This window comes from Setaria viridis, chromosome 3 (genome assembly GCF_005286985.2).
Source record: "Setaria viridis chromosome 3, Setaria_viridis_v4.0, whole genome shotgun sequence".
In the NCBI taxonomy this organism is placed as follows: domain Eukaryota; kingdom Viridiplantae; phylum Streptophyta; class Magnoliopsida; order Poales; family Poaceae; genus Setaria; species Setaria viridis.
This window is the reverse complement of record NC_048265.2, coordinates 26,007,330-26,151,013: the sequence shown is the minus strand read 5'-3', so window position 1 is coordinate 26,151,013 and position 143,684 is coordinate 26,007,330. Positions and strand designations below refer to the sequence as shown.

Sequence of the window (143,684 nt, the reverse complement as noted above, 5' to 3'; positions counted from 1 at the left end):
CGACGAAGTCTTCCGCTAGTGGTTTTACCTTTGTTGTTTTTCCTTGAACCTTGCAAAAACTCTGATGTTGAATTTTATGACCGAACTAAATGGGTAAATTGTCTCACTCCGTGGACTCATTGTATTCTCTGGAACCACTCACCTTCGTGTGAGTTGCTAAACTCGATCCTGTTCAAAGTGGTTAAATCGGATGAAATCCGACGGCACTTCGTGTTAACTTGGTTTAGGCATAGGTGTCGCATGTTAGGCGACTTGACCCGGTCTAATCAAGCTAATCCGAGGTGGATCCGCCACACCAAAGCTCAAAGAACTCGACGATGTGCAAGAAACACCGCAAGAGAAGAGCGCCGCTATCACCTTGCAGCGGACCTACCAATTCAGAACCTGGATAACGCCTTTGAAATAGTTCAAACGCGTCACCATCATTCTCCCCTGGCTTACGTCACATCTATTGATCTCATCACCCGCGCGATACCTCAGAACAAGTACACTAGATAGTTGGATGAACTGGTGGAACTTGCGTACGAACAACTTGATTAGCAGAATCTGATATAGTTAGTCAAACGCTCCCCATCCCAGTGAAGTCAACATGGTAGCAGCCATAGAGGCCCTTCATCTAGACCAAGTCAACTCGAGGGCACTAGACCAAGCCAAGCTGGAGCTGAAGGTAGTTGGGAGGGACCCTCAGGAGGCTGTGGCCACCATGGGGCTAACCCAGAGCCTGAACGCCCAGTAGAAGACCTCCGCAACAAGATCAACGCCTACCACGACACCCGTACCATCAACGATGGATGGTGTCACAAGCGCGAGCAAGAAGTTGAACACCCGGAGATGATACTGAAGGGTTCCCTGCCTTCTCAAGACGTGTCAGGAGGACAACTCTACCTAAAAAGTTCAAACCCCCGGGTATCACCAAGTATGATGGCAAGTAGGACCCAGTCCAATGGCTCCGGTGCTACTCGCAGTCAGTACATGTAATTGGGGGAATGACAACAACAAAGTCTTCTACTTCCCCATTTGCATGGAGGCGGCGCCACTCACATGGCTCAAATCGTTGGATAAGAACTCCATCGCGGCAATGTCACAGCCGTCCAAGAAAGGTGGCGGCAAGAATCAAGATAGGCCCTCGTTTAATGAGACCCTGAAAAAGTAGTGCCCATGGCACCCATACCACAAGCACTCTGTGATAGATTATTTGAGTATACAAAGAGTCATGAAGGACCTACCAGAGCCATTTGGCACTGTCGGGGATAGATCCCTAGTACCTGCAAGAAAGGAAGAAGTCGGACTCCTACTAGGATTTCCTGTAATCTGACTAGGACTAGTCCCGTGTACTCCTACTAGGACTCCTTGTAATCCGACTAGTACTCTTGTCCCCTGGAGTATATAAAGGAGGGCAGGAGTACCTACATCAGCAGCTCACCTAAGCTCAACACCCAAGCACAGGGCGCAATATACAACACCCCAAAACAGGGCGTAGGGTATTACACTACTTTGGCGGCCCGAACCTGTATAAATCCATGTCTTGTGCCCTCACTTTTACCTTCGGGTTCCAGGTCCGGCGATCCCCCAACCGACTAATTGACTACCTTGGGTACCCCCTTGGTAGGCTGCCGGTATAAAACACCGACATCTGGCACCTACCATGGGACCGATCGTTGAGATCATCTAGCGAGCTTGAGACCTACTCATCAAAATCAATCCATTCGGGCAGCAAGGTCATTCTATTTTCGACCAATCCACAGCTCGAAGAGTATGTGCGTGATGGACGCGGCGGGGCGTACTATCCACGCGCTTGTCATCCGCCTCCTCTGCAGAGGGGTACACCGTCCACGCTGCCACGTCCGGCCACGAGGAGGCCAAGGAGGAATTGGCAGCGGCGGCGGTGGGCGCGCTGCTCTAGCACCTGTTGCGCGGCGGCGACGCATACGGGCACTGCCTCAAGGTGTTCCGCGCCGACCCCTTTGACTACCATGCCATCGCCGACATGGTTCGCAACTGCACCTGCGTTTTCGGCATGTTCAAACACGCCCAATGACTAGGCACGTCATGATTTGATTGCCTACTGTTGACAAGTCCGAAGCAAACAAGAATTCCGAGTCTTGTATGGAAGTGGGAAGGGCAATTAATAGTCACGCGGATCAAGGAGGAAGGATTCACAGCAACAAAATAAACATCAAGGTGGCTACCATCGGGGTACTTCGTAAACGAAATTACCTGCTATCACCGATGGAGGTCAATATACTGGATGTTGTCAAAAACACATGCAAGGCGTACACAGCCTGCGTGTTCCTTGATCGGGCTATACAGTGCCCCCAATAATAAAGCGCCAGCAGCATGTATCACCGCACCGACAAGATCTTCACCTCGCGAGCACAGAAGATGTACGCGGACACTACGATATCAACATCCAGCCATGTCGACTCACCGACGACTACTCCGATCATGTCATGATGCTCATTGACGACTACTTCAGTCTTAGGAAGGCGCTTGGCAACTCGCCGACAACTTTTCCGACTACGTCGTGGCACCCGTCGACGACTTTTCCGACTACATCACGACGCTCACCGACAACTGCTCCAACTACATCACGATGCTCACCGATGACTACTGCAACTACTCGCCTCAACTAGAAAACTAGTCGAGGGCGGGCCTCACACCATCGACAACTAGTCGGAATTGACTCCCACTAGTCACCTTCATCAACAACCGTCGTAGTTTCATCGACGACCGCCACGGCTTCATTGACAATTGACCACGAATCAAGCTAAGTCACTTTTCTGACTATTTCCTAACTTGCTTTCCTCTCGTGGACAACACGCACTCTATCACCGGAGAGCAGCAAACTCTCTCGCGCTACCGCGCTCTCTTTTTATCGCAACAACGACTATTCTTTTTTATCTTCTCTTAAGGTCACTACTCTTCTCGAGCAGAACACGCCTTAACTCGTGAAAGTCTCGGGTGCACCTGTGATGCCAAATGCTAGGACACATACACGTGCAATAGCAATGCCCATACGCGTACACGAGACACAGCTCTCACACACACAACGGCTACGGCTAAACGGGGACTGAGAGCCTAAAACGTAACAGGCTAACTACTCTGGAAGAGTATGACTGGAACAAGAGCATGACACACAATGTTTACATTGACCGCTGAATAAATTTCAGCAGTTGCAATATTCTGCAAAAATGCTACATAATGTACGCATCTTTTCTTTCAGATCAAACTCCGGTGACGATGCTCCAGGATGCCAAGCGTACGGACTAGTTCCCGAACTTGGGAGTTAAGTGCCAATAACTACTCAACGTGGCTCCTACGGCTCACCTAGCACATAAGCTCGGGGGCTGGACGCTGCAAGACTACTCGGATAATGACTGGAGTGAAGATTTAAGATCCTGGAGTTGATCATTCAATCAATTCAAGGCTTAGGGGCTGATAAGCTACACCCAATAATTTTTCAAGCCGGAAGAAGAAGATTCAAGATTTTTTGACCCTCATCCTGATTCTACGATTCAACCCAAGGCTCGGGGGCTACTCCATATGGCGTGCGACTTTCACCACCCTCCATACACGAAGACTACAATATCAAGTTGATCAAGGCTTTGAGCACACCATAGCCTCATGGCAGCTTTGAGAAGCTTTGAAGATTCCGCCAAATAAAGTACTCGAGGAGCACCAAGACTACTCGACGAAAATCTTAAGACTACTCATAGACTGCTGCATTCGACTATGAAGCACTCGGGGGCTTGTAGAGGATAGATCCCTAGTACCCGCAAGAAAGGAAGAAGTCGGACTCCTACTAGGATTCCCCTGTAATCCGACTAGGACTAGTCCCGTGTACTCCTACTAGGACTCCTCCTTGTAATCCGACTAGTACTCTTGCCCCCTGGAGGATATAAAGGAGGGCAGGGGTACCTAGATCGGCAGCTCACCTAAATTCAACACCCAAGCACAAGCCGCAATATACAACACTCCAAAACAGGACGTAGGGTATTACGCTACTTTGGCGGCCTGAACATGTATAAATCTGTGTATTGTGCCCTCGCTTTTACCTTCGGATTCCAGGTCCGGCGATCCCCCAACCAACTAATTGACTACCTCGGGTACCCCCTTGGTAGGCTGCCAGTATAAAACACCGACAGGCACCAAAGATAAGGGCAAGGCCAAGGAAGATGAAGATGATGGTGATAATGGCAAGTTCCAAAACCTATCCAACACTGTCAACGTCATCTTCGGTGGAACCTCGGGTACTGCTACTAAGTGGTCCTAGAAGCTCACTCTTTGAGACATAATGTCCGTTGAACCTTGGATGACAACATTCCTCAAATGGTCCGAGGTGCCAATTACCTTCTCCAGGAAGGACCAATGGACTAGTTTCTCAGACCTAGGACGGTATCCCCTTGTCCTGCACCCGGTTGCCATTGGCTCTAGACTAACTAAAGTACTCATCGATGGCAGTAGCGGTCTCAATGTCCTGTTCACCAAGACACTGAAGAAGATGGGCCTCGACATCACTGAAATGCTCACCCCAACAAACTCTCCATTCAATGGGATCGTCCCGGGCAACGCGGCTGTACCCCTCGGACATGTGGTTTTGCTAGTTACCTTTGGGACTAAAGAACACTATCGGATAAAATACATCTGGTTCGAGGTAGCGGACTTTGAAGCATCATACCATGCTATCCTCAGAAGACCAGCATTGCCCAAATTCAGGGCCATCCCACACTATGTGTACTTAGTACTCAAGATGCCAGGACCCTAGGGAATACTCTCCTTGCACAGAGACTTGAAGAGGTCGTATGACTGCGACACAGAAGTCGTGGAGCTAGCAGCAACTACCCAAGTACCAAACTTGATGATGCAAGTCTTCGCCACATCCAAGAAGCTGTCCCCGTCAGAGCTTGAGATTCTAGAAAAGAAGTCGGGGGCAACCAAGGTCAAACCCGGAAGTGAAGTAGACATCAAAGTCATTGACCTTGAGACTGGCGATAGCTCCAAAACAGCCCTGATTGGCACACGGCTGGATCCTAAATAGGAAATCGTGCTCGTCAGCTTCCTCCAAGCCAACCGAGACATCTTTGCGTAGAAACCAACGGACATGCTAGGGGTGCCCAGGAAGTTGATCGAGCACTCACTCAACGTGAATCCAAAAGCTACACCCAAAAGGTAACGCCTACGACGATTCGCCCAAGATAGAAGGAAGCAATCAAGAAAGAGCTGGCCAAACTACTCACGGCGGGCTTCATAAAAGAAGTCTATCATCTAGAGTGGCTCGCTAATTCCATCCTAGTGTGAAAGAAAAACAACAATGTGTGGAGGATTTGTGTTGACTACACAGAACTCGACAAGCACTGTCCAAAGGATCCCCTCGGGCTCCCTAGGATCGATCAAGTCATTGACTCCCAGCTGGATGCGCCCTTCTCTGTTTCCTTGATTGCTACTTGGGGATATCACCAGATAGCTCTCAAGGATGAAGACCAGATCAAGACCGCGTTCATCACCCAATATGGAGCTTTTGCTACACAATAATATCTTTCAGGTTGAAGAACGTAGGCGTTACTTATCAACGGGCAATCCATGAGTGCTTCAAGAAGCAGCTACACTGGAACATGCAGGCGTACGTGGACGACATGGTCGTAAAGACCAGAAATCCTAATGACCTAATTGCGGATATAGAAGAAACTTTCGCAAGTTTGCGAGAGTTCTGGTGGAAGCTTAACCCATCAAAGTGCGTCTTTGACGTGCCCTCCGGAAAACTACTCAGGTCCATCATTACTCACTAAGGCATCGAAGCTAACCTCGAGAAGATCTCCGCCATCACCGACATGCATGCTCCATTAGGCATCAAGGATGTCTAGAAGCTGACTGAATGCATGGCGGCCCTCAACAGATTCATATCAAGGCTTGGAGATTGGGGCCTACCCTTCTTCAAACTACTCAAGCGACAAGACAAGTTTCAGTGGACTGAGAAGGCAGATCAAGCCCTACAACAATTAAAGGACTTCCTATCAAAGCCACTGGTCCTCACGGCGCCAAATGCCAACGAAAACTTGCTGCTCTATGTCGCCGCAAGTACTCACGTTGTCAGCACGGTGATTGTGTATTCAAAGTACAAAGGCCCATCTTTCATAAGTGAGGTGCTGTCAAATTCCAAGACCAGATATCCACCAGTCCAGAAGCTGTTGTACGCGATACCGCTCACCTCGTACAAGTGACTACATTACTTCTAGGAGCACAAGATCTCTGTTGTCACCGACTTCCCGTAGGAGAAATTTTCCACAATCCGGATGCAACGGAAAGAATATCTAAATGGGTGGTAGAACGCGGAGCATTATCCCTGGAATTCAAGTCGAGGCTGCAATCAAGTCCCAGGCCCTAGTCAAATTCATGGCAAAATGGCGGGAGAATCAACTACCAACGACAGCAAAGCGTCTAGAGCATTGGGTCATGTATTTCGACGGATCACTCAAGCTCGAGGCCACCGGTGCAAGAGTATTGTTGATATCTCCCAAAGGCGAACAACTCAAATAGACTACAAATTTTCTAGGAAGTATCCAACAATGAAGCTGAATATGAAGCGCTTCTTCACGGTCTCCGCCTGGCTGTCTCGGTAGGAATCAAGCGATTGTTGGTCTACGACGACTCATTGGTGGTGAACAATCAAGTCAACGATGAGTGGGATCACCACAAGGAGAACATGGATGCATATTGCTTGGAAGGACACAAACTAGAGAACAAATTTTACGATCTGGAGTTCCACCATGTATTTCGCGACAACAACATAGCCGCGGAAGTCCTATCCAAGCTCAGATCTACTCGTGCTCAAGTTCCAGCAGGGGTTTTTGTCCATGAGCTACACAAGCCATCCATAACGAAGCCAGCACCATCAACAACCATTAATCGAGGTCCTACCGCACCAGATCGGAAGGTCATGATGATCGACGTAGACAGGAGAGTCCCCTTCATCGACTACATCAAAGAGCACAAGTTAACCTCAGACAAGACAGAGACAGAACAAGTCTCACGACATAATAAGAACTATGTTCTAGTCGGAGACAAGCTTTATAGAAAAGGCGCATCGTCAGGAGTACTCATGAAGTGCGTCTCACGGCAAGGTGGCAAGGACATACTGGAGGAAATCCACAAAGGCATTTGCGATAACCATGCGTCCTCACAAACAACCGTGGGTAAAGCTTTCAAATCAGGGTTCTATTGGCCTACATCTCTCGCTGACACCGAGGAACTAGTCCGCCGATACCAAGGGTGCCCATTCTTCGCCAAGCAGCAGCATGTTCCTGCCTACAAGCTGATCACCATACCACCCTCTTGGTCGTTCACATACTGGGGGCTAGACATGATTAGCCCACTCCCCATGGTGACTGGAGGATTCAACCGAGTCTTGGTGGCCATTAACAAGTTTACCAAGTGGATCGAGGTGAAGCCAGTCACCTACCCAAAAGCAGACAGAGTACTCAACTTCCTCGACGAGCTTGTTCATCACTACGGCTTCCCCAAATGCATAATCACAAACCTGGGTGGAAACTTCAACAACCATGGGTTTTGGGAATACTGCAAGAACAGTGGGATCGACGTTCGGTATGTCTCCATCGCTCATCCGTGGGCCAACGGTCAGGTTGAGCATGCCAACGGGATGGTGCTTGACGCTGTCAAGAAAAAGCTACATGACATCTCCAACACCAAGGGAGGCAAGTGGCTCAAGGAGCTATCCAATGTACCCTGGGGGCTACGTACCCAGCCCTGCAAGCCTACAGGGCAATCGCCCTACTTTCTGGTCTACAGATCCGAAGCTGTCCTACTTGCTGACGTCATATGGAAATCTCCAATAGTCGAGCAGTAAGAGGAAGGCACAACAAAAGAAACAAGGCATCTAGGCATTGACAGCCTCGAAGAAGCTCGCTGCACAGCACTCGTCTAGTTCGCAAGATATCTCAAAGGCCTTCGCCACTACCATGATCTAAACATCAAAGAACGATCGTTCAACATAGGCGACATGGTCCTTCACCATATCCAGGACACTAAAGAGTTGCACAAGCTCAACTCACCATGGGAGGGGCCCTTTATCATCTCCAAAGTCAATCGACCTGGGTCATATCAACTACAACACCCCTCTGGTGAAGACGTCGATAACTCGTGGAACATCGAGCAACTCTGTCAATTTTATCCCTAATTTAGATTTGCATATTCATGTAAATCGGCCATCGGTCCTAGTTGTAGAATTGCAACTCAACAAAGCAGTCATATTTTCGTCGTAATTCAACTACTTATTTCTGCCTTATCGCGGCTTGCAGAAGCAAATTCGTAGTAATCCTAATGAGCTATGCAGCTCCCTAGGCAAAATCGCGCAAATCGCATCTTGTAATAACAAATCTGGACAACTCCAATGAGCTATTCAGCTCCCTGGGCAAAAGTTGACCAAATACGGCTTGTAATAACAAGTCTGCAAAATTTATTGAGTTATTCAACTCATTGGACAAAATTCTCCAATCACGGCTTGCAAAGCAAGTCTGCAGTAAACTTCATGAGTTAGTTAACTCATTGGATAAACATGTCCCTTGGCGGCTTGCAAAAAAGAAGCAATCCGTACCTCAGGAGTTAATTAACTACCTGAGTGACTATTCACCACACAAATCTGTCTAGTCATGGCTTGTAATAAAAAGTCTGCAGTTCTAGGCTTTCTAGAGTGTAACATCAATACAACTCAGGGAAGTTGTAAAGATAGGCCCTAGTCATCGAAACCCTAAAGAGATTACTCACCCAGTAGTCTACTATCCAAATACCTCGAGTACTTACGCTCCACAGAAGGACACACGTCCTAAGTACTCTATAATTTGCATCTGATGAGGCTCACAAAAGAAGCCTTCTGCATAGACACTCACATTAATCGTAAGAGCAAGCATCAGGATTAATTGTGAGAGGCACTAAAAATAACAAGTCACAAAGCAAAAAATAATTGTGCAAAGAATAATGTATATATTACATATCGAGCATCCATAATTATTTTCTTTACAATATTAATGTTTGCTTGATACAGACCTACTCAAGGTTCGATTTCGATTACTTAGCCACTTTTTCAGCAATTGAGGCCATCTCCTAGATATATTATTGAAGGGCTTCATCAGTGCAGTCGTCCGCCACACCCTCAGCAACGGGTGCAAAATCGGCTTTTGGGTAGAACGACTTCACGAAGTTCAACACTTGCTGGGAGATTGACTTGGCCATCTTCTGAATATAGCTGGAAAGCTTTTTCAACACATCCTTAAGTATATCTGCCAGCGGACGAGACTCCACGCCTTCAACTCAGGGCTCAATCATGTCCGCAATTGGCCGAGCAGCTTCGACAATTTTGCTCAAAGTGGATGTTGCCATCGTCATCTCATCCTCACGCTCCTGGATGGTCTTCATGGCATTGACCAAGTCGATTTCGCTATCCTCGCACATCTTTTTCTCCTTCTCAGGGTGAAGTACAAGCTTGTCATGTTGGTCGGTCACACAATAATAAGAATTTTTCCAATCCATGACCTGCACCTGGAGATCCTTCTTGGTCTTTTTCAAAGCTATACATCGATGTACAAAAAGGGTCAAAGACTATAGAGCAGAATCAACGAACACAAGTTGGAAGAGCAGAGGATTACCTTTGACTTTCTGACTCAAGGACCTCTTCCGCCGAATAAGGCGATCCTTTTGTTCAGTAATCTCCTAGATGCGATTGCGGTACTTGGGGGCCGTCCATCAAATTTCACAAGCAATCGTGAGGAGTACTCTTTCTCTTTGGCAAGCTCCACCTCCAGCGCCTTCGCACGAAGCACTATATCACCATACCCTTCAAGCATCTGTGACTTGCAGCAGGAGCGCTCAATGATGACTACAGCATAAAATCAATACTCTTGTCAATTCATGAGCACAAATTTATTAATTATCTCCAACAAGACAAGGGCAGGAGGATATACATGCATATAGTTGCTTAGGCGATGATGCGACTCCATCATTAGCGACACCAGCTCTAGGTTCAGCAATGGGTTGTCAATCAATTGGATATCTTCCAGATGGATTTCTTTTTCAGCTCCAGATTCTGCATGGAATTTTCCTTGTGGCACCAAGGCATGACTACTTGATGGCCCAGCCACGGCAGCTTCCGCCGCCATGGCTTATAGAGCTGATGTCGTTTCAATTTCTACAACTTACTCGGGGGCTACAAGAGAGGCCACGATGCCAGGAGTAGTTAGTGGGCTCTTGGGCAATGGCTTGGGGACTGGCACTTCTCCATTTGCCATTGACTCAACTACCTTGTGCATCAACGCAGCCACATTGGCTACTGCACCCAGAGTATTCGTTGTCCCTTCAGGTTGCTCTTCAGGCATGAGGATTGGTGGCGCCAGGGCAAGATCTTTTGCTAAGGGGCCAAGACCATCAGTACTTGATTTTTCACCAAGCCCCGACAATTCCATGTCTTAGGATTTCCTACAAAGCCAAGAACTCACAAAGTTAAGTAGCAAAGACAACGCGATACAATAAGTAAATCGTGAGAGAACCAGAATTACCTGGATGATCTTTTCAACTTCAACTTGGGCTCTCCCGTTAAGCGCAAGGGCTTGATGCTCAGGGAGGGTACCTTAGGCACGGTCTGCTCCTCCACAATGCAAACTTGACCAGCCTGTGGTACTCTCTCTGGTCTTTGAGTTGTTTTTGCGCTGGCAGGGTCCACCATTTGACCAGTTGAATGGTCATCAGCAGCACCATGAGATGACGAACCATCGTCAATCTCAATGATTTCAATGTTCACCGGTGACCTATCTTGAGCAGCCAAAGCAGTTGCCTTCTCTGCGTCCTTCGCCGGCTCAATCGCCTGCAAACCACCGGTATCATCTAAATTAGACATGGTGGTGACATTGGAGACACCTTTTGGGAGTATATGATACTCAGAACCTTGTCCTTCCTCATAGGTAATTACCTTGAGGGGCAAATTATCCGCAGTGATGGATTTCTTCATAGCCCATTTCGCAACAATGGTTCATTTCTTCTTCGATGGCGGAGGGATCGCGGCTTCAAGCTCATCTATAGCCAAGCGCTTCTTCAACCTGGAGGACGATCTAACTTTTGCAAATGGTCGGGCCTTGACTTCATATTTTTCCACGGTATCAGAACTAGTACCGCTAGAGGACTCAACTACTTCCTCCTCCTGGCTCTCATAAATTCCCGTGTAAACACGCGAGGGGCATCTTCACAAGCATCTTCAGATCCGGGAGGAGGAGGAGCATAGAAGTACAAAACAACATCTTCCTGTAAAGAAAGACAAGTTAGCAAACCCAACAACTTCAAATAAGTACTCGAGGGCTACGGCCACAGGTACTTACATACTTTGGCGGGTTGGCGGCACTGAATTCTCGAATAATAGTGTGGATCTTGCCCATATTTTTGAACATCTGTTTGAGCTTCACCATGACTTCATCAGCGCTAATCTCTTCCAAAGAGAATCTGGAGGGATTGTCTATATCGGTGTATTGATAGCCATAGTGGCACCTCTGCTGCAAGGGCTGGATGCGTCACTTCATAAAGCTGAATGCCACTCCGATTCGAGTAAGGCCCTCTTGTTTCAACTACGCTATTCTACCCATCAGCTCGGGTAGTTGGAGGCAATCTCCATGTTTTGGTTCATCAAGCCAGCAGTTGTTCCATGAGGGGTGATGCCCTGTCAGCTTGGGTAGTTTCGGATCATGGTTGCCAATGTAGCACCACTTTTCCTTCCACCCAGCATTGGAGTCTATCAACTCGTAATCTAGATACTAGCCGCTTGTTGTCTCTCGCATTTGGATCCAGAGTATGATCTTTTGAGGGTTGTGGCTTCACATGAAAAACTTCCGGAATAATTGAAAGTGCGGCTTGATCCCCTAGAAAGGCTTCGCAAAAATGAGCAAATACTGCAGTATGGAGGATCCCATTAGGGTTCAGATGCACCAACTCCAATTTATAATAATGTAGTAAACCCCTGAAGAAATCTGAAGAGGGCAATGCAAGGCCTCGCTCGATGAAGTGGGAAAAAATTACCGTCTCATGGGGATAGGACTCCAAATGGCAGGCGTTGCCATAGGCAGATCGCCAGTTGATAAAGTCCTGATCTTGGAGTAAATTGGCGGTTATGAGCACCTTGATATCCTCCTCCTTCAGAGTTGATCGCTTCTAGGCACAGATGGAATTTGGTAGCGCGGTCTAATTGGTTTTCCTGTACTTGGGCACCAGCAGCTGCGGCTCTTTCTTCTTGTCAGATGTTTTCTTCTTCTCACCTTCGCCTGATTTGGACACAGTAGCTTTCCTACCCATCCTTGATGTCACAAGCTTCTTCTGTCACATACGCTCGGTGGCAGTTTGGTGGGGGAGATGGCGGCGCTAGTGTTCGGAGATTGAATAGTGGCGGCGGCGCTAGGGCTAAAGTGTGAAAGTTGGAAAAGCAAATGGCAAGGGTAAAATGGATGGGATAACTTTCTCCGTTATTTATCACAGTGGCGTGATAACAATGGCACAAATGAAAGGATTTTGATTTAAAGGATCCCCATAATTTTGGACACCTGATTGGCGGTTACCTTTATTTCAGGAGAAGATAAGATCTCCTTTCAGAGAGGGTCACATTGACCAAAATTTGACCCTTATACCCACCAAACTAGTTGGAAAAAGGCTCGGGGGCTGTGCGCCACGTGTCCATCGACAAAAAAGTTTTTTTCTCCGAGTTTTAAGGGGAAAGTGATGCAAATTATAGATTGACCCTCAGCCTGATTCTTCGATTCAACCTAAGGCGGGCTACTCCATATGGAGTGCGACTTTTGTCGCACTTCCATATAAAATTCAAGATTGAAGGATATGAGACTGAGTTAAATGAGGCTTGAGCACATTCTAGCCGCATGGCAGTTTTTGGGTATCTTTGAAGATTCAACCATATGAAGTACTCGAAGAGCACCAAAACTAGTCTTGCAAAATACTCAGAACTGCTACATTTGACTAAAAAGTACTTGGGGGCTTGTCGTACATACATCTATGAGCCCACCAGAAGGTTTGGACAGTTCTAAATGTGGGGCTGCACACCGAGACGCATCTGACATGGAGACCATAGCACAGGACGGTGTAGTCTACATGGAAAGACAGGAACTAGTCAAGGATTAGAAAAATACTCATTATAATAAGAGTAAAACTCCTCTAGTCGTATCTGACTAGTATTCTTGTAACCAACCGACCTGTAACCCTGCCCCCGGTAATATAAGGTGAGGCAAGGACCCCCCCCCCTCCAAAGAAATTCAATTCAACCAATACAGAGGACATAGGGTATTACGCAATCTAGTAGCCCGAACCTATCTAAATTGTGTGTCTGCGTTTACCTTCGAATTTATGATCTCGACGAGCCCCACTAACCAAAACGCTACCTCGGGCACCCTCCTTGGTAGGTTGCTGAGTTTAAACACCGACATCAAGAGATTGTTGATGTGTCACCTTCATCTTCGACTAGGATTGAAGAATCCGGTTTGGATGATTTGCCCATTGCTTTACGGAAAGAATCACGATCTAAGGCTGGTGCGCCTCCGTCAAGGTATGGATTTGAGCATGACATTAGTAACTATGTCTCTTGTGCATCATAGTCTCCTGCATATAGAGCATTTGTTGCATCATTGCAATCTATAGTGATCCCTAAGGACAGGAAAGAAGCAAAGCAAGATCCTAAGTAGCATGATGCTATGTTGGAGGAGCTAAGAGCCCTTGAAAAGAACAAAACATGGGATCTTGTGAAACTACCTATTGGGAAGAAAGCTGTTAGTTGCAAGTGGGTCTTCACGGTGAAGCAAAATCTAGAAGGAAATTTAGAAAGGTATAAAGCAAGATTGGTTGCAAGAGGGTACAACCAGACATATGGGATTGATTACGACGAGACATTTGCACCGGTAGCAAAGATGACTACTGTAAGGACATTGATTTCCTATGCTGCAAAATTTGGCTAGCCCTTGTATCAATTGGATGTAAAGAATGCTTTCTTGCATGGCGATCTTCAAGAGGAGGTGTACATGGAGATTCCTCCTAGTTTTACTAAACCTGAATATGGCAGAACCACCCAAATTAACATGGCTAAAGCACACTTAAGTCGCCCAACACGCGATCATGTACTTTAAACAAGTCAACATGGTCGTCCGTCAGATTTCATCCAATAAACCACATAACTCAAGATCAAGAAAGCAAGACTCACACGAAGGCAAGTGGTTACAGAGATTACAACAGTCCATCCAGATTAAACAAATGCTTCAAATTATTACAACATCAAGTTCGAAATTCAAACATAGTTTGCAGAGTTTTCAAGTAGCAGAAATAAATAAGAGGAAGCTAAATGTCATTGCAGGATATCATGAAGAAGCCGATCATGACATCAATGATCCATGTCCTTGCCGTCTGAGGAGGGATCCCACTCGACCGTCCAACCCGGAGGAAGTTGTGTAGGCCAGGTACCACTTGCAGCAAGCTCAAGGGTATTAACATCACCTGAAAAGATGTGCCACAAGTAAGGCTGAGCAACTATGCTCAACAAGACTTAACCGACAGGTGGTAACTACATCCACCAACACCTAGACATGCAGGCTTTTTGGCTCTGGGGTTTGTTTTTGCCAAAAGCGACTGGAGTAGGTCCTTACTTTCAATATTTTAGCATCAGGTTCTAGTTGATTAACCATTCTAGGTAAGCAACCTGATCTAATCAAGCAAAGTTATCAATACAAATTAAGTACAGACATCAATAGTATCATCATACTGTTCCACTTGTTACTCAGTGCAGCATAGTGATCAAATAGTCCCAAACTGTGAGAGGTAGACGAATCGATTCGAATTTCTTAACCATGCATGGCGACCTAATCCCATGACATCCGCGCCCCACGAATGGTCGCTTCATTTGTCAGCTGTCCCCATCAATTCCTAGACCCATGTCGGGTCCACTTCCCTTGGTACAAGGCTCCATAGACCCGGTCTCTGCCGTACTATGACCGCACTTGTCACCACATGCAGCTGCAAGGGAACTCTGTTCCAGAGATAGTGGGGCGATCCGCTCATGTCCCAATTCAATCAGGTACTAGGCTTCCCCATCCCATACTAGGTATGAGATTAGTACTTTCAAACACTTGATCACGAACACCATCACATCTCGACCTTAGTCCAATTTCATGTAGACCGATAGGGCAGTCCACCGACCACCAAAAATAGTTCACAGAGCCCTGCCCCGCCCGTCGTCCTTATAGTTGCAGCGAAACAAAAGGGCATTTAATTCCTATAACTCGCGAGTGACAGGCAATCACTCGACTTTTACCGAGTCCTATTAAGCATTGCAACTACTTGACTTAATATACTAGTGTTCAAATCAAGGGTACTAAGTTCATGCATCTATGGTTTCAATCAACTCCTGGAATGTAAATGCGCAATCAAGCAATCAATTGTATTGTGAGTATTTAAAGACAGGAAATCATGCTCCAGGGCTTGCCTTCATACTAGGAGTTAGCGAACTGGTCCTCAGCTTACTCTGGTACGGCCTCGACTCCAGCGTGGTGCCGATCCGCTACGGCTTCTTCTTCCAGCACCGGGTGCAGCTCATACGTGCCATCAGCAAGGTTCACTTCTACACGAAATGCAAATGCATCAAGTTCAAACTTCCATGCTTTCTCATACAGGATGCAAAACATGAATTATTGCTGAAGTGTAAATTACATCACGACCATATTTACCAAAACAAGGTTCTAAACTTTCCTTATCTTCATGAGGTAAGGTGTGTTGTGGTATAAGATCCGGGGTTGATTTGATGGTGATTGTGTACATATATATAACTTAAGTTTATTAAACTTTAGATCGGAAAGTTATCCTATTTCTGAATGTTTTTCTGTACCTCTTCCGAAAATTACCATTATTATTACTTAATGTTTCTTTTTTCCATTTAGTTAGGTCCATCTTCCAAATTGTATTTCAATCTTCAAATAGTGAGGTATGACATTGCTAAATTAGCAGTAGGTCAGACATAACATCATTAGGTTATTGTAAAAATTTGGGGTACATTGGATTAGTGTAAAAATAATTAAAATTATTTAATCATCCCAAGGTGACAGGTTCTTAATCATTTTTAACTCAATTGTTTAGAGAGTCTGTTGCTAAATTTTTAACAAAGTGTTACAAAGATGCAACAAAGCCTTTGGTGAATTTTTCAGGATTTTTAATGAATGACATCTATATTCCATTTATTCCTCTTTCTTATCTTTCTCTAAAAAGGAAGCTGGGTTCCATGAACCTTCAGACAGGGTTTCATATTTTTCTTGTGAACTAAACTTCACCACTGATTCACTCCATGTGGTTTCACATTTTTCTCACCTCTGGATGGATTATTATGCAAAAAGATAAAAGCATCCTTAGATTTCAATTATAAAACTAAAATAGAGACTTAAACATCTGAGCTAGGCTCCAAATTATTTTTATAAGCCTCCATTCTCTGAAACAAACACTTGAGAGTTGGATTCATCATATAAGCATTTTTCTGTGAGTTACTATGATTTAAATAGCTTAAACAAGGATTAAAACATATAACATTAATTCTAGCGACATGTGCCAAAAGTATTTTTATTAGAAACTATACTTCATACTGAGTATGGCAAAATTGATTTGACATTTTTCTAATTTTTCTACATTTTATGGTGCATTTTCAAAGTTCAACATATTTTATGCCCAAAACAAAACAAAAAATGAGGTGAACTTGTGATCTAGCCCTTACGTCTACGGGTTAAACGTGCAAGGGTCCCTAGTTCTTGCGCTAAGGCCCCTGGAAAAAGAAAAAAGGCACAAGGGTGTCCCTGACAGCGCACACGACGGCGGTCCAGCCAAATTTCGGCGATGCGCCGGCCAATCCCGAGCAAGAAGTTGAGGGGGAGGCGTGGGAGCTTACCGGGAGTTGATTGGCGGCGATTGGGGGCACGGAGGAGGCTCAGTGGGGGTGGAACGGCGAAGGGACGAGAAGCTCGGGCGGCGGCGAAGTCCGGCGGCGTGCCGGCGGCGTTGACGCTTTGGGAGCCTAACAAGCAACTCGGGAAGTTTTGCGTAGGCACGGCGGAGCTAGCGGTGGCGGTAGCGTGGAGCAGGGAGCTGCGGAGGTGGGAGCTTCGGTGAGAGGTGGCTCGGTGGTGTGTGGTCGAGACAGAGCAAGGGCGAGGCGATCTTGCGGGCGGGGAGAAGAGCGTGGGCAGGACTGGCTATAGGCGAGGTGAAGCTCCAGGGCCAGCGGATGGGACCAGAGGGGGGGCTGCACCTGCTACTGCGACCATTAATGGCAGCGGTGCCATTGGTGCAGAGGAGGGGGTGGCGCGGCAGGCGAGGGTGCTGCAGGCGAGGCGTGCAGGCGTGGGGGCGAAGCGAGCGTGCGCGGCAATAACGGCTTTGCTGAGATGCATCGCTGGCGAGGCGGAGAGGAGCTGTCGTGGCCGGGGCAGCGGTTGGTGGAGGCGACGGCATCGCGGAGGCGCGAGCGCCCAGAGCCGCGGCAGGGTGCGTCCTCAGGCGAGGCGAGGCGAGGCAGAGGGCAGGGCGACCACGCGCTCGACTGGGTGGCCGGCGCGTCGACCCAACTTGTCGCGGTCGAGGATGGGGTGACGGAGCAGCGCTGGTGAGCTTGCGCCATGGGGTAGGGGGCGGGCGGCGAGCGGAGCGCGGCGCACACGCGCTCCGGGCGCGAGGGATTCGCAGGATCAGGCAATGGGGCAGTCTTCAAGAGCGATTTAATTCAGATTTTTGAACTGCGTGATATTAACTCCCTTTACAAAAGTTGTAGTCCTAAGGTTCAAGTTCAAATCTTGTAATTGATTCGAGTTCCAATTCATAGCAGATTTAAAGATACAACACTTCAAAGTTTGCCAAAATCTGGAACTTTCAGACTTGAATTTCAGCTAGTTTAACAGTGTTGACCCATTTAGCTGCGTTTGACTTCATTTTTGAAAACCTTTTGTGCCATTTTGGCCTAACTCATTTAATCAAAGTTGTTAAGGGCTCGTAGCTCTAAAACTTTTGTATAGAGTTCAGCTTGAGTTTACATTGGAAAATTTAAGATAAAGAGCTCCAAAGTTGGGACTTTATCTGTTTTGCTTAATTTGGCATAGATTTTAATTCCGAGGTTTTGAAGGTCCTCTGCTCAGATTCAAACAAAACGACCAATTTAAAAGTTGTTAGGGAAGATGAGTTCTACAACTCTTAGTTTGACAGATTTTTAAGTTCTTAAGCAGAAAATTTGAGTTATGGCATAAATAGTTGTTTAACTTGTGAGGGGCAAATGTGTCTTTTTTTTACTTGTATTCATAGCTGCTAATTGTTCTCTTATGCTATAATGGCCTTACTTAAGGTTAAACATGGTTTAATTAGGCTAGGTTGTTACATTAAAGCAATCGGAAATGTTTGTAGATTGAAGAAATCTCTATATGGTTTCAAGCAGTCTCCACGAGCATGGTTTGATAGATTTAGACGTGCATTGTGTGGCATGGGATACAAACAATGTAACGGGGATCACACTATATTATATCGACACTCCAGGTGATGGATTGTAATCTTGGCTATATATGTGGACGATATCATCATCACAGGTGACGATGAAGAAGAGATTAATCACCTGAAGAAAAAACTAAGTAGGGAATTTGAGGTGAAGGATCTTGGTCAACTCATGTACTTTCTTGGTATTGAGATTGCTCGATCTCGTAAAGGTATAGTTCTCTCATAGAGGAAGTACATATTAGACAGTGAAACTGGTATGCTTGGGTGCTAGCCCTCGTCAACACCTATTGATCAAAACCACAAGTTATGCATTGAATCAGGTCATCCAGTGAACAAGGAGACCTATCAAAGGTTGGTTGGGAGGCTCATCTACTTATTCCATACAAGGCCTAACATCTCCTATACTATAAGTGTTGTGAGCAGATATATGCATAATCCAAGAAGTAGGCATTTGGATGCTGTATATCAAAGTCTAAGATATCTAAAGAGTAGTCCTGGAAAGGGACTAATGTTTAGAAGCCATGGTCATCTAAATGTGGACAGATACTATGATGATAATTGGGCTAGCTGTCTTGATGATAGAAGATCCACATCGGGCTATGTCTTTGTTGGAAGGAATTTGGTGTCGTGTCGGAACAAGAAGCAGTCTGTTGTATCTCGTTCAACTGTTGAAGCGGAGTATAGAGCTATGTCTCTTGCAGTTAGCGAAATGCTATGGATAAGAAATCTCTTATCAGAATTGAATGTGCTAAGAAAAGGTCCCTCAAGGCTCTTGTGTGATAACGTTTCAGCCATCAACATAGCAAACAATCCAGTACATCATGATAGAACAAAGCATGTGGAGATAGATCGCTTCTTTATTAAGGAAAAGTTGGATGATGGGACAATTGAGTTAAGTCATGTAAATTCAGGTTGTCAAATAGCAGATAGTTTAACTAAGGGTTTAGGAGTAAAAGATTGTAATGTTCCATGTGACAAGATGGGAATGATAGATATCTATCACCCATCTTGAGGAGTAGTGTTGGGCTGTGTATGTGTGGAGGTCCAATGGGCCATGTATTTGTGTATATACATATGTGAACTAGCAAGGAATAGAATGCGAGAGTTCTAGATTTTTAACCATGCTTCATGAGTGATAACCAAGAGGTCAAGGCGTCAAGGAAGACGGCTGTAGAGCTCCGTGGGAAGGCCGGAGGGCAACAGAGAAGGGAGGTTCTTCGTGTGACGAAGTCGGACAGTTAATTAACGAGTTGATGGCTCGCCGGAGCTCTATCTGTGTTTGAGTACTATATAGTGATCAGTTGCTCGTTTTGACATCGCAGCGGTCTGGGATTTTAATGTACGCCTATTTGGAAACATGAAAAAATTTTAAAACAAAAACTATTCCATTGTTGCTTGATGAGAATGTTATTGTGTACGATAAATCTATAGAATACTCGAGCGTTACAGGCGATCCCAGCGCTCGATTTGTTGGCCGTCTGATCTCCGGCGCCAGCTGATCTGGCTGTTGTGTCGTCTGATTTGCGTCGTCTGTTTTCTGTGAACCGGTGTGCTGTGATTTGGCTGGCTGTTGTGTCTATGTTTGTGGGGCCCACCTTCATTTGTAACTGTTTGGATTTTTGGGAAACGCGCTCTTTCTGGGTCTTGTTTAGTTGTCCAACTTTGGGGTGACAAAATTACTGTAGCGTTTCGTTTGTATTTGTGAATTATTGTCCAAATATTGACTAATTAGGCTCAAAAGATTCGTCTCGCAAAGTACAACAAAACTGAGCAATTAGTTTTTAATTTCGTCTACATTTAGTACTCCATGCATGTACCGTAAATTTGATGTGATGGGAAATTTTCTTTTTGCATATTTTCAAAGTTGGAATTTGGAGGTGGCTTATCCAGGCCGACTGCTTCTCCCCGAACCGTCCCCTGCTTTTCCCGAACAGTTCCCACGTCTTTTCGTCGGAGTCCTCGAGCTCTCCTCCAGGTGAATGTTTCTAGGGTTTGGAGATTCCTCTCGATTTCGAGTTTCCCCCGACTTTTTCCTGCGATTCGATTCCAGTAGCTGTGGTTAGGGTTTGTGAAGTGTTGGCGCATCGATTGGTGGATGTTTTGGTCACTGATTTCGATCCCCTCATCTCAAAATATTTCATTTGCTCATCTCATTTGCTTCATTTAAGGTTTGATATGTTAGATTCGGTTCATTCCCTCATGTATAACTTCTGTTATTTGACTAGATTTTATAGGTGGTAGGTGTTATTGTTGAATCGTTATTTTACTGACTAATTTTTAGTTTCAATCGATGATTGCAATTCCCTGCAGTTCGAATCGATTTGTGTGTTCGTCTGTGATGCTTCATCCAGGATTCGTTGTGTTACACACGATTTTCGCTGTTCTGATTTGTGCTAATTAGATTAGTAATGATTCGTAGGTTGTTTTGCTATTGTTGAGTGAGGGGTTGTTCTAGTGAACGAAAATTCCAGGCTATAGTGCTTAGAGTTTCACTAATTTTATGTACTAGAGTCGATTTCTTATTTGCTATTATGTTTTGGCAATTAATAGGTCCTCCCCTAGTTTATATCTGGACTTTTAGGCACTCGTAATCCTGTTAGTAGTGTTGGGTTGGGTAATTTGATGGTGACCCCATTCAACTGACTAGTTATTCTGCTTCACATGGCATATGTCATTATTTATATTCCCTTCTAAGTCCGTATGTATCAACTACCCATTATCAGATCCCTTTCTATGTAGTTTGTTCAAATATTGGTGCTGTTAATTTAGATGATTCTCAAATTGTATTGAATTATTAGTTATATTTCACTCCAGTGCAGGACAAGTTCCAATCTAAATTCAAATATTTATTTTCTTTTTATCCTGCACATATTGTGTTTGCCTAGATGATTCCCAGTTGTATTGAATAACTAGATTATTTCACCCTAGTGCAGTATAAGTTCCAATATGATTTTAAATATGCATTATCTTTTTATCGTTCACATATTATGTTTGCCTATTTATAGTGCTGGTATAGTGGAACCTCTCACATGAATCTGTTTGATCCGGTGTCCTTACAAACAATCTGAACAATTGATTAATTCGTACTTGATTCACTGATATGTCTATACCTGGTTATGTGAGGGAGCTTTGGTGGTATATCCTTTTTTGTATATTCTAACTTCATGACAGTACTTGATGAGATTACTATTAGTACAATACCTAATTGGGCGTAAGTTATATGTGTCTAGTATGTAAATTAGTCCTCATAGTACAACTCATAATATTTATTTTGGCGTAATACTTTATTTTCTTATTGCTTAGAATATAATTATATACTTTTTTTTGCAGTTGAGGTGTAGTTTTATTTTGAATGCATGTCGTTGTTTCCATGGTACTGACAAGGGTATGTAAAATACCCTTTTCTTGCAAGTATTGACTAGACAGCCTCTTACAAGTATAGCCAGCATGTTATTTTCCTTGTTTTAGCGAACAATCTATATGGCACTTGAGCGTTTTGAGGCTTCTCAGCGTTCGATTTGTTTTTGCCGTTCAATCTGCCATCTGTTCCGTCTTCTGCCCTCCGATATACTTGGTGTTGGTTTGTTTTTTTTCCCTGACATATGGGCCCGGCTTGTTATGGAGACTATTTTGGATTTTTGCGAACCATGCCTCTTTTTTAGCTGGAGGTATTGATTTGAACCATCTTTTTGCTGACAATTCGAACCCCGAGTGAGGAATTTCGCCCCCCCTGTTCTTACTGTTCATTTTAGTGTCTAGGTTCCAGTTCGATAGGCGGCGCTTCTCTTATGATTCAAGCTTTTGCGGATGTATAGTTGGGCATTTGAATGTATTTGTTGTTTCATTGTGGGGTGTGATAATTTAGGTTAATGATTATAATCTAGTGGAATCTTCGCCTCTTAATTGACTTAGTTGTTCAACACATTCACTTCATGTAGGTATTGATTTTTAGACGCAGACCTCTTCCTGATTCAGCTGTCTCTAAATTAGATTTCCGCTTCTAGATTTTTAGACTCTTCTCTGGTACTATTGCTTCTGTAGTACTATTGCTTCCTACATAGTTAGCTGAAGACTTTTTATGTTATTTAAAAAAGAATGCGTATGTGCTTCTTTTGCTCAGCTAAGGACCTGATCCATTTAATATTATGTCTAATATAAATCTGTACAAAATTCTATTGTGTTACCACTGAATCTTTTACTTTCTTTTGACCACGTTGTTTTGTATATATGAAAAAGCTTCTTAAAGCTCAGATTATTCATTAAAGCAGCTTTTAGTTATAACCAATGGATCAAAATTCAAGGGTATGAAAATCGAGTGTTGGGACGTCCCAAAACACTCGATTCCTCATAACAGAAAGAATCGAGTGTTTTGGGGGAATCTGGCATTCGAGCGCCAGGTCCTCCCAAAACACTCGAGTAGGAGGTAGACAGACCTGTATTGTGTATCTTGTTGTTTGTAAATCCGGACAGAATATTTGTGTCACGTTTTTATACACTTACTTTATATTTGTTTAATAATTATCCCTTTTAGTGTAGAATATTTGTTATTGGGAGAGCCTATTTTACAGGAACTATATTCTATGCAGTGATAACTGCTACTGCAGAGGTGTACAGAATTCTCTGAATTAAGTTGCGTATGAACGAACTACTGGATCTATTTGAAGTTATGACCCACTGCATTGTACTTATGTTCTTATGGCTCTCTGTTCTTATATATGTTGTTCAACAAACTCTGGATATATGACGGACACAAGGACAGTCCAAATGCAATCCATAAACAAAATCTAATCGTTGACGACCAATTCTCACTACTGGTCACCTATAATGCCAACAGCGGGAATTTTGAACTGCACTCTCGAACAAGTGAAATTTGAGATTGTATACAGACAACCATTCCACTGAACTTCAGTTACACGTTAAATTTTGTCTTTTGAGTTTAGATAATCGAAAATGGTATTTTAGATTTGCCTCATGAATTTATAAAAGCATAGCTTTGCTATGTTCTATCGAGTACTATGTCAGTGCTAGTCACAGTTTTTAGAGACGGTATACATTTTCAAAGCGTCAACTATATATATGTGGCTTGAAAATACATGGAATCACTACCACTATCTAATTGGTAGTGACTTTTTGCAACGCAATTATTAGTACTTAGCATATTACCCTAATCGTCCAATGTTATGACTCCCCATTTTCACTATATGTGCCCCTACCCCACCGTAAGAACTAAGGAAATATTAGCTACAAAAAATTCAACGTGAAATGACTATCCATACCTCTTAAATAATATGATATGACCACTTTATTTCAAAGCATTTAATTATGCACAAGAAGTCAAGGAGTGAAAAACACTACAGTAATTACACATTTCATATTGTCAATAAGCAAATGCCAAAAGTATTCACCAGGGCCATCGGAAGCCCGTGGAGCCACGAGAACGGCTGCCGCTGGCTTTGTCCTGTAGCAGATGTTGTTTGGAGACTGCCGGTGCTGAGCGAGCGATGTGACTCCAGATCCATGCGTGGTGCAGAAGATTCGGCGTGCAGGTTATTCTAATAATGATAAATGTTCGTAATCTATATGTAATGTTAGTATAGGTAGGTAGTTTAGATGAATATTTAGAAACAGAATGGATCTAATGGCAATTGTTGTCCATGATAATTAGAGATTTAGAGTCTAGTGAGTTGGTGTATGCATCTTTATGTGTTTTTCATAATATCTAGAGGTCATCTTTTCTTTTCTTTTTCTAACACAACCGGATGCAAATCTCTCGAAAATCCATCCGGGATAAATCAACCGGGGCAAAAGGGGTCTTTTGTCCCGGGTCACTCAACCGAGACTAAAGACCCCCTTTTATCAGTCACAAGTCACGCGATTTTTCACGCGAAATATGCGCGTGCGCGCTGCGTGGGATTCGAACCCACAACTTCCAGCCTCGCACGTAGCTTCTTTGCCGTCCCACCTACACATCACATCTACCTATATAGGGATGCAATCCTTCTGTATTAACTTATGGGGACCCTTTTATCCAGGTTGGAAACACCAACCGGGATAAAAGACCCCATTTTATCCCGGTTGGTATTAAAAACCGGGATAAAAGGGTTCGAGGGATTTAGTCCTCTTTCAGCCACCCCGTTGGGGACCCTTTTATCCCGGTTTGAAACACCAACCGGGATAAAAGACCCCCTTTATCCCGGTTGGTATTACAAACCGGGAGAAAAGGCTCTCGATCCCGGTTGGTGTTTCAAACCGGGATAAAAGGCCTCTCAAAGTCTTTTTTTTCCACTAGCCTTTGCAACCGGGATAAAACATCCCGGTTGGTGAGCCCCTCCACCAGTGATTGAGGTTTAGTCCCGGTTGGTGAACCTTTTGTCCCGAGCCAAATTTAAACCGGGACAAAATAGGGCGCATGGAAGGTGAGTTCTCTACTAGTGTGTGAGTACTAATGCGAAGGCTTTAAAATAAGTCTATAATTAGTAATAACAAGAACCTAGCTAACTTACCAAATCCACTGTACTAGCCTATTTTATTCTCATCCATTTTTTCTATAACGATTCTGCACGAAATAGCATGCCACCACACTAATAATTAGGAGCTAGTCAACGTGAACGTTACAAATTATGGATGACCATGGACCAGCGGCACGTGTGACACAAGGCATGTTTTACCCGTAACTGCAAGAGTACCATGGAGGCATGTACCAACCAGATTCATATGCTTTGATTATACTTTATATTACTCCATCGGACACATCCTAAGCCTTGTAGAAACCACCAGAAGAAGAGAGAAAGCAGTACCGCGAAAATGTCGAAAACTTCATCGGCTTCCATCCTCCTACCGTTGCCGATTGTCTTCCTTCTCCTGACAGTTGTCTGTAAGCCGAGCACCGCAACTCCGTGCACGCCTCCGCCTTGCCAAGGAAGTGAGTATTCATTCTATCTCATTGTCTTCAGACGATTTGGTTCCCCAAACTCCGTTTGTACAAGAGATCTGTGTTCTAATGGCTGGTTTATTAGATGGAAGAGTAAAGAGTTGCCGATCTGGTTATCCTAACCATTGAACGCTGTTGCAGAGCAAAGCTGGCCGGAGCTCGTCGGGAAGGACCAGGACACGGCGTACTTGGTCATAAAGCGCGAGAACCCGCAGGTGACGGACGTCGTGTTCTTGGTCTCGGATGTGCTTGGGCATGTTCTCGACAAGAAGGGTGTGCTTGAGGCAGCCGGCGACGGCGACTTGTGCTGTAACCGTGTGGTTGTGGTGGTTGGCGCTCTGCCCTCCGGCGGTGATGGGGTCACCAAGGTGCCAAAAGTCGGATAGATGCAGTGCGTGTTGTACTTGCACAAGTAAATGGTAACAAGTTTTATAATAAAGATGTTGAAGGCTTCCATCCCACTTTGTGATTTTTCCCTTGGCTATATGTATGTATGGGAATACCGTGAGGTGAACAAATAAATAAATCAGCTAGGTCGCATCTAAAGCCTGAACCGTACAAGTCCGTGAAAGCCTCAATATTGTCTTCCATCCTAAACCATGTATCAAAAGTCAAATGGTTCGTCTTCTTCTGAATCTCAAATCACCATGAGTATGATGTGTGTGTACTTATTTGACGGTGCTGAGCTTAGGCGTTGTGGTGTTCTATTTTGGATCCAATTGATGTGCTATTTGTGCCGTCCGAATTCATAAGCCAAGTTCGGTTTCAGTAGTTGGCCCCCAATTTGGGCTGTGATTTGGTCTACTTATCAACTTATCTTGAATGTTAACTCTGCCCGCTATCAATTGGCGTGAGTTATGGATTTGTTGACACCGAATTTTGAAAATATGCTCTGAAAGGAAGAAATCGGCCGATGATGTAAAAAATGACGAAATCTTCTAAATAAGGCTATTTGCGAGCTGGCCATAGAAATCAGGAACGTGTGCATGAAAAAGCAAGGAAGCTAGAAGATCAAAAGAAGAAAATCAACGCACACATATACACGACAAGAGTTCCAATTTGTTTGGCATCCAAGGGAAGCGCACGTACGAGAGGTTGTCTTATAGAATAAAATATTCTAGAGATAGAGTTGGTTAGGCATAAACTTGATTAGAGATAGAGTTGGATTAGTTAGAGATAGAGTTTTAATTAGAAAAGATTGTGTACGTGACTTGCCTTGTACGTGGTTAGAGTCTTGCTATGTAACGTCAAAGGCCATCCGTCCTATAAATATAAAGGGTCGTGGCCATTGTAAATCATGACACGATCAATACAACATATTTACCTTTACGCATCTACCTTTCGGCTTCACGCTATTGCCCTAGAAGTAGGAGTAATGTGGCTTCTCGACGCGTTCCTTCTAGCAAGCTGGGCTACATCGACCTCGATCTCCAGTAAGCTGCAAGTTCCCGTCATCAGGTGTACTAGACTTTAACTACCGAGCGTATCGCTGTGGTTTCGTCTAGTTTCATCTACCAGTTATCGAGTATCCTAGATCTTTGACTTACGGCGCATCGCTTTTATCTCGATCTACGGTATTCACCAGTTATCCTGCCTTGATTAACCTTACATCGGCTGATATTTATCTGTTCTATCGTCTTACCGTCTAGTTTGCTTTAATTAGCTCTAGATCGTATCGTCTCACTTAATAGCCTGTTGCATCTTAATCTTAATTATTCCTCTAGTGCTGTTGGAATTGAGTTCCATTGTGATTGGATTCATCAGCTGGAGGGGTTTAAATTGATGTCCTGCTAAGTGTTTCTAGGCTGCAACTACCGGGCGCATCGCTGTGGTTTCACCTAGAGATATTGGTAGCGATGTTAGTTTGAATCTCATTGGTTTGTGGCTCTGGCTATGGTGGAGCGAGAGCTCGACGACGCTCTATTTCCTATCGGCTTTCTTGCCGATGATTTTTGCTATTTTATGGTGAATCGGCTTGGATAGTCGATGAGACACCCACGCTCATCAAGATACTAGAATCGGCTTCATAGCCGATACATTTATTCACCATGCTCTATTTTGTTGCATCATTATTACCACTAGTGCCAGGATTACGTTGGCCTGATTGGCCAGTTGCCTTGGATTTCAAAGGATTATTTTCACCTTGTCAGTTGCTAGTTGAATGATCAAACTGATTGGCACGCCCGCGCACACCACGCGCGTCGATCTACAGGACCTGCACCAGAGTCTCCCAGACCTTTCGTGTGTTAGTACGTGAAGGTCACCGCTCGATTTTTGCGTCAACACACTTTTGGTACCCGAAGGATTGCTGCCGGCTTTATACAAGTATGTATTGTAAAATTTGTATTTTCTGCTCTGTATCGATGCCTGATTTCTTTGATTTGACCTCAATTCCTACACCGGACCAACTATGGCAATTTCGAAATAAAAATGGCCCTTGAATGAAATTTCTTCTATGTTCACCAGAGAGGGGGGATCTAAATTCAAGTTTACAGCACTATAAATTATGGATAAGTTTGCAAGAACATAACCAAGTGAATCTACAACACCTCACGTACCTCAGCCACATACATGCCCCCATCACTCAGCAGGCAACACAAAACTCCTCTTAGTACAAAAACACAAAAGAAAAAACAAAAACAAAAATACATAGTGCTTGATCGATGGCCTCTCTCTCTGGAAGAACTCGCATTCTCCGAAGCTCTAGGCCTCGAGCGGCTTGCAGACGATGGTGGCGTGCTTGGCGATCTGGTTGCTGAACTGCCCCGGCTTCTCGGTGGTGTCGACCTTGGCCTGCCCCGGCGGCGGCAGCAGCTGGAAGTTCTGCACCAGCCTTCCGAGCGTGATGCCGATGATGGGCAGCGCAAGGATAATCCCCGGGCAGCTCCGGCGGCCGACGCCGAAGGGCACGAACCGGAAGTCGTTGCCATGGGCCTCAACGGCCTTCTCCTCCTCCAGGAACCGTTCCGGGCGGAACTCCTCGGGCTTCACCCACCGCTTGGGGTCGTTGGCGAGGAACCACGCGTTGACGAGGATCTTGGATTCGGCTGGGATGTCGTAGCCATGGAGCTTGCCGTCGTTGAGGTTCATGTGCGGGACCAGCAGCGGGATGGCCATGCGCAGCCGGAGGGTCTCCTTCACCACGGCCTGCAGGTAGGGCAGGCGCTCCAGGTCCGGCTCCGTCACCGCCACGCCGGCGCCCAGCACGGAGGTCAGCTCCTCCCGGAGCTTGGACTGGATCTCCGGGTGGTTCACCAGCTCGGCGATGCCCCACTCGATCGACCACAAGGTAGTCTCGATGGCTGCAAATGTGCAAAGCAACACCAACATAATTTAGTAATCAGTATACTACTTGCTCCTAGTCCTAGCGCATTTCAAATTGTGAACAAACAAACTTTCTGCTCATTCCCTAGGCTGACGATGTCACGAGATCATATTATCATGATAAAAAAGTGCACCTCGTGATTTTGTCAAATCCCAACAAATGACAAGGACATAGTAATAGTTTTATCGCACCGACTGTTGGTGGCAGTTTGACTTGTAAACAAGAGCTAGGAAACACAAATTGAGGCGTGATCATGTGGCGGCGGTTCCAACGACCATTTCATTATACCCCTAGCACGTACTGGATGTCAAATGAAGCCTGACACCGCATTCTGCCGGCTAATTCGCTGGTTAATTAAGAATGATGAAAGTGGGGTGACTGTGACTTGATTAAGACGTTCCTTATCGTCCATACCAGTATTTTTTAAACGGAACAGTGGACTACAGCATCATGACGGCCAATAGGCAACCTACTTTAGTGTTTTCTTCTTGGACCCTACATGTATCTGATGCAAATGGGCACGTTGCCATGTGATATGTTCTGGAAAAAAAAAACTGTTTCATTCCAACAAAGGCAGAGCATACTCTGCTTCCTCTTCAGAATCTGTTTCAGAAACCTCTCCGTTGTTTCTTTCCAACAAGGGCAGAGCGTACTCTGAAAACTCTGTTGTGGATTGTGGTAGCTAGGATGAATGGAGCAGAGATTCTGAATTTCTACTACGAGGACGGGATAGCAAATAAGAAGAGTAGTTGAAAATTACCTGCGACGTTGATGTTCTCGACGATGTAGAGGACGTTGTCGTGGTTGATCTCGCCCTTCCTCTCGGCCTCAAGGATGTGGTCCATGGCGCACCGGATCTCGCCAGTCTGGGCCATCACATTCCTGCGCACGCATCCATGTTAGTAAGGTTTCTCTCAACCGAATGAAGTGGATCAGAAGCTTCCTTCCGACCGAGCAGGAATTCCATAACACTACATAACATTTGGCAAAAAAAAAAAAAGTACAAGCTGCACGTTCGATCGTGGGTGGGCATGATGGACTCATCGACCCAACCCAATCTGGTGATTAACAAATAAACTATAGTTCATTATTGGCATGAGGCAAAGTGCAAGCCAAATGATCTATGTAACCACTTGTTGATGGAGATACAAGCCAAAAGACTTTTTCTTCCTGTTCCACCAACACCCTATGAGCGTGAAGCCGCCTCATTTTCCATCACTTTATTCATGTTGCTTTCGGTGTGTGTGTGGCTAACCAGAACCTTGCCCGGATCCTAAGCTTTGGTGCTTGGTCGCAAAGCAAAAGCAAAGCAATCCAAATCTAGCGAAGCCCCGTCTCCGTAAGCAATCGTATCAGTCAAGAGGTGAGTGACTGGTGCGGTTCACCTACCTACTCCTCATCATGCAGTTTTCTATCCTCCAAACCTACCGCGCCCCCTTCTGTTATCTCCATCTCCTGGAAGTACAATTTTTTCTTCACTCGATGGTGACGGGTTGGTGATCCTGAAGAGATGAGCTGGATCCAGATCCTATGCTACAGGCCGAAGACCAGCGCAAGCAACAATGACATGATATGATCTGGTCACCTACTTTGGCCGCTTCCGTTGGAAATTTGGATTTGGCTGCCGACGCCGCACAAGTCAAATCTTGCCGAACGGCCTGTGGTAGGATAGAGAAAATCGAGTTGGCTGTTTATTCGTCCTTGTTGATCGACAGGTGACATTGATTTCGGAGCCGATGGTGGCTCCTGAATCGCATTCGCCATTTTTCCGCTTTTTGCTAAAGCAATACAGGAACAGTAGGTGCCTGACATGCAGCATGTGCGGTCACGGATCCTACCAAACTCCCTCTCTTCCATGCGTCCAGCTCACCTCACCCGCCGAGGCACCGACGAAGCAAATGGCCAAATGCAGCGCATTCAGGAATGAATGATTACGCATAGAGAATCGAATGGCAGACTAATCAATTAATTCGAGGATTAATTACTTAAACTAGTAGCAGAGAAGCAGCAGCAATGGCGGGGACTTACTTGCGCTCCTGGACGAAGTTGTCCTCGAAGACCTTCATGCGGCGGGTCTTGAGGTCGTGGCAGCGGTTGAGGTACCCGCGGAGGAAGGGGCGGAGGACAGGGATGAAGTCGCCGTAGTTGTACTCGAAGCTCTGCGAGAGGCGGCTGCGCTCGGCGTTGAGGGCCTTGAGCTTGTTGAAGAGCTCGTCGTCCTCGCTGTCGAAGCGGCGATCGAACATGATGCGGAACATGTCGTTGTACATCATGAGCTGCAGGCGGCGGCGGATCACCACACCCTCGGTGGCGGCCTTGGGGTTCTTCTTGACGTCCTCCACGACCAGGCGGGCCTCCTCCTCCCAGCCGGCGCGGTTCTGCGCGACGACCTTGTTGGTGAAGAAGGGGACGGTCATGATGCGGCGCATCTTGCGCCAGTGGTCGCCGTAGACGGTGAAGACCATGTCCTGGCCCTTGCCGGTGAAGATGTCGAAGACGACGTTGCGGGTGCGGGAGCCGAACTCGACGCCCTGGGTGTGGAGGACCTCCTTGGCGAGCTCCGGGGTGGACACGACCACCAGGTTGCGGACGCCCATGCGGAGGAGGAAGATGTCGCCGAAGCGCTTCGCGAGGGTCATCAGGTTGCGGTGGTTGAGGTCGTCGCCGACCTGGAGCCAGTTGCCCACCACGGGGGCGCCGGGCGGGCCGGGGGGCAGGCGGAGGCGCTTGCCCGTCAGCTTCGCCACGGTGATGGCCAGCACCGCCGCCGCGAACAGGCCCAGAAGGGCCTTCTCGAGGAGGGCGAGGTCCATGGCTGGCTGGCTCTCGTCTCCCCGGCGGGGGGTAGGTGGGGTGTGTGGCTTGTGTTTGTTTTGTTTGGTCGCCTCGCTTGCCTTGCCCGTGGAGAGGAGGTGATGGGAACGGCGTGAGGGGGATGACGGGGATTTATAGCGTTTCTGCAGGGAGGGAGCGAAGACGGGTCCGATTTGAGGACACGAGCTTGTTTGTGTTTGGTACTGCGGGGGTTGGTACGTTTTGGTGCTGTGGGAGGAGACGGGCCCACCAAAGCTGCGAAAGTGTGGGGCCATGTTTTTTTATTTCGGCACAGCAGGGGACGTTATTGCAGGCAGCAGAGGGATGTTGGTTGAGAGTTTTCAGTAGGTGAAGTGAAGGAGGTCACTCCCGGCTGCCGCAATCCTGAAGGCCACGTGAAACTGAAGGAGGAGTATGTATTGCAATATAGAAGTTAAAATTGCATGCTGAACAGAAGAGATCCAAATTGAAAAGAAACATCCATTCATGATCCAAAGTTGAATGAGGGGCGGGGAGAGCAGGATGAGACTTTTGACAATGTTGTTAATCTGTCAACCGTAGCAGGTTAATAGATGTGGCCAACTTAAAAGTTCCTTTTTGATTAAGACACTGATCCGACATATACAAAACACAAGTGTATGAATGATTATTGAAAATCTTTCAGATCAATCTGTTGCTGATTTCAGAATAGGTTCGTAAGCGGAACTCTAGAATTCCACGGGGGTGTACGCTAGTCAAAAGTGGAATACGTAGTTAAACATATCATTTACGGATCGGCCCTGCGATGGTGGCGGCATCCACTGCACATGCACCAAACGGTGGTCAAAGGTTCCAAAGTGGCAGTAGTTGGATTACGGCCACGCGAGAAGTTGACACGGATTTATATCCCGTTGGCATGAGTAACATGAGGTCAAACTTGTACCGCTCCGGGACATGGCGACCTGTGTGGTGTGTGAACCCGCGACGGCGTGGCTTGTAGGTGCAAGATCCGCAATCCGTAGCCGATGCAACAGTCTGCCATCTGACGGATCGAGCTGGGGCAGCGACCGCGACACGTAGGGAGGGACATGGACCATGGTACGCCAGCGGGCGTCCACGTACAGGACGCGGGCGCCTCCACGTTCGCGCACCGCGCTGGTTGGCCCGAGCGACCTGCGCCGTACGACGACTCCAGCAGCAGCAGCCGAGTAGGAAGGAGCCCCGCACCGCAGCGGAAAAAAGTCGCGTCGCGCTCCACCTACACCCGTCGCCGTCGCGCGTGCTGGGCCTGCGCTGCGCGGCCGTTACGGGCTTGCGGCTGCCTGCCTACCCCACCCGCGCCCCTGCCCCTCCTTTTGTTTTTCCGTTCCCAGCGGCGTCCGTTCCATTCCATGCATCCGGCACCGGTCTCGTCTCTGACTCCCGGTGCCTCCACGTCGCTGCTGGCTCTCCGCGGTCAAGGCTGCCCGGCCTACCCTCCCTGGAGGGCTCAACCAATCTCACGTGTCACGTCCTCACCAACTACCCCGTTGGGATGGTTGATCGTCCAAAATAATGCAATACGGAGCAGCCAATACTCCTAGTACGTTCCCGTGAAACGAGCACGGATTTCGGGTCCTCTACTCCTCACTCCTGTTCTCTCTTTTTTTGGGTCTTCTGGAGACAAATATGATTCTGTTTCTCTCATTATGTTGCATAAACACACTCAAATCATTACACTTGATGAGTGTATATCGGTATACCGTATCGTCCACTTAATTGTTTGTTTCGTATTCGATGTTGTCACGACATTTGTCTCGCAACTGTTTAGGAGTAGATTCAATTTTCGGATGCATATCTGAAGGTACTACAATAACCAGGTTCGTGTTCAATCAGTTTTGACCACCACACCAACCCTACCCCTAAAGCTTCCCGCACCTACCCCACTAGCTGGCGCGTCAATGTCATCCTCCAACAGACTCCATGTAGCAGGGTGCTGCATCAACTCTAAATTGAAGTTTATTTTTCGTTCTAAACAAATATTGGAGTTTATGAACCGTTTGATAGAAAAAAAAAATTTTGACGAAATTTGATAGAAGAGTATTGGAAAGGAATGTAGGGGATTGAAGGCATGTTTGGTTTGTAGCCCTGGTATGTGAAGCTAATTTTTGGCTATGGTCAAATTAGGGCCCAACCAAATTTTGGCCATGATGATGAAATTTGGGTTACAACCATGCTAAAATCTAATATGGATATAAAACTGAGAGCATGACATGTAGGGTCCGCATGTCATCAAACTTTTTTCCCCAAATACATCTAATATGGATCTTATTTTATTGGAAAAAATATGAGAAATATTGTAACATCCCAATTTTCCTATGCATTTAAAAAAAATTGGACCCCAAAATTTTTTCTAAAATTTATCTAGTAATTCAAACCTTAGAACCATACATTTGAAATTTTGCTTCAAAATATAAACTTTCATGAACACATATGCATATGTTTGAGCTAATTACCTAGTCTACTTCAAGAATTTCCACCCTAACATTTCCTTCAAGCCTATATACCAAAACCTGTTCAAATTTGAAGTCACATTTCAACTCAAGCTTCAACTCAAACAAATGAAAACCTTCCAAACTCTGCTCAGGTCGATAACCTCACTTCCATCCCATACCTCATTCCCGACCCAGCCCGCCTCCGCTCTCTTTCCCGCTCGCACGCACAGGCCCATCAGCCAAACCGGCCTGTTGGCCCAGCTCGCTTGCCTCGCCTCTCCCACATGGCCCAGCCCAGCTGATGATGACATCACCCTAACATCATCATCCCCTACCACCCACCCATCCCCCTTTCCCCCTTCTCTAGCCACGCCCACCGCCACCGCTCGACGCCACGTCGCCCATCCAGGCCACGCCTCCGCCAATCCCAAGTGCACCGCCACCGCCTGCACCACCGCCACCTCCAGCCGTCAGTACATCTCCTCCTGCCTGAGAACTTGGCCATCACCACGCGCCCGCACGTGCACCGGAGCACGCCCGCTGGCCACCTCATCCCGTTCTCCCTCACCCTCGTCGGATTCCCCCCCACCTCACGCTACATGTGCCTGAACCAAGCGCATTCAATCAGCCCTATCTCCCCTGCCACCGCACCCTCTCCGTCCTCATCCGCTTCACCGCTAGGGCCACGCGCCGCCACGCCATTGGAGGCTACCCCAGCCGGGATAAGCTCGACCGAACCTCCTCGCGCCTCACCACAGCCCCGCCAGGCTATAAATAGCCCCAGGTGCTCCCCCTCTCCTCCTCGCCGCTCCCCTCTGCACCTCTCACACCCTTGTGGGAATAGGACCGCGCCGTGCCGCGCCACCCCACCTACCGTCGTGCTCTATCCCCTAGAGCCGAGCCGGGTCGAAACTGGGATTGACGCGCGGTGTTAGCCTCTCCCTCTCCTAGCGATGCAGCGTGCCCCAAGCGGCTGCTCCTCGCTGGCCTTGTCCTGCCACCGCTCACCCCGCTGCCCGCTCACCGCCGGCCGGTCCCGATTGCTGCACCACCCACTAGAAGCCCTCAGGTACAGCAGAAATGCTGCCCAAGTCCCCAACTAAGCTCTACACCCTCTCCGGCCATCTCCCTCCGCGCGACCGCCGTGCTGCCTGGCTCCAGCGAGCCGCCGGCGTCGCTCCGACCTATTCCCGACCACCTCAAGCCCTCCATTGTGCGCGCCAAGCAGCTCCGAGCCTTCCTATGCTCTTAGCACCACCCCTAACCCTCTCTAGGCCTCATTCCTCTCATAGCCGCACCGCCACACAACTCCGGCGAGTCGCCTGCTCTCCGATGACCACACCCATCCCCATAGGTTTGCCGTGCCCTCCTCCACCTTCGGGGCAAGTTCTTTCCCTAACCTGGGACCCACAATGCCCGGCATAGCCCGCTTTGTAAGCTCCCATGCTTGCCGCGGCGGTTCGATGACCTGAACCCAGTGGCGCCGCTACCCCCCTCTCTATCCCTGCACTCGACCCACATAGACCATAGACCCAAGCACCACTCTGGTCCACACCCCGAACCCATGGCTCACGAAACAGTACCGCCACACGGACCCCTTGCCACGTCACCACCCTAGCCTGCCTGTCAACCTCTCCCCTCTCTCCCCCCATTTTGCTATGGCCAGCCAAGCTAGTACACACTAAACTTTGCAAACCATTGCTAGAAATTCCTAAAAATTCACCAAAAATATTAGAATTCATTTCAAACTTAGTCATGCTTTGTTTTCCCAAATCTCAAACCTATAGCTCCCAAAATGAATTCCCATTCTTCTCTAAAATAGAAAAGTCTATATTATATGTGACCCAAAAATAGAAAACCACTCACAATAATTCCAGAAAAATCCTAGAAAATTCTAGGAAATTCTCTAAGCCTTCCAATACCAAATTCTACTATTTTAACCCATGTTGATACATTGCTATGATTGTTTGCTTGATTGCTTATGTATAATTATGATAATGTAGAAAACGACGAGACTGGAAAGGCTTTTGACAACCCGGACTATGAAGAAGAAGCTCTAGACGATCAGGATTTCAAGGAAGGCAAGTCCCACAAATCATCATCACCTTTTGATCCCATGTTTTACCAATAAAGTAAACAAAGATCATAACTTGTTTACTTTATCAGCTTTGGATATTTCCTCCATTTTCTTTTCTCAGCTACTCCTAATAATTTTGAGCCCTCTTCATATCATGAACCTAATATACACTAGGTCATATCATGCTTCACAAAATCCTAAGGAAGAATGTGAGTACTTTTAAAAAATGGCATAAAAATAACTAAAGTGAGTCTAGCAACAAATTAAGGTTGGACCCACAAGTAAGAAGGCAGCCTCGACAGAGGATCCTATCCTAAAAGCTTATTCTGGTCATACAAGAACTTGTTCATGGGAAATTCTTTCTAGTGGACAGTACAACACACGTACCAAAAAGGTACAGCCTTCGGGAGTGCCTAAACATGTGAGGCCTTGATTCACACCCCACCAACTGAACCTAATTGAGGGATATGGGTACCCCATGGGGTCCCTACTGATTAGGATACTGGTCGGATATGACAAGTGAGCCCGCCCGACCAGAGCGTGCAGGCCAAGGACATAGAAGATACTTGGAGTACACGTCAAGGAAACAAGACAGTCCAAATCTGCTCAGATATTGCAGGATCCTTATTGTTGTCCGACTCAGATTACTTTCCATGTAACTACCGAGTAGATTAGATTCAAACTGACTTGTAACCCTAGGTCGTCAGCCTATATAAGGCGGCCAAGGGAGCCTCCCGAGGGCATCGAACCTTTGAGCAATACAATCCACCAGCATACAGGACGTAGAGTATTACTCTCCATAGGCCCGAACCTATCTAAAACCCCCTGTGTCTCTTGTGTTCTCGCAACCACCTTCAAGTTCTTGGTTTCACAATCACCCTCACCTACAAATCAACCACTTGGGTAACCCCCTGGTGCACTGCCGGGCTTATAAATCCAACAGTTGGTGCGCTAGGTAGGGATGGTTGTGAGATCTCCTTAGCGACCTCGATGACATCCCGTCCCAGCGTTGTTTTCCCTGAGAGCATGAAGGACTACATCGCCAACCCGATCCAGATTCTCTTTGGGACCATGCCGGCGGATTCCGATCCGACTGCTTCTTTCATCGACTCGCATCTTCCGTTGACTCGGCATCTAGCGCCAGCTCAGCTTCCATCAGATCTGCTCCAACGAAACAAGTTCTCCATCCAAGGATCGTTACGCTGCTTGCGCAGCAGGTCGGCAATTTCTCTCTCTCTCCGAGAGGGTTCCAGATCTACTTGTTGTCGCCTGCCCACCCATGCCCTCCGACCTGATCGCGGGGCTAGATCGCATCAGCATCACTATTGCTGAGTGCATAGATCTGTCTGAGGTGGTGCTACGTTCAACAAGGTCAGCGCAGGGTCCATCCCGAGTCCCCTTTGGTTTACGAAACTCGACTGCCATGTACTCCGCCAAACTCAACCAGGCTTTTCAGATCCAATCTGGAGACCCACCCAAACCCGCTCAGTTTCTGGATTGTGGTGAATTCCAAGTGCCTTGCATCGTCTTGACATTAAATCCCTTTGGAAGCGACAACGAGAGCAACTCCTCCATGCCAGATCGTGAAGCCTTTCATCATCTCCGCCGACTAGCCACCCCGGGATGGCGAAACTTCTTCTCATGAAGGAAGTCGCAATGCTAGAAACTAGGATCACGCGGCACGATGCTAACAAGAGCAAGCAACTGCCCAGCAACAACCTGCTGCCAACGCGGAGGCAGCAGGCGACCAACGCCAACCGCCACGCAACGATCGCGACAACGCCGACCAGAGCGGAGCCCGGGACAGATGCAGGCACCCTGCACATGCTCGCAATCTACTAGCCGACCTCGAGGAGGCTAGCCACAATGTCTTCACTACACCCCAGGCCAACCTGGGGGCTGTGTACACCGACCTGGAAAATCTCCCAAACTCAGACCAAGTCTAGCGATTCTGGGCACGACTCCAAGTCGCCAACACCCAAATCAAGGAACAGGTCAACAGACAACCCGCACACTCGGTTCACAGCCACCTAGCACTCTTGGAGCCAATCTGGGCATAGCAGATCTGACCACTGCCGAGGTGACCGCGTGGGAGGTCGGATGGAGCCAATCCATGAAGAAGAGGTGGAGCAGAATGCCGACCCACCCGCCAACAACAACGTCAATAACGACCATCAGCACGACAACAACGACAACCGCCACCACAGCAGGAGAGGCGATGATGAGGACCGCGGCCAACCAGGTTGGCAACGTGATCTCTGTGATGAGCTGTGCGACCTCCACAACCGCCATGACCTCCGTCCCGACCTCAACAACTGCCACAACGAGCGTGACGAGAACAAGCTCCACCGCCACGCTGAGTACAACCACAACTACGACGCTCCTGAACTCAACCGCGACGCCACACGCGAGGACCGCCGTCGCCAAGAAAATGAGATGCGTTTCCATGTCGACTACGATCACATGTATGGCGCTCTTGAAGATGCTTACAACCTGCCCAGGCGCGACAACAACAGACACCCCAGGGCTCCACTCGTCGAGTACTACCTCGACGATGACGATGACAGCGATCGATGGCTTTGCCACCTTCACTCCACGCCTCAGGGGTGTCGATTGGCCAGCCATCGATGAAAAGTATGATGGTCGCTCCGACCCCACCATCTAGCTCAAGACATACAGTAACACGATGAAAGCCGCCAATGGCACCTATGACCAGATGGCCGCCTACTTCCTGGTGGTGATGGGTCCCGCTTCGCTCCTGTGGCTAGAGGATCTCCCTCCGAATAACATTGACACCATCCCAAGGGGCCACGGTGGGCAACAGATAGGCTGGAGTAGGACCTTCAACACATAGTCCTAGGTCTGGTTAGCACGGGTCACGAGTTGAGGTCCGTAGGACCTGTTGACATTGTATGTCAAGTTATGATGCATCTTTTCCTGGGATAGAGTCCACGAGTGGACATAGTGTGATCCCTGTTTAGACCCCAGCTGTATCTGTGGATGGAGTTAGGGAATGTTGTCACTGCTAGGGAATCCACCTTCAGTACCGGTCCCAAATCCCCCCTTTAGTACTGGTTGTGCAACTGGTACTGCTATATCGGTACTAAAGTGGGGTCCTTTAGTACCGGTATAAACGGTACTAAAGGGGTATTAAAAAATTAAAAAAAGAAATCCACCGACTGGAGCCCCGGCCGCACCCTGCTATTGTTCGCCTGAGTGCTGGAGCCCCAGCCGCATAGCACCTAAGCCCCGCACCGAAGAGAGAGAGAGAGAGAGAGAGAGAGACTCCCTTCCTCCTCGTTGGCCGAGCCTACTCCCGACCCTCATTCCTGTTGCCTTGCCTTCCCCGCGACCCCCTGCCGGCAACCTCGCCCGACCGGCTGCCCTCACGACGCACTCCACTGGCCCCCTCGCACTGTCGGCCGCCCTCACCCATAGAGAGAGCTACCCTTCCTCCTCGTCAGCTGAGCTTGGTCCCGACCCTCGTCCCCTCCGTCTTGCTTTCCCACAACCCCCTACCAGCCCCCTCGCCCGACCGGCCGCCCTCACGACGCACTCCACTGGCCCCCTCGCATTGCTGGCCACCCTCGCCCAGAGAGAGAGAGAGAGAGAGAGATGAGGCCACACACCTCATCTTGCCATGCTGCCACCCCTTAGATCCCACTGCCCCCTCCGCGCCTCCACGCTCTCCCACCGCGCTGGCCTGCAGATCCCACTGCTCCACGCGCCATCGCCCGCTACTGCTCCCTGCACCGTCGCCCACCACTCCGCTTCTGCACTCCCCCACTGCCGTGTTGTCGCCTCACCTCGCCCCACCGCCGCTCCTCACCAGCGTCGTAGTGAGGGGCATGTGGAGGGGAGAGGGGAGGGGCAGCCGTGAGGGGAGGGAAGGGGCGCGCTTGGAAGAATGGGAGGAAGAGAAATGAGGCCACCATGAGGGGAGAAGGGAGAGAGGAGGGCCGTTCAGGAGAGAGAGGAAGGCGTGTGGATAAGGTGGCGAGGAGCGGACGCGTGCGGTGGACTTCAATCCAGTAAAGTCCAAATTAGTACCGGGTGGAGGCTTCACCCGATAGTAAAGGCCCTCAAGCATATTAGTACCGGGTAGAGGCTTCAACCGGTACTAATATGCAACCTTTAGTGCAGGGTGAAGCCTCCATCCAGTACTAAAGGGGTTCACAGAAGCCTCATCGGGAACTTGCCGTTAGGCTCGGTACTAATGCTCACATTAGTACCAGGCCAAAATGCAACCGTACTGAGCCTCAGGACGAATGCTTAGTTTTCCAGTAGTGTGTCTAGTAATAGATACGGGTGGGTACGGGTCTCGTAGGTCAGTACTACCTCCGTATAAGGTATGGGCTGATTGAACGTGCGAGTAAAGTGTACACCTCTGCGCAGAGTTATAAAACTATTCGAATAGCCGAGGCTCACGGTCAAGAGCTTACATAGTTAAAGCTCCCATGGATTAGTTGTAACCTGCTTTATAAAAAGAGCGAGATCTAGGCTTGTCTTGAGATGTATCTAGAGGTAAGGCAAAGGCCGGCTCAAGTCATTCCTGATGAATCTTGATGCTCCTAAAACTTAGGGACTGGTAGGGAGGAGGATTCCCCTCTAGGACCAACAACTTATAAATATCTGCATTTCATTCTTTCGAGATGTTACAACCATACACACTATGCATGAAACTACCTTTCAGGCAAACTAGTAGCTACTCCTTGAAATCCTGCATAAAATAATACAATAAATGTGGGATTTGCTGAGTACTCATTGTATTGTGCTCACCCTTGCTTCCCCTTCCTTTCTTTCTTCAGAGGAAGAAGTAGCTAGAGAAGAAGATGAGGATCTTGAGGATCTACCATAGGAGCCAAGCCGCCTATAGGCTTGGGACTGCTATGTAGAACTCCGTTGTATAATTAAGGTTGTGTATCATTAGTAGTTTGCTTTCTCTTTTTCAACCTTATGTAAATAATCAGTAAAAGTTGTATGTACTTCTTGTACGAAGTGCCAATATCATCTACTGATCCAGAGAATGATACGAATGACATTCGGAATCCTTAGGATTTTAGGGCAACCCCCACAAATATTATGGTCCAAACGATTTGTAAATTGGATATATAGTTTAAATGATATTACGGTTTTAGTTTGGTTAACCAAGGAATCACGGACTTCGTGCAACCTCTAAGCTGCTGCCACCTCGTCTACTCTCCTGTGCGGCCAGCCAAGCCAAACTCTGACCAGCAATTTTCTCGCCCTGGCTTCTTTGGATTGCATTGTACTACATGTTGCTAAATTTTAACTGGCCGGCTAACTTTCTCTCATCCAAACGCTGGCCAAAATTGTTGGGCACGGCCAATATTTGGCTTGGCAGACCGGGGTAGAGAATCGAACATATCCTGAATCTAAAATGAACTAATTTTCTCTCCAATTCCTTCTAATCCACTTCAATCCACTAGTATCGAGACAAGACCTAATCTATGTGTACCAGGGTCCAGAGCACTTGCACGCGTGGTTTTTTAGTCCACGTCAAGGGGTGGATTCAACAATGTAGTGTTACCTAGGATCTAGCTCGATTATCCCTTTTTCTGTCACGCGGTAATTGCTATCCTTCTCTATGTCAGGCGAGAGGAGGTGGGAACACCAATGCCGTAATAACAAGATTCCTCAAGCTCATTCCAACTCTTGTTATGTTTTCCCACTAAATTTAGTATATATTTATTAAAATCTTTATGGCGGAATCTAACATAGATTCTTTTTTTGATGCTATTGTACCGGTGGTTTCCAATGGTACATAAAATTAGATTCTTTTTTGACGTCATTGTTTCAGTGGTATGTAAAATTTACCCATCGACTACTAAATGTTCAGGATAACTTCATCAATGTAAAAATCGAACGGTTCAGTCTTCTCTATGAATAATGATTATCGTGCTAGTAGTTACGTATGTCATTTCTCTTTTTTTAACCGTGTCACGGTGTCAGCAAGGGAAGCTCATACCTATTTTTTTATATTTTTTATTCCAAATTCGTTTCACTTCCACGAGGAGTCGAACCCAGACCTGATAGGTGCTACTCAGGTACTTTAACCATTAGGCTAGAGATCTTTTTGCAACGCATGTCATTTCTTATGAGATAGAAAATGACACTCTACGACCCTGATGGACATCATGAATGAAAAGTTGATGCAGCAAACCAAATTCTACTATCCCATCGAGGGATTGCCATACCAATCTGGGTGCGCGAGCAGTCTAAGGTTGATGTGAACGGCTTCCCACATACGTAATGTTTACTCAAGTTGCACCACTGTTGGCGTCGCATGGATCTAATCTTAACAAGGCCTAAACATTTTGAAATTTTCCAAAGGAAATTTTAAAAGAAAAAATTAAACTTTTTCTTCAAAAAGTGAAAGCAAATTGAAACTCCGACTCGCAGCATCGAATAATTCATTAAAAAATAAAAAATACATGTCCTGTTGAATTTCTTTTTTTGAAAGGCTTGTCATGTAGGATTTGAAAACTCCTGTTTCACATCAAGTGGACCATTTCCCACCTCCCACGCCAGCGGCGCCGGTAACATGGCGGTGATGGAAGACCTGTTCTCCGGTGGGTGATGCGGTTGAGAGAGAGTACGGACCCATTGACTTGGCGCGAGGGAGAGCAACGAGCGATCTCCAGTTTTGTTTACGACCTATAAATCATCATATCTCGCGAACAGCGACAGATTATACATCTTGTGCCGAGCCATTCAGCCATGTGTCGTGGCTGACATCAAACATTTTGGTTGGGCCGCAGGACAGAGCAGCACCCCTAGAAGTCAGCTCCTTGATCCAGCTAATTGTGTGCTTGACCGGGTTACTTATTCCAAGTTGTTCGTATTGTTGACTGTGTAATACTCTATCCATCAGGTTTATCTTAATGTCTCTACCTTATTACTGAATCAAATAGGCAAATAGCAGAAACAGGTTGAGCATCAACTAATGCTAACAAGAACACGTTCAAGCACATCTCGATCACTTCTGGAACAAAAATAGGAGTCATTAGTCAACTCCTTATTAGCCAGAGCAGGGTTGATAGTGAACAGCCGTACCGATGCATGTGTAGTGCCGTATGGAAGATGGATCGTGGGTGCGCGAGCTGCGAACAATCCTTGAGGTTTGAGAAGCACGGGGATATGCGTGACGTCTCATGCGCGTCACCAGGGCCCAATACCAGCAGCTTGTGCTGAGCTTTTCAAGGAGGCATGAGATTGTGCCTATTTCATTGATAGAGAAGAGGAGTACAACAGGCTAAACGGGTAGAAAGAAAAAATCATGAACAGGGAAAAGAAGCCACTAGATGTTTCGCCCCTGCCATCGCCCATGCGGCAGCCTCTACTTTAATTTTGGCCATCAGTGTGAAGGATGGGGATTCCTGTCCAGATCTCCTATATGACAAGGAGTGTCGAGCTACGCATTCTCTCCATGGGGTGTTTGGCGTTGTTGTCATGCTGTTCCACCATTGTAAGGTGGAGTTGTATTGGCGCCACTGTGTCGGGTGTATGTTGCCACCAAGCTCTAGATTTTCCTTGTGTACCTGCATTGGACAAACAGATGTAGAGCAGATTCCCCCATTTGCTTGCATAGAGGGTATACCGGGTTGTGTGGCCATCCCCTTTTTGCTAGTCGGTCTGAGGTCCAAACTTTGTTTTGGAGAACGAGCCACGCGAAGAATTTGCATTTTGGTGGTGCCCAACTCTTCCATAGAATAGCAAGCTGCGGGTTCTTTGTGGTGCCGATGAATTGGGCTATGTAGGCCGACGCCGCGTATTCACCGGTGGGGGTAAGGACCCAGCGTATTTGGTCATCCCGAGGTGGATTGAGTTCAACTAAGTGTAGCATGTTCCATAGTGTTGCAAATTGGCCAAGGTGGGCAACAGTGATGCCTCTGGAGATGTTAAGGTCTCTGATCCAGTTGTTGTTTGTGAAGGCGTTGTCGAGCTTTCTTCTTTTGTTTCTGAAAATGATAAACATGAGAGGGGCGATGTCCCTCGGCCACCGGCCCTGCATCCACCCTGATCGCTAGAAGCTCATTTTCCAACCGTTTCCGACTGTGATGGAGGTGCAGGCCGCAAACAGTAGTCGGTCAGTATTGTCGCAGGGGGTTTCAGTGCCCACCCAAACCTTTTCTGGTAACACCACTCATGCCAAAGCCATCTTAGTCGTAGTGCTCTCACAAATTTCTCCATGTTGAGGACCACTAACCCTCCATTTTCTTTTGGCAGGCAGTTGCAGATCCAGTTGACTTTGCATTTTTCACCATCATGTTTTTGTTGCCAGCCCACAGGAAACGTTTAGGGATTTTGTCAAGATCTTCCAAGACTTCTTTTGTAGCTTTAAGCACCGTGAGCAAGTATATTGGCTGAGATGATAATACCGACTTGGTGAGGTTGACTCTACTTGCTTGCGTGAGGTTCCTTCCATTCCACATGGAGAGTTTGCCTGCCGCTTTGTCCATCAATGGTTGAAAGTCTATCTTGCGTAGCCGTCTGACCGCAAGAGGAAGACCAAGGAACCGCATCGAGAAGCTGGTTCTTGCTACTAGAATGGCTGCGAGGACGCTGTCAAGGTCGATGGAAGTGCGGCTAATAGGCGCAACACTTGTTTTTTGTAGGTTCGTGCAGAGGCCTGATGCTTTCCTAAAGAGCTGTAGTAGCCTCAACAAATTTGTCACATTGCTTCGAGTTAGCTTGATGAATATGGCCACGTCGTTCGCGTACATTGACACACGAAATTGTGCTACCCGTCCTCCAAGTTTACTTAGGAGGCCAAGTTCGGTCGCACGGCTAAGCAGTTGATGTAGAGGTTCGACGGCGAGGATGAATAGCATCGGTGAGAGTGGGTCGCCTTGGCGTAGGGCGCGTCTGTGCTGTATCGAGTCGAGTGGTATACTGTTGAGGAGCACCCTAGAGGAGGACGTCTTGAGCATCGTGGTTATCCAATTCTGCCATCTTAGTGGGAAGCCTCTATGCTGCATCAGGGACAACAGATAATCCCATCTTACGGAGCGGAAAGCCTTGGAAATGTCAAGCTTCATGAGAAGGATCAGGGATTTTGTTATGTGAAATTTCCTCGAAATGTTTCTAACATATAGAAAGTTGTCATGGATGCTATGTCCTTTTATGAAGGCGCTTTGACATGGCGAGATGAGCTGTTGGAGAAAGGGTGCCAGTCGTAACGCTAGTATTTTTCTTATGATCTTCACGAAGGCGTGGATAAGGCTGATAGGCCTGTAATCCCCGATAGATTCTGCCCCATCTTTCTTGGGAATTAGTATGATGTTCGCAAAGTTTAGCAGATTTAGTCGTTGTAGCGTAAGTTTTAGAAGGAGTTGATGGCCGCAATCATGTCGCCTTTGATGGTGTCCCAATATTTGATGAAGAAGTGTCCAGTGAATCCGTTGGGGCTGGTGCTTTGTCTCTTGGGAGTTGCGATATGGCCTGGACTATTTTTTTTCCTCAGTGAAGGGGTCGTCTAGACCCAAGAGGTCAGCGCTGGGCTGATATAGGGTGTCCCAGTTGATATCCCTTGTTCTTTCTTGTGGCGCGTTCATAGTAGCTGTAAAGTGTTCAGCGACGACATTGGTCTTGTCTTGATGTGAGACCGCCCATCCTTGCGCTTTCCGAAGGCGTTGGAAGTTTTTCCTTCACCATCCATTCGCCTTTATGTGAAAGAATCTGGTGTTGGCATCGCCTTCCTTGAGGTTTGTTATACGTGAGCACTGGCGCTTACGTGCACGTGTTGACACCGGTTTTTGACTAGGGTCAACTGTTGAGGATAAGGTTCCAAGAGCTAATGAAAGAAGAGGAAGGTAGGACAAGTTAGGCGCATCCACCAAGGTCAATGACGGAAGGATTAGAGCCCCGGAGCTGATAGAATCCAAAAGAGCACGATGCGGACACGGTGTCTCCACCAAATAAGGGAAAGCATAGAGAAAGTTATCTTAGGTAGTTTTTAGGCAATAATTATAATAGCTCGTGTTGTAATCAACTAGGATTTTAGCTTGCTCCAGGGTATAAATATAAACCCGTGAGCCTTGTAATAGACATCTCTTGATCAATCAATACAATCTTTCAGCGCCACGCTGTCAAACCCTTAGGAGTAGGAGTAATGTAGCTTTTCGACAAGTTTCTTCTTGCGCGCAGGGCTGCATCGGTTTTGATCTCCAGCAAACTTGTAAGTACCGTCACTCGGTCATTACGATCTCTATTGGAATTTTCTAAGTTAAGTCTTATTTTTTGATATTCGTTCATGTGGCTAGTTATTGAGTTATCTTAGATTGCAAGTAGAACTTTCTAGTCTTTGTCCAATATTCTGCTTGTCTTCGATGTTCCTCACAGTTATTGAACGGCTTAGATCTGGTTAGGTTGTATTCATCAGCTCCCTTGCCTTGTTTAAACATTCACATTTATCATATCGTATCGGCTAGTAGACTCTGCATGCTTTTACTGCTTTATATATGCTAGGTCCGATAGATCTTTACCCCTGCCCCTCGTATTGCTAACTGTTGCCCCCCGTATTGCTAACCGTCAGGCCTCTAACGTCAACGTGCTACTGTTGAGAGCCGATTCTTTGAATGAGTCTTATCTGTTTCTCTCAGGAGTGTGATGACATCATTGAGCCGATAGGGGTGCGTGTGAGGCCTTGTTGTCGTGAGCCTGTCTGTTAAGATTAACGGGTTGAAGTTAGTGCCCTCTCACCGTATTACCTTGTCTAAATTCAATTACACGTCATGACATTGATTAGATTTTGTTACCATAATCAGGTTTGCAAGTGGTAGCAAGAGGTCCTTGGTGATTGTGTTTTAGTTTTGACAGATTAAGGTTAATGCCCTCTCATTCATATCTCCTTGTCTAAATTTAATACACTTATCAAGACATTAATTAAGATCTGTTAATGTATCTGGCTTGCGTATAGTCATCATCGGCTAGTCCTTGTTGCTATGTTCTAATCTGTTAAGTTAGTAGATTAATGCCAATGCCATCTCATTCGTGTTACCTTGTCTAAGTTCAATACACTTATCAAGACATTGGCTAGATCTGTTAGCTTATTTGATAAGCGTGTGGTTAACAAGGACTCCCTTTTATGGCTATTGCGTTACGATGCTTTATCTTAGCCCATCGGCTGACATAGCCGATGACACATGCCATTAATATTTTATTTATTTACACCACATGAATCTATATTTTGTGGTGTTTATTCAAAGAACTCCTACCTATGAGTCCGAAGGCTTCGCCGCCTATTGGCTTATGAATTTTACATTTTCCTTGTCAATTGCAGGTCAAATTGACTAAGCACATCTTGCACCACTCACGAGCTGATTTGGAGCCTGCACTGGAGTTAATCAGATCTCCCAGCCGTGTTGGTTAATGCAGAAGCCTGAGGTCCAAATTTTGCGTCAACAGCGCGCTTGATGACTGCCCATCCTAACAGATGCTTTTTAAGCTTTGAGCGAAGGAGGAATTCAGCCTCTGAAAGTTCTCTATGGTCTTGCACCATATCAAGTCGTAGAATAACATCCTGAGCCATGTGGAACTTTAAGCGTGCATCTGAGATGATCGTCCTACTCCATGATCTTAGCGCCTTGGCCGTTGTGTGCAACTTGTCTCCTAGCCTGTGGAACAGCTCAATGTGTTACGTTTGCTTACTCCACGCAGAGGCTACCACTTCCTAGAAACAGGGTAGACCCGTCTAGAAGTTTTTTAATTTGAAAGGCGACGGTCGACGCGGCTCAGATTGTTGTGCAAGCAGTAGCGGGCAGTGATCCGAGTGGCTTGAAGAGAGATCGTGTAGGATGTGATCACCGAAGCTGAGGCCCCAGTTTTTGATGCAGAAGAACCTATCTAGCTGGCACCCGACATAGGGTTGGCCTCCGGCGCTCATGGCTCCACGTGAATTTTCTATTATGTAGGTGGATCTCCTTCAGCTTACAGTAGCTTAGCACTGATTGGAAACGTCACATAAGCTGTAGATTTAAGTTCTTGTTGTTCTTATCCCGCGCTCGGTAGATGAGGTTAAAGTCGTCGGCAATGATCCATCTAGTGGTGTTGTCTGGATTCAAGGAGCGCAGATTTTGTAGGAATGTTGTTTTCTCGTGCACCATGAAGGCCCATATACCGAGGTGAGGAGGAACTGGGAGGTGCAGGTTTGTACAGTCACAGAAGCGGAGATGGAGTAGCGGCCTAAATTAACATCTTGCTGGTCGACGACGTCGTCGTTCCATAAGATAAGAATTCCTCCTCTCGTTCCTGACGCCGGCTTGTAGGCATAGCTGTTGAGGTGGGATCCACCCAAAAAGAGAGCCAGCGGGGCGTCTATCGCTTGTAATTTAGTTTCTTGGAGGCATGCAATGTGGCAGGTAGTTGTCTTAAGAGTCTCGTGCACCGTGAGGCATCGTGCCGCTGTGTTGAGGCCTCTCACTTCCAACACAGAATGTCAAAATTGGCGATTGTCATGGAAGTAACGTTTGGCCGCACTTGGACTTCTGTATCCGCTTTTGCTGGTGGGAGAGGGCACAGGAGTGAAGATGCATCGTCGGTAATATCGTTGGTGGTGTTTTTGTCTTGCCCGAAGGTCGAAACCAGTAGGGCAGTGTTGGTTTCGCTTATAGATTGCTCAAAGGTCAGTGCCAGCAAGGCTTAGATCAAGGATGGACTTTCCAAGAGTACATGCACCTCCCTCCCTAATCCCTATAATATGGTTTCACACCCTCACCAATGCATTATTATTTTTTTTTTATGAAACACCAATGCATTATTATTCTCACACAACACGCCAAGGAGGCCAGCTTAGTTCGGTAGGTGATTGGCTACTAACTGTAGTGGCGCTGGTGCGCCCCAACAAAGCCCTGACAGGATGTTTCATTTGGTAGCGGCCCGCGAAACAGCGATGCTGCTACACTCTATGGTCAACGGCGAGACATCGGGTAGCCCAGACCGATGCGGCCTCAACATGCGCAGCAGCCGTGTACTATATAATACCGGTGCAGTACTAGAATTCGAACTAGCATTATTTTAAAAAAAATTCCAACTAGCTCAACTAAAAGAAAAGGAATTCCAACTAGCTGTTAAGACACTACTGATAAGTTCATTAGAATACTGTTACTTCCTTATTAACAAAAAAAAAGAACAAGAAAAGAAAAGAAGGGCATGGTTGTTGAGCCGCCCACTAGCCCAGCCAAGTCAAAAGCCAAGCACCCGGAGCAAACAAAATTAGAAAATTCCGTCGCGTGTCCACGGTGTTTGGTGGCGCCGTTCGTTCGGTCAAGGAGGAAGGTGGAACGTGGAGGTGCCTCTCTCTCGTGTTTGGTTACTACTACACTTTGCTGACTCCTGAGACCTGAACCATACCAAATTGTTTCTGGCTAAACACAGTTCCCTGCCAGGCCCCGGCAGCAGCGTCGCCAAGCGTGCGGTTAGCGATTGAGGTGGGCTGCCTCGTTGTTTCACGTTCTTGCGGCCACAACAGAGTTTGCAGATGGGTGTGGTTGGCATTGTGTTACATGGCTTTTCTACCCTTACCATTATGGTGAACCGCGTCAGGAGCTATGCAAGAAGAGCTGGTACTATAGCATCTTCAACAGCTTTTCGATAAATATTTTTCAATAACTAGTTAAGGATATCCTAATATCGCTCTCACGGTTATTGGGATAGTTGCTTTTGCAATTTTCTAATAATCTCATCCCAATCTAATTATTGTACTGGGAGAATCACAACTCATCCTTTATTTAGAAGAGCTGTGGTGAATTATTGGGTTGTTCGAATCATTATTGGAAAAAAGAAAAGTTAAAGGGAGACTGTTGGAGCACGATTTTCTTATCAATTCTCCTAATATGATAGTTGGATTGAGAAAAAGGAGACTACTCGAGATGTTGCGCAATCAGATTCACCTTGATTGTGCATAGGGGATTTCAACGAGGTGCTGGCAGGGAAGGAACACATTGGTGCCAATGGTAGGAAAGCCTGGCAGATGGCCGGATTTCAGGATGTGTTGGTGGAGTGTGGGCTGATTGATCTTTGCTTAATAACCTACTCCATCCATCCCAAAATATTTGTACCTCTACAATTTAAAATTTGTCCTAAAATATTTACCAAAATATTTACATATGTGAACCAAGTACTAGGCTACTTGGACCGGCTCACAGGAAAAAAGATCGACTTGTGTAACCTCCATCCGGACTCTAACGCTTCTCGAACCCTCATCCATCGTCAACCTGTGTTAAAAAAAAATGGGTGATGCTTCTAGAAATCCTTCCGCCTCCGCATGGAGCTGCAGCACAGGACGGTGCGGTTAGCGAATTTCTTGTAGGAGCAGCAGCGTCATTTTAACAACAGCCTTGGTTTTCACGTTGAACTCTAGAAATGCACTTAATATAGGACGGAAGGAGTACCATATACATGGAACAATAGACCGAAAGGTGGTCGTAATGTTAAAGTTCGCATTGACTGGACTCTCGGTGACAATAGGTTCATGAATTTGCTGGGAGACACAAAGGTATACGTGTACGTCCCATTGTTGGAGTTAGGTCATTGTAACTTGATTGTGGAGATCCGTGAAAGGACGGTGATGAACAGGCGCAGAACACGGGCATTGGGTGAGACCCTTTCGTTATGAAAACATGTGGCAACATCACAACGAGTCGAACAAAATCGTCGTTGCCACTCCACATCAAATCGGAGGGTCAAAAACTTGCTGCTGGTGGTGAGACACTAAGGCCACAAGGGTGCCAATGTACCAAGTTTACATTGGTGGTTCACTCCTGGAACTGATCACAAGGTAGCAACACCACTCACTCACTCTAGGCCTATATTAGCACACAGATCACTTTTCTAAGCTTATGCTAAGCCTTGGATTATCACTTTTCCACTTTTGATGGTATAAATGTGTTCTTGATAAGTTTTGTTCTTCAACGGATTTGTGCAGACACCAGCACTTCAAACCGGTAAGTAGAGGGGTATAAATAGCCGAATACATCAAAGGAGCCGTTGATCCAACAACTAGCTGAAATTATGAGAACCAGATGATTCGATGGTCATATGGGCTAGACATCAGATCATCCGGTACCCCCTGCTGACGCATATAACTATTGGATCCCCCTCAGCCCAATTACTCCGGTGCATTGTCTAACGCCCTGTCGAAACATCTGACGCCCCTCTTTTTCTTCAAACTGAGCCAACTCATCTTACAAAATTCATCTGATGCTTAGTCCGACATCCCTCAATCATAGCATCAGATCATCCGGTGCTACTATGATTTCCTTGCAAACTCTCTAGAAGTCTCTGACGTAAATATGCTTAGTCTCACCGTAAATATGCTTAGTCTCATGGTCATATGCACTATGCGTCGGATTATCTTGTGCTACTAGATTTCCTCTATCTTCACGGTGCATTGCTCCGACGCTTGCATAAACCACCCCATCAAATCATCCAGTGCACATGAGGTTTTTTCCTGTTGTACCAATTGCTCGGATGCACCGTCGGATTCTCCGGTGCTACGTGTTTTTCTGATTTGAATACTTGAATACTGTGATACTTTGGATACTGTCACTAGAATATCATAGACTAATAGTTTGGCTTGCATAATTGGAACCTATAAAACCTACAAGGCAAATACTAGACAAACCTTTAGTCCCAACAAGTATGTTGTCACTCATCAATCATCCAAATTACAAACTATACCATATTGGGATCATGTTTCTTACCATGAAGGGCCAGATGAGGAGTCTCGTTTTTGTTGAGGTTACCCCGATCTAATATGTCAAAGTTTTAGTGTCTGTATGTGTGATAGATAAAAAGCTTTGGATTTTACTTAATTCACATTTAAGCAATGAAATTTTGGTGGCCATCTATAATCAGACTTAATATGATGCTAATGTAAAGATATGTCAAGATGTCGATTCTGTTTGGCTGCTCCCTATGTGTAATTCATGGCTCCTTTCCTTACAGCCGTTGCTCTTTGAAATCATTACCTGATAATGATGTTTCTGCGGGACTTAGATTACTGTCTTTGCAGTTCATGCAAGATCATTGTAAAGTTACTGCTCTCCGGTCTTTCAACAAAAAGTTACTTCTCTCCAAATACCACGAAATCAGGGTTTGCAAATTGCAAGACTTGCACTTGCACAGGAGCTGCTGCGCGTCATTATTCGGCCGGCCGCCAGCTTGCAGCATGGCCCAGCAGCGAGTAGAGAGGGAAACGGGGCCGGAAGGAGAGGAAAGAAAAGGATGCCCCAAGCAAAATCCAACTGGGCTGAGTCACACGGAGAAGAAAAACAAGAACAAGGGAAAGAAACACGGCCCGTGCCCGACCAGAGAGAGTGAGTGTCCCAGGTAGCGTGAGTTTCAAAAAAAAAAAGTCCAGGTAGCGCATGTGAGAGGCGGCGGCTGTATTTCAGGATTTCTTTGGTAGTATAATATTCTTCAGGCCCAAAATCACTTGTCACAAAAGGCCTGCCAAATTAATTGCCAAACACCGAGCAACAGGATTGCCCTACCCCACTCGATTTGGTCCGGCTCTACCTCCTCCTTCGCCTTTTCTTTTTTCTTTTTTTCCTTCTCCTTTTCTTTTTTTCTCCACGTTCTCCATCTGCCTTATACTTTTGCTCTGCAGACCGTTCGGTGAGCTTCTGCTGCTGCGCTGGGCTTCTTCCGACCGTTCGGAGCGCTTCACCGACGCTGTTCGAGCGGCTGCTCCACCGATGCGTTCCTCCCAAATCCCTCTCGCCTCCCGTCCTCATCCACAGACGCCACATACGCCCGTCGCTCTCTCTCGCTCCGGATCCGCCGCTGCCACTCCCTCCGCTCACCCGCTCCCCCGCTTGCGCCCGCTCTCCGCCGCCAGCCGGCCGTCGCGTCGCCCGCTCCGTCGCGCTCGGCCGCGCGACGCCGCCGTCGCTCCCGCATCTCGCCCCCTCCGTCGGTCGCACTCGCTCCGGATCTGCCGCCGCCGCTCCCTCCGGATCCGCCGCCGAGACTCCCTCCGCTCACCCGCTCCCTCGGCCGCGCCCGTTCTCCGCCGCCGGAGGACCGTCGTGTCGGCCGGTCCCTCGCGCTCGGCCGCGCGACGCCGCCGTCGCTCCCACAGCTCGCCCCCTCCGTCTCTCGCTCGCTCCGGATCCGCCGTCATCACTCCCGTCAGTCGCCGCGCCGTTGAGTGCAAGGAATTTCTCCCAGTCCGTCGCCTCCTCCCTCCCCTTCGCTCGCAGGTAATGCTGCTCCCCCATCAGATTCGTGGAGATTTGGGGTGGGTCAACCATGGGGCTGCGGTTTGGTTGGTAGTTTGATTGATCTAATGCCGTGGGTCAGTTCTGTACTGGCAGCAGAATTTCCAGATGGTTGCTCATATCTTGTTAAGCTAATTATAGCTTAAATTGGGAATTACTTGGTGTACAAAGATGCCTTGTTTGTGCTTTAGACCAGATGTACTGATGACTGTGATAGTGATTGAAAGAAGGCATCCTTCAAAAAAGATCTAACTGGTTCATCTTTGTCTGTTTTGTGGTCCAATACTCTTTTGTTCCCATCCTTTGACGTAGGTGGGACAAAAGGAGTTTCTGATCATGATAATAGATATGTCGGTCTATATCATAACTATTTGGGCAATCTTTGTTGCTGCTATACTTATCGATCTGTGGCTTAATTCTACTTAGGACAATTACTGCTTACTGGTAGAAATGTTTGATCATACTAGATACCATGACCATGTAATCTATGTGTACCTGCTTCTGTTCCAAACTTGCTTCTGTTCCAAACTTGTCCACAACACAGTGAACTAAATTGATGTGTCTGTTTTTGGTTTTTTCACCTTTCCAGGCGACTGATACAAGGCTACTAGCAGGCCAACCGCGGGGAAATAGCAACGGTGCCCACACTGGCATCGTCATCGACTTCGTCATGCTCTCCCCCACCGGTGTGCCCGTACAATTTCCGCCACAAACGCACCAAGACACCTGCTAAGGCAAGTAACATATCCAGTACTTTTAGATTGTTTAGTTGTATGCCTCTTGGTTATCCATAGCTCGGTGCAATATAATTGCAGCTCCTGTGTACTCAGATGAATAACCGTGCCAGCTGGGATGAGGGCACGACGAAAACTTTGCTGGACTTGTGCATTGCTCAGAAGAACCAGTTCAATTGGAACAACAGATGCCTCACTAAGTTGGGATGGAAGAACATGTACTCAAGCTTCAGGGCACAAACTGGGTTGCATTTGGGCAGCAAGCAGCTGCAGAACAAGCTCAACAACCTGAGGAGAACATTCCTGAGTTGGATGGCCTTGCAAAAGCAATCTGGTTTAGGGCGCGACACACAAACTGGTGGTGTTTCTGCTGATGCCACCTATTGGGAGGAGGACGAACAGGTACGTCCTATGATAGGCCCCTAAGTTACTCGGCATCTTATGTGTACTTTTATGATTTTGGCCTTGATCATTTACTGTTGCTTGAACATTGTAGGACACCAGTGGTGGTGATGCCCCGCCGAGGTCCCAGCCGAGTTCCCAGCCGACTTCTGTTAAGCCTCCACCTTTTCTCAACGAATTGTTTAAGTTGTTTGGCCATGAACCCCAAGACAGGGGCACCTTGCTGACGGCAGGAGGTATTCATGACGCGACACCTAGCGTGGGGACTCAGGGCAATGCAGCGGACTTGGACCAGGACCCCCCTGCTAGTAGTGCTCGTGCCATGTCCAAACGACCGGTCCGGGAATTCTCTGTGGACAGTCCTACGAAAAAAAAGAAGTGACAACTTGGAGCAGTACATCAGGGAGCTATCCAACAGTGTGGCAAAAAGGAGCCAGCAACGTGCTGACCGTGCCCGGGGGGAAATGGTCCGTTGTATGCAGCTCCTGGTACAAGATGGTATACAGGAGGGGTCTCCGCTTTACTGCCAGGCTCTTTATTTATGTACTAAGAACGCGGAGTATCGGACGGCGTTTACGGAGATGACAACGAAAGAGGGCCGAATGAACTGGATACAATTCAACTGGGACATGTTGAACAAGAAGTGATTGTGACATGACTTTGTTTTATTGTAGTGATGTGTACTGATGGGTTTCGAAAATAATGTTTGCACTTGTGTCGGAACAATAATGTTAGCTTATGTAACATGTCTTGTTCGTTGAACATTTCGTTTTAGTGCTAGTTAAATTCCTTTCAAGTTTGATGTCATCCATGCTCAGCAATTTATTTCAAGTTAAATGTCCTGGTCACTACATTTCCGTGAAGTGTACTTGTTGCTTTTGGATCAGTACTTTCTGTTAAGTGTACTGTCGTTTCTTTCAAGTTCAATGTCATCTCAGTACATCAGTCTACTTGTGTCAGAACTTTTTTACCTTGTGTCAGAACAGATTGCTTTGAAGTTATTTGGAATTTTGATGTCTCTTGTGTTAACCTTTTGGACAGGTAGTTCAGTAGGTCATTGGTGGCCCTCCGCTCATCAGTAGGAGGAGCATTGGTTTAATTCTGCGGCAGCTCAAGGAAGGGGGAGAGGCAACTTGACTAGCACTGCACAGGTTCGAAACAAATGCATATGTATAATTCGATGCAACTACCTATGTGTAAGGTGTGTTTGCTGATGCCCCTCCGATTGTGCATGCACAGGTTCAATCAAGTATGAGTAGTGCAGAGGAACAAAACAGTGACACCGGCAGCGACAGCAGCTCCGTGTTCGATCTAAAGTGTTTAGCAGGAGCTGCAGCCGCATATGCGGAGGTTCACAGGACTCAGCGTCCTGGGCGGAACCCGCCAGTTGACCTGCCACACATGACGGGACGGCAATGGGTTGAGCTGAACCTGCGGGATAGGCGGTGGTGCTTCGATAATTTTCGTATGTATCCCGACGCGTTCCTTCAGTTGCATGACATGTTGGTTACCAATCATGGATTGAAAACGTCACAAGGGGTAGAATCTGTTGAGGCTTTAGGTATGTTCGTGTGGGCGTGTGCGATACAATAGGCTTGCCGTCAAATTAGAGAAAGATTTGACCGGAGTTTGGACACAGTTAGTAGGAAGATGGCGCATGTGGCAATTGTAATGTTTTCATTTGCCCAGACAGTCATCGCTCCAAAGGATCCTGCTTACTCTAAGGTGAATCATAAGCTGAACCAATATGCACCGTTCTTTGATGGGTGCATAGGTGCTCTAGACGGTACACACGTTCCAATACTGGTCGGGCATGAGTCCCGTTTGGATTTTATTAACAGAAAAGGGTGGACGAGCTTCAATGTGTTAGCTATAGTCGATATGGACATGCGCTTCACGTATGTAGGAGCGGGGAGGGCAGGATCCTGTCACGACATGGCGGTGTTGCGGGATTGTATGGCGGCACCGAACTACCCTCATCCAACTGCAGGTATGGTACTTGACTAATTACGGACATGAAGCTGCAATTGCAAAATGTGGTGCACTAATGTTGAATATTTTTTATTATCTGTAGGCCGATATTATTTGGTCGACTCGGGCTACGCAGTTCGAGAAGGGTATCTGGGGCCGTATCGAAATACCAAGTACCATCTGGAGGAGTTTAGTAGAAGGTTGGCGGACACATTGGAAGAGAAATTCAACTTTCACCATTCCAGTCTTCGCAATGTGGTCGAACACGCATTTGGCGTGCTGAAATCCAGGTGGCACATTCTGCAGGAAGTTCCACTATATTCTCGAGAGTGGCAAACGAAGCTTGTTATTGCTTGCTTCGCACTCCATAATTATTTGTTGGACCTTGCCGATGCAAGTACTACAGGTTCAAACATGGCGCGAGCTCCGGACTATGGGGTGTCCGAATGGGTGGCAGCAAATGCTACTCCTGATATGGCCAGTGTTCGAGATTGGATTGCGGTGGGAATCTCTTTGATGTAAATGATGGGTGTATGATGTGTATGTTAATGTTGTAATTTGTATGTAACCAATTGTAGTAGTTGTTGTGTACGTTCGTACCCTCCAGTGTGTTGGTTATGTTTGCGCGACAAAATTTGAATGTTGTACATCCTTGAACTGTTACAAATTTAATTTTGAAACGTAGCAGCGCATCCGTAGGGAAAACAGACCGAACATTCCGAAGGAGCAGCTGCCACCGCTGCCTAGCGCATCCGTAGGGAAAATAGTTTATTTTCTTTATCCATAACAACCTATATTTTTTTATTCTCAATAATTTCTGAATGATTTGTAGTCCCACGGCTGACAATAGTTTGATTTTATAAAAAAGAATAGCCAAATGAGACTTGCTTAATTATTTGGTGGACAAATTCTTTTCGAAACAATATAGATGCTTGTTTGCAGTTAATAGTGACTACCTCTAGTTTGGAGCAGGAGTGGCTTCGGCGGCCGCTACAATCAGCTGAAGCCGCAAGCAACAGCTAGCAGCTGCGCTGCAGCCGCTGGCAGCAGAAGCCAGCAGCGGCAGCCACAACTAGCTCTGCCGAACTGCCTGCTGGCTCCTCTGGCCTTCCGCCTCCAGCCTACCGCGTGCGCCGCCCGTCGCCGTGCCGCCTCGCTCCGCCGCCCAGCTACCCATCGTCGTGCCGCCTCGCCCAGCTACCCGTCGCCGTGCCTGCCTGCTACCGGCTCCGCCGCCTGCGGGCCTTCCCCCGAGGGCACGGTGGGAAACAGCCGAGGAGGAGCCGCGGGAGCCGTTTTTTTTGGCTCCGCCTCCCCGAAAGAGCTCCTCTTAGCGGGATTCGCAGGGCTCCGCCGCCGGAGCCGGAGCCGTTTCGCCCGGAGCACACCCTTTGGCAGGCTTCGAGAGAAGCCGCTCGAGGAGCCGCTCCCGGAGACCCACCAAACGGGCCCTATGTATGGCACATGGACACGATCAGCAGCCATAATATCTCACTGATCCGATCCGCCTCTCGCAGTCTCGCGCGGCCGCATCACCGGCAACCGCACGCCGGAGACGCAGGAATTCCCATCTCCTCCGGCAGGGTACGGCCGCCTCCTCTCACGCTCATGCTTTCTTTGTTGCCTCCCGTTTTGCCTGGCTTGTCCGATCCTGGCCCTGGATGTCGTGATTGCCTTTGATCCGTTGCGACCGCGAGACCGAGAAGCTGGGGAAATGATCATTCAAACCATCCGTGTTCCTTATGATTGCTTCACTCCTGTAAAATGTAGATCATATCGTCTTCACTTACAGTGTGAAATGTAAGCCGTATCATCTTCGTTTTTACCCTGCAATTGTAAAGGACTCCTCCCGCAACCACCAATTTGATCTCTAGGACTAGGATCGACACAATGTGCCTTTTCTTTTTAGTGGGGAAAAGCATTCTCTAGGAGACTAGGACAGCTACGAAGTGTTCCTATCAGACAAGAGCAGATGTGGCCCAGGACGTACGTGGGCTTGAGCCCGGTCCATCAAACGTTTCTAGACGGGTTTGGACAGAGCATGAGTGTCCAACCTAATATGGAAGAAGGCTACGGCGCTACATCTTCATTTGATTTGTTGTCCATCTGCCTTTCGTATTGATGTGTGTCCTTTTCCTATAGATCCACGCGTTGGTGTTCTTTCTGTTGAAGGTTGCAGAAATGGTTGATTCAACGGGAAGCAATGGCTGCAGCACTGTTACAAGGGTGCTATTCTGTGGCCCTTACTGGCCTGCTTCCATTGTCTATACCAGGGAGTATCTACAGAACTATCCATTTATCCAGGTGAGTGGAGATGTTACATTTGAGAATGTATCCAGGAATATCATTTGAGTGTTGCAACTCCAAGATGCATGATTTCTTTTGATTGTTTTTAAGATGCATGTTCGCTTAGCTCATTGCCATCTAATTTTAGTTATTTGTACTAGTAGGTTTAATATTACTGAAAACTAAGTTTGCAGCTCACTGAAAATTCTTATAATTCCACCTCCAGTATACTTATACTGCACAGCAGAAAATTGCGTAATTACTGTTATTTTGTTGGACCTTCTAATTTATAGTTTAACCATGATAGCATTTGATGGCCAGATGTCAATTAAAACAACCAAAATAGAGCATGTTGTGCTTCCCCATTTCAGTACCAAAGCAGATACTGTCATATCAGAGCTGGTGCTGTTCTGAGTATCAAAGCAGCTCCCCATTGTACTCCAAACAAATACATGCATTGGACATTTGAAAAACTGATGATGAATTGATTCTTCTTCACCACAGTAGTAGCAACTGTTAGTGCCTGTCCACCCTCTCTGAAGAAGATTACTCGTAATCAAATTAACAACTTCTGCTTATCGGCTAAAGGAATACTTAGTTCTTTGATAGCATCTTTATTTTCCACATGCCCTAAAAAATGTGATTTCAATGATCTAAATGCATTCTAGGGTTCAGTATTCCACTCCATTAAGACAAAGCCAAGGGATTTCTTCTCCTCATGGTCTGAGTTTTTATTTTTTTTAAACTTGCCTGGTCTGTTTCGTCTTTTTTCATGCTTACATGGACTTTTACATGTGCTCAGCTTGCCTTTCATTTCAAGTTCCTGCATATGAATTACATGAATAATTCTCGATCCTAATATTCCAGTGTAGTACTTTCACCATGAACAGTCTATGTTCTTACAATGAAGTATTGAGCTTGTTTATTGAAAAGAAACAATAAAATAAAAATAAGAGGTATGCCAGATGTGACCCTTTTCATTTTACAGGTTGACGAAGTAGGTCTTGACCAGGTACCTGATGTTATTCAAAATTACCATTTATGTATTGTAAGAAATCGACGCATAGATTCGGATATCATTGCAAGAGCAACCCAGATGAAGATTATTATGCAGAATGGTGTTGGATTAGAAGGTGATTATAAGGATGCTGCTATAGGATCTCCTTAAGATCTCTCAAAATGATTAGATCCTCTTATAAGTGAGCGATCTTCCGCAGGTGTTGACATAGGGGCTGCTACAGAACACAAGATTAAAGTTGCAAGGATACCTGGGTATACTACAGGAAATGCTGTCGCTTGTGCAGAAATGGCAATCTACCTTACCCTAGGTGTTCTGCGAAAGCAAGTATGGCTACCAGTTTACACCACTTGGAAGTTCAAAATGCTCCTCAAGTACTCCAGTTCTTAAAGCTTCTCTTTGACCCACGTTCAGTACAGCATTCCTTTTCTCATTCAAGCACTTTCACCATTGATTTTACATTATTAAAATGACTACTTTTCCCAAGTTAACAAGCCTAATACTGTATCCAACCAAAAAATAGTTGATGTTGTTGACTTTCTATAGTCTTTCTGGTGCAACCTGGAGCATTATTTCCCACTCCCTTTGTTTTTAAATGTTTGACACCGTTGATTTTGGCTATTTGTCTTATTGGAAAAAGTAGTGCAAATAGGCAAAAAAATATAAGTCATTCTTAAATTACCTCTAATGATAAAACAATTCACAATGAAAATATATGATACTTACAAAGTTCTTTTAATAAGAAGAATGGTCAAATGTACTGTCCAACTGTCCAAAATTCAACTGTATCAAACATTTAAAAACAGAGGGAGTATTATATATATTTATCAAATCTAATAAACATATGAGATTATGAAAGTACTCTTCAAGACAAATACACATATATAATTTTTATGTTTTTGAACTAAATATTCTGAAAGTTGATGCTCGAAGTTTCAAAAGTTTGACCGGATTTTGATCAAATAAAGTATTTTCTATTTATAACCTGTGGTTGTAAATTTTTCATAGTTTTGAATATTGTAAAATGTGTGACGCTCTAGGATTAGGTCCTTGTTTGACAATAACATGTGGTTGCAGTTCTGAGAAGCATAACTATTGATTTTTCATGTCTGAATGTGATTCCATATATGGGTCTCCTGTTTCTTTGCAACTAGAGCAGTTACAGTAAAATATGCCACTGTTAATTTACCGATGGTATAATTCCCGAGGACTTTGTAATATGCTTTCATTGACATGTGTAGAAATCTGGTAAAAAAATGCATGATGGCCATATTAGACCTAAGTTTTCTTTGAAGCGGGGTCCTTAGAACCTAAAAGATTATGCCATCGAACTTAAACATGATTCTTAAAAGGTTACCATTAGTTAGCTAAATAAACCTAAGTTTGCTGCCCTCATACCAATCAATGGGTATTAACTTGCAGAAGGAGATGGATCGTGCTGTTAATCGGAGAGAACTGGGCACTCCAGCCGGAGAAACAATACATGGCAGAACAGTATGCCCATACTGTATAAGTTCGATTCCTTGTTTGATCTTCTTTACATGGAAAGTATCTCATTTGTGTTGTTTTGGACTATCTTGCATTGTATTCGTGATGTACTGCTTAGATCTTTATACTGGGTTTTGGAGCCATCGGCTATGAACTTGCCAAGAGGCTAAGGGTGTTTGGAGTTAAAATTCTTGCTACCAAAAGAAATTGGTCGTCAAACACGTTTCCTTGTGGTAAGCCTAGGTACTTTATGATCATCTTATAACTACATTTTTGTTCTCTTCCTATGGCTTAAAACATTGCCCATGCAGATACTGAAGTACTAGTTGATAAGAAAGGTGGCCTAGAAGATATGTATGAATTTGCCGGAGAAGCAGACATAGTTATAACGTGCATGGCCCTAACCAATGAAACAGTTAATACTTCTCATAGCCATTTATTCGTTAATCTCCCGGAGACAACTTGTATTTTTATTTCATTACTAAGTGATCAAATTTACAGATTGGTATTGTAGGCAATAAGTTCCTCGCAGCAATGAAAAAGGTGAGTGCATTCATTGACCACATTTTTCCATTCATGCTACCAGGTGATAGTAATTTGTCATAAAAAATTCTTGGCATTGTACTGTGTTATAAAAATATTGATAATCAGATGCTATGGTGCCTTCATGGAATACCTTCCCTCTTCTCAACTAGGGATCATATCTGGTTAATATTGCTAGAGGACGCCTACTGGACTATAAGGCAGTGCTTAGTCACCTTGAATCAGGTCATTTAAGCGGTTTAGGAATTGATGTTGCTTGGATGGAGCCATTTGATCCAGAGGATCCAATTCTAAAATTCTCAAATGTTATTATGACACCTCATGTTGCTGGAATCACGGAGTACTCCTTAAGAACTGCAGCAAAGGTATACAGTATGAACTGTGCAACTATCAATCTTTATATTCATCTGATGATATATTAATAGTGCATTAAAATTGAGCAGTACAGAAGCTGCATCGACTTGATCAAAACTCTCTACCTATTTTGCATAAAAAGAATATGACTGACCAAGATACATTTTAGCGTTGTGTAGTGGCTTACTATGAAGTATGGGTTGATAAGATGCATTATTGTTTCCTATTCCGGACATATTCATCTTTACCTAGTTTTGCTCTGCCTTGTGGTGCGGTGCAGATTGTTGGTGATGTTGCACTGCAGCTTCATTCGGGGAAGCCATTCACTGGAATAGAATTTGTGAACTAGATCCAATTTGGCAGGTGCAGGTGTCATACTTTATTTAGGTCCCGTTTTTAATGTTTGAATGATTCACAAATCCTAGTGAGAATTCACCAATTTTTTGCTGAATTATAATAAATTTCCTTTATATTCCTTTGTTACAAACTTGCACATAAGAATTATTGTGCGTGAAGTCTCATTCCTTTGGTCAATGAAACACAAGCCTACTGGCAACATGCCATGCTCAATCATTAAAACACCATCCCATCTACTAGCAATGTGCTGTCAATTGTCATATATTTGCCATCGAATATGTAAAGTGGCTTTGTTTGGTACATGGTGCCTCTGTCATGTGGGGCCGCGCCTATTGCAGGAGGAGGCGTGCCCGTGACATCCGCCGAGCCGCCGGAGGCACACAGGCCGCACAGGCCACGGTCACCACGCCGCATACGGAGGTTGTTTTAGGAAGTGCATAGATTAGTTGGAAAGCCATGCATGTTTACCAGATTTAGGAGCAGAGTAGCCGGCCATTGGGCCTATAAGAATAATTGTAATCGGAGATTGAGAATTAAGAAAGAACTATTTCCTAATCTCTTTCTCTCTTCTTCACAACAAAGCCTACGGCTGAGGGGCAAAACCTCGCCGGAGACGACGGATCGTGACTACGAACTACGTAGTCGAGGTCCTGCTACCCAGTGGCCTGGTGCCCTTGACAACCTAGTATCACGATCCAGGCGTTCCTCCTCTTCCCGATCAGCCCCACAACCACCACCACCCCCTGTTTCCACCACGCCACCGCCGCCAAATCCTCTCACCGCCATGGGCGACGCTGCCGCTGCTCAAGCCACGCAGGCCGCCATGCAGGCCACCCTGGAGTCCCTGGTGCAGTCCATCAAGACCCTGCACACCTCTGTCGAGGCCAACGCCCAAGTGATCGAGCGCCTCGACGCGGCAGTCGCACCGGTGGGCGGGTCGATGTCCTCGTCGTGCACTGGCTCGGGGGAACACCACCAGGATCGTCCGCCCGATTCCAAAAAATGGATTTCCCGCGCTATGATGGCAAGTCCGATCCATTGATTTTTATCAATCGCTGTGAATCGTATTTTCATCAGCAGCGAATTATGGAGGAGGAGAAGGTATGGATGGCCTCGTACAACCTAGAAGACGGCGCACAACTATGGTATTACGGATGAGGGCACCCCCTCTTGGCGCCACTTCAAGGAGCTTCTCCACTTGCGCTATGGGCCTCCTCTGCGCTCCAACCCTCTCGGCGCACTGGCAGCATGTCACCACACCAGGACGGTCGAGGAGTACCAAGACCGCTTCCGAGCCCTGTTGCCGCGCGCCGGCCGGCTGGAGGAGGCACAGTGCATCCAGCTGTTCACCGCCGGTCTCCTCCCACCACTCAGCCACAATGTGGAGATTCACAACCCCCGGTCGCTGGCAGCCGCCATGAGCCTAGCTCGCAAGATCGAACTCCGGAACAGCTACGCCGGGCCGCCGACTCGCGCGCACGCGCCGGGGCGTGACCGGGCTCTCCTGCCGACACCCGCACCCCGTACCACGTTTCCGGCGTCCCAGCCAAACATGACTGCCATGACCACCGTCACGGTGGAGGGCCGTCCTGTGCGCCGGCTGACCCAGGCGGAACAGGAAGAATGTCGGCGTCTTGGCTATGCTATAACTGCGACGAGAAATTCGGGCGCGGTCATAATCGCGTCTGCCAGCGGTTATTCCTCCTCGACGGAGTGGCAGAGGAGGACGTCGAGGACACGCTGACCACGGAGGCGCCTGGGGTTGAGCAGGACATGCCCCACGTCTCCCTCAACGCGATCCCTGGCATCCACTTCAGCGACACCATGCAGATCGTCGTCAAACTGGGGGGTTCGGTCCTCACGGCCCTCCTCAACTCGGGCTCCACCCACAACTTCATCGCTGAGGCTGCGGCGCATCGCTCCGGCCTCCCAATCCAGCACCGCCCCCACTTTATGGCCACAGTGGCCAACGGTGAGCGCGTCTCCTGCCCGGGCGTCCTTCGGCAGGCGCCGTTCGTCATCGGCGACGACTTGTTTCACACCGACCTCTTTGTGATGCCTCTCGCTGGCTATGATCTGGTGTTGGGTACCCAGTGGCTCGCCACCCTGGGTCCAGTACTCTGGGACCTGGGTGCCCGCACAATGACGTTCCAGCGGCAAGGCCGCGCCGTGCGCTGGACGAGCGTGGCGACATCCGGCGCGCCTCACCTTCACACCACAACAGCCAGCGAGTCCTTGCTGGATGAGCTGCTGGCATCCTTCGACGACATGTTTGTGGAGCCCCAAGGCCTACCACCTCCGCGTGCCCACGACCACAGCATCACCCTCAAGTCGGGCACGCACCCAGTGGCGGTTCGGCTGTACAGGTACCCGGCGTCCCATAAAGACAAGCTAGAGCGTCAGTGCCGGGCAATGCTGGACCAGGGCATCATCCGCCACAGTTCCTCTGCATTCTCCTCACCGGTCCTTCTGGTGAAAAAGGCAGACAGTGCATGGAGGTTCTGCGTTGACTACCGGGCGTTGAACGCGCTCACGGTAAAGGACGCCTTCCCCATACCCGTGGTGGACGAACTCCTCGACGAGCTGCACGGCGCCAAATTCTTCACCAAACTGGACCTACGTTCGGGCTACCACCAGGTCCGGATGTGGCCCGACGATGTCGACAAAACTGCGTTCCGCACACATGATGGCTTGTACGAGTTCCTCGTCATGCCGTTTGGACTGTGCAATGCTCCGGCGACATTCCAAGCTCTCATGAATGACGTGCTGCGGTCCTTCCTTCGCCGGTTTGTGCTTGTGTTTTTTGATGATATTTTGATTTACAGCACCTCATGGAGAAACCATCTATGGCACCTTCGCGTCGTGCTCACCCTCCTGCGCCAGCACTGGCTCTTCGTCAAATGCTCCAAGTACGCGTTCGGGGTGTCTTCGGTCGCCTACCTTGGCCACGTCATCTCCGCCTCAGGCATCGCTATGGACCCAGCCAAGGTACAGGCCATCGACGCTTGGCCGGTGCCCCGCTCCGCGCGCGCCGTCCGCGGCTTCCTCAGCCTCATGGGGTACTACCGCAAGTTTGTCCACGACTACGGCGCGATCGTGGCTCCACTTACGGCGCTCCTCAAAAAGGAGGGCTTCTCCTGGAACGACGCCGCAGCACATGCCTTCGACGCGCTCAAGCGGGCAGTCACCTCAGCCCCAGTGTTGGCGCTGCCGAACTTCGCCAAGGAATTCATCGTCGAGCGTGATGCCTCCACACATGGTTTCGGGGCGGTGCTCATCCAAGACAAGCACCCGATAGCCTACTTCAGCCGCCCCGTCACCCCACGTCACCGCTCCCTCGCCGCCTACGAGAGGGAGCTCATCGGCCTGGTTCACGCCATCTGACACTGGCGGCCGTACCTCTGGGGGCGCCGCTTCCTTGTCCGGATGGACCACTTCAGCCTCAAGTTTCTCCTGGACCAGCGGCTGGCGACCATTCCTCAGCACCATTGGGTGGGGAAGCTCCTGGGCTTCGACTTCTCAGTCGAATATAAGCCCGGCGCGGCTAATACAGTGGCGGACGCGCTGTCACGGCGTGACACAGCCGAGGGAGCCCTCACAGCCATCTCAATGCCGCGGTTCGACTTCGTCGAGCGCCTCCGTCAAGCCCAATCCTCCAAGCCGGCACTGGTGGCCTTGCGGGACGAGATCCACGCGGGTACATGCGGTGCTCCGTGGGCATTGGTCGACAACATGATCACCTTCGTCAACCGCCTCTACATCGCGCCGGCATCCCCACTGCTGCTCGAAATTGTGACGGCGGTCCACGATGTCGGCCATGAGGGCGTCCAACGCACACTGCACCGACTTCGCCGCGACTTTCACTTCCCCAACATGCGGCAGATCGTCCAGGACTTGGTGCGTGCATGCTTGACATGCCAACGCTACAAGTCAGAGCACCTCCATCCAGCGGGACTGCTCATGCCACTGCCCATCCCGACGGGCGTTTGGACCGACATCACCCTCGACTTCATGGAGGCCCTGCCCCGGGTGGGTGGTAAGTCTGTCATCCTGACTGTGGTGGACAGGTTCAGCAAGTACTGCCACTTCATTGCCTTGGCGCACCCCTACTCTGCCGAGTCAGTCGCACTAGCGTTCTTCCGCGACATCGTGCGCCTCCATGGCGTGCCGCAGTCGATGGTGTCTGACCGGGATCCGATTTTCACGTCCACATTTTGGCGTGAGCTGATGCACCTGGTGGGCACCCGGCTACATATGACGATGGCCTTCCACCCCCAGTCAGATGGGCAGTCCGAGGTCGCCAATCGGGTGATCGTCATGTACCTGCGATGTTTCACGGGCGACCGGCCACGATAGTGGCTCCGTTGGTTGCCATGGGCCGATTACATCTACAATACGGCCTATCAGACGTCTCTACGTGACACGCCGTTCCGCGTAGTCTACGGCCGTGACCCCCCCACCATTCGGTCCTATGAACAGGGCGAAACCCGGGTCGCCACCGTGGCCAAGAACATGGAGGAGTGGGATGCCTTCCTACAGGACGTCCGCTACCACCTTGAACAAGCACAGCAGGTCCAGAAGCACTACTACAACAAGCTCCACCGTCCCGTCGCGTACAAAGTGGGTGATTGGGTCCTGCTTCACCTCCGGCAGCACGCGGCATCATCCTTGTCGTAGTCCACGGCGGGCAAGCTCAAGCCCCGCTACTTCAGACCCTATCGCATCGTCGAAATGATCAACGACGTCGCCGTCCGACTGGAGCTGCCACCACGTGCTAGAGTGCACGACGTGTTCCATGTCGGCGTCCTGAAGAAGTTCATGGGGTTGCCTCCGGCCACTCCGCTGCCACTCCCGACCATTCACCATGGCGCCATCACTCCGGAGCCAGAACGAGCCCTTCGCACTCGGCTGGCGCGTGGCGTACGCCAGGTATTGGTGCACTGGAAAGGGGAACCGGCGGCATCAGCAACATGGGAAGACCTCGACTCGTTCCACGACAAGTATCCATCATTCCAGCTCGAGGACGCGCTGGATGTCGAGGGGGGGAGAGATGTCATGTGGGGCCACGCCTATTGCAGGAGGAGGCGTGCCCATGACATCCGTCGAGCCGCTGGAGGTGCACAGGCCGCACAGGCCACGGTCACCACGCCGCATACGGAGGTTGTTTTAGGAAGTGCATAGATTAGTTGGAAAGCCATGCATGTTTACCAGATTTAGGAGCAAGAGTAGCCGGCCATTGGGCCTATAAGAATAATTGTAATCGGAGATTGAGAATCAAGAAAGAACTATTTCCTAATCTCTCTCTCTCTCTCTTCTTCACAACAAAGCCTATGGCTGAGGGGCAAAACCTCGCCGGAGACGACGGATCGCGACTACGAACTACGTAGTCGAGGTCCTGCTACCCAGGGGCCTGGTGCCCTTGACAGCCTCTATCACCAGCACACGGTGGGGTGTGGTAGAGGACATTAAGGCTTAATTTGGAAGGACGTGGCTGGTTAGCCCAGGGTAGATATGCCCCTGCGGGGTTTTTTCTGGACTTTCGAATCCCTCCCCAACCCGAGCCCCTGTCCCCTGTCCGCTTTTGGAAGACTGGACTCCAAGGTGGACATCCCCTGCTTCCATTGCACCATATTTACCACTACATAATCAACTGGACCAAGAAAATTCGAGGAAAAAATAAAAAATCAACAAAAGAAAAAAATACATAATCAAGTTCACTCAAATCCAAGTGCACAGTTATAATTATTCATACATAATCAAGTGGATTAGCACAATGCAAAGAACAAAACATCCCAGACAAAATAGTGTTCCTCTGTCCAGACATCCTCAAACTGCATGAATAAACTACATTGTATGAATTGTGCATGCTAATCAAAATGGAGATACATGCAGGGCAAATTACACTCCACATTCATGAGATAAATAGATGTAATTCCATCACAGAAATAGGATAACCTTCTGGAAGCAACATGCCCTCTACCAGTAACACAAAAATAGACAAAATAGTGTTTCTCAGATGCGAATGATGAAGGCCACTTCACTTTTCTCTGATCATGTGTTGCTTCCGCCAAGTCCTCTACAAGTAACACAAAAAGACCGCTTTGGTTCACTTGTACTTTGCCTCCAAGCCAATGCCATCTGCAATACGCTCTCATAATGCCACCTGTTTCATACCACAAGGATCACATAATGCCATTTGGAACCATAAGACCTGAAGGAACAACCGTCTAAATTAGTGGTAGCAATCAGCCACAGATAAATAGCAGACAATGCGGTTCCCATTCTCCATAAACCAACAACACTTGTGCCAGTGTAGAAGTTGTCAACTTTGAACCAACATGCTTTGAGTAACGGAACCAACATGTAGAAGGACAAGAACAAAATAATGCAACATTTGCTTGTAAAATATGCCTAAGCAATAATTCCAAACAATAGAATCTAATCTTACAAAAACTCATGACAGTTCCGAATACTCTTACTGCAGCATAGATGAGCTGAATAAAATAAAGAGCACACTTGTAAAAAACAAGAACAGCACTAAAATAAGAACAGAAGCAATGAACAGCAAGATGAAAGCATTACCTTCATACAATAATTCCAAGTTGTTATATAAAGGAAATGGCTTCTTGCGGAACTTGGCAACTTTATGGTTATCCTATTGAAGTTCAACAAAAACATATAATTAGATGGTTTGTATAAAGGTTAGCTGTTATATAAAGTTGATTCTCCATTTAAGAGACCTAACCTTAATTAACTTTTCCTAACCATTTGGCTCTGCAATAATCATACCCAAAATGTCGTTCCAGCCAACACCACTTTTCCTCGTTTCTTTTATTATCTTATAACTTTCTTTTAGCCCTTTCTCCTTGTCTTGCACTTGTTGCTTTGTAAAATGTGTCGTTGGAAATAAATCATTGAATTTGTTTGTGATATTCCTCCAACCTTTAGCTGTCCAGCCATTTTGTGCCCTGTAATTGAGATATTGACATGCTCTTTCATTACATTCACCAGCCCTTTCTCATACGTGTAGCTCCATGCAGCCCTTGTACCCTGGGACGTTGATATTGCTAAAAAATGGTGAAAGATAAATATAAGCTAAAATTCTAGAAATATAAATGTAAGGTAAAATGCTGAACAATGCTCCAAATTACCATCTAATTATTATAGGCAGCCCACATCGCTTGCGCGATTTGATCTCGTAATGTGTTGCCATCACTCGATTCTATATCACTTGGATAACTGTTATCCCCCTCCAGCATATCAACAAAAGTGGTTGGATTGATATATTGTGGTCGGTGATCTAGCCAATTATCTTGCCCATTGTGCGCTCTAATTATATTGTGAAATACCGCTGCTGCTGCAGGAATCTTGATCTGAGTCTCAATTTGGATAGTGTGTTCCCACTTTCAGAATCAGAAACTGTTTTTCAACACCCCAAATGCTCTTTCAATATGATTCCGAAGTTGTGCATGCCGATGATTAAACAACTCCTTGTAGTTTGCATACTCATTTCTCTACGATGATCCACGCCTTCTAAACTCGCCAAGGTGGTACCTAACTCCTCGCTACGGTGCTATGAATGATGGAGTGTTAGCATATCTGCCATCTATAAGGTAGAATTTCCCTAGCGGTACATGAAACCCCTTCGTAAGAGCAGAACATAGGACTCCTGCATCAGACGCAGATCCTTCCCACCCACTAGAGATGAAAGTGAATTTGAGATCAAAGTCACAAGCGAACATAACATTCTGGGACAATGTCCCTTTTCTGTTTCTAAAAGGAGGGGCCTTATCTTCATTGATAGTAATAGGGATATGTGTCCCATCGATAGCGCCAATTCAGTTCTGCATGTAAAAAGGAACCTAAAATTGTTGGAATAGTATGTTTGGAATGATACAAGGGCAAGCAACATATATAACTAACCTGGAAGAATGGCATGAATCGAGGGTTTGATAAAATCTTGGCCTGTGTTTGGTTTGGATTTGGAAGCTTGATGAATCTATGAGTCAATGTTGGAATTATATTGAAGATCTCATTGACTTTCCTATGAATTGTCTCACCGCTGTGTTGGAATGCTTTCTTCAGCGTTTCAATGCTAGCATTACAGGAGAGCATGAACAAAAACATTCCTAATTGCTCCTCAATCTTAACACCGCGTGTGTCGCGTAATAAGTTTTCTGCTCTGAGAAGATTTGCTATAGCTCTAAAGATCTCAACCTCCATTCTAAACTCTGACTTGCACCAATTTTCGTGGCCTTCTAGGATTTCTTTGACCTTTGTGGCACCAGGAAGAGATGGCGTGTGTTCTGGCATCTTTTCATCATAGAGATATGACATGACAGCAGGGACAATAACAAAGAAAAGTTCATCGTCCAATTCTTCCTCATCTAACATGAACTGCCTAACATCCTCCTCCTAAGAACCGGCCATTATCTATTATATAGGGAATAGGGATAATATTATTAACTAGAATATAATATAACTAAAAACAAGAATTATAACTGACGTGCCAAACATAAAAGAAGAGTTCTTTGAACTGCAATATTTAAAAGAAGAGTTCAGTTTGGATTGCTATCTGGATTGCAATACATGAACTGCCGATTCCTGAAGAAAAGGAAAAGACATGACTGGATTGCAGTCTGTTTAAACTTGGATCATGTTGGAAGTACTCTGAAATAGAGCTCTGAAACTCAATGGTGTGTGCTATGCTATGAAAGGCTGCAGCTTTTCTATACTTTCTTCCTTTATTTATAGCCGGTGATTACAACTAGATAAGGCCCTAGTGGCGACTAAAATTCAGGCATAATCACACCTGATGCATGCAACTGCACAACTACTTTAACTCTAAACCCTGAATGATAGCATTAACTGACTCAAATAGACTAGGCACTGAGCTGAACAAACCAACAAGACACACACAGGATTACACTAACCATGGCAGCTAAATCAATTTACAGTGCAAATATTCTGTAATTAAATATAATTAAGGACTGTCATGAACATACAATAACTTACAATGCTCCAATCGCCCTGTAGCTCTATAGAGCATTATGCAAATCACTCATGTTTGGTTGGGCGTCATACTAGGAACAACCAGCTCCTAGTATAACCAGACTGACAGAACAGAGAATATAACTAAAATGACTAAAATCTATTGATAAGGAAAACACATGAAGGTCTCAGAGGAGAATGAAAAACACACGGTCACACACACCTTACCGATCTATTACTCCTGGTAAACTTGATTGATGTACGCAGGTTGTCTTTTCCCAGAGCCCAACCTGCTTTTCACCCCATCAAAATCAAGAACGCATCAAGGGAAGAAAGAACCCTAACCTCCTCGATCTGGTTGATGCAATCTGAGCTTGAGAAGAGGAAAGTGGAGAACTCACAAATCCAAGAAGTAGACGGGGTGGAGGTGCCGTGGTGGATCCAGATTCCAAAGGAGGCGGCCGAGGTGGTGTCGTTGTAGATCGAGACAGCGGCGGTGCTCCTGGACAGGGATGGGTACATGGAGGATGGCGGCAGTGCCTGAATAGGGATGGCGGCGGCTGATTTGGGATGAGGATGAGGACGCGGAGGAGGGGAAGCACCTAGACGACGACACAGAGGGGCACCGGCGAGAGGCGGGGCAGCGGAGCGGACGAAGATGGCGAGGCTGCTAGCTCCCTCGCGTCACTACCCTCGCGAGTCGCGACGACACCGGGTTGTGGCGTCTGGACCTAAGAGGTGGGGTGTTCTCACCCAGGGAAAAGTCGCGAATTGGGCTTGCCAGCCCTATGCTCGTGGGCTCCCAAATGCTAGGGAAATTAAGCCTAGGAACAAAATTCGTGTGGGAAGCCCACCCAGGGAAATCACAAGGAACCCGGTGGGATTTTCTATTCCCAAAGGAGCCCTAAAGGGATCCAAGATGACGATCTTGAAGACTATATCTACATAGAAATATACATTTTTTAGCAGAATTTCCAATTGAACTTGTGTCTTTTTTGCGGAGCTCCCATCCATAGAACTGAAGACAGATAAGGAAGTTACCTTCCAGCCCACCAGAGGCCCAGCTTCTCTTCTCTTCTCTTCCACCTCTGGCGGCCGGCACGGCTCTCCACCACCACCCCTACCTCCGCCCCGTCCTGCCACCTCCCACCGCAGCCGCCGGCGCCACGGCTGCCCCGCCGCGCCCTCCTTCCCCTTCCTCCACCCGCGGATGGCAGCTCCCACCGTCATCCCTCCTGCCGCCACCATCCCAACTCCGTCAACTGATAACTGAGGCAAATCGCGGCCCTCATCACCGACCCTACCCATCCAAATGTCTTCCTATCGCCGGGCAAACCAGTCGCCCCCAAGCTCCTTTCTAAGCCTACAGACATCGGAGAACCCCCAACCCTGAAGCCCTAATCCCTTGGCTTCTCACCGGCACGAGGGAGGACAGAGGCGGAGAAGAAGTTGATCCAACGGCCAGTAGTAGAAGCACCCATCTTAGATTCTGGAAGATAACTTGTATCATTTCTTGTGGAAGATGGATAGGATCCCCACTTTTTGCAATCTCTCGTGACCTTCATTGCACTCTCTCTCTCAATATAGAGTAGCAAGCAATCTCTTAAAAAATCCATCTTTCATTTTGTTTCATAGCCTAGTCTTAGGGGGTGTTTGGATACAAGGTACTAAACTTTAGGAGGGTCACATCGGATGTTCGGACGTTAATTAGGAGGGCTAAACATGAGCTAATTATAAAACTAACTGCAAAACCCCTATACTAATTCGTGAGATGAATCTATTAAGCCTAATTAATCCATCATTAGCAAATGGTTACTGTAGCACCACATTGTCAAATCATGGACTAATTAGGCTTAATAGATTCGTCTCGCGAATTAGACTCCATCTGTGCAATTAGTTTTGTAATTAGATTATATTTAATACTTCTAATTAGTATCTAAATATCCAATGTGACATGTCCTAAAGTTTAGGACGCCGGATCCAAACAGGCCCTTAACCAATTTCGTTGTAGAAAATGCACGCTCTATAGTTGCAGTTGAAACTAGCAAAGTAAGAACAAAGCGAACCAACCTACAGATTAAAAAAGAAATATTAGTACTTAATGTTTTGTTTTTTTTGTTAGGGGAGGCCATGGCCCCGCCGGCCCCCATGCAGTTAAAAAAATTGACTCTAGTCTAGCAGAATTTCAGTTGATCTTTAGGGTATGTTTAGGACTGCTATGCTCCAAGTTTTACAGCTCTGCTCCAGTTCCAACTTGCCAAACAACTGTAGCTCCAACTATACCAATTTCAGAAAAAAAAAAAGGTAGATTTAGAGGTGGCAACTTCAAAATTTTTCTGGAGCTCCTCAAAGGGTGCTCCTAAAAAAACTACTTCCATACCTTCTCTTCACTCTTTACATGTACAGTTTCGAGGATAAAAAAAAGGACTCGCGACTCCTGTTCTGACTCGGGACTTTCTGTTCCGTCGCCGCCCCCTGCCTCTGCCTCGCGAGTCCGCTGCTGCCCCCGCGAGTTCGACGCCTCGTGACGCGTGAGTCTGCCGTCGCCCCTGCGAGTGCGCCGCCCCCTGACGCTCGCGCGTCCGCCCCCGCGAGTGCGCCCCCCCTGCCCCGCGAGTCCGCCGCGCCACTCGAAGCCGACCGTGTCGCTGGCTGCCGCTTCGGTACCACGGGCTTCTAGGTCGCCGACGCCGGGCAGAAGCAGCACGCGAAGGAGAGGGTCGAGTACCGCGTGGAGGCGGCCGGGATGGTGGTAGCGGCACGCGTGCCGCCGCTCGGGAGCATGGTTCCGATCGAGGTGCCGCCGCCACCAAGGGCCATGCAGCTGGCACCGGTGTTCCATCCGATCAAGTGCGTGCGTGCTGCATAACTGCTATGCGCGTGTTTTAATTACGAGAAGCTACACGATGCAAGAGCATCAGAAAATGCCTGCATTGCAGATGGTGTTGCAGTAGTAGTCTTGAAGTATGTTTGATTGCAGAATTTTGTCATGTACTTTTGAAAATCGTATGTCGTATGTTTAGTTCTATCGGAACGAAGACAAAGTGCTTATGCTTGTTGATTTTTCTCCTAAAAGGCATGGAAAGGATAGAAAATCTCTCATTCCTGTCTGGATGGATGCTGTAGCAAAGGGCACTATAGCGGCGGGTACTGTAGAGGCGCTGTAGAGGTGCGGGGAAAAAACACCCAAGGGTAAGAGTGACTGTTCCCACTGGTTCCTATAATTCCTGGAGCTGAATTTGCATCTGGTAGCCAAACATGTACATAGCTTCTCATTTTTCTGAAGTTGGTAGAGTGGAGCTACGAAAAGGTGGAGTTGATGGAGTGGAGCTATTTTTTTGAGCGGAGGCCGTCCCAGACAGGCCTTAGGCAGGCAGAAATGCGGTTGATTTTTTTGGTTTACAAAAATCCAACTGTAAGTAAACGTTTTTGGACGCTAAAATGGTATTTCTGTACTGATCGAAAAAGTTGGAGTGAAAGTAGAAACAACAAGTATAATTAAGCTGATTGTAGCATAGATGATATGGCATATGTGTTTTCTCAGTAAGTTCCTCGTTAAAACCAGTATGACATGCACGACCGGCAATTTCTAATTCACCCGGCCAGGAGAAGGCCAACAACAGTAATTCATGCCACGCGTGCCGTGTACGCACGAAGACTCGGACATGCATGCATGAAAAGCCATTGATTGAAAAGTTTGGCCGGAGTCAACGTATAGGTGGGTTCAGGGTCAGGCACGAACGCCCCACACCACCGGCGTGCTCTTCCGGGTCGCCGGCAGGGCCGGTTCAAACCGGTTGCGGCCGCGCGCAGCAAGTACATGTAAACCGGTGCCTACGACACACGGCGCGCGCGCTAGTAGCAGCTTCTTCGTGGTCCATCGACGGCGACGTGCGTGCCGGTGGCAGTACGTGCCATTGACCCGCCCGGTCGATCATGTGTGCCCCGCCGCGGAGGTGCGAATCGAAAGTCTCCTTTGAAGCGGTCGGTCTTCTCTCCTGGATTGATTGCCTGACCGCCTGGGTTTAGTTTTGGTTGGTTTCTCTTGGCCGCCAGACAAGCCCGATCGACGCCCCCCGGCGGCCGGCAACTCGATCCAGGAAGGTTGCGAGCAGCTGGCGGGGGCTCTCCTCTCGCTTTCGCCTGGGGCCTGCCGTCATGTCTATCTGATTGGTTTTCGTGGAGTGCGCAAGTCACCGGGTTGACTACTACTCGCGTTGCATCGGTGTGCGTCACAACACACGCAGATGCGTGCATGTTGATTCGGTGCGTAGTGACATAGTGGAATCGATGCGATGCGAATCCAAGGTCACGGGTGAATCCAAGGTCTCGATCGTGGGATGGGAGGCTCATCTTCCCCTTCTTGCTATGTCCTCACTCTTCCTACTTCGCTAACATGAGGTGCAGCCGCAATCGTAGCTGCCTGTGCGTTGTTAGATTCACATATCCACCCAGCCGTTTACTTCACCACTTCCGATCTGCTTTCCCACCTCGCTGTATCTGCATGTCCGAGAAGTGGTGTGATTGGTGAGCACATGTAGAGTTTGTGGCGGCATGACACAATCAAATAAAACAATGCACGCATACTACAAACCTGGGCACTTATTTCTAACCATTGGATTGAAATTCACGTGAGTCTGAAACTCTGAATTCATCCATCTTTCGTTCTCATGCATGGCAGAAAAGTGGGTGAGATGGAAAAAAAAACACGAGACTTTCTAGAATATTTTATTTTTCTGCCAAGAACATTTAATTGCTCTAGAGCATTACAAATCAGATAGGCTTTTGCCAGAACGATGTGACGGATAAACAGCACAAGGCTTAAATATAGTATTAGTTATCTTGCATGAGAGACATTTTCACTACAGGCATAAGAGGCTGAGAGTTCTGCGTGTACCTAATAAGGGGAATGTACCCTGATATAGAATGGTGGCGTCTAGACGTGTTGATTATAGAAAAACTAAGTGGTCAAGTAAAGACCTAGAATATTGCATATTCGTTGGTGAATTCAAGCATGTTTTTGAACGACAAGTACAAGGAGTCAAGGTGCAAACTGAAGCTCCTGAGAACGCTAGGCACTTCTAGAAGGATTAGCAGAGGATATTGGCCAATCTGATCTAGAGTGCAGTATGCGTTCGAGCGTTTTGTTTCTGCTCCCCAGGGGCATGCTTTTCTCTCCTTGGCCATGGGGTAAACTCCAAGAGAAAAAATCGCACGGAAAGGAATTGTATGAGGACGTACAAACCATGACGAACTTTCACTAAAAACAAGAGCAGTGGAGGACTTCTTTTCCGTCTTGGCACAATCCTTTACGCTTGACTGGAACACCAAAGAACTTAAAGAACTAACTTTATTAGTTGCCTATCCAAAGCTTGAGGAGGTATTAGGATGTGGGACCACCTCCCTGGCTGCTTCCACACAAGTTCGCGAAGGTCAGGGAGAAGATTCTTACATAAAAACTCAGTCAACTGATGACATTTACTTCCTCCATCCCGCAAAGAGTGACCCTTTAGTTCTGTCCTAAGTCAAACCATGTTATGTTTGATCAAATTTATATAAAAATATATCAATACTTTTGATGTCTAACAAGTTTCATTAGATTCTTTATGAAATATATCATCATAGTATACCTATTTAGTGTTGTAAATATTGATACTCTTTATTCTAAATTTAATCAAACTTAAAACAATTTGACTTAGGACGAATCTAAATGGACACTTTTGCAGGATAGAGGGAGTATTTCTTTAAGACCATATCTAAGGGAGTAGTGATTCCATTTCCTCTAATAAGGTCACCAATTCAGCGTTCTGAGACCATGTCAATTTTTGTTGTGATATTTCTACCTCTACTTTTAACCGATAATTAATGACTGGATGCTAAAGTGATTAGATCATCGCCTTAAGATAGATGGGGAAAGATGCTAACACACCCGAGAACAATTCTTGCATTGCGTAAGGGTACTGGGTGTAGATCGTCCTTCAAGCCATATGACGCAAGTTGATGACTAATTCTCACGTGTTTTCATGACTAGTGCGCATGGTACGGATAGCAGGTATTCACAAAAATAAATTGCAACATCCAACGGAGCAAAACCGAACTCAAAGAAAAAACAGAAGAAAAATATCACCATCTCACGGAACTGGTCAGTGTTAACAGTTGCCCAAGATATACAGAACGACTAGTCCTTTTTTAGCTTTGAGGTGACCGATGACCATAAATCAACAGTGACCGAAACACATCCACGACGAAGAGCAAGCCTTAATGAGGAAGAGTTCAACTTGTTTGGACGTCCAAAATTCTAGGAAAATGGCATTTAGCTCCTGTCATCATTATGGAAGGAATCTTATTTCTCAACACCCCCCCCCAATTTCCATGGTTTCGTACTCCAATATTGTAACATTCAATTTCTGACCTCATACTTCTTTTGATATGCAAATTTCTAATTATTAAATTATTTCCAATTTAATTCCTTGGCGTAGCCTAGGTTCCACGTTCTTCCCATTAGAGCTTGTTCGGTTAAATCCCCTTCCCAAGGAGCTTGAGAGGATTTTGACTTAGCAGATTTAAACCCCCTCAATCCCCTTCAATCCTCTCTAGTCCCCTCCAAACCGAAGAAGCCATAAATTAGCCCGATTCCCTATGATAGCAGTACAAGCGGGAAAATGAGTCATTCCACTCCCTTATGAATCTTTAGAGAGAAGTGTTGTGTTGCATATAGGTGAAAAACTTTTTTTCACCATGCTATTCCATTCCGGATTGAGTGACAAAACGGTTGGTCACAAGTTGAGTGCTCTTTTATTCTAAGTCAAGTTATTAAGTTTGACCAAGTTTATGAAGTAGTATATCAATATTTATGACATCAAATATGTATATTATGAAAAAAATTCATGACAAACCTAATGATGATGTTTGTACAAACTTGATCAAATTTCAGATGGTTTGATTTAGGACAAAGCTAGAAGTACATTTTTGTGATAGAGTTGTATGAACACTACTACAAAACATGGCTTTAGTAACACCAACTTATGTTACTATAGGTCAATAAATGTGTTACTAGGAGACTTTGTAGCGTTACTATATGCGATGTTACTATATTATGATGTGTTGGAAAAAAAACTATGTGTTCCATTACATCCTAAAAAGTGTTACTGTTCTAGAACACAATTAATGATCTAGTGTAAAATTTGTCAAGTGTTACGAAGATTATCTTTTGTAACATATTTTCTTAGCTCTAGTAACACTTCCATATTGTGATAGGAACTTATAGTTCGTAACACATATTTACCTATTGTAATACATTCTAAATTTTCAAAAAAGTCATTATTACACATTGCATATGGCAAATACTGTAGACATAGATTTTTTTTTTGAGTAAACGCACACATTGCACAATCACACAAAACCATAATTTTCAATAATCACAAGAAGGTACTTTGATCCTAGAAAGGAAACAAACATAATATATATATATATATACATGTGATAGTATACATCATGTGACAGTTTATGTATATATAAAAGTCTTTACAAATTGGAAAGGAAATTCATTAAAAGTATCTAGAAATCCTAAAATTCATTGTTTCTTGATCCATTCTCGAATGCATCCAAATATAAGAATTCAACCATCGGTCATTTCAACCTGCATTCAGAAATATATCTTTATTATGGATCATTTTAAACTGCATAAGAAATTGAGCTAGTTGTAAAATTAAATATTCAAAAAAGTAACTATATCATACACAAATCAAAAAGCAATTGATACTCTTTCGGCACAATCATCTGGTCTTTATAGATTGTAAGTACAAGCATATGCACAACCTACAAATATCAGGTAGGCAAGACTAAATGCATGTTATTGTGATGGTGACAATAGCTAATAACCTCAATTGCAAACATCAGCTAGGCAAGATGCATGCCAACAGCAGCACAATCATGAATTATTTGAAAACCACATGGTATCTATGCTCTATGGATACGAGCCAGTACCCTACGGGAAAGCCACGGGCACAATCCAGAGCAGTAACTAGCAGAAATAAATTGATGCTTTTAGTTGGCACAAAAGAAATATTTCTATGCCAAACTTAATATGACGTATCACCGACCAAGCTGTTTTCATTGTTCATATAGGCAGAGTTCGCCAATCTCCATATGGCACCAGATAAAAGGTAGCATATATAGTGGTACTCATATTTACCAAGTCACTTGAAGGAAGGCCGACACAATTCTAAGTAGCATTTTGCTGAGAGGCACCTGAAATATGTCACTTATGTGAGGCTCTAATGTTTTCAGTCAAATCTGTTTTCAATGAAGATTACTTTATTAGTATCATTGCAAGAGAAGCATGCTATCAAAGGATACAATAACTGTTCCATGAAATATCTGCCCAAAGAACTTTGACCTGATATATGACTGAAAATTCTGGTGTAGACTACATTATTGTGTGTTCTCGTTTGATACTCAGCAGACCCTAAGGTTATACCTTCAATTACCATGCATGACATCCCCCATCAAATAAACCCTGCATCAAAAGGAGTAGCGGCAATATCTATTCTCAAACATGGTAATTGTATAATCATGTAGACAATAGCAGGCAGTATGGAGAAAACCTTTCGATTTAACTTTGAAGACAGGTGCAACAGTTGGTAGTAACCATTTTAATTGATAAACAGAGAAATATCACCAAGCTTGCATTACAGAACAGGGCGACACGCTTGGTGGGACGTCAGCACAAATGCATGTAGGAACTAACAAATTAACGCAAAATAGCTGAATGACGGATGGATAATCTAATCTCTACCAAATTAAATGAGATTGGGATTTGGGATTTGGAAACACTGACCTGGAGAAGGCAGTTGCAGAGGACGCCACCTCCGAGCTGAGCGAGATGACGACAGCGCGCACGAGTTCCACAGGCGCCCACCTCCGAGAATCCGCTCGATGGGAGTGGTGCTGGTGGAACGGCGCGAACGAGGAACTTCTCATTGATCTACGCTAGGAAGACCACGCGGAGGATGTAATGGCGGGCAGCGGCGAGGAACCACCAAACCAGGGCGGGTCACGGAGGTCCGGCACGGCTGTGTTTGCCAGTGGCGACGGCAAGTCGTCGCGGGCTCGCTGCTGCAACCAACGGAGACGGCGGCGCGACGGCGGGTGTGGAGTTCGGGGAATAGGAACGGACGCACAGGGGTCGTGGGAGGGGAGGGCGATTTTGTGTGGGTTTTTTTTTAAGCCCTAAGAAAGTGGAATTTATCTAATGAAGTAGGCTAATTTATCTTGAAATGTGGCATTCCACAACTTTCTAAAGTTTAGATATAAGCCTATCTTAAATTCATGGGGTGGGAGATGAAAATTGATTTTATAGATTATGATTATTATAATGGAATTCAATTCTTATAGCACGCTCTTGGACTCGCTTCCCTATAGCAGAAGTGCAGTACATAAGTATCTCTCCCATATCACCAACAATAATATATAAATATATTCTACGTACAATTATATTAGCTTAATTAATTTGTGTCTAAATTATAATTATTAGAATGGAATTCAACGATATTGGTCTAAGTGTTTTTTTATGTGGGGAGGACGAGATTACAAGGAGATTACGGATTACGTTTTACAAATTTTTAAACTATCATGTAACTAAAAAAAACTTGATCATAGAGGATATAAGCATTTTATTTTTCCTTTCAGATTGGCCTAGGCCAATCTTACAAGCACACGCGCATATTTTATTTATTCTGCAATTTATAAACATCACATTTAGATTTCGACGCCAAGCCTGGCTTGTCTCGATTTGGCTCGTTAGCATAACGAGCCAGCTCAGCTTGTTAAGTAGCTCAAACCATCTCGTTAATTTAGGATTAACATCTCAACATATATAAAATATTAAAAAAATAGTAATTATGAAGTTATAAACGTTAAAATTCACCATGCATATAGCACCTCGGCTGGCTCGGCTCGGCTCATCTTTGATAGCTCGGCTCCTATGTTGGACCTTTAGCCTTCCAGGTCGTTTGGTTGCAAGTTCGAGCTAGCTCGTTAAAACAAACAAGCAAAAATAGCTGCCCATCTCGTTAAAAATTTATAACACTTTAGTCGTAACATTATTCTGTATGTGTTACTATATACTACCATATTTGTAAGTGTAACATTAATTTTGTGTTACTATAATTGCCCTTTGTAACACGACCTCACATAACAAGTGCTATGTGTTACAACCTTTGCCTGTTACTATGAAACTTTTTTTTAACACATTGATGACTATCTACGTTCTGTAGTAGTGGAAGAAAATTATCTGCTTTATTGTGGGTTAGCTCACTTTCCTAGGATGGCACCACAAGCGGAAAAAAATATGAGACAAGACATTCCTCTCCTTCAAAAGTTTTTCTGCTTGAACTGAACTTTCTCTGCTGGTGAAAATACCACCCCTAAATAATCCAAGCATGCCGGCGAGGTACCACGATCGATGAATAAGTCCGTTGTGGTGTGTACCGTCGTTCATTCATGTCATGTCGCAAGGGACCAGAGAGGCTGCCGGCCACCTTCCGGGAGACAGCCGCGATGCTTCCTTGCGTCGTCGCCGCCGGTCGTTTGCATGTGCCCCGGCTTCACGGCAATCAAATTCACTTTCAGAGCCAAATTCACTAGACGCAAAAGTGTGTGCTGACCGACCACAAAGGTAGCTAGCTATCTGTGAAAAGAACAAACTGCAGACGTGTAGAGCTAGCTTGGGTTTTTTTTTTGTACGTATGCACACTGCACACAGTACCATGCCTACGTATACTGTACTGCAATCAGTAACGTCATTAGTTTACTACATTTCCTATACGCTTTCCAGTTTCCATTTGTGTACGGTGCTACAGGGTAAAACACAGCCAGATCTTCTCTCCACTGTGTGCTGCTGTAACTATTTCAATTGATAATCTGCGTGTCCCAGTTGCCATTAAGAAATTAAATGAGGTTTGAACATCGGCTGTTTCAGTAAAAAAAGATATTACATAGACCAAACCACGTGGTGGAATGACTCCTTTGTAAATTAATTGTCCCGCCTGGTCGTTCAACCGCAGCACAAGTTTTTCAAGAAATCTGACCACTGCAGATATCTGAGCTGTCGGACATCCGCGTTAGAATGAACTGGAATACACCATTTGGCTTTCATACATACATATATGACACACCATGTGTAATGCGTTTCCCGTTGCCCCATAGAGGATTTCAACTCACCCAGTCACACACATCACCCCCAATGCCAAGTGGTGTGTGAGTTCTTGCAAGCTTGCATCCACAAGTGGCGACGCAATGGCGGCTGCTCCCCAAAATCATGAACTTTGAGTTCAACTTTTGGTTATCTTAAGAGTTTGTATACTTGCACTGGACTATGGCTTTGTTTTGGGCTGCTAGTAGATTTGAAAGTTGGCTGGATACCCGTGTAATCCACTTTACAAATTAAAAGTTGATTGATCCAGTATAGCTGTTTCTTTGTATATAGAGCAAGAAAATATACAGTATATGATAGTTTATCAGGTTTCATGCAACACTATAGTTCATAAGGAAATTTAATTAAGCTGCACTAGCTAGAAGGGCTGACTAGGCCTCTGGCCTGTGCATGTTAACGCGTGGGTCAATATGTTTTTCTTAAAAAAATGAACGTTATTTTAGCTAAGCGAGGATTTTCACAGATCCATGGAAATGTATACCAGGAGGTATCACAATTTATAACTGCAAAGGTATAAATTTTGGGTATCTAGGTAGTAAAATTATGTTACCTCTTGGTACCTTGTCAATGCTAGCAAAAAAAAATGTCTAGCGCATCTGTTTCCCGTGGACTATCCCATATAATGCAAAATTCTTACATGAGGCACAATCATTTCAATTCTTATTGAGTAGGAAGATTTACAACAATCGATCGAAATGAGAGTCCTTGTTCATGCATGAAAGAATTCTTCTTCTTTTTTGCATTTTCACTAGCTACAACCAACTAAGCTACACATGCAGTTTGCTTATTACATTATATAATGGACAGAGAACCAAATTCTTTCATCGTTTGCGGCACACGGCTGGCTGACTAGCATGCCACTACTGAACTACTGTCTACATGGATGTCACGTATAATTTTTTCTCCTGAGAAAACTACTTTTTTAGTGGGTACGAACCGAATTCTTTGATTATTGCCACTAAACTGCTGACGGCCCTAATTAATTAGCACATATCCTTTGTTGGATGAATAATTGGCGTATATCCTTCTTTGAATGGATAATTTAGCATATATCCTTCTTTGAATGGATAATTAGCATATATCCTTAGCTTGTGGTGCTGGTGCCGGCCATGCATGCGCCGATTATTACCGCCCCCGGAACCAGCTGGAACGAAGTAGTAGTAACTTTGTTGTGCCGAAAGGGGGTATCGGTGATACCGCTGATACGTGTGGTTCTCCTCTTTGCCGTAGACTCTTCCAAGGAAAAGCACCACCGAGTCGTCGCCCAAAGAAGGGAAGATCAGGGATGATGCCGGAATTCAGATCCTTCCATGCTGTTGAACGCCCTTTTCAACACTTCGTCCGCGGTCTTCCCCATGACCCAACCGGTGCCGATCCAGAGTAGTGAGAAAGTGACCAGATCAGCCCCGGCCAGTTAACAATTAATACGCCGATTTATTTACTAATCACACACGACCAATGACCAGTTCCTGCTTTCTTACCGCATCTCTAGTGAGCCGTCTTCGTCTCCCCCGTGCACGTCCCACGTTGTTTCCTATATATATACTCTCCCTCCTCCCATGGCATGAAACACATGTACAGATCGATCGTCCTTATAGCTTGGAGCTAGCCAGCTTCTACCTCCGATTCGACAACTCAACATCACAAACAACACCTATCACGGCGCATTAGATTGTTCATGCACGTCCTTGCAGCTCCTCCACTCGCGCTGCTTGGCGGTCTCGACCATCGGGACAGCACAAGGGAGCTTGGTGGACGGCCGGCCATGGACGACGTGCTGTCGCAGATCCACGAGGGGTTCCGGCTCGCCACGGAGCTCATGGCCGAGATCCCGGCGACCCAGAACGACCAGGCGTACCTCGCCGAGCGCTGCCACGGCATTGCGCAAGCCTACCTCGCGGCCATGCGCATGCTGGGGTACCCGCACGGCGCCGACGACTTGTCCCCGCCGGCGCCTGCGCCGCCGCATCCCTTCGGAGGCGGTGGCGGCGATGGCAGCCACGGCCACCTCCAGCAGCTGGACCTCCTCCGCCCGTTCCTCGGCGGCGGATCATCACTACCAGCGCAGTTCCCGCAGCACCTCGGGCGCCTGCTGGAGTCGTCGCCGTTCGGCACGCCGGGCGCCGACGCGTTCGGCGCGGGCACATCGGGCGGCCCGGTGAGGCGGCAGGCGTCGTCGTCGCGGTCGTCGCCGCCGGTCCAGCCGCGGCAGCACAGGAGGAGGTACGTCATCATGCGGATGCGGCTGCAGCTCTCCCCTCGTTGGTTGGCGTACGTTAGGGTTCTGGCCGGCCCGGCGCGGGCCTGTTCGTTAATTTTGGCGGTCAAGAGTTCAAACCCGGGCGAACGGAGACCCTTTACCACGTCATCGCATGGAAAAGGCCAGCGAATTTTCCACGCACGCACCTGGTATTTGTTCTCCGATGGCGACGGCGACCGGCGACGCTCTCTCCCGGCCCAAAAATTGCGTGCCAAGTCATGCGGCGTTACATGGGGTTCATTTATTGGGACAGATGGATACTGCTGCTTTAATTTAGCTACTACGCGGGGTTAATAATTAGGAGTTGCTGATGGTGATTAGTCGATTCTTAATGAAGATACTCTATTATCTATATATAGCTTGTCTGTGAAAGAGGCTGTGGGAGGAGTAATCAAGATTATTTTTATTAATTTGCAGGAGGGAGAGCGGGGAGAGGACGACGATGATGGTTCCGGTGCAGCGGACGGGCAACACAGATCAGCCACCGGACGATGGCTACACATGGCGCAAGTACGGCCAGAAGGATATCCTTGGCTCCAGATACCCAAGGTAACCAAAGCCTCGAATCTGTTTGCAGCGCACAAATTTACTTTGTTATTTGATGATGATGATGGTTTAGTTCTAGATATTGTCATATTGATAGCTGCAACTTCCAATAGTTAATTCTTTTGTACCAAAATACAAGTTACGAGAGGAACTGAGATTAATAATATACTCCCTCCATCCCAAAATATAGTTTCATTTAGCTTTTTCAAAAGTAAAATCTTTTTAACTTTGACCAACAATATCTCTAAAAATAATTTATTTCAACTAGAAAATGTTACATATTATAATAGTTGGTTTCATGATAAATCAACTAACACTATTTTTATGTTATTAGTCTCTATGATTATTTCTCTATTCGCAGTTAAAGTTGACAAGATTTGATTTTGAAAACGTACGTAGCTATATTCTGGGACGGAGGAAGTAGTGTTAATTAAGTCAATACTGCCAATCTCATCTCAATAATAAATCTAACTCATATCACAACTCAAATGATTTTCATTGGCTGGATTTCAAAGGATTTCATGTACCCATGATGGTGTATATTTGTCTGCCTTGCTATTGAGCTATTTGTCTTTGACCTGGAGATTCAAGTCACTAAGCATGCTTACACACCATTTCCTATATGTTCGCACGGTTGTGGTCGTTCACATTTGACTTCAGATTGCCTTAATTGCTTCACTTTTCATGCTTTCCCACCGCAAAGGGCAGCATCAATGAGTTGAGCTGGTGCAAAGTAGTAGTAGTAGTAGTAGTCGTCATCGTCGTAACATATATATTGCCCGGTTTTGTTTTGTCAAATTAAACCAGCTGGCTCGTGCGTATTCTGTCAATGTTTGCGCGGGAAATTGATTAGAAAACATCATGTCAAGTCCATATCATGCACCGTCGCTCGTAGGCAAGAGGTATCCACCACAGAAGAAATAAACCATGAGAATACAAAATAATAGTGTGAAAGGCTAGTGTGCAAAAGCGACCAATTTACGTAGTGAAGAGAGCGTGCGCGTACACAATATCGACATTTCCTTTCAGAGTCCAATAATAATTTTCAGATTGAAAATCGAGCATGGCATCTTCTCAATTTACACCATGTAGAATAATCATTCCTGTATTTCCTCAAAAAAAATAATCATTCCTGTAGTCCTATGGAGACACAAGCCAAAATGCATGTATTAAAGGCGTTTCCATCAAAACTCAAAAGTGATTTTGTTTCCTGAGAAACGTTGATGGTTTTCAGTTTTCACTGGGGCGCATTATGAACTATATCGGTGAATGCCCTACTACCCTGCAGCATGCAAATTAAAATAAATTTATATTCAGGATTCATAGCTATATATATACTTGTGTGTTTGTTAAGTAATATATAATACATGCATGTACCATTGCTTCGATGTATATAGTACGGTGCTTGACGACTGATTTGCAACTTTGCATGTTGCTACCCATAGGAGCTACTACAGGTGCACCCACAAGAACTACTACGGGTGCGAGGCCAAGAAGAAGGTGCAGCGCCTGGACGACGACCCCTTCATGTACGAGGTCACCTACTGCGGCAACCACACCTGCCTCACCTCCATGACGCCGCTCCTCACCCTCCCAGCCCCCAACACCGCCGCCGCCGTCTCGACTGCCATTGCCAACATGCTAACCAACTCCCCGCCAACCGGCTCGGCAGCAATCCTCGCCGGCCAGGACCTCGTCATGGCGCCCGCAGCCGCCGAGCACCCTACGCCGCCGGCACTGTCCACGGCCATCCAGCTCGGCATCAGCTGGATGCCGTCGGAACTCGTCAGCTCCAGCGCCGGCCAGGGGAGCAGCAGCGCGCAGGTGAACGCGTCGGCCGCCTCAGGGAGAGACTTGGAGTACCCGGTGATGGACCTCGCCGACGCCATGTTCAACTCCGGCAGCAGCGGAGGGAGCAGCATGGACGCCATCTTCCCTGCTCACCATCACGACCAACGTGATAGCTAGATGCTTATATATGGATCACGCTATATGCATCCGAGGACCAATCTCCCCTGGGATTAATCTTGATTCGAGTTTTGATCTAGCTAGTAAGCCATGAGATGATCATTGATGACCGTTTAACTTCCCCATACGACAACAGCCATGTAGGTGTAGGCATGGTACGTATATAGGTTTAAGTTTATTCTTCGATCTTTAGCCACTCAAATTATTACTAGATTAATTCGCGGCTAAGCCGTGCTAATAAAGGTGCTCACAGGTATAGAAAGAGTGAGTGTATGATGAGTCTCAGTCCCGCTTGTAAATTAAATCAACATTTGTATTTGTGTAACACTTAGTTTCAAATTTCACTCTAGCCAGAAATTTAGAACGATGGAGGTTTATGTAGGTTCATGTAGTGTTTGTCTCTCATCTCTAACGCAGTGATAGTTTCTGCACACCAAACAACATACTGTATTGTGTAACAAGTAGGCCTTTTGGTTAATTAGCTTACAACGTATGTGTTTATTTCAGAAAATTCCAATTGCAAGTTTCTCTTCATTTGCTTATGGTGTACTGATTTGGTATAGCTGTTTCATGAGGTTATTATTCGAGCACGCAACTTGCTCATCATACAAATCCAGACAGTAAGGAAAACCTTTCTGTCTTTTTTTTCTTTATTTAGTTCAGCTGCTTATTTCACCATCGGTAGACATTTTACCTCATTTATTATGCAAAAAGTTGTTTATATGCCGGGGTTGTTTGTTATATTAGTAGAACTTAGTTACCCTCACCGGACATCAGTTCTTGAGCTTGAGAGAGAGCTAGGGTTAGGGAAGAGGGAACAGGCTTTGACCAACCAAATCTTTACATTAGAGAGTGAAAATTGTGAAAAACTTGGAGCTCTCTTGAGCTGGCTCCTACCTCTCTTGTATTATTTGCTTCATCTTCATAGTGGATTGCATGTCACGCTGTCACTTGTGGTCTTTCCTGATATGGCTTCCCACGTATTAACCTTAGTGTACACTCTCGATTCGGTATTTTTCTTGGTATAGTGTTGATTCTCCATCATATTGTATGATATCGGTGCCAATATTTGATCCAATTCATGGTGTATATATGATCGGCATATATATGAGGTATACATGTGTTATTTGACATATTTGTAACGATCCAGCTTAGGAAAACAGTCATGCTCACTTTAAGTGGATCATACCTACACTACAACATGCTTATGCGTTCATCCTCGCTTCGCATAAAATGGTCAACCCAAGGTTGCAATACCTTCTAGAGGTAGCTATTTAAGTTAGCTCATCCCACTCCCCACTTCCCATTTAGAATTATTCTTAGAGCTACCATGCCTTATGCATGATACTCAAATTGTTGGTCCAACTGGCTCATGGGCTGTTACATACACCCACCGTTAAGGACTCGACGCCCTCATTGAGAGCTGAGCTAATTCACATGTACACGGACAAGGGTTAAAGATCAACTTTCCTAGCCATGTTCGTACATCCAGTGCCAGCTATACTGTATCCACACAGGGCCCACGCATCATGCGCACCATGCTCACGCATCAAACCCGCACGCGCACGTGACACAGCGAAAGTTGGCTCTTTCCCTCCTGCACATTGTCACTACACAGGGATACTCAACAACTCCGCTCACACATCTATATCAAAGCATCCGCAGAGTTAAACTAATCACCACGATTACCACAAACTCTAGTAAGAATATATGCTGATCAGAACACATATGAATGAAGCATTGCAATGACATAGACCATCAAGAATTGATAGGCATAAAGTACATGTAGCAGTTATATATCAAGGATCCAAACAATCCTAGGGATGAACAAAGGCTTTACCCCATCATCTTACAGAGATTGACGCAAAAAGGGGTGAAGGAGACTCTGGAGAACGTCGTCACCGAAGATGGCGACGAGGGGGTGCAGGAACACCTTAGTCCGATCGGCCTAGGGCTCCTCAGGCTGATCGGCCTAAGGGCTTCCTTGTGCTTCCTGACTCCGGCTGACGTTGGTCGTCGCGGTGATCTGATCTAATCTCTAATCTCTATTTTTCATCTTGTAGTGGCGGTGGCTAGGTCTAAACTCGTCGGAATCCTCCTCCTTGTCGGATGTCTTAGGTATTTATAGTTGGCGGCATCGATTGGAGTGCCTTCGAAGCCTAGTATTTGGAAAATAACCCTAGGGACGTTGCAGGCTTCCTCCTCTAGGCCAGAAACGGGCCAGATCGATTAGACCCCTCTGGGCCGATCAGAATGCCCAGTTTTGGCCTCCAATGCCCGAGCGCTTCATATGAAAGTTGTAGATCTCATCGAGCTATGCAAGTTTCCTTGTAAACTCACCCCAATCGGAGTTCGGATGAGGAAGATATGGCCCGTGCAAGTTTCAGCTCTTCCTGCGGGCTTGCAATTCAATGTTCGTACGAGTCGACACTCTTCAGTCTAAACGGGTCTAGACCATCTTACCTATTTGGCTTGCAGAAGTCAGATAGGAGCTCTCGTCGGAGTTATAGTGCCATTTGACTCAAGAAAACTCTATAGTGTGAGCTGTGGTAAATAAACATAAAAGGAGCACACGTCTTTCCCCTCCTCATATGGTGCGGTAGCATCTCTTTACTCCCTCCTCCTCGTCTAACTTTGCTTAAGAGCGTGTTTGGATCCTTGGACTAAAGTTTAGCCCTTGTCACATCGAATATTCGGATGCTAATTAGGAGAACTAAATATTAGCTAATTATAAAACTAATTGCAGAAGTCATGTGCTAATTCGCGAGATGAATCTATTAAGCCTAATTAATGCATCATTAGCAAATGGTTACTGTAGCACCACATTATCAAATCATGAATTAATTAGGCTTAATAGATTTATCTCGTGAATTAATCTCCATCTGTGCAATTAGTTTTTATAATTAACCTATATTTAATACTCATAATTAGTATCAAAGGGTTAAACGTTAACCCACGAGAAATAAACACCTCTTAAATCCTTCGCTGGATATGGGTGGACCTCGGCTCGGGACACATAAAATTGACGCCCCGTACCGCTTCGATTCCATTGATCGCGTCGTTTTCCCTCTTCCATGGGTCGTATCAGGGCAGATCGAAAGAGATGCCCATGGGTCGTATCAGCCTTCCGCTGGATGGAATCGCCTCCACGTCATCTCGGCTCACCTGTGTCTCGGCTGAAAGAACAAGTCAGCCGCTGGCAGCCCACAAGCACTGCGCTCGCCAAAAAAAAAGGCCGATGTGGCGCGGTGGTCGGTGTGCCCAGTAGGCCGTGTATGCCCGGACGGTATCGGTGGCATCCAAGTAGTCACTATTGAAGCATTATCTTTTTTTCGAAACGAAACTATTGAAGCATTATCAGCCCAAGAAGTCCTGTCAAGATTCAGCCCAGCCCAAAGGTGTCGAAATAAACTTTGAAACAACATTCCGGTACATTGGTTTGTCTTCATGGCGACAGCCAATTGAGAAATGAATTTGAAATGTTCCCAAATAACAACCCCTTTATATTTATATATATATATATATATTAGCTGTCAAATCGAGTTGACCGACAAGGTTTTGATGATTTCATTTTCGGCCTGGCCAAATCTACGAGTACAACCAAAATACCGTTCCAGTGCTCCAAGATCAGCAGGGAAGAAAGGTTATATTGAGCGATCTCCGTAAGGTGAGAAAATGAAGTCACACGCCGAGTCTCTTTCTCGTGTCAACGTCGCTGTGGAGCCTGAACGTGGCCCATCCCCGTCTCCTCCTAGCTCGTCCAGTCGTCCTGCCCCCCCTCCTCCTCCAGTCGACGATTGGGAATGAATTAATGATTGCCATCACCAGCCTCCACGTGCTCCAAATTACTTGTAAAAACATTTTGTTCGAATATTTATTCAGAGAGCATGGCATGCATATAGATGCTCGCCCCAGTTATAGATTAGATGAAGTGCAGACACAAAAGGCAATGGTGACCCTACCGAAGTACCCTACTGGTAGTGCTGTATTTCTTTTCCCAGTTATATATCCCAGTATTACTACTACTTATTACATTTACATACATGATATACTAAGCATGGACCACCAAGTTGGAAGAAATGCATCCCAAATTAACGTTCGTCGTTGTCGCCGGCGGATTCGCGGTTGCTTCGCTCGTTCGTGCCTTTCCTCGTCGCCATCTTGTCGTTTCGTTAGCGGCCGGGACCCTGCGGAGACGAAACCGAAAGCAACGGGTTCGCGAGCCCTGACCTATCCCGTCGCAACAGCCGGATGGAATCTCTCTTCAACAGCTGGAATATAGAGGGAATGCAGTAAGGAAACTATTCCCCGTACGTTCTCATCAAGTAGATGATGTTTAAGGACGACGTGCTCGGTTTATTTAACTTTGCCTACAACAAGCTTCTTACCACAGGCGCACTCAAAAAAGTATTAAGCTTTATCACACAAGAACAGTAGTTCAGATAGATGTATCATGATGTATTTTTGAATGAGACAGTGATCAAAACAGTGTATTCTTGACTATTTCGATGCTTTGAAACTGCACGTGAGCATGTATATAAAAGAACTGACTAATTAGGATCCCTGAAGCCAGCATTATTGTTCTTTGTTCACAAGTAGGGGGGGGGGGGGGGGGGGGGGGGGGGGGGGGGGTTCGTTAGGACTTAGGACGACAGTATCAAATTAAAACGTACTATTCTAGTGCATGGGCCAAGCCATTTACATTTGGATGGAAGGAAAAAAAAAAGACTCACGTAAGTTTGCATGGCAGAGAAAACATTACAGCCGAGACACCTGTTTGCACATGGCTACAGCTACAGGAGTAGTTAGCTGATCCACATTCATTCACTACTGCTGTCCTGCTGCTTCAGCCCATGCCCATCGGCTGGGGCTGGGCTGAGCTTTTACTGCGGTGTCCGTCCTCGGTCGTCCTTCAATAGTTCACAGTGTTGAATGTTCAATGGATGCGCCTGCAGGCTGCAGTCACCACATCCACATGCCTGAAGTGGACCTGTACTACGTCACAACGCCCAGATCCGACCGGGTTCTCTGAATCCGCCCTAGATTTCTATCTAATTATGGCAAAAGTTTCCAATGGTCTGTGCAACTAATAGCCATTTTCGACAATCTAGAACACCATGCCTCCATTAGCAAATGCTCGTACCGGCAAGACAACACGGTGATTACTTGTCAATTTCTTGAAAACTTGGATGTAGACGTTCAACGTTAGAATCCTACGGAGTACTTACGACAAGAACGCACACCTCCGTATCTTTCTATATGTCATCACAGTTCTACACTTTTTTTTTTCTTTCTATACAAACACACTTCGATAAAAAAACAGTCAATGATGGTTGGTTTGAACTGCAGTCACTTACAGGTGTACGGAAAAGGAGTATGATCATAAAGCACGTACATTATATCCGTATTTTTCTCTTATGCAAGTACCCTCGCATCGAATATTCCTGACCAGCTAGCTAGTAAAATCCATCGCCTAAACCTTACTGTTCACTAGGCATATTACGTTGAACAAAAAAAAAAGAGCATGTCCGGAACAAAGGAATAAAAAAATAGAGAAATGGTAAGAAACACAATATAATAGTACTTTCTCCGTTCCATATTGTAGGTTCGTTTTTATTTCTTTAAGTTGTACATCTAGATATGGTGTATGTCTAGGTGTATAATAATATCTATGAACCTAAAAAAGTCAGAACGACTTATAATTTGGAACGAAATGAGTAATAATGTGATGGCAAAATAGAGGCTGAAAAGGCACAGAAATTATAGAAGATAATGTGTGTTTGGAGGCAGCCACATAATATCTATTCTAGTTTCACCCTCCGTTGAAACTTTGTGGCTATGACATGTTAACTCAAAATATGGTGGGCCTAGCATCCATGAGACAAAGAAATAAACAATGAACTCAACCGAGCAGATTTCTTATCCCCATCTCCTTCGTTCTCATCAGTTTAGAGACCCAAACTCGGATGAGCCTCCTCTGCAGACTCATCCAATGACTCTCCAGGCCTTGGTGAGGCAATGGTAGCAGGTGAACTAGATCTCAGGTTCGAGAGGATCGGAGGAGGAAAGGCATCATCCGGCAGCAAATGGTGGTTTGCCCAGACAAGGGAGCCAAGAGCAGCAGCTATGGAGGTAGATGTTTTCATTGCCTCATTCTTTCCTCTCTTTCCGCGCAGTGGCATAGACATTCGTAAGGAAGAGAAAACCAGCGGTCCATTCTTTTTCCATTGAAATGAGCATCCTGTTAAAGAGTATTTTTCTCTAGCAGGAAAGGAACCGGCAAATCCTCCGTTCCACACGCGCTTTCTAGCTTCCTCTCCTCTGCTTTGCCGTTCCAACGATTTTCAATGGCCGACGGGGAAGTCCGAAAGGATCCAAAACTCTTGATTCCCCACGATCTAACCCACACTTTGGCATCGCCTAATTATGCGTAATATTTTTCTCCAGCAACGACGTGGACACACGCAGCGGCCCCATCCACCTCGCTCTACCGCCCCTCGGCACCGCATCACCTGGGTGACGTCGCGTCGGGGACGTCACCTGCGTGTCGTCGTCTCCCCTTGCCCCACCACCCTTCCCCATTTCCGCGATGCCTCCCCCCTCGCCAAGTTCCGCTGCACATGCCCACCCGACCAAGGAAGCCTTAAATTTTTTACCGGCCCCACAGCGTAGAAAGCCAAGGCGCGCGCCCGTGGCCCCCGTGCACCACAAGGTAGTACCCCCGGTGCGGGCCCCAACGGTCAGTGGGAAAGTTCGACTGTGGCTTCACTAGACCGCGCTCACGGATGAATCTGCTGCTGACAAGTAAACCCCAACGCGATTGGCCCTTTGCTCCCTCCCACGCTACAAAAGGCGCCTCCCCCAATCCGTTCCGCAAGGCCGCTGCTGGTATTGCTGCCGGAGGAGCGAGTGAGCTGGAGAGTAGAAGAGTGGGAGTGTGAGATCGATCGAGCCGTGCGAGCTTCTTCCCTTGCTGGGTTGCTGTGTTGTGGCCATGGCGGCAGCAGCGGCGCCGTACGAGCAGGTGATGCAGGACATGCGCAAGGGGCGGGAGCTCGCCGCGCGGCTGCAGGGGCTGCTCCGGGACTCGCCCGAGGCCGGCCGCCTCGTCGACCAGATCCTCAACGCCATGTCCCGCACCATCGAGACGGCCAAGGCGGCCGCCGCCGCCGAGGAGGGCTCCGAGGGGCAGAGCGAGGTCACCTGCGCCGGCAGCGCCGGCGGCGGCGGCAAGAGGAAGGCCGCCGGAGGAGGGGACAAGAGGAGCACCTGCCGGAGGAGGTGAGGAGGCTTATCCTTCTTGATTGGTTATACAATACATCCTTCAGTTGTTGTTGATCTGGTTAATTTAATCCGACTTGTTAATTACTTTATATTAACATAGCACAGATCGATTTTCTATTGAAATGTGCATTATTAAATTAAGATTTGTGATGTGTGTTGCAGAGCCCAGAACTCGTCCACTGTCACGGTGACCATCAAGGATATTGAGGATGGGCACGCCTGGCGCAAGTACGGGCAGAAGGAGATACAAAACTCCAAGCACCCAAAGTACGATCCCTGCACTCCAATTATATTATCTTCTGCTAACCAATGGTAGTTAGTACGAAATAAAAAAAAAACTGCTCCGAACGTGACGATGAGCTGGTGACGAGAAGTTCGCTGATGAGAAAATGCTTGCTCGGCGCAGGGCCTACTTCCGGTGCACGCACAAGTACGACCAGCAGTGCGCGGCGCAGCGGCAGGTGCAGCGCTGCGACGACGACCCGGACGCCTTCAGGGTCACCTACATCGGCGTGCACACCTGCCGGGACCCCGCCTCCGTCGCGCCGGTCGTGCTCCACTCGGCCGGCATCGCCGACGAGCTCCACGCCGGCTCCCACCTCATCAGCTTCGCGCCCAACGCCAGCGCCACGACCTCCGGGAACACCAGCCAGCAGACCGACCAGAAGGACGCCGCGCTGCTGGCGGGCCTCCGGCCGCTGAAGCTGGAGGCCGTCGGCGGCTCCGGCGAGCAGGAGGAGGTGCTGAGCAGCCTCACCCCCGCGGGGAGCTCGGCGGCCGCCGAGGCCATGCGGAACGCCGCCGCGACGCCTGGGCCGGACCAGGGGGACGTCACCTCCGGCCTGCAGCACTGTTACGGTGACGGCTTCGCCGACATGGCGCCCTTCAATTACGACGACGATGGCACGTTCGACCTCGACGACCTTGTTGTGTTCGGATTCGATCAAGGGCAAGCTGATTATTGACCGATCGATCGAGCTGTGGATCGGAGAAGACGATGGAAGACCCCTTGATCAGTCGGCGCGTACGCAACGGAATAATGGCTGCGTGGATCTTTGATCGTATTTAGCTGCAATGCCTAGTTTAATTTGTGCATACTTGCTGGTGTATACTCTTAAGAATTAGCTGCAGTTTTACTTGTTGCAGGTCGAGTAGATTATGTTAATTAGCTACGACCTACTTGGAGCAGAGGCTTAATTTGGTTGCTTCAGCTGTCAGCGTCACTTCAACAATGTTAATTTATGTGTCTGAACGCGCTCCACGAGATCGAGTCCTCTTCTTCCACTTTGGAAATACGCTCTCACCTTTTCTCAGAGCAGAATCAGCTGCCGTTTAGCTCTTGGCATATTGGCATGGCATAGTACTGCCATCGATAGGACAGGACAGGACGTATTGTCTGCCTGAACTACAGTTAACTGATAAGCAATGGTGGCTTGTACTCCTTAGTCCCTCCGTCCACACAAACCAATAAACAAATAAAATGACGCATGTACCTCTACGTCAAATACTATATCACCATATACAAATAATATTTTAAATGAAAAACAGTCTCAAGCACCCTCACCATAAGAAGTTCCTGGAAATTTCTACATGCACTTAGCTAGCTGTTGGAGCTGCGCCTTAGATAAACTAAGGCTAGAAACTCCTATTGTGTACAAAAGAGACCCGAAATAGGGGTTCGAGGGTTGGTTGGTGAAGCTTAGGGACTTGGTTGCAACATCCAAGGGTCTCGTTGTAAACATCATGATATATTTGGATTATTCGACTCCACCAATAGAATAAATATAAACAGTCATCTTCTCCTCCCTATAAATAGAACCCCAAGGCTTGGAGGAGGGGACTCTTGGCCATTTTGTTTGTTTGCTCATTGGCTTGCCCCCTCTCTCTCCTTCTCCCTCTTGTTTGTTCGGGATTTCTAATCCCAACACTACCACCAACTCACAACTTAAATTGCTATGTGCATCTACGCTACTAGTACATGCTAGAGTTGCATTCTTTTTTGGACAACTTTTGAATCGTAGATTTGCATTCTTTTCTGAATGGATTGGAGTACTAAAGTAGGCTACCATGGGGGTTCCTGCGGGTGTGTGTGGTGGGGTTGGGGGGGGGGGACTGGGCTCAAAGACATGTTTTTACTTTTTTAAAAAAAATAAAGACACGTTTTCCCTTTCTCGATCCTTCGATCCTCAAATCTAGTCTCACAATTCACTAATAGAGATGCTACATTATCCGACGCTTAAAAGTAGTCTAACAAAGAGCAGTTTACTATGCGGATTGAAGTGTAGCAATTTTATATACTCCCTCCATTGCAAATTGTAGGTCGTTTTAGTTTTTTTGGTTCACTAGGATCGTCCGTGCGTTGCTACGGGCTCACATCATGTTCAAATAAAATAATACTAGCTTAATACATAAAAACAATATAGTGAATATTCAAGAATCAAAATAATTGGCATGTAGCAAATACATGACAAAGAGGTAAACCATCAGCTTCTGGTCCTTTTCATAGGTAGAGAAACCATTTTAGTTATAATGATCAAATGCATTATTAGCAGTCTATTGTCGTGTAAAGCAATAAGTTTCTAACAAACTCTTATTTCCAATCTAACAAAGCAGAACACATTCAAATCAGGAGTGTATTTTCTACCACGAACGACATCTTATTCATGTATCTGACTGCTGGTTCAGGTCCTCATCTGACAGCTTCACCTGCAAGTCGTCAATGTTTGTGTCTAGATTCTTCATCTTTGTTGTCCCAAGGACACTGTTAAAAACATATGTCATTGACTTGGGGCTACAGGAACATACATACAAGTTGATTATTGATGACTTGCATTGAACTTGGAGGTTAATAATACGCGTAGAAGGACTGAAGAATAATTTTGTTAAATCACAACATCTTTAGAACCAAAAAAATTATTTCACAGATGGGAAGTAGATCAGTTTTATGCGGTTGTCGGATAGACAATAGCAATACATTTGGTCTCTACAATTGTGCAGACACATTCAAGCCACGCCCAAAAAGGCAAAAACAATACTGCTCAAGATAAGTAACTAAGATCAGTGCTGTGCCTACTCCTTTTCTCGGGTGGGGATTGTAACAACTTAAGTTAATTAAGCTATGTTTTAAACTTAAAACAAGTCATTAGTACTTAAAGAAGAACTTTGGCAACAATAAGGCAAATGAAAGTACCCTTTTACCCTCACAAGGTTAAAACGCTGCCCGAACCGTAACTTCAATTTTTTTCTTAAGAACTTAAAAATCTGTCCAACTAATAGTTGTAGAACTCAACCTGCCTAACAACTTTCATTTTTGGTGTTTTGCTTGGATCTCAGCAGAATCCCTTCAAAAACCCGAAATACCAATCTGTATTGTTTGTCTTAAAACAGGCAAGGTCCTAACTTTGGGGCTCTCTATTTCGAAATTTCTAATATGAACTTGAGCTAAGACCTATACCAAAGTTTTAGAGCTTCGAAACCTTAATGACTTTTATTTAAGGAGCAAGTTTGAAATCTACCCCGAAAGCCTTCGAAATCCAACTCAAAGTCAGTTAGTTTGGTCAACCTAGCCTCTTTTGGAAATTCCGGCTAAGTCTGGAAATCAGCCTGACCTGGCGCCTTAGGGTGGGTTTATCTCCTGAAAGTTGAACAGAACATCAGAAAATCCCTTTATAAAAGTTGGAGAACTAAGTTTCTACAACAACTTTATTAATTGGACCTTGGTCCAATTCACCTCCGAAGCTTCTCAAAACTACAGCTCAAGTCAGCCTAGAAACCTGAAAACCAGCCAAAGCCGCCGTTTTTCTCTAAGTCCTGAAACCGGCGTTCCTCCAAACTTTGGAGTTTCGAATCTCCAAATCCACCACGATTTTGAACTCGGTCAAATTACAAAGTTGGACTTTGATCTGTGTACTACAACTTTTGTAAAGGAAGTCAACATGGTGCGGTTTGAAAATCGAGAGATCAAGAGGCTCGAAGACGGGCCCGGCAAAAGATCCTGCGGATCCGTCAGCCAGAGCACGCCCGAGCGCGCGTGCGTCGCGCTCCACAGCGCCGCCGCTGCGTGGCGTGGCCTCACCGGCAAACGCCGCCTTGCCCAGTTGTCGGCCACGACAAGATGGATCAACGCGCCCGTTCCCCAGTCGCGAGCAGCAACGTCCTGCAGCCCCTCTGCCCCGTCTCGTCTTGCCCGAGGCCTCACCGGCCATGCCAGGCGCGCTGCCCGCAGCTCCGCCGTCGCCCCGGCCCCTCTGCGACCGAAGACCGGCCGCTACCACGCCGGTGTCGCCTCGCCTCCTGCGTGCATCCGCCCCACCCGGATCCCCGGCCACGCGCCCCAATGCCTTCCGGCCCTCCCATCAAACCCCCGGTCGCGCTACCCCCGCGCGTGCCCCGCGACGCTGCCGCCTCTGCCAACCGCCACGCAAGCCGCGATAGCTCCTCCCCAGCCTCGCCAGTAGCATGCCCCAGCAGAGCCGCTCGTCCCATGCATGCTCGCGTCGCGTCGCTCGCCCTGTCACCTCGCCTGCAGCGCCCTCGCCTGCCGCGCCCCTTCCCTCTCCTCTATCCACCAATGGCGTCGCCGCCATTAATGGCCGCAGCAGCGCCCCATTTTCCCTCCAGTCCCGCCCGCTAGAGCCATGACCCCGCCTCGTTCACCACTCGGTCCTGGCCCTATAAATAGGAGCCCAGCGCCGCCGGCACCCCCTTCCCCGCTCGCCCGAACCTCGCCGCGCCTCCCCTATTTCCACTCCCCGCGCCGCCGCCTGAGCTCGCCGTGGAGCTCCCCCTTCCGCCCAACCTCGTGCCTTGCCAACACCATCAGCCACTTTGCCAACCTCTCACACACATCTAGAGCTTGCTTGTTGCCCACGAGAAGCACCACCGCCGCCGGAACACCGCCGAACCCCGCCGCCGCTCGAAGCTTTCCGCCTTCCGCCATTTAGCCCCGGCCAAGCCCCCCTGTCACCCCAACCACTTCAAACCGGCCCAAGGTGAGCCCGTGAACCCTCCCGGCCACTCACCGCCCCAAGGTCGCCGGCGCGTCGCCGGAATTTTACCCGCCTCCGCCGCCCGTGCGCCCGAGGACCCAATTACTTTTGGGAAAAGTCAACCGGGGGCCTTAGTGTGAAAACCCAAGACCTTTGCGTGATTAAACCCTAGACCTACGGGCTAGTCCGCAAGTTTACCTCAGTTTAAATGTTTTAATCGGCAGAAATTGTGTTTAAATTTGGAAATTCACCAAAATTCGTAGAAAATGCAGAAAAATGTCAAACCACTTTTGCTAGGCTCAGAATAAAGAGTAGTTTTTAATAAAAATACTTTTTGCATGTGTCACTGTTGGAATTAATGTGGTAGGTTTTAATTCTTGTTTAGGCCATTTAAATCATAACAAATCATAGAAATATGATAAAAAGATGAAACCAACTCTCATATGTTTGTTTCAAGCAGTAGAAGCTAGGAAAAATGTTTTAGAACCCAGATCAGAAGTTTAATCATCTGTTTTAGTTTTACCTTGAGTATATAAGGTTATTTTCATCTTTTTGTATAACAATTAATCTGGAGCTGAGGAAAATATGAAACCCTCTGAATTAAATCAGTGATGTAACTCAGTTCATGGGAAAAATATGGAAGCCACTAGAAGTAACTAGGTGAACCACTTTCCTGTTTAGAGAAGAATAAATAGGGTAAATGCATAGAAAACGATACCTTTTTGCAAAAATTATTAAATACAAGCTACCTTAAAGCAGTAAAGGCTATATCGGAAGAGATAAAAAGAAAGAACATTCAGAAATAGGATAACTTTCCGATATAAAGCTTAATAAAGTGATGCTTACGTATATGTACACAATCGCCATCAAACCAACCCCGGGTCATACCACACCCCCACCTTCTTTATGTAAACAAAGAAAGTTCAGAATCTTGTTTAGGTGAATGTGGCCTATATAACTTCTCTTGTTCTTCCTTACCAACTCATGTGTACACCCTATGAAAAGTTGAGAATTTAACTTGATGCATTGCATTTCGTGTAGAACTGAATCTCACAGACGGGACATACAAGCTTCACCCGGCGCCGAAAGAAGGAGCCGTAGCTGAGTCGCCGCCTGCAGGAGTCGAGCCCGAGCACGCCGAGGACCAGTTCGCTACCGCCCCGCTTGAAGGCAAGCCCCGGAGCATAAAATCCTATGTTTAAATACTTGCAATATATATTAGTTGTTTTGTTTATGCATTTACGTTTCTAGGAATTGATTGAAATCATAGATGCATGAATATAGCGCCCTTGATCTGAACACTAGTATAAAAAGTCGAGTAGTTGCAATGCTTAATAGGACTCGGTAAAAGCCGAGTGATTGCCTGTCACTCGCAAGTCATAGGAGTTGATTGCTTTACTTAAGTTGCAACTATAAGGACGATGGATGGGGCTGGGCTTATGTTCGGTACTCGATGGTTTGCCCCGTCTGTCTATGTGAAATTGGACTAAGGTTGAGATGTGATAGTGTTCGTGATCAAGTGTTTGAAAGTACTAATCTCATACCTTGAATGGGATGGGGAAGTCTAGTACCTGATTGAACCAGGACGTGAGCGGTTCGTTCCACTGTCTCTGGATGGAGTTCCCTTGTGGCCGCATGTGGTGACAAGTGCGGTCATAAGACAGCAGAGGTTGGGTCTATGGAGCCTTGTACCAAGGGAAGTGGGCCCGACACGGGTCTGGGAATTGATGGGGACGGCAGACAAATGAAGCGACCCTTCGCGGTGTGCGGATGTCATGAGATTAGGTTCACCATGCATGGTTAAGAAAATTCGAATCGATTTGTCTGCCTCTCACAGTTTGTGACTACTTGATCGCTATGCTGCACTGAGTAAGAATGGAACTCGGTGATCTCAATATAAATGCTTGTCATAATTTGTTTGAGAAATTATGTTTGTTTAGTGTAAGTTGCTAACTTAGACAAGTAAATGAGCTTAGAATCTGTGGCTAAAAATTGAAAGTAAGGATTTAATATAGTCGCTTTTGGCAAAACAAATCCCAGAGCCAAAGAGCTTGCATGTCTAAGTGTTGGTGGATTAGAACCACCAGTCGATTAAGTCTTGTTGAGCGTAGTCACTCAGCCTTGTTGTGGCACATCTCTTTCAGGTGATGTTGACGCCTCTGAGCTTGCTGCAAGTGGCACTTGACCTCCCCAGCTTCCTCCTGGGTGGACGGTTGAGTGGGATCCCTCCTCGGACGGCGAGGACGAGAATCAAAGATGTCATGATCGGCCTCGTCATGATGTTCGGCAACGGCGTTAGTTTTCGTTTGTTTATTTCCGCTGCTGAAGAACTCTGCAAACTATGTTTGAATTTCGAACCTGATGTTGTAATAAATTAATGTACTTGTTTTAATTTGGATGATCTATTGTATCTCTGGAACCACTCACCTTCGTGTGAGCTATGCTTTCTCGGTCCTGTGGAGTGGTTTATCGGATAAAATCTGACGTACTGCCGAGTTAACTTGATTAAAGCACATGATCGCGTGTTAGATGACTTAATTGTGTGCTTTAGCTAAGTTAATTAGAGCGGTTCCGCCACAGAGATTCTCTCCCACTCTGTTGACCTTCCATTATATCGCGTCTCTACTAAATGGCAAGGAACTAAGATGTAAATAAGACTTGAAGCCCAAATAAAATCAATGTAAAAGAAAAAAATGCTCTTGGCTAATTTCTTCTTCTCGTTTCCAAAGATCTGCACAAAGAACACTATTCTTTGTAAATGACAAAGGTAAGAGTTTTTGTAATTACTATTCTTCAGCACATGGTGAGATCTAGCAGAGAAATGAACTAAGATGAAACATCGCAGAAATTGAAGAGCACACAGAAAGTCCAATAGTTAGATTAAAACACACCTCCGGATGAAGATTGCACAGAAATCATACACTATGCTCCAGGATCATCATCAGGGACACATAAAAAAACATTCAGTGGTAGGGTAAAAGAAAATTTGTCGCTTTGATAGGTTCATCAATCAGAAATAAGGAAGTTATTCTATTGCTTCCATGTTTCTTCAAATTTTACAAAGTAGGAGCCAACTGGTCTTCCCTGACCTGCAAGACAAATAGCATCAAAACTGATAGATTAGTTTGGCTTACAGGAGCGAGGACGGCAATAAAAAATTAATTTATTTATATGAAGAAGAGTACACCATCTCAAAGTGCCATAGGATCCCACAGATGCAAGGAAAATCAACATGATCCCCGGATTGAAATCAACATACTGCAAGTGTCAGAAGATGCGCAGGAACCACAATTGTTGAGGTCATCAAGTAAATTTATAGAAAATTTGGTCAGAAATATTTACCAATTTCAATCTGGTTTCAACTGCAAATATATACCCATACTTGAATAAAAAAATAAGGACCTGAAAGATCGATGCCAGTATCATTTCCTGTCATATAATCTCATTTCCCTCCACGCTCACCAGTTAGCGATCTGGCATAAAAAAAAAGGTGTATTGCTGCTTGAAACAACTAATTAAGAATAATCTTGGCAACCAAGAGTTCAGGCAAATCAGCCGGGGGAGCCATCGAACTGATACTGCTGCTGAACTGGTCGCCGTCCTGGAGGAACAGGAAGCGCCGGCCACGCCGAGACGAGCGCCTGCGGTCCCGTGGCCACGCGCCACCGCCGGCCCAGGGCTCATGGTGATAGCCCCACGGCCGCGCTCGCGCCGGCAGCCCCACGCTCCTTGTGCTTCGCCGCCCGTGGCCCTAATTCGAGCGTCGGGGCCCACGCGGCTGAGCCCTCGCCTCGTCCCACACCGGAACCTCGCGGCCACAACCTGCCGCGCCACCACCTTCCGCGGCCACAACTAAAAAAAATTAAGAACGGAGGAGTAAAACAGAGCCTAATGCTAAACTGCATGGAAGAATGGGTAGGTGGATGATCGGTGCCATAAAATATAATCAAAACAAACAAAACAATAAATTAAAAAAGGGAAACATTTTTTTTAACAAGATTAGCAACCAGAGCCAGAGTACCGGACTCTTGGCCATTGTAATTTTAACAAAAGCTCTTGACTTTTCTTAGGATTTTAACGAGGGTTTTAAAATCAAAGAACACAGTAAGAATATGGAGAACGTAATCTAAAATTGCAGATGTGTACGAAGCAAAAGTGGATAAAAGAGGTTATCGCCATAGTCGAGAAGATGACGCCCACAATATGGGCTTAAAGGGTTAGGAGCGGCTAGGAAGATGACGCCCACAACATGGGCTTAAAGGGCGACATGATACAAGTCCCGACATGATCTAAAACTAGTGACTCAACATCTTGTTGTGACCACATAGAATGATCCACGAGGCTTTTGGAGGTAAGATCAGAACCAACAGAAAGCTTTTGTCATTAGCTTTCTAATGCATCAAAGAATACCTCAAGTTGGCTGATTCCAAACCGGATATCGTATGAACGAGATATCGTCGTTTTCCGTCTAGTGTTGGCTGATTCCAAACCGGATGCCAAACTCAAGTTGATGACGACTTGTACTTGATGAAGAGTATAGCTCGTGTGTAGATGTCCTTTCAATACCATCATTGAACCGATAAACTAGTGAACCGATAAAAGTATAATTCTAGGACTTTGTGCAAAGTAACGGGTGCCAGAGCAAACATTACATTATGTATAACATTTTCTATAATTCTAGTGCCTTTTCCTTCATCAAGTTAAGGGCCATAATTTTTCTTCTTTGCATTTTTTTCTAAAGTGGCTAAAAAATTTTGTACTCTAATTTGGACAACAAATTTGCAACGGAAAATCCCCAACCAACTATTCCCAACAACAAAAAGTATCTAGATATTTTTAAATAATATTTGGATGTATGTTATGTTGGGGGAAATGTCCATTTGTTTTGACTGCTCTCAGTTAACAACACAGTTGGGCAGTTGGGCATGGCTAATAGTGAGCTTTGTACTCTAATTTGGACTATCCCTAAGGATGAAAAAAATTTGCAACAGAAAATCCCCAACCAACTATTCCCAACAACAAAAGATTTCTAAACATTTTTTAAATAATATTTGGATGTATGTTATGTTGGGGAAACTGTCCATTTGTTTTTACTGCTCTGAATTAAGAGCACAGTTGGCCAGTTGGGCATGGCTAACAGTACTCTAATTTGGACTATCACTAAGGATGAAAACAAATTTCCAACGGAAAATCCCCAACCAACCATTTCCAACAACAAGTTTCTAGATATTTTTTAAATAATATTTGAATGTATGTTATGTTGGGAAAAAATGTCCATTTGTTTTGATTGCTCTGAATTAACAACACAGTTGGCCAGTTAGGCATGGCTAACAGCGAGCCCAGCCTATTAGGCAACTCCTCACGCATCAAACTGTATGGGCCCAACCTAAAGCCCCAAGCCCAACAGGCCAGATAAACAACAACACAGTGCTCGCCACCACCCCCATTAACCTAGGTTAATCCATCTACTTAGTGCTCGTCCCCCACCCGAAGAGCAGATGCTGCCATCTCCACCGCTCGCCGCCGCCCTCTCCAAAACCGCGGCCGCCGCCACCCGCCGCGCCGCCACGGCTGCGGCAAGTGTCGCTGCCCACCGGATCCTCCTTAGGGTCCGCGCTCCGACCCACAACCCCTCCTCCCCGAGCTCTCTCATCCCGCGCCGCCGCTTCGGCCACATGCCGCAGGAGGAGCGCATGGCCCCGCTCGCCCCGCTGCCGCCGTTGGGCAGGAACATCGCGGTGGCCGTGGGAGGAGGGGCCGTGGATGGAGAGGCCCCCGCGCTGGTGGTCGTCTCGTTCTACAGGTTCGCCGACTTCCCCGACCACGCCGTATTCCGGCGGCCCCTCAAGGAGCTCTGCGAGGAGCTGGTAAGTGAACGGATATCTCAGTCGCGTCTGGGTATTGTTGCCTGTGATATATTTGGATGCATGTTGAAGTATCGGGTAATGTTGATTTCTTTAATCTAAATCCCTAAAGCTAAAAAAGCGTGACGTGAGTAAGATTAATACTGATAAGGGCCGGCCAACGGGCCAAGTAAGCGTTCAGGCACAGCTACAGTAGCAAATTCTGCAATAACCTTATGCGCACAAAGATTTTGTTTATATTGATCTGTGGGAAATCAACTGCTGTTCGTCTGGTAGCTTGATTGGTTTGAGGAATGGGATGGTCATTTGTTCTGTTTGATCCTGCTCATTTGTTCTGTTTGAGGGTTAGAACCTTTTGGTCCGCACCAGACAAGATTAAGTACGCTTCTTTCTTCCTTTGCATTGCTGTAGAATTTAAGCAACTAAAACACAATGTTTCAAAAGGAGCTACTGAGCTAGAAAGGCGGTGTCATGGCAAGAAACAAGGCAGAGTCTTGGCCAGAGAGGGGAATGAGAAGGAGAGGAGTGGGGAAAGGGTTGTTTAAAGAGACTTGGCTTTTGTATTTCCAGGACTGAGCCTGACAAACATGACCCATAAATCGACCAACTTGGTCCAAGAAGCTGTGACTTTAGCATAGGTCTTGGCTTGAAAAATCTGCAGAATACAGTTCAAGAAGCTGTGATCCATAAATACAGTTCAAGGTCTTGGCTTGAAAAATGTGCAGAATAGAATGTTTCCAGTTTAGTGCAAATACTTGACACTTTGAAGAAGTCAAGTCTTGAATCCAAGGATGCACACGGGTTAAGAAGTTATTTTATTTTAGCTCTGGATTAATCATTTAACTCAATGAATTGCTGATATTGGAATGCTAAATACATCAACATTGTCATGGCAAGTGTGGTGGTATCATGCTTGTTTGGAGATTTGGGTCAAATCATTATTCTTGTGAATTGCAATATATGTATAAGATAAATGGGCTTCATTGTTTAGACAATAAATAAGTATAATGTAGCATCATTTCAGTGATTTAGGAAAACTAATGCATGTGCAAATCCTACATCTCAATTTCATGCTTCACACAGAGTTTTGACCTCTCTAGAAGAATATTTGTCCACTTTTCTCTTAAGTCATCAACTTCATTGCGTTACAAAGAATCCAATGCGTTTAGAAGTACCCAAATATTTCTCTTGGAGTGTTTGAGAGTACACAACGAGGATCTTTATAACTTTGTCTATAAGTGTAGAATGGACTTAAAATCAAATGGGATAAGAGTTTAACTTAGTCTTGTGATCCAAGCTAACAATAGCTCCCTAATTGATTTTGTGTCCATCTACATTTGGTGCAAATTGTTATGAAGATCAATGTTGTGTACTCTCAAATACTCCAACATAAATTTCGTGGTTACTTTAAATGAATTGGATTCTTTGGCTTCCTCATGATTTTAAGAAAAAAATAGTCAGGATGCTCTTATAGATCAGGTCTATTATTGTTTGAAGCATGAGATGGAGATTTTGCCTGCGAATACCATGTGTGCTACCTTCTTAATCTTGAAATTGGACTGATAATATGAGTTTATGACATCCTTTTCTTATCTTAGAAATGAAAACCTTTTTATTTGACTAACATATTGCAATTGAAGGTATGCTGTTGCGACCAAATCTCTAAACCAGCATGGTAGATGTTTTTAAAATTGCTATAGATGTCAGTTAAGTTAGATGATCGATCCAGTGCTAAAAATTCTACCAACTTGTTCAATTCAGTTTAACTTTATCTATGCTGAAAAAATCTGCAGCATGAATTTTTCTAGTTTAGTGCAAATCTTTGACATTTGAAGTAGTGAATTCATGGATCCAAGGATGCACAGAGGGTAAGAAATTATTTTGTTTTAGCAATGAATTGGTATGATCCATTGGAATGCCATTTATAAACACAATCATGGGCGTTTGGTGGTATTATAATGTTTGTATGCAGATTTGGTCAAATCAACATGCTTGTGAATTGCAATATTTGTACAAGATAAACAGGTTTCATTGTTTACTGTATTGTGTAATTCGAGTTGAGTGATTTAAAAAAAATGTGCGTGCTAATCCAAGATTTCAAATTCAGGTTTCACACAGATTTGGCTTCACCTTGAAGGGTATTCGTTATTTGCCTCTTAAGTCATCAATTTCATTGTTTCACATAGAATCCAATGCATTTACAGCTATCCAAATATTTTTCTTGGGAGTACTTGAGAGTACACAACGAGGATCTCCATAATTTTGTCCATCAAGTGGAGAGTATAAAGTCAAGTGAGATAAGATTTTATTTTGGTCTTATGAACAGAAGTGAACAATAGCTTTGCCTCAAAATTATTGAGATGATGCTGGAGGCCCCCTAAGATTCTTATCTCATTTGATTTTGCGTGCATGCGCCCACTCGGTGGTAGTTCTTATGGAGATCAACGTTGTGTCGTCTCACATACTTCAACAGAAATTTATGGTTACTTTAAATGCATTGGATTTTATGTCTAACTCCTAGTGGCTTAATAAAAAGATAGTTGGGATCCTCTTATAAATCAGCTCTATAGTATGAAGCATGAGAACAAACAGGGCCTAAATCTTGGAATTAGAATGATTTTATGGCGTGTATGCAGATTTGGTCAAATCAATATGCTTGTGAATTGCAATATTTGTATGAGAAAAACATGTTTCATTGTCTTGTATATGGTGTAATTCCAGTTGAGTGATTTTTAGAAGAAGAGTATCCATCCATTTTTCTCTTAAGTCATCAATTTCATTGTTTCACACAGAATCAAATGCATTATCCAAATATTTCTCTTGGGAGTACTTGAGAGTACACAACGAAGATCTCCATAAGTTGTCCACCAAGTGCAGAATTAAAGTAAAAAATGAGATAAGATTTATTTTGGTCTTATGAACAGAAGTGAACAATAGTTTTGTCTCAAAATTCTTGAGATGGTGCTGGAGGCCCCTTAAGGTTCTTATCTCATTTGATTTTGCGTGCATGCGCACACTTGGTGGAATTCTTATGAAGATCAACGTTGTGTCGTCTCAAATACTTCAACAGAAATTTTATGGTTACTTTAAATGCATTGAATTTTATGTCTAACTCCAAGTGGCTTAAGAAAAAGATAGTTGGGATCCTCTTATAGATCTGGTCTAAACTTATTGTATGAAGCATGAGAACAAACAGGCCCTAAATCTTGGGATTAGAGTGATTTTATGGCAGCCTTTTCTTATGTTAGAATGAAATATTTGACTACGTATATCACAGGCATGCTGCTGCGACCAAATCAATTAGCATTGTAGATGTCTTCAAAAATACACTGGATCAACAATCTGTTGAGTGAATCGATCTATTCAATTGCTAAAAAAGCTGAGGTTGTGCACCCTTTGGTACCAGTCTTTTTATACACCAATTGCCAAACGCATGAGCTCTGATGGATTTCTATCCTGCATATTTTTCCCAGTTAAGGAAGAGCTCGATTGGAGCGTGAGCGTCAGCCTCATGTTCTAACTTTTGATGACATGCACAACCATCTAGAACTAGGTTTGTCCTCACATGCTGTTGCTGCTTCATCAATGAGGTATAGTTAAAGGAAGATTATGCATTTTTGCAACCATTAGGCGATAGGTTGTTTGATTATTCTTTAGTGTTCCTGGGTCTGCAACCACTGAGCGGGTACAAATTTATTGGGCATTACATAAAAACCTACATTCCTGGGTCTGCAACCACTGAGCGAGTACAAATTTCTTGGGCATTACATAAAAACCTATATTAAATAGGCATGGGCAGCTGAGTTCAGTTCTGAATGAGATTTTGTTCTTCTACAATGTTCTATCATCCATAATGTCATGTTGCAGAAAATTAACTGGATTTAGCTTCTTTTGTAAGCACACATTGCTAAGCTTCCTTACTCATTCTATATTACAGCCTACAATAGTGATACGCATGGTTCTCCTCTTTACATTTTCTCTACTGACATCCCACCACATCCACAGCATTTAGTGCCTTGCATGGTGGTTGGTGTTAGTTAGAAATTTGCAATCATCATAAGGGCAATGTTCGGGGTGGATGATTGGTGTATTTCCATGGTGACTTGCTGCCACCATTTCGAAGGTGGCCAAGGGCAAGCTCACACTCAACTTTCCATACATCTCATATCTCGTTTCTACAAAATTGGGCTCACATGGTTTGCTGGTTGATTCTGCTCAGCATGTTTCAGGTGGCATTATCCTTGCACCAGAGGGAATCAACGGTAGCATCTGTGGGACCCCAGCTGCTGTGGATAAAGTCTTAAACTTTATTCAAGAAGATAACCGCTTAAAAGGATTGAGAATGATCCAGTCACCGGTTACTCCAGAGGACGAGGCCATACATCATGGACATACCTGTCAGTCTCCTGTTGGTGCTGGGGATGATGCGCCATTCCGATGGGATCATGTCCGTGTCAAATTAAAAAAAGAGGTTAGTTTTGCCTACATAGTTATTGGTTAGCTAGTAGAGTAACCAGAAATAGTAGTGCAGCGCTCTAGCTTAGTCTACTTTCTTGACCATTTTGCAGATAGTGACATTTGGAGACCCAGGTGTAATGCCAACTAAAATGGTTGGAAAATATGTTAAGCCGAAAGACTGGAATGCATTGATAAGTGATCCAGACACTGTAAGTGTTTCATCCATCTCTCAGATACTCCATTCTCTCATCTCCTATGTTTTCATTGTGAAACTTCAGTTCCACTGTGTATGAATTGTTTATACTATATGTGGGGCAGGTTGTCATTGATGTGCGTAACATGTACGAGATACGCATAGGAAAGTTTAAGAGAGCTGTTGATCCATGTACAAACTCATTCAGAGAGTTTCCTACTTGGGTTGATGATCAATTCGAATTGGTTGAATCTGATACCCAGGAATCAGGGGTAAATAATGATAATGGAGCTGGTCAACCAGCACAAGACCTCAATGCTAACAAATCTAAACAGCTACCACGAGTTGCTATGTACTGCACTGGTGGTATCAGATGTGAGAAGGCATCCAGCTTTCTTCTCAGCAAGGGCTTTAAAGAGGTAACCAAAAGGCTATCCTCTGTTTTGTGCTGTGCTGAATTCCACTGTCATGGCTACTGTTCAATCCTCTCTTCACACATAAATATTTACTAATCTAGACTAAATTACATATTGCTATACCATAGATAATTTATGAGGTTATCCTTAGCTTTGATTTTATTGGTAATGGCTGAGGTCCATGAAAGAATCGCTGGAGCACATCAACAGCTTGTGTACATGTTTACCATTATCTATGCTCTATTGTCACTTGCTACTTACATTTGAGCAGTTTTTGAATCATACATTTAGAAATATCCAATCCTTTACATTTCTACCATCGTGTAAGAGGTAAATCAACCTTAATATTCAGGGTAACAATGACTTCTGAATGCACAACAGTAAAAAAAAAGTTGAATTAGAATGAAACAATTCATTGAATCTTAATCATGAAATACTAAGACCTTTCCTCCAGCCGAGATCCTGAATATTTCTTATTTGGCATGCCACCTTCAAGGTCCTTATCCTATGGTGAGACCATTTTGGCGACCTAGATAGGCGACTACTAAGTGTTACCTTTGTAAGATGTGACCCACTAACCTGCTATAGCAGTTTAATCATTATATACTCTAAACTATCCTTGACTGGAGGCCAGGATTGTGAAACTTGTACCCCTTGAGGGGTAATGGTGTATCTTAACCTTTATTGACGCATTTTTTTATTTGTGAAGTTCTTGATATGTCAGAATGCCTCTTTGCTGTTAATCTGTTATTATACTTCTAGATTTCACAACCTTAACTGTTGCATGTGCCAGGTTTATCATTTGGAAGGTGGGATTTTGAAGTATCTAGAGGAAATCCCGAAGGCTGAAAGCTTGTGGGACGGTGAATGCTTTGTGTTTGACAAGCGTGTCTCGGTGGAGCATGGATTGGCACAAGGCACCCACAAACTTTGTTATGGATGTAAGCAGCCAGTAAGCGATGAAGACATGGAATCTCCTGAATGGGAGTATGGTGTCTCCTGCCCATACTGCTTCGCGACGAAATCTGAGGAGGAGAAGGAAAGGGCCAGGGCTCGACAACGGCAGTTTGAGACCTGGGGAGTCATCGGTGGGCCTGATAAGGGCAGGAATCCCAAAAGGCTTGATGCTAAAAATGCAGCGGAGGACAAGCAGTTGCCCAACTCAATCTAGCGTAGAGTTAGGCTGCAGAAATTTCTGTATGACTTGCTGACGATTGAAGCACTACTGACAAAATGAGGAAATCCTGCTGATTAGCAGTGGCCGTTCTAGGTATTACTTGGTTTCCTTCCTAGACACAAGTTGCATCGCCGTTTATGACCCATTCTGACCCAATTTTTTTGCTTGGAAGCAGTGATCTGTCTGTACAATCTATCTTGTTGTAAACAGTTAACTCTAATACTGCATGAGCTTTAAAAGTATTCAATCTTGCTGTATATTCAATTGTGGGGAGCCAAATGGAGGTTCACTAAAGTTATGTTTTACACGTCACTGGTGAGACAAGACCAGCTGTATGAGCTGTGCCCAATCTGCTCTGTTCATCCTGGTCTGCCTCCTCTCTCAAGCTTGAATTACCGACGTACCCCCAGATGTTTGTTTTCTGCAAGGGTGTACCGTCTCTTTTTATTTTTTTTAAAGCGACCTTTGAAAGATTTTATATTGTTTGGGACCTTGAAAATGGACGGGTAAGATCGAGTTGGTTAGTTTGCTCTCCCTTTGAGAAAGGTTTAGGTGCTCCCGTAGATTGAGGTGCTACCGTGCTCCTCGGTGCTCCCGTGAGTTGAGGTGCTACCGTGCTCATAAAAAATTATCAAAAATTATCTAAAAATATGAATGGATTCTTGCCATCTTCTACCGTCATGCCATAATTGAGGATGAACGAAAAGAAGAAAAAATTGTTCATCCTCAATTTTTTATACGATGGTAAAAGATGGTAAGAAGTATCATTCAAATTTTTGATAAATTCTTTATGCATATTTAGAGTTGCATTCGCGGGTTGGGAGCACGGTAGCAGCCCAACCTGCGAGAGCAGCTGATCCTTTCTCACTCTTGTGTAGGCTAAGGTTATCATTGTCGGCTTGGTGATGCCCACGCATAGACGCCGAGCGGTTTCTAGTTTTTCTAGAGAGTGAACTCGTCTTCGATCTTGTCGACGAGTCTAGAAGCGATGAGATTTGCCCCCACTCGCATGTCCCATTCCAAAATGCTTATAAACTCAGAACTGAACTCCCAACTCCCAAGTGTTGCGGCCATCGTTGTGCTGTTGTGCCTCTGCGAGACTGCGACCGTGAAAAACTCAGCTTCGCGTCCTGCTTCAGAGATGCCGGCCGTTCCGTCCACCGCCCAGCGCCTGTTCAAGCCCCTGCCGCCGCACCGCCGGCCGCAGAGCACCGACATCGCCGCCGTTGCCGGTTGGATGGTCGCTGGCCTCAGCACTGCCATCTGGCTCGTCCAGGTGAGCCCCTGCTGTCATGTACTTCATTGTTTACTGGAGGCAGTTATTTTTTTTCCTACTGTTCTCTTCGTCGTCGTGATGTTTTTGCTCTATGCAGCCCTTCGACTGGATCAAGAAGACGTTATTTGAGAAGCAACAACCTGAGGAATCAAACAACTAGAATCCTGCTCGGGGAGATGATGTGCTACCTGCACATACATGGCCTTCAGTTACCTGTGTGATGTACTCCATGTGGTTCTCCTCGTCTCACGTTGTAAATACAAGTTGTGAACTCTGAATTTCTCATTGAGGATGACAAATAAATGGAACTTCCAAAACTTGCCCAGGAATTTTCCATGCTGCTATGAACCGGCTATTTAATTTGTGCTCCGGCTGGCCCTCTCTTCTGCACTTCCGGCTAGGTTTAGCTTAGGTCGTTCAGGCTGGGTAAGGGCCGGTGCAGTAGGTTCCAGAGTTTGCCATGGTTCCAGGTTCAAAGGGTTTACTATGCCTGCGCACTTGTACGGAGTTTGCTTCGACCGTCGCACAAACTGCCGTGTTTCACGGACGCGATTTATTCGAATAAACTAAGTTATTGGAAGATGGCATCTCAGATCATGATTATGATTGCCACATAGGAAGGTGACACCATGAGCAGATCGCGGCTCTTGCATTGGATATCCTAAACCACATCCTTACACTACATTATTGTTGCTGGGGAGGCTGTGTCATGACCGTTGACCTACCGGCTACCAACATCGATACACATAATACATCTTTCTATTCAAGAGTTCTCTTTGAAATGACGATATGCATCAAATGAAGCATGTTTTTCCATATTGGAGTTTTCCCCTCTGGTACAGTTTTTCCAGGATGGAATAGCATTAATCGGAAAGATTTTAACAGCGACGTAGCACAACTGACAAAATAGTTGCTTGTTTAAATGTTTGCAAGCATCCAAATAGCACATAGCCATGAAAATGGTGTCCAAATAATAGCCGGTGATATACACATCAAGGTTCACATCCGTCGAACGGTGGCTTCCCTGGCTGGTCAAAATGTTAGAAGTGGCTCAGTTTTCTCCTGTTTTGAAAGAAATGTTTCAATTTTTCTTTTGTCCAGGAGAAAGTTTATCAATATATCAGTTCATATTAAACCATTCGCAACGCTCTGAAGAATTGAAGTCAGAAATGGACTCGCACTCATTTCCCTTTCGTAAACTAATGAGAATGTTTGTGCTGTCCGGATCTTGAATGCAGGACGTACCACACCAATGACCAATCTACACTTCTACAGTTCAATGCTGGCTCATACTTGGAAACAACTATCTCAACGTAATGGTTCATCTCTCCAGTTGCGTGACGCACTCACCTACTAATTCGCTATGAACCGGCCAACTGCACAAGACATGAACGCTTCTTTTGTTGACTGGGCCGGGACATGTTTTTGAGCTAAAGAGACCATTAGAACTAATCCTATTTGCAAGTTTTAAAACCGCCACCACCACCTTGGCATATATTTCCAAATCCATCTAGTGCGTCAAGAGACAGAATTGTAAAGAAGACCTGAAATTGGGGGGAAAGAAGGGGACACCCAACAACTCAATTGGAAGAAACTATTTTTCTGACAGGCACATTAGAGAACAATCAATCAGAAAACACTGGCATCAACCACTTCATTAATAACTTTCAGAAGAACAATAGCTGCTTAGCAGGCCATTTTTCTTCAGCTTTACTCTTCTATCAATTGCTGAGGTAATAAAGGCTACTGAAAACTACTGAAAAAAAGATGAAGAACAACGCGGACCTTCCCTTGTTGGCTTGGCTTACAAAAGCGGCCGAAATTGGATAAAGAGATACAAAAGGAGAGAAATACCCAATCAATCCTAGGAATTTTCTCCTCACGGAGAGAGACCATCCTTCCTTCATATCTACTTATGGTAAGGGAGATACGGACAATTCTTCTTCAGACCTTGGCTTGATTAATTGCTATAATAACCCTACTTTCTGTGAAGAACAAGAAGGGGAAAACAAGAACTAATGACCAAGTAGTAGTAGTAGATGTACTTGGTGGATGTATGCATCATCTGAAGTGACTGAGGTGGCTGGTGTGGTGGTGCCTGCATTCGTCAAGGCCGCAGCATTGTATCATCGGGTAGCAGGCCACGAAGAGGCACCTCCCAATTCCTCTGACGACGGAGCCGAGCACGTAGCAGGGGCAGCAGGCGCGAGCCAGGCACCGGCTTTGCTTCTCGTAAGGTGCCTCGCCCCTTCCCTTGTAGTGATTGCTCTTCCTATGACCCATTTGGGTCCTATTCTCTGAATCTCTGTTGCTTTGAAGTACTTCCAAACCTAAAAGAAGAACAAGAACAAAAACACCTCTTCGATAAGAAGGCACTTCAGAATTCAGATGTGGATATGAAAAAAAATTAAGAGACTTCAGTGTTCATGAACAAAGATATGTGTGCCAAAGAGCATATGAATTATGAGGGCATCCATGAACTAATAGAGATAAGCTAGAACCTTTGATGCGTACCTTTGGTAGGATTATGGAGCACTACTTGATGCCCTTAAACTGGCAACAAGCCTGACAAATACTGAGACGCCTGCTTTTCCATCAGTTGGGCAAAGGTTTGTATATATGCCTGCAGTGGGTAGATAGAAGAAGCACTTGAGGTGGGGGAAGCTTTTCCAAGGCTCCAACAGGAAGACAAGGAGATGCCTGAACAAGATGCTTGCACTCCTGTTTTTCTATATGATTCCTTCACACCATGTCACCCTTTCTCACCCCCTACAATTTTAAAAGTTGCCAAATGTTTCAACAAGACTTGGACATCATCTGGTGAGACGTTTTTGTTGCGTCGTGCTCTGCCCAGGTAAGACTTTGGACGATGACCAGAGAAATAAGAGGTGGTAGGTGCCACCTGCAGGAGCACCACCTGACTGGTAAAGGGTGATGTGGCACTGGAGTTCAATTTTGTTTTCGTCTGAAGATGTAGGAGTGCCCAACATTGATTAGGGTAGCATGAACTGCAAGAAAAATTGCAAATATGAGGATGAAGACTGTACAAATGGAGAATTTTAGGTTGTAAACTATACTTCCTTCGTCTAAACAATCGAAGAATTTTGCAAAAAAAGAGAGGAAAATTTCAGTACATTCTAAAGCTTATTTGGATTTTGAGATAGTGAGCGTGATAGAGTTGGATAATTTAAAATCAGGGTGGGTCAATCTTTAGCAGTGCGGTTGCATAAGCAGTGCAGTTCATATTTTTCAAGGAATTGAAAACGGCGGTTACAACATGCAGTGCTAGGAAACTTTGTAAACAATAGTTGCACATTTTTTTTCAAGGAATGGCGAAAAAATGGCACTGCTTGCGACGATTCCAAACTACAGTCTACAGTTGCAAAAAAAAAAACACACAAGTTCTTTACGAGTGTTGGATCTGTTCTGAAAAAGGCCCATGGGGGATCCAGGCGGTTGATCATGGGCTCATGGCCCACTTGAGAAGGTTGTAGTTGTAGGGGAGGGCTCCAAACAAATCCAATGTGAATGAATGAAGAAGGGTCATTATACATTTCGGTACGTATATTGTTTTCTCGATATATGGGAGGGAAAAAATGTAAAGTCCGCATACTCAAACACACGATCCAAAAGCATTGATTTTTAATATGGATTTATGCAATTATGAAAACTATCACAAGAATGCCTTGGATCACAAACAAGGAAAAAAAAGGAAAGTAGTTAATTTGTTTCGTCATGTTCATCAATTCGTCGCTGACATCACAGCCAATAAAGTACTCCCTCGGTTCTCCTTAATTATTTTCGCATAAGTTCCCGAGCCAGCTTTGCGTCTTGACCCGGATAACATTCAATATAGACAAACTAATTAACTAAAAATATATCTTAAACCAGATAGAGTATGTTTTTGTAGAACTAACTTTTTATATGTGTAGTTTAATTAAATAAATACGATAATACAAGTATTAACTTGGCATTGTGACAATATAGATTTTATCTCATGGGCACATGTGTAATAAAAAAATATGATTAGAGAGACAATCTCCTTGAACTTCTCAAATTTTGAGAAAACTTGCCATCATTCAAATATGAGTATATGACTATTTGGAACTGAAATTATTTGGTATTTTCTTTGGAACATCAATTTTTTCATGTAATTTCTGAATATTCTGAAATATTCCAGAGGCATCCTTCCTTGTGTTGCGCGGCGTGGACCACACACCACAGCATCCCCCGGCACCCGGCAGCATGGGCACCAACGTGCAGCCTACCTGCCAACAAGGGACTCGTAGGCTTACTGGTTAAACAGTAAGCATCTTACCATCTTCCAGCGCTGGACAACAATAGTGCAAGTGCAACCCGTGATTCCATGCCACTCGAGGCCTAAAAACATCCATTACAACGGCAATGGGATATGGCCATATGGGTAACGTTTCTGTGGAGCAAGATTCCCAGTTCTGGATCTCGCCGGCCAGCCGGCCACAAACAACTCCCCGCCCTTGCATAAATGGAGATCACGCAGGATAGCCGCACAGTGCTAAAATTCCACCATACTTGCTGGAAATATTGCACAAAATTATTCTATTGTTTAAATTTCTCCCTGTCCAACCTTTTAAAGCGGTACGAGCATAGTGGGACAAATAACCAGATGCATCCTTGCTTCAGAATTTCATAAATGGGAGTCTCATAATATATGATGGGCCCGATTTTTTAATAAACATGGATTATCCTCAAGATATAGCACAGTCAGCAGACAGGGCAGCGCGTGTTCCACGGGGTTTTCGATGGCGCAGATGCCACGAGACAAAGCACCGGGACCTAACGGTCACAATGGCATTTTCTTCAACAGCTGCTGGGAGACGATCAAGTGCGACCTAGTAGCGGCCCTCAGCTCCTTTCACAACTCTCGTTGCGCAGACCTAAACTTGCTAAACAAGGTCACAATCATCCTAATCTCAAAAAAGGATGGTGCGAAGGATATTACAAATTTCAGACCAATTAGTCTAATCCACACTATTGCGAAGATCATAACAAAGATCCTAGCCCTACGCCTAGCTCCATTTATGAACGAACTGATATTGCCCTTCCAAAGTGCCTTCATCAAAGAAAGGAGCATTCGTGACAACTTCCTCTATGTACGCAACTTGTCACGCCGCTTCCATAGAAACAAACAGCCGACCTTACTCATGAAGCTAGATACATCCAAAGCTTTCGACTCTGTACGATGGGACTACCTACTGATGATGATGCAGCATAGAGGATTCCCACCAAAATGGAGGGACTGGATCACGGCCATTCTGACCACATCAACATCAAGAATTTTTCTAAACGGGATCCCTATGGACCCCATACATCATGGCAAAGGACTTCACCAAGGCGATTCGCTCTCACCGCTACTCTTCATCCTGGCAATAGATCCCACTACAACGACCATGGGAATGGCCACTGAGAAAGGTCTGCTGAACAAGCTCAATGGCCAAGCAGCAAGAATGATAGTATCCATGTATGCTGACGACACAGTAATTTTCATTAAACCCACTACACTAGATGTCACAAACAAAAAGGACTTATTGCTCAAATTCGGAGAAGCAACTGGCCTCAGAACGAACATACAAAAAACAAGTGTCACGCCTGATGCAATTCTACGCAACTACCCAGTAGCGCGACGTAACTTCCCGATAAAATACCTAGGGCTACCACTAACGGTAACACAACTAAGACGAATAGATTTCCAACCAATGGTGGACAAAACAGCGAGCAAGCTATCAAACTGGAAAGGAAGGAACTTAACATAGGCCGGCGGCGGATGCCTCACCAAAGCATTTTTATCCTCACAACCTATATATCTGCTAACGGCACCCAAAACACCTAAAAAAGTACTGGAAGAGATTGACAAAATAAGAAAATGCTTCCTATGGGCGAGAGACAAGGAACTCACTAGAGGAAAATGCAAGGTCAACTAGACAAGGACCACTTTGCTGAAGGAGCATAGGGGAGTGATTCTGAACTCTGAAAAATTCGCAAGGGCGCTGCGTATCAGATGGCTACGGTATGAATGGGTTTCCCCCAACAAGACGTGGGCCAGAACAGAAACACCGTGCGCCGACCGCGACAGACTGCTTTTCACCGCATGCACGACAATCCACCTTGGAGACAGAGAGAAGACATGCTTCTGGCACGATGCATGGATACAAGGATGCCGACCGAAAGACATCACCCCTAAACTCTATGCCAAAGCAAGGAAGAAAAAGAGGACGGTGCGCGAAGCGCTAGAAAATAGCGAGTGGATTAGACACCTTAACCACACAGCAGGCTTCACAACAACACACCTAAGCGAATTCGCAACACTATGGAGCCTAATACAACCTTACAAGCTATAACCTAACCAGGAAGACATAATTACATGGAAATTCACGCAGAGCGGCCAATAACAGCGGCTTCAGCATACAAAGCACAATTTCTAGGATGCGCAAGGACGCCAAACCTCACAACCGTCTGGCAGGCCTGGGCCCTACCAAAATGCAAACTCTTCGCCTGGCTAATTCTACAGAATAGGGTCTGGTCTTCAGACAGACTAGCAAAACGAGGATGGGACCACACCTCGACTTGCTCATTATGCAGATGCACGATGGAGATGGCGCACCACCTCCTAGCAAAATGTAGATTCACAAGACGAATTTGGAAACATGTGACCTTGTGGTTAACATAGGAAAGGCTGGACCCAGAAGAATGGCTGCAAAGCACAACCACCTTGGAATGGTAGACCAATATCACGTCGACACCAGGAATCTCACGAAAGGTGACAAGAAGCTTAACGCTACTGGTCACGTGGGAAGTATGGAATGAAAGAAACTCTATAATATTCCGTCACTAGGGTTCATCTGTACCATCATTGCTGGCAAAAATCAAGTCCTCGGTGAACCTATGGATTACAACGGGGGCCAAGAGTCTTGTGGGTCTTCTAGCGTGAGAGTAACAACAATCCTTATATAGTTTTTGTTTTCATTTTTTCCGGTTAGCCGGATGTGACTATCCCTCTTTATCAATGAAATAGGCACATTATCGTGCCGCTTTCGTTTAAAAAAATTACCCTTAGTTTCTTTGTCATCCTACGCACGCTCCTCTACAATAGGTAACTAGGTAAGAGTAAGGCATTAGTTACATAGAGAACCTATCGGCCAGTGTTAGAGCATCTCCAATAGATTACTAATACATAATCTCCTAAAAGCACATATAGAGTTTAGTAGTTAACTTTTTAGCCTCCTCCTTCAACTAATTATTAATATCTCATATACAATACTTAATAGGCTATCATCCTAGGCCACAATCCACCTAAATATATAGATACGACCCATCTCTCCTCCCTAATCACTACTACTCTTTCCTAATCCTAACTGCAACAACTTCTTCTTTCATCCTTCTAATTTCAGCGAGCAAGCACAACAGTCCAGGTTCAATCCCTTCCACTACAAATCCTCTAAATTCTCTACTTCATCCAACCTCCAAATTCAAGCACCGATCAACAAATCCACCTCAAATTCTCTCTCTCCTGCTCCCCACCTTCCAAGAACAGCAACACACAAGTTTATAGAAATGTAGAAGCATATATTACCAAGCAGCTCACAAGTGGAAAATATCAATAAACTCTTTCGCAAGCATATATCACAGATAACTAGGAAACAAAAAAAATAGCAGGCTTGTGGTAGTGTTTATGTTTATCTAAGATAGATGAACACTTAGCTCACTATAATAATGTAAGTCAGCGGTATTTCTAAAGCTAGAGCCATAAATATGCCCAAACAGCATGTCCAAAAAATAATGTAACACCCTGTCCTCCAAATCCGCATCGCTCAGCCCTTCCGAGGGGCGGGCATGCATACACATAGCACCCTGCGTACATTTTTGTCCTCTCTTTATGTAAAAGGATTAACCCGAAGGTGCTATGGCTGGTGGACAAAAGGTTTATAAGTTGGTTCCATCCTTGCTCAAATAGCAAGGTGGTACTAAACATGCGCACCTGAGCTCATGGGCTACTACCGGGCCATCCAAATTTGGGTTGGATGTCAGGACAACCTAGTAGCAGGCAGCAGCAAAAGCAAAATAAAGTTTCAAACGTGCATGAACATATAATGAAACCACAAACTTTATCACACACCAGCGGTGTCGCTTGAGGTCCCTCCTATCAGTGCTACCAAGATCTACGCATGCATTGCACTGCCAAATGCTTTTTGCTCATCATCAAGGCAACTTGTGTCCATGAACATGATCTTTTACTCTTACTTGAATTTCTTGTTCATTGCCTTCTCACTCATGACCTGCAGTGTCTCCTCCTCAATGACCGCCTTGCACTCCTCAACGACCACCTTCCACTCCTCAATGACCTGTCGCTCCTCCATTGCCTTAACCTCCATCCACCTTGCTTTGTCTTCTTGTTTCTTCTCTTTTCTTGCTGTGGTCATTTCATGGAACACCTCCTTGTAGATGCCACCCTCTGATCCTTTCTTTAACTTCTCTTTCTATACCTTTCTACCTGGAGGCCTCTTACTTCCGAGCGCTACTGAGCACGGAGTTGGACTCCTGCCTCTCCCATCCTCATTCAGTACTCCATCATCAGCAACATCTTCGACATCAGCAAACTCTAGTGAATAGTTGGTTGACTTTTGTCTCTTAGGTGGAGCTCCATCTTTCCTTTATAGCCACTTCTAATTATGTTGCAGCATGGTCCAACAATGCGGCATGACGAATGGCCTCCTTTTAATTGGATCCTTGTCCTTGTACCTTTCCTGGGCGATGTTAATCTACCGAATTTAGCAAGTGTTGGTTTGCTAAATGTCATGAGCAAAGTGTTAGAAACAGTTTGCAAGAGATTAATTACTCACATGCTCCTAGTATGGAACACCACTTGGATGGAGGTGCTCAACCTGTGACATGTAGCCTGCCCACTTATTGCAACATTCTTGAATTGTACCCCCACCGATGTTGGAGTGAAGCAAGCGAGCGGGTAGAAGCACACTTTTTTTTGCGGTGATAATGGTAATATATGCGCTTCCAGTATGTGCTATGGTTTTGGTCATTCCCTGTAACAGGATCAAGACTTATACTTTGCCATGCCAAGATTAATGATTCATCTTCTTGCGTTGAGTAGTTGGCAAACCTTGAATATTGAGCTTTTTTGTAATCGGATTAGGGACATCATGTTCAGCATATTCCTCATCTTCATATGGCATTGAAAGGGAGATATCATCTATGCCTACATCATCATTTAGCATACCCATAAATGAACTGGTTGATGAACTCGTAAACCAAAGATACATATCTAGAAACATTCAACTACTTGATTAATGTAGCAAAGTGGCTCTGTGGAGTTAAGGATTGCTTTGAACTCACATATGTATAACAATACTAGTTTTACTTATCTGCATGCATCAGCTAGCACTGTTCATGAAAATGGATCGTTCTTGTTTTCATTGGATAGATGAACTAAAGAACTATCGATTAATCAAATGAGTATAGGTTGCGCATATACAATTCAATCTTAATTCAATAGGAGTATGCCACCTAAATGAGTTATGTGAACCAAACAAACATTTCAAAATTGCTGGAGTAATTTTTTTAGGTGGAGGAAATTGATACAAAGCATCGGTTGCCAAATAGGGATGCAAACAAGGGAATGGCAGGTGAACAATATAGTGCCACTGATCAAAGAGTTGTCTACCATCCTCAGAGAGGTTTGAAGTGTGCCTCATGTACCAAATATAATTTTCATTGTTCTAAGAGTATTGGCATTTTTATTTATCTCCTAAGCAAGTTTTACACAGTAAAGCAGCAAACTATTACATATATAGCTACATTAGCTACATAGTAACTGATAAAAAAGTCAAGAACTCACCTTGGATGCATTTGCTCGAGCAGGTGGTAGGCGTCATCCATGTCAACCTCACAAGCCGCAGTTGGGGTGCTGGCTGGTGCTCTCTATGACATGTGAACCTGCACAACAGTGTGGGGGGAGCTGCTCTAAGCCAACACCACTCGCCTTCTTGTTCGTGCGTGCGTTGCGCAGCATCGGTGTAGGCATGAAGGGTCCTCCATGAGCTGCTGGACGAGGATTCTGGATGGCTGGTCTGGCGTAGGCAAGGGGAGTTGTGGCACCTCCACGAGCAGCTGGATGGGGCACGACAAGGCTGTAGGGTGGTGGAGGAGCATCGGTTCCAATTGCGACAACGGGGTTCCATCCATGGCGGCATTGGGAAGGAGCTGGAGGCGGGCGTGGAAGAAGCAAAGCGAGGCAGGATGGGTCATGTGGATCCATAGTGTGATGACCAAGTGGAGTGAGGCTGGGTGCCAGTGCTGAGGTGGAGCGGCGGTGCAGGAGCTGAGTGAGGCGGGCAGGTGCAAGACGGACAAGACTGTTGATTTGGCTCGGGAGGAGGTCGATTCAGATGAGCAAGCTCTCAATCTAGAGTGTGGGGTGGCACTAGGGCAAAGCAAGGCGAGCAATGGTGCTTGGGAGTCAGGACGGAGAGAGGCGAGCGGTGGCACGGGATGGGGAAATATTCCCACTCCACAAGAAACGGTGGATAGGTGAGAGGGGTGTCTCCCCTCTATTTTCGGTAGAGAGGGCAGTTTTTTTGCTGATTCCCAAATTTTTTTTATTGGGTACGGGGTTGGTAATCTACTAGAACAACTTTTATCCCTGAAAGTTTAAGATTGAATAAAAAATTATGCTAGGAGTAAGAAAAAAGAGAAAATAGCACTTGAATAGTTGTGCCGCAACCTGCAACTGTTCAATTGTTGATTTCTCTTTTTTTTCACATTGCACAAGTTTTTGTTCAACCTTAAACTTTCATGATCATAGATGTTTGTGTGCTCTATCAGTTCATATTTTTGGATAAATTTTTGATACACCGATTTACACGCTATCGTGTTTGGTAACACGACACCACCGTAACCCACGGTAACTTCGATGTGTTCTCTAGTTACATAGTCCATTTATATATACGGTCGTTTCACAATATTACAAATGGTCTATAGATATATGTTTCATTGGTTCACAATCTTACTTTTAATTATTTCCATAATAATAATTATTTAACATATATTCTAATAAGCAATTAATTGTAAAAAAAATTAGCCCACAATTCTTGTTTGAAATTGTCTAAGCTAAGATAGATTATTTGTGATGGTTCTTACTTCATATTTGTTATGTAGGAACCTTAATATTTACATTCAATGTATTTTATTTATTCATAAAAGTTTGTTTCTTACCTATAGAGTTTGAAATTGGATAATGCCACCTTAGACAAGATAAATTAAAAAACTCTATATTCATGTTGGAGCTGAAATTTTCAGCATATTATATGTGATTGACATCAATTTCTAATATGGACTTGCTGGAAATTTTCCTAGCCATTTTCGTGCATGATAGAAAATCTTATCATAGCCTAATCAATTCGCCGTGCCTCGTTTTCCTCATTGTCTTTATTTTCACTACAAAATCTTGTATATCCATCTTCTCCTATTCTCCACCTTAACCGTACCCCTAATCGTTTCCAATCCCCCTCAGTCCCCCACTGTACTTGAATTATACCGCACCCTTCTTCACCCTATTATTATTTGCTGCTAACTTGTAAGCTATGCTTTATTAATGGGCACCATATTTGGTGGAAACCAGAGCCGTTGTGCAACCTTGGAAACTCTAAATCAAGGCCACAACATGCTCATCCAATGGATAAGATTATAGATGGGGTTAATTTGCACTTAAACGCCCGCTGGCCAGCAATGCAGAATGGTATTTTGCGAATCCCTCTGCCCCCTCTAATCCCCCCTCCATCCATCTGGTCCCTTCGCTCGAGGGACGCAATTCTCCACCACCCCTTCGTCCGTGGTGCTCCGCTCCACAGGCCTGGTGAGGGCGCCGTCGGCGCCCCTCTGCCCTTGGTGTTCCATCCCGTCGATGCCCCTCCACCTGTGGTGTGCCGACCCGTCGGCACCCCTCCGCCTGTGGCGTGCCGCTCTGCCTGGCATGGCCAGGGTGCCGCGCCGCTGGCCTGTTGATTCACCGGCCTGGTGATTGAGACACCTTCGAGGAGCTTGTCAATCGCCACCCATCACCGCCCGAGCGTAGAGATCCACGGTGGCCAGGGTGGTGCGGCCATGTCGCCGAAGATGTGCGGCGGCTCGATGCTGTGTAATGCCAATGCCAATTCTGCATTCTGTGTAATGCCTGAACATAAGCCTACTCTGTGTAATTTGAGCAATATGTACTGACTTCTGTGTATAATGCACTGAGCAATATATCCAATCTGAGTTGTATGAGGTAGAATCTAAGCAATATGTACTGACTTCTGTGTAAGGATGTAAATGCAATGACATTTCTGCAAATGCACTAATCAAATAAATTGCAATGAACTCCATGTCCATGTATAATATACTGAAACACTGAAAATTTGCAGCAATAAGCTGAATAATGTCACTAGTAAAAAAAGTGTTTACAAGAAGCATTCCAAAGGTTACACGAACTTGAAATATCAGCCAACAACAATGTTTGGGCAATTGCGTGCATCATGATTCCCTACTTGCTTACATTTTCCACACGTCCATTTACTTTTACCCTTGCTTCTAGCCTTCATCTCCTTACTCTTCTTAATTCTTTTGCATCTCCGTTTCGACTTGATATCATTTGGTGGATATATATCGACTTCATTTGGAATTTTACTACCAAGGAAAGATTCATACTCATCCTGTTTATTAACTCTCGTAGCAGGCGTGATCTTTTGGAGAGGTTCTACTAGGTTGGATAAACTAGAAAATAAAAGTCCATCCCTTGTTCAGAGTTCTTGGCCATTCGGATAAGATCTTCAAACTTGTTGCGTGAATCTGAAATCTTTTTCCGCATTGCCACCTCCATAGGATCTTCAGGCTTTTCATCTAGTAGGTTACCTTCTTCATCAAAGAATAGTTCCCTGTAAAATTGAAGATCTGATCAAGACTATTGTACAAAATAGCCATAGAAAAAAAATCATACAGTACACATCTTTTCTCCCATCTCTTCATAATATAAATCGATGGTATCTCATTTTGCTTCTCGGCTCTAAGCACTTGTATGATATGATTGCACGGGATGCCATAGGACTCATATAATTTACAGAAGCATCTACCAAACATGTTTGACTTGTTCAACTGAACCACTCACTCTTTTCTGGATATACTGCTGATGGTGATAATTTTTATATCTTCACACTCTGTAATGCTTTGAATAATGCAATGGTCTCTTGCAGCTACAATTTGTCCCTAAAATTTACTAAAAACTATGTGTATATATCACACTACATTGCTTCTCCATGGCCCATATCATTAATTTAGGAGTGGTTTGAAAACTTGCAGTCGGCTTTCAACTCCTCTTGGCGCTAGCACTCCAAAGCTGTGTCAAACCTTAGCCAATACTCAACAAAGGTCAATTTTCGATGAATGAAATGGTTCAAAAAAGAATTTGCACTCTCCGATCGTGACGTAGTCCTAAGGATTCCTACTAGAGGTATGTCCATAAAATATGCCGGAATCCATGATTGACGAATGATAAACTTTGTGGAAAACCAATCATTTCCCATGAGTGCAAATTCTGTTATGATAGAATTCCATTGTGACTCAAAATCATCTGAAGTCTCGGAGCCCCAAATACATGTGTTTAGTCTGTCCTAGAACTGTTCATCCTCTCTTATAGAGGGCCCGACCTTCTCAGGTACCTTTTTCATGATATGCCAAGTCTATGAGCTGTATCTGGTAGAATCTGAGCAATAGCAGCCTTCATGCTCGCATCTTCATCTGTTATAATTAGATGAGGTGCTACTCCACCCATAGCGTTAAGAAAGGTGTTAAACAACCATACATATGACTCGATCTTTTTATTTGCCAAAAATGCTGCCCCTAGGAAAACACTTTGCAAGCGATGATTGACTCTAGTAAAGGGCACAAAAATCATGTTATATTTGTTAGTGGTATATGTTGAATCTACCGAAACCACGTCACTAAAAACACTATAGTTTTTTCTGCATAAGGCATCTGCCCAAAACACATGAACAAGTCGTCCTTGTTCATCCACCATAAAGTCATAAAAGAAGGCAAGATTTACTTTATTCTTTTGCTCAAGTTGTGCCACAAACATTTGTGCATCTTCAACCTTGATTTTGGTCCTGAGGTCACGGTAATAGTTTTGCAAATCCCTCAGCGTGCACCCAACATTCTGAAACCCACCCTCACTGACATGGAGAAGTGTGTATGCCTGTGGGTGCCAATGCTAGCCTCATGAGAATTGAACAAGGTACTCTTTGCCCTCTCACTAATATTACGGTTGGATCTTAGCAAATGTCTCTTATCTGGTGACTATGGCTGTGCTCCTCAACCATTGAAGCTATCTGATACTTCTTGTCACTGCCAAGCTTGACAACAATATGTGCCTCACAACCACATATGGTTTCAATCACATTACGTGTCTTTCTCTTTTTTCCGAATTCATCAATAATATTTTTTACGTTCTCCTTTCTGTACCCTTCCCTTGAACAATAATACCGCTTGATTAATATTTTCTAATTTTGCTTCTTGTGTTGACCAACACGAACAGAGAAACTAGCTTCATGTGCATACGATTTGTAAAATTTCTCCACATCTGTGAGTGTATCAAACATCATTCCAACCACAGGCTTCAAATATTCTTTGCAATCATGTGTAAATAAAGAACTCTGTGTGATTATATTGCTTACACACGGCGCATTGGACACTGGAGCGCTCGCAGCATGGAACCTTCTTCCTGTAAGTCTAGCATCATTGGTGTCGATGGAGACAGAATCAACGGCAACGACTTGAGAGAGGGCGTCCGTCCGCTGCCCGTGCACAGGGTCCATGGCGGCGGCACATTCTGTCCGCGCGAGAGACGAAATGCCACACGCGTTGGACTCCATGGCAGGGGAATTTGGAGGGACCAGGGGCCAAGGGATTCGCAAAATACCATTTTGCATTGCTAGCCGACGGGCGCTTAAGTGCAAATTAACCCCATCTCTAACCCTATCCATTGGACGAACATCTTGTGGCTTTGTTCAGAGTTTCCAAGGTTGCATAGTGGCTTTGGTTTCCACTAGATACGGTGCCTTGTTAATGTCTCAATATGGATGATGCCTATCTTTATTTTCAACCTTTTCAAATATAACAAATTACTCCATCCGTTCTATGAGTTTTTCTGTGGTATCGGAAGAGAATGTTCCCAATATTTATTTATTGAGGACATCAAACACTACCACAGAATGTTTCATTCATGTCAGATTACCGAGTATAAGAGCCGGTACAGAACAATCTGTGGATTTTCCATGCTAGTAGCTCTCAATGCAACCAAATTCCTGTGCAGTTACTATAGGCACTGCAACTTAAGCAGTGGCGGGTAGGTGCGAGGGAGAGCTCTCTTGGTCACCGTACAGCACACAACCAGTCCTGTTCATAGAGGCATTGTTTATCACTGTAGCAGAAGATCTGGATAGTTCATTAGAAGATTGGATGGCCGAGATTGCATACAAATTCGAGTCCCTCTTAATCAGAGCCAGCACAGACAACCTCTTGTCTTTGTGATTTGGCATTTTACCTAGTATTTATATTTTTTTAAACTTTTGCAAATCTGGATGGAGACAGATTTTATATAAAGTTATAGGTTTTGATGAAATCTACAAACTTATAGTTGAATTTTTTTATTTTAAGTCATTTACATGCCCAGATAATAGACCAAAGTTTTAGGAACAAGATTGAAAAGAAACAATTCCCTATTGCTAGCAATAATATGCATGTGGGATGGTAAGAAGAAATCACGCAATAAGATCATGAATTTGAAGGCGCACATGCGCATGTATTCACGTGAAAATACATGAATTGTAACTTGCACCGCATGCTAGATAACCAGAATGAGTATTTCTGCAACAGTAATGTGTAGTTATTGTAACATTTCCGCCCTTTACCCCTAACTAAATCTTTCAGTAGAATTGAAATGGTTGCATGGGTGGTCATTTTAATTTGATTTCATCTTGAAACTAGAAGGTCTCTTTATCTTATGCATTATGCTATGGATAAATAAGCATATGAAAAATAAGAGAACATGAAGGCCCGCTTGGCCGGGCTTTGGCCAGATCCGACTCCTCTGCATGTACACTGCAGCAGCATTGTGTGTCACCGCAGTGAGAAGTTATTTTTCTCCCTGCTGAGCAAAATGAATTAGAAAAGATTAGGAGCTGGTGAAACCACATTTTTTAAGCTTCACCAGCTCCAGCTCCAGAGTGCTGTAGTGTCGAAGCCCGAGCATCCGGACCCCTACCCAAAGGCTTGATATTAGTAGTTAGCTTCACTGTTGGAGTGAAGTTGGACAAAAGAACATGTAAAACTGTAGAAGAACGAACTGTGAAATTGAAATGAATAAAGTTTTGGCTTACTTTCCTCCCCTGAACTATTTCGTTTGGTCCAATCTACCCTAATTAGATTTTTCTTTTTTGTTTCTTCGTTTATGAGTTAAATTTTGAGTTTAAATTTTGTGAGCATATACAAAACATGATGCCTTATGTTAGAAAATTATACTAAGAATTTTCCATAGTTATTTTCATAGGTTATGAATATAATACGATATTGATCTTAGATATACAAAACTGCATGAAAGTAATCATGAAAAAATTCTAATATATTTTTCTAACATAGAGCACCACCTTATAAGTCAACTGACAAAATCAGAATTTAAAATTCAATTTGTACACGAAGAAAAAAATCTAATTAGGGGGTAGATTGGACCGAATGAAATAGTTTGGGGAGTAAAGTGAGCCTAAATTTTGCTTAGGGGTTTAAGTGGACAAAGTAAATAGGTGAGGGGAGTAAAATGGACCTTTTCAAATGGAAATACCAAGTGAACTTTAAATCATAAAGCTAAAAAATAAAAGCTCACCAACTTTGTCGGGGGAATAGTCTAGTAGTCCACCATGGGGTAGACCAAGGTGGTAGATTGTGTGGAGGAGATCGTTGTATGTAGAGCTAAATCGAGCCAATCCCGGGATGTTGGGAAGGAGAGTGGTGAGGTCTTCGTTGGTGGCGATAAGGTTCTCCTTTGGAGTTGTGTAAACCTTGTGACCATCGTAGTCCATGGTGAACTCCTGCTCTAAATTGCGAGGACGGAGGGTGCATCGCTTGCCTCCACGCGACTTCCTTCTCCTGTCCTGATGAGATTCAGCCTGATCTCGATCATCGACGGCGTTCTCAGCAACATTAAGGATCTGTTGTCGCCTAGCTGCTCGGTTGGCATTCTTCTGAATGCGTTGAGCCTTGGCTTGCTCCATCTCTCCCTTGACGGTTCGCTCATCATCGGAGACCACTGGGCTGCAACGGCATAGATGAAACCAAGGGGTGAGTGGCTTTCGGCGCTGTCAGTGGACTCGACAAAAGTTTCTGTCTAAACCGGATCTTTTGTTGCGGGTTCCGGATCTGTTGCAGATTCCGTCTCTGCACCCTCTTCCAAGATCGGGAAGAGAGAATCATCAGCAGGTGGGTGACTGTTGATGACAGCCATGATCTGCGGCTCGTCCTCGTCCGACTGGTCATTGACTGAGTCGAAGAAGTTCGATCTCATCATTGCTTTCCTCGTCACCTCCTAGTAGGTGGTGGCGGCATTCCTCAGCCCATAATGGACATGGACACGAGGAGCTGCACCAGTCGGCGCTCCTCCAAGAGTAGATTTACAGAGGGTTATGCACTCAGCTAGTTGAGACGCGATCCGATCCATGGTTTGGACCAGACCATCGGTAGAGAGGTAGAGGGCTCCAGAGGCCCCGTCTGTTCCTGTTGTTGGGTACAACAAATCTCAAACCGGAACTAGTGAGTTTCTGGCTTGAAGTGGCCTCTCGAGCGAGCCTCTCGAGGATTACTTGGCCGATCGGGATCTAGGCATTAGCCAGATGGGATTTGTTAGACAGACCCGAGTTTCTCGCGACTGAGGCTAGGCCTGGTCGAAGGTTTCAATTTTCTTAATCAAAGGACTAGGGATGATGCAGGGCACCTCCCCGATGAGAAGCTGACCCCCGAGAGATCGAGTGGTTGGCCGCATGATCGCCGGCGGCGAAGCCAGCGTTGTGTCCTGGAAAGGTATTGCCACTCCTATGGCGACAAAGATGATGCAGCTCTTCAGGATCTTGACGGCGTCCATCAAGCTCGCCAACTGACACGGCAAACCCCTACCTGGCACGCCAACTGCTAGGGGAATAGTCCGGCAGTCCACCACGGGGTAGACCAAGGTGGTAGATTGTGTGGAGAGGATTGCCGTACCTAGAGCTAGATGGATGGACACAAGGATACGGAGGACTTTACCATATTCGGGCTACAAGATTAGTGTAATACCTTATATCTTGTGTTCGGGATTTATATTCTCAATATATAGCATATCGAATATAGTTTGAGTTTTGGAGGGTCCCTGCTGCCCTTGTATAGTCCGATTCGATCCAGTCCTAGACCTTTATCTCTTCACAGCAACCCTATCTTTACCTATATTCCTCGATGAGCACGCGTCCCCGAGTACCTTCCGTAACGGGCCGTTGTAATTCTACCAGGTCCATTCGAACGGTACCTGAAGGTCACACCACAAACTCTATGAACGTGGCGATTAGCTCAGTTTTCATTTCCCACGAAAGATCTCAGGGGCAAGAGTTCGAGTCAAACAAATCAATTTCGTGGCCCTCATGTGTCCAAGTGTAGCTGTCCTGGACGTGCTCAGAGCACAACTGCGCAAAGCATGTGTAAAACAAAAGTTTGCTGGCTTCTGGTACTAAAACTGTCGCACTGTTATAGAGTACTTACATTATAATTGACGGCTTAATGACCACTTCCTTCCATTTTAGTTTTCGAATTCCTATAGAAATACCTGCACAACTTAGACATGCCGGTTTTTAATTTATTTTTAGTATTTTTTCGCATTTGTAAACCATTCACCGGTTTTTTAGTTTCAGCAGAGTAGAAGAAGGAGATAATTCCTTATTTGACACCAGATAAATAATCCGTTCCTTCCTTAACCCTTAATTGTTTTTCTTATTTGAAACTGACTTCAACTTTCGTTCCCAAATTGACACTCCGTTCGATTTTCCATCCGACCACCACTAAATTCCCTGTGAAAAAGACTATTTTGCTCCTATCTCCTTCCTCCTCCTCCTCCTCTCTCATGACCCGGCCTTGCGCTGCCTCCTCTTCCCCCTGCTGCTGCTTCATCCCCCTTCCCCCTCCTGGCTGCCACTGAGGCTCTGGCACCCGTCCTCCCCATCGCCACTGCCACATCGCGCCTCCTCGCCACCGAGCCCAACAAGCGCCACCGGACAATCACCGCCACGCCCATGGACGCCACCGCCGCCGCCGCGGAGGCGAATAGGTCCCGAGCGCACGCGCAGCGGCAACAGCCGTGGGAGCAGCACCCGCAGCAGCAGCCCCTGCTCCCAGGTCTGCCGGACCACCTGGCTCAGCTCTGCGTCGCGCCGCTCCCGCCACGTCTCCTGCATGCCGCCTGCTCTACTCACCGTCGTTCCCGCCGTTCCTCTCGCTCTACGCGGTCCTCGATGGCGGTGCCGATGCCACCGGCGCCGGCGTCTCGTTCGCAGCCTACGACGCTATCGCGGGGCGCTGGGACGAGCTGTCGGCGCCGCCGATGCCATCGTCGCCGCTGAGGCTCTGGCACCCGTCCTTCCTTTCCCGCCGCCTCCCGCTCCAGTCCGTGGCTGCTGCGGGGCGCCTCGTCCTCGTCACGGGCTCCACGCGGTCGCTCAGCCCGGCGCTGCCCCGCCCCGTGGTGTTCGACCTGTCTGCGCCATCGCTGCAGTGGCGACTCGGCTCGCGGTTCCCGTTCGCGCTGCGTCGGTGGTGCACCGCGGGGAGCGCGCGAGGGCGCATGTTCGTGGCGGGTGAGGTGGGCGCGGGGTACGATGCAAACGACGCGTGGTCTGGGGATGCTCGCCGGATGGCTAGGCGGTGGAGCAGATTGTAGCGGCGGGGAGAAGTAGCAGCAGCAGCATGGGGAAGAGGAGGTAGGCGCAAGGCGGGGCCATGAGAGAGGGGGAGAAGCAGCAGGAGGAAGGAGGCAGGGGCAAAATAATCTTTTCATAGGGAATTTAACGGTGGTCGGATGGATAATGGAACAGAGTGTTAATTTAGAATAAAAGTTAAAGTGAGTATCAAATAAGGAAGGAATATTTTTTGAGATAGATCATTTCTCCAGCGTTAAATAAGGAATTATCGCAGACGGAAGATACCCGTAGTCCACTCCTACCCTGCATAGCGTTTTCTCCGGAAACTCCAATCCTACAGTCCACTTCGTCAGTTCCCGAAGCAAATCCTACACTGCCTGCCGGTGGCGTGGGCGTGGACGCCGCCGCCTCCTCGCGCTCTCTCTGTGGCGTACATCAAATCTCCCGGAAAAAAACAGCCAAACAACCACCAAAATGTAAGAAAAAACACGCCCAGCGCTGTCGACGACGCGCACGCTCACCCCAAGCTCCCCTGCCTCCACACCTCCCCTCCCGCTCGCCCCGCCGCGGCCGGCCATGGCGGCCACCGCGGCCGCCGCCGTCTCCTTCTCCCTCCCCTCGCCCCCGCGCGGCCGCGGGCCCCGTCGCCGCTCCCTTCTCCGCGCCGCCTCCACCGCCGCGCCCCCGTCCCCGGACCTCTCCATCCAGCTCTCGCCGCGCGCCTCCCCGCCCGCGCCGGCCAACGGCGCCGCCACCGCGGCTGGGCCACCCGTGGCCTCATCCTTCGCCCGCGACCGCGCCGAAGACCTGCAGGCCGAGGCCTGCGCCATGGCCCGCGCCGCCGGCGCCACCGTCTATACCCCCGAGCTGCTCGCCGCCCGCTACGGCTCCCGCCCCTTCAAGGCACGCGCACGAACCCGGATCGATTTTGGAATTATAATCGACCTCTGCCCAGCAGCTCGTTTGCTCGGATTTTTTTGGCTGCTCGTGCTGCGCTGACTGTTGCTGTGTAATCAAAATCAGGTGGCGCTGAGGGCGGCGGAGGTGCTGTCCAAGCTGGGGGCCTTCGCGGTGAAGATTCTGCTGGACGAGCGGAGCGGGGACTCGTCCTCGGCGAAGCGGCGAGCCAGGGCGGTGGAGCTGCGGACCATCCTCACCAGGCTCGGCCCGACCTTCGTCAAGATTGGGCAGGGGCTATCTACGCGCCCCGACCTCTGCCCGGCCGAGTACCTCGAGGAGCTTGCCGAGTTGCAGGTGCGTTGCTGTGCATTCCTCACTTTTTAATTGGGCAAATCTGTAGTGAACTGAAGTTCAGGATAGCACTATCAAAGCTAGAATCATGACATTTCAACATTGTGCCGCTAGATCAGGTTCTGGTGAAAGTTGAGCATTGCTAGACCCAACTTCTTAGTCCATTCAACATTCAATTACTAGTGCCTAGCGTTTGTTCCTATTATGCAAGATCATGGTTAGTCACATACATAACAGGCAATTGCTCTAGAGGGAGTCAGTTCCACCAGCTGGAATCTTAGGATGCTTCCAAATTGGGAGGTTACTTCTGTTGCAAATTTGAGGTCCCTGTCCCTCCCAACTGCTGAAACCTTGCTATCTTGCAGGATTCACTTCCCACATTTCCGGATGAAGAGGCATTTGCATGTATTGAGAGAGAGCTTGGCTTCCCACTTGATTCAATCTACTCGACAATATCACCTTCCCCGATTGCAGCTGCTAGTTTAGGTCAAGTTTACAAGGCACGGTTGAAATACTCTGGGAAGCTGGTAGCTGTTAAGGTGCAAAGACCTGGTATTGAGGATGCCATAGGGCTTGATTTTTATCTACTCAGGGGCCTTGGCTTTTTAATAAATAAGTATGTTGACATTGTAACCAGTGATGTTGTTGCTCTCATGGATGAATTTGCTCGAAGAGTTTTCCAAGAGCTCAATTATGTCCAGGTACATTCCTCTTGTCTTTGTGAACTTCTTTCAATATACCTTGTTAACCTTGTCTTCAGGCTACAATATATACATAGTTTGTTTTTAAACTGATTTCTTTACAATAAACTTAGTTAATAATGAACTCAAAGGCAAATAGAAATTATCGGTTGCTTGATCACAATGATAATAATTATTCTGTTTAGTTTGTCTGCCAGTTGTTATTCATGGTTAAATAAATATATTTGTAAAAATATGGAATGCAGGAAGGCCAAAATGCAAGAAAGTTTAAGAAATTATACGCCGATAAGCAAGATATATTGGTGCCTGATATATTTTGGGATTACACAAGTGCAAAGGTTCTGACTATGGAGTGGATTGAGGGTGTAAAATTAAATCAGCAAGCAGTTATTGAAAGTCAAGGATTGAAGGTTCTAGATTTGGTCAACATTGGCATCCAGTGTAGCTTGAGGCAGCTTCTGGAATATGGTTACTTTCATGCTGATCCTCATCCTGGTAATATATTGGCAACACCCGAGGGGAAGCTTGCTTTTCTTGATTTTGGCATGATGAGTGAAACACCAGAGGATGCAAGGGTAGCCATTATAGGACATGTTGTCCACTTGGTCAATAGGGACTATGAAGCTATGGCTCGTGATTATTATGCGCTAGATTTCTTGGAACCTGATGTCGATGTTTCCCCAATTGTGCCTGCTCTCAAGAATTTCTTTGATGATGCGCTGAACGCAACAGTGAGTGAGCTGAACTTCAAGACGATAGTTGATGGGTTAGGTGCTGTTCTCTATCAGTACCCATTCAACGGTAAAGCTTAAATTGTTCAGATATTATTTTCTAGTCCTGCCTTAATTTTGATCAAATAGTGATATAACTTGTCTCTTTATTCAAATCCAGTACCTGCATACTACGCATTGATACTGCGATCACTGACTGTGCTGGAAGGTTTAGCACTCTATGCTGACCCTAATTTTAAGGTGCTTGCTGCCTCGTACCCTTACTTTGCTAAAAGGCTACTCACTGATCCAAATCCATATCTAAGAGATGCTTTAATTGAGCTTCTGTTCAAGGACGGAAGATTCAGGCAAGTACCTGCTCATCTGTACATATTTTAGTCTTTTGACGGATCAAAGAACCACTCAGGATACCATTGTTTAACTTTTCCGTCTCTGCAGATGGAATAGGCTTGAAAATCTTCTTGTTCAAGGTCGCCAAGATAGAGAGTTCGCAGCCAAAGATGCTCTACAACCTGTTCTAAAGCTTCTCCTTGGTCCTGATGGGGAGGAATTGCGTGTGCTAGTTGTGAAAGAGGCAGTTCGTGTAACAGAAGCCATCACAATTGGAACGCTGATTGATTCATACAACGTGGCTCCAGAATTTTTGAAGCCATTAATTTCCAGTGGCAATCCGGCAGGTCCCTTCAAGTTTAGCGAGGCTGAACAGGAACAAATGATGGAGCTCCGAGACCAAGTTTTCAGAGTATGGGGTCTTTTGAGGTCCTCTAATAACTTCGACCCGAGCCTTTTGCAACCAATCGTACAGGTAACTGCTGCTTAATTTCTTACCGTGCTCTTCAACTGCTACTGAGAATTCTGTGACTGGTACTGAAGAGTGATTTTGATAATCAGGTGCTACAAGAACCAGAGGCCCGTGTCCTGGGTTCCCGTGTTGCAGGAGGGGTCACGCAGCGCCTTGCGGCCCGTCTGTTACAACAGCTTCTCAGGACCCCACCTGCTCCTGGATCTTCCTCGTAGATACTAGATAGGCTCAGATGAAGCATGTAAATTCACACGATACTTTTCACAGGTAATGAGAAGGAAGCATGATTCAGAATCAAGTATATAGCGAATTTCTTCATTCTTGGTGGATAAAGATCCATAAATTCGCACGACCATAATTTGAGTACATAGGCAATAACTGATAAAGATTCTCTAGTGTTTTTATATGTGCATCTAGTTTTTCCTACTTGGAGTTGCTGCATCAGCTGCACTTGCCACGAACAGTGGTTGACTGATTGCATTCTGCAAGTGTCAGGTCCACAACCATGTTGCGTTGTGTCTAATGCATTGCAGTTCATTCAGCAACATGGTCCTCCTTTAAAAAAAAAAGAAAGAGAAGGGGTCATAGGATCCATTTTACTACATATATGTCATATGTATATTGTGTAATGTGTTTTATGCAGTAGTGCTAGCGCCAGAGGCGTCCTTTTGGCGCGCATATGGTTCAATTGAACATGTGTTGCACATAGAACCCTGGTCAAGTATAAGTGACTTGTCTTGTCTGTATGTTTCCATAAGGTTATGCTTTTAAGGTCAGCCTGTTGACTGTTGCGTATATGGTAACTCAACATGGTAATTGAGTAGGCTCTAGATGGTAACAGAGTAGGTTAGTAAACATGCGTATAGTCTTTGTTCCATGGTTCAGTTGGTTGCAGAGATGAAGCCCATCCATTTGATTATGTGACAGCAGATGAACTCTTTGTGTGCCACCATCGAGGCGGTGCTAGCAACTTGCTGGATAATTCAAGTTACATGATGTGTGCGTGTCTCTGAAGCTGACCGATTCTCTTGCCGTTTCAAAGTATCAAGCCAGCATCAGGGACTCGATACGCCGTGCGTTGTGATTGTGATGAAGCAAATGGAACGGTGTCTGAAGAGCAAAACCGGTGGAAAACGACGTCGCCAGGTTTTCACATCTCCTACGGCCGTACTACTAGGCGGAACGTGGTTGGTTAGCGGCATTTCAGTTTCAATCCAAATCAAAAGAGGAAGCGAAGTGCACGGTGGTGTTTGTGCGTGACACGATGGTAGCTATCCATGGTTTCTGAAACCTCGTCGGGCGCCGATCGAACTGGCAGCAAAATCAGCTTCAGCTAAAAGCTTGGTTTTTCCAACGGCATCTCTGTCACGGTGATACTCTCTATTTCCACTGAAAAAGGCTGCGACCTTTGCTCCAGAGCCGAACCCGCCGCCGCCGCGGTTATGCCAAATCGGACAATTTTCAGTGACCGTAGAGCCGAGAGCTGCTTCGGAATGGGAATCGAATGAAGTGAACCAGCCCATATTCGCTAGGGGAAAGGACACACGACAAAGGGCTTGGAATGTACCACACTACCACTTCACGCATGAACAAGCTTTGTACTTGCATGGCTACTTTAGGCATTTTTGCGAGGATACATTTCGGCTTACTGAGGCTTTCCGGAGGCTGTTTTTTAGCAGAAATCAAGAGGCCTGTTTGTTTCCACCCTCATAAAACCTTACCTCCTAAAAAGTGACTAAAAACTGTCTAAAGTGCCAAACACTTCTTCTAAAAAGTGACTAAAATCTTTTAGGAGGTCCAAATCTTTTAGGCACTCACCCCCTCCTAAAACCGACTAAAATCGGTTCTGGACCGCTCCTATCCCCACACCCACCCCCACCGCACGCTAGACCCCGCCTTACCCTCTCTCTCTCCCGCCCGACTCCCGCCGCCCGCCGCCACCGCCCAGCTCCCGTCGCCCATCTCCCGCCACCGCCCATCCCCTGCCGCGACGCCCGCGGCGAGCGGCACGCAGGGCGCCGCCGGGTGCCGCGTCGCCGCCGCGGCCACCGCGTCCCGCGCCTCGGCGGCCAGCAGCCGTGCATAGGGCCGCCGCGGCCGCCCATCTCCCGCCACCGCCCAGCACCCTCAACACACCCACGCACACAGGCACGAGCCGGCAACGCATGGCCGGCCGTGGCCTTGGCCGGCGGATGGGGAGCGGTGCCGGGAGTCCGGCACGGCGAGGGAGAGCGGGCGGTGATAGGCGCAGGAGCACCGGGGCTTCACTACGACCCCGTTTTGGCTGCTTGTTGGGGACGACGAGGCCGGGGAGGTGGTGTTCGGCGGCGGCGCCCGAGCTTGGGCCGGCGGCAATGGCGGCCGCGGGATCTGACATCCCCGACGCCAGGAGCTACGGCGGCGGACAAGGAGTGGTCGAGGGGGAAGAGGAGGGGGTCAGGAAGCCGTGGGAGGCGGCGATTTGAAGATGGTGGAGCGGAGGTCGGGGATTTGGCTGGCGGACGGGCTCTGCTCAGCTCGGTGTTTCCAAGGCTGGAGGAGGAAGAAGAGATGAGTGAGAGAGAGAGAGGAAAAGGGGTAGCGGGTTGGGGGCGGCGCCAGCGGGAGGAGGGGAGGGGGCGGTCCGAGGCCGGTGGCGGGATGGCCAGCGCCGGCGGAGGGGCGGTCTGGGGCCGGCGGCGGGCGGCGGGCGGGCCAAGCGCCAACAGCGGGGGCCTGCAGGGGCACGGGGAAGGGCATCTTGGGTATTTTACCACTTTATTATTGCCTTTAGTCACTTTTAGGAGGTGGAACCAAACATACTTTTAGGAGGTGCCTAAAAACTGACTAAAATCTTTTAGGAGCTAAAATTTTAGGAGGGTGGAAACAAACAGGCCCAAATTCTTTGCGAAACTTGGCTCGAATCCACGTAATGTGCGTGCTGAAGTATCTCCTCGCCACCGAGAAAACTCGCGTGAGGTTCCAACATTCGAGTTTACTTGGAGGTGTACAAATTGAGTTGTTTTAGGGTCTGTTTGGTAGAGCTCCATCTTATTCTAATTCTCCACGGGAACTGATTCTCTCGTTGAGAGAAGTGATTCTATGGCTGAAAATATCTCTTTGATTCTTTAGCATAAACTCTTAAATCAGGATAGAGAATCACTCCACAGAATCCGAAAAAGCTATTTTTTTTATGCTACCGGCCTCTTAGTTCATTTCAGAGAATCACTTCACATAATCAACAGAGAATTACTTCTCTCTGAAAACTGTTTGGCAAAGCTCCTGCTGGATTCAGCAGAGAATCGTTTTGGAAGCTCTGCCAAATGCACCCTAGATAGCACTCGTGTGGAAACTCATTGGATGTTTTGGGAGTGTTGATATCCCTGGCAAAGACAAAAGACGTGATCGTATCACCACACAGCACACGGACACGTCATCAGGGAAGCATCTAAGCGGATCACGGGAAAACAATTTCCTAAAGTCACCGTGCGTACAAGCTCGCAAACAGCCAAACACAAAATAAAGGCAAAATTGAATATCTACCATTAAAAAAACCTATCTTCGACTATTTACCATCAAAAGAACTAGTCTTAGATATGTACCATCCAGAAATCACACATTACAGAGATCTAGCACTCCGTTTGCTTCTGCCGTTATCCCTCATCAGCCGAAATCAACGCCATCGACGACCACCTGACCGAACTCGCAAGCTAAAATCTCGAAGACAGAAGCCTGGCGATAACAAGGTCCGTTGAGGACGTGACCCACTCGATTGGCTTCCCCCGGTCTCCATGCGTGAGTTCTGCTAGCACAAAATCATCTCAAATCAAGGCTAGCAGATAACGAATCAGGCTCCCTCATCAATTGGTTTTCTTAAGTCTCATCCGAGACAAACAAAGCCGCACTAAAACAATGAATCGAAGCTGGAGCATCTCAAATTCAACTCACGCGGCCTCAGTTGCTCAACGCCAACGGCAGGATGTGCCGACCACCTCCAGTCCCAGGCCATGACGGCGCGCGCATCGACTGCACTCCCCGCCGAGCAAACGGAGTGCTAGATATCGGCTGACGAGGGATAACGGCAGAAGCAAACGGTAACAAGATTAGTTCCTTTGATGGTAAAATAGTTAAAGGATGGATTCTTTCAACGGAAATGATACAACTCATATGTCCGGACGCGTCGGACGCTAGTCGTCAAAAATATCTCAACATGGAACCCATAACCATCAGAACAACTGATTCCTTCTTATCCTTTTCTTCTTCCCTATCCATCCTCATTCTGATCTGCTCCATCCTCTCCGTGCACCTCTTCCACTCCATCCTCTCCTCACTGCTACTGCTCCTCCTCTCCACCGCGGGCATCGTCGGGAAGGCCGCTGACAAGCAGCACACCACCCCTCCCTCCTTCTCTCCTTCCCCCTTGTGCTGCTCTTTGGTCGTCCATGGCGGCGGTGGTTGTCTCCGGCGGTTCGCAACCAGATCCGCCCCACGGATGGCCGGATCCACACCCCCGCTATCGAATCTGCTGCCTCGGGACCTTGGCACGTCGGGGCCGTGTGGTGCCTTCCGGCGGCAACGACGGAGCCCGACGTGTAGCAAGCAAGCGGCAGGCTCGGCGGTGACGACGCCTTCGGCTAGCGAGTGGCCGAGCCCGGCGGCTGTGGTGCCCGCAACCGACGAGCGACGTGACCCCTACAGTGGCAGCAGCGCCGTTGCGTGCTCCGGCAGCAGCGATGGGTGGTGTTGCAGTAGTTATTTTTGGATGTTGCAACAATAGATTTTGATGTTTCATTTGTTTTTCAACAGTCTAACTTGCCAGCAATCGGGTGTTGCACCAACTTGTTCATGATGGTGTTGCACCAACTTGTTCATGATGTTGCATACAGTTGTTTTCTTTGTTTCAGTCTCCTTTTCTTTTGTTGTTGTAATGCTGTAAGAGATGTTTTTTTGTTGTTGCAATGTATCTATTTTGAATGTTGCACGAAGCGATTCGAGATGTTTCATGCACGTAAAGGTGTTGCAATCCTCGTTGTTGCAAGTGTTGATTTTTGATATTTCGATAGTTATTTTTCAATGTTGCTATGGAGCGTCCAATAAAAATAAATTTATCGGACATCCGGACGCTAGCACATCCGTTCTTTCAATGGTGGATACGGAACTGCTCCACCTCAAAAAAAGTAGCTTCACTCCACCAACTTCACTTTTTTCAACTCCACTCCACCAACTTTAGAAAAATATGGAGTTGTTTTACTTAGATCCTGTTTGGCATGGCTCCAACTCCGAGTAGAGCTGCTCCACTCCAGAACTCCAGGTGGAGCTAGCTCCGCTCCAGAACTCCAGAACTAAAATAGTGTGTTTGGCTAGATGGGTGCTCTCAGCTCCAAAAAAAGATCGATTTCAGTGTGTATTGCCATTGTTGCCCCTAATTCTGGCCCCACTTGTCATCCTCTATATCCCATCTTCTTCTCCTGCCACACTCTGCTCGGTGTTGTCCACGTCAAGCTCCGCAGCGGGGCTTGGGCGGCAGGCTGGGCGGCGACGGGGGCGGCCGGCGGTGAGGCTGGGTGGCCACGGGGATGGGTCGGTGACGGGCGGCGGGGCGGCGACGGGGGCGGCCGGCGGCGGGGCTAGGCGGCGACGGGGGTGGGCGGCGATGGGCGGCAGAGCGACGGTGACCGCGGATCCGACCTGGCCGGGCGGGCGACGGGGCTGGGGCGGCGATAGGCAGCGGGACTGGGCGGCGACGGGGGCGGGGCGACACCGGACGGCGGGGCGGGGCGACGTCGGACGGCGGGGCAGGGCGGCGCTAGGCGGCGGGGCGGGGCGGCGCCGGGGGCGGGGCTAGGCGGCAGGTGGGGCTCGGCGACGGGGGCAGGGTGGCGGGGCTAGGCGGCGACAGGCGCCGGGGCGAGGCGGGCAGGGGGACACGTGGATGGGGAAATAAGGCGCGGATGGGAGCTCGGGAGGAACAAAATGAAATATTTTTTGTGTAACCAGTGGCATTGGTGGGTAATTACCCACCAACTCCACGAGGAGGTTCGAAAGAGAGAGTTTTGGAGCAGCAAAAGAGGTGCTCTAAAACTCCACCTCCATTTGCACTACAGCTCCATGGAGTTTTGGAGTTAAGGTGTTTGGCTGGATTTTTTGGTGGAGTTGCTGGAGTTCTGGAGTGGAGCCATGCCAAACAGGCCCTTAGCTGGTTGCAGTGCTCCAGCTCTAAAAATATGAAGACTTGCTGTGAATAGTCTATTTTATCCTTTGTGAATGGATCCACGCATCAATCTCTTCGCTTTTCTCCCTCTTCTTTTCTTCCTCTTCTTTTTTCCGATGACCCTTCCAACCCGCACCACCCGTGCCATGTTCGACCCCCTCACCGGAGCTTGCCTCTGTGACCACCCCAAGCCCACCGTCACCCTGCTGCCCTGTTTTCGTCCAGCCCAATGGTCTACCCCACTTGGTTACTCCAACCTTCCGACGTGGGATCCGCATCGCTGCTGGAATTGACGTCTCGATTCAGAGAGAGACGGTCGTAGCTTGCCTAATTTTTGAAGGGATCGGTGACGGAATCGATGAAATCAACAGATAGATGGACCTACGAGAACATCACGTAGTCACAGCTTGCCTGAATTGATGGTCGGGATCTGCGATAGCGCAAAACCAGGACAACCAAGCCTGTGGTGGCACCTGGAATGCCGCTCGCACAAGCGTGAAGTCGCACATGAGGTCGGAGCCTCAAAGGAGCAACGCTCCACTCTCACCGAGGAGGCGTGCTGTGGATACTCGCCTCCCTTCCTTGTTCTTGATTTTGATTTCCATTTCTACTCAGATTTGAGGAGGAATAAGCTCTGGTTGCTTTTTGCGCGAGTCAATAGAGAAGATGTTGGAGACCCACAAAGGACAGAAGACGGAGCCCTTGTTGCCGACCAGTGCGGTGGTGGCGCCTGCAGCATCGGTGCGGCAACCCCGTTGCCATTGCGACTAGCCACCAGCAGCGATACTGCACGTCCCGACTAGCTGCGGCAGCGCAGCT

General features: G+C 46.2%; 6 protein-coding genes, 1 long non-coding RNA gene and 3 pseudogenes across 7 annotated transcripts; 6 read left to right on the top strand and 4 right to left on the bottom strand.

Annotated features, from left to right (window-relative positions):
• Window positions 1-27,958: 27,958 nt before the first annotated feature.
• Window positions 27,959-31,739, bottom strand: LOC117848910 (trans-cinnamate 4-monooxygenase). The gene is made up of 3 exons (XM_034730499.2): window positions 30,834-31,739; window positions 29,566-29,687; window positions 27,959-28,782 (listed from the first exon to the last, which is right to left on the bottom strand). The coding sequence occupies exons 1-3, from the start codon at window positions 31,616-31,618 to the stop codon at window positions 28,184-28,186; spliced, it is 1,506 nt and encodes a 501-aa protein (XP_034586390.1). The 5' UTR covers window positions 31,619-31,739; the 3' UTR covers window positions 27,959-28,183.
• Window positions 31,740-58,683: 26,944 nt separating this feature from the next.
• On the top strand, window positions 58,684-62,685 carry LOC117846803 (uncharacterized). The gene is made up of 9 exons (XM_034727893.2): window positions 58,684-58,806; window positions 59,777-59,921; window positions 60,006-60,133; window positions 61,229-61,300; window positions 61,413-61,527; window positions 61,606-61,709; window positions 61,796-61,837; window positions 61,990-62,202; window positions 62,472-62,685. Exons 1-9 carry the CDS (start codon window positions 58,684-58,686, stop codon window positions 62,538-62,540), a joined length of 1,011 nt encoding a protein of 336 aa, XP_034583784.1. The 3' UTR covers window positions 62,541-62,685.
• Window positions 62,686-63,332: 647 nt separating this feature from the next.
• LOC140222216 (uncharacterized) lies at window positions 63,333-64,292 on the top strand (annotated as a pseudogene).
• Window positions 64,293-70,222: 5,930 nt separating this feature from the next.
• On the bottom strand, window positions 70,223-70,978 carry LOC117849183 (uncharacterized; annotated as a pseudogene).
• Window positions 70,979-84,145: 13,167 nt separating this feature from the next.
• LOC117846900 (uncharacterized) lies at window positions 84,146-87,913 on the top strand. Its single transcript, XM_072292313.1, has 3 exons — window positions 84,146-84,977; window positions 85,432-85,563; window positions 87,006-87,913. The coding sequence occupies exons 1-3, from the start codon at window positions 84,433-84,435 to the stop codon at window positions 87,526-87,528; spliced, it is 1,200 nt and encodes a 399-aa protein (XP_072148414.1). The 5' UTR covers window positions 84,146-84,432; the 3' UTR covers window positions 87,529-87,913.
• A 6,474-nt stretch (window positions 87,914-94,387) lies between these two features.
• LOC117846899 (transcription factor WRKY45-2) lies at window positions 94,388-96,060 on the top strand. The gene is made up of 3 exons (XM_034728021.2): window positions 94,388-94,809; window positions 94,975-95,079; window positions 95,219-96,060. The coding sequence occupies exons 1-3, from the start codon at window positions 94,523-94,525 to the stop codon at window positions 95,775-95,777; spliced, it is 951 nt and encodes a 316-aa protein (XP_034583912.1). The 5' UTR covers window positions 94,388-94,522; the 3' UTR covers window positions 95,778-96,060.
• A 9,204-nt stretch (window positions 96,061-105,264) lies between these two features.
• Window positions 105,265-112,165, top strand: LOC117848611 (rhodanese-like domain-containing protein 7). The gene is made up of 5 exons (XM_034730080.2): window positions 105,265-105,667; window positions 109,884-110,135; window positions 110,233-110,331; window positions 110,441-110,734; window positions 111,525-112,165. Exons 1-5 carry the CDS (start codon window positions 105,299-105,301, stop codon window positions 111,900-111,902), a joined length of 1,392 nt encoding a protein of 463 aa, XP_034585971.1. The 5' UTR covers window positions 105,265-105,298; the 3' UTR covers window positions 111,903-112,165.
• A 2,646-nt stretch (window positions 112,166-114,811) lies between these two features.
• On the bottom strand, window positions 114,812-116,115 carry LOC117847448 (uncharacterized). Its single transcript, XR_004638629.2, has 2 exons — window positions 115,699-116,115; window positions 114,812-115,514 (listed from the first exon to the last, which is right to left on the bottom strand). It is a non-coding gene; the product is annotated as an uncharacterized lncRNA (long non-coding RNA).
• Window positions 116,116-125,708: 9,593 nt separating this feature from the next.
• LOC140222215 (protein FAR1-RELATED SEQUENCE 5-like) lies at window positions 125,709-128,135 on the bottom strand (annotated as a pseudogene).
• A 5,613-nt stretch (window positions 128,136-133,748) lies between these two features.
• LOC117849709 (protein ACTIVITY OF BC1 COMPLEX KINASE 3, chloroplastic) lies at window positions 133,749-136,973 on the top strand. Its single transcript, XM_034731354.2, has 7 exons — window positions 133,749-134,093; window positions 134,214-134,444; window positions 134,807-135,142; window positions 135,388-135,943; window positions 136,034-136,220; window positions 136,312-136,678; window positions 136,765-136,973. Exons 1-7 carry the CDS (start codon window positions 133,767-133,769, stop codon window positions 136,888-136,890), a joined length of 2,130 nt encoding a protein of 709 aa, XP_034587245.1. The 5' UTR covers window positions 133,749-133,766; the 3' UTR covers window positions 136,891-136,973.
• Window positions 136,974-143,684: the final 6,711 nt, after the last annotated feature.

Bases quoted from the DNA above. Each gene is read 5' to 3' on its own strand.
- LOC117848910 (XM_034730499.2), bottom strand. From the start codon at position 31,618: ATGGACCTCGCCCTCCTCGAGAAGGCCCTTCTGGGCCTGTTCGCGGCG. The intron at 29,688-30,833 runs GTAAGTCCCCGC...ATGCGTGCGCAG, and splicing joins AACTTCGTCCAGGAGCGCAA to GAATGTGATGGCCCAGACTG. The intron at 28,783-29,565 runs GTAATTTTCAAC...GCACATTTGCAG, and splicing joins CGAGAACATCAACGTCGCAG to CCATCGAGACTACCTTGTGG.
- LOC117846803 (XM_034727893.2), top strand. From the start codon at position 58,684: ATGGTTGATTCAACGGGAAGCAATGGCTGCAGCACTGTTACAAGGGTG. The intron at 60,134-61,228 runs GTATGGCTACCA...ATTAACTTGCAG, and splicing joins TAGGTGTTCTGCGAAAGCAA to AAGGAGATGGATCGTGCTGT. The intron at 61,710-61,795 runs GTTAATACTTCT...TCAAATTTACAG, and splicing joins TGGCCCTAACCAATGAAACA to ATTGGTATTGTAGGCAATAA.
- LOC117846900 (XM_072292313.1), top strand. From the start codon at position 84,433: ATGCACGTCCTTGCAGCTCCTCCACTCGCGCTGCTTGGCGGTCTCGAC. The intron at 84,978-85,431 runs GTACGTCATCAT...ATTAATTTGCAG, and splicing joins CCGCGGCAGCACAGGAGGAG to GAGGGAGAGCGGGGAGAGGA. The intron at 85,564-87,005 runs GTAACCAAAGCC...TGCTACCCATAG, and splicing joins CTTGGCTCCAGATACCCAAG to GAGCTACTACAGGTGCACCC.
- LOC117846899 (XM_034728021.2), top strand. From the start codon at position 94,523: ATGGCGGCAGCAGCGGCGCCGTACGAGCAGGTGATGCAGGACATGCGC. The intron at 94,810-94,974 runs GTGAGGAGGCTT...TGTGTGTTGCAG, and splicing joins AGGAGCACCTGCCGGAGGAG to AGCCCAGAACTCGTCCACTG. The intron at 95,080-95,218 runs GTACGATCCCTG...TGCTCGGCGCAG, and splicing joins CAAAACTCCAAGCACCCAAA to GGCCTACTTCCGGTGCACGC.
- LOC117848611 (XM_034730080.2), top strand. From the start codon at position 105,299: ATGCTGCCATCTCCACCGCTCGCCGCCGCCCTCTCCAAAACCGCGGCC. The intron at 105,668-109,883 runs GTAAGTGAACGG...GATTCTGCTCAG, and splicing joins AGGAGCTCTGCGAGGAGCTG to CATGTTTCAGGTGGCATTAT. The intron at 110,136-110,232 runs GTTAGTTTTGCC...ACCATTTTGCAG, and splicing joins GTGTCAAATTAAAAAAAGAG to ATAGTGACATTTGGAGACCC.
- LOC117849709 (XM_034731354.2), top strand. From the start codon at position 133,767: ATGGCGGCCACCGCGGCCGCCGCCGTCTCCTTCTCCCTCCCCTCGCCC. The intron at 135,944-136,033 runs GTAAAGCTTAAA...ATTCAAATCCAG, and splicing joins CTATCAGTACCCATTCAACG to TACCTGCATACTACGCATTG. The intron at 136,221-136,311 runs GCAAGTACCTGC...CCGTCTCTGCAG, and splicing joins TTCAAGGACGGAAGATTCAG to ATGGAATAGGCTTGAAAATC.